Raw genomic sequence first — 144,179 nt, 5'->3', positions numbered from 1 at the left:
TGAGTTCTGATATGTCTACTAAACTATGTTTGTTTGGTGATACGGTCCACAATGAACAGCAAAATACAAACTGTACAGAGAGATGCCTCATCATGGGATGTGACATAAACACATTGTACTGTATTAGTCACTTTCCATAGCATAATTAAGAAATAGGTATTCTGTATAAACTGGGTAAGACTCTGTTAGACTGTGGGTGTTTTGTTTCTAGTATCTTCTTGAAATGATGATAACAGGCAACTTTATTTTCCTAAGGGATACTGGGTAACTATGGTAACTATGGAGTTACTGTGGTTATCTCATATTGTATGAAAGCTGACAAAAAGCATATGTTCCTCTGTAATTGGCTGTCAAATAAGTCCTTACATGTGAATATAGTTTCACTAAAACATAATTTGATATTTTGTAATTCTCCATCTTGGAAGCAAGGGGTACTGCCGAAGAGATATATTGTCTCTCTATATATATTTATAAAAAAGTTTTTCCTGACGCACGACAGAGTGACGTTGTCAGCCCACTTGAAAGTGGAGTCTCAGCATCTCACTTAACTTGTGCTTCAACCAGAACCAACTACAAAACTGAGATCTGTCTGAAGATCCTTCTATAACATGTAGTATGTGAGCAATAGACCAACTAACAGTGTTTTTCTATACAGCTTTGTTCACTTTTCTATAAAATAGGTGCAAGATTAACAGACTCCTGGCCGTGAAAGCAGCCAGGGTGGGGGTTGGCGAGCATAGCGAGCACAGGGTGCAGCCCCCTAGTATACGGTTTTTAAACCTTTCTGTTACCACAGATGTTCCTTTTTTTACCCTAGGCTCAGTGTCAATGACACAGGGCTCCTTACACATATAAGCATGTACATGCTGCTGTACAGTGTGACTGTGAAGTTGACTAAACCAATACAAGATCTAGTGAACCTTCTGGAACACTCTTAAACAGCTAGAGTGATGAATGTGGTTCAGTGTGACAAGTGCATGTTGAGTTTGTTTACCTTTGTAAACTTCTAATTTACAAAGGGTTTTTGGCAAGGTTTTTGGCAAGAAGCTTTTTGCAGACGAGATCTTCCACAAAAACAGCGTCCACACCTCAAAAGCGCATTGCAAAAGCGATGTACTTTTGTGCAAGAGAGCGTCTACACTGCATGGACGCTCTTGTGCAAGAAAGCTCTGAGGGCCATTCACAGAATGGCCATCAGAGTACCTGTGCTTTTTCTGATAGACTCTTTTTGCACAAGAAACCCCTGCAGAGCATCCACACATGCCTTTTTGCACAAGAGCTGTAGTGCAAAAAGGAGTTATTCCTCATGGGGAGAGGAATAACTCTACCGGCAAAAGCCCTCTGTCCTGTCGATTTACTGTAATTTTTTGTATGCGCTTGAGGCGTGCACTCTCTGCGGGTTTTTGCGCAAAAACCTTGTAGTGTAGACATAGCCATACAGTAGGAAGAAACACAAATTAAGCTACACAACTTCAACTACAGCAATTGTGTAGCTGAAGTCTAAATTGCTTAAATCGGCTTTTGGTGATATCCACGCAGCAGGAAGTTGAAGGAAGAACACTCTTCCTTTGACTTCCCTTATCCCTTATGAAATGAGGTTTACAAAAAAGTCAGAGTAAGAAGTCCTCCATCTCAACATTATTTTGAAATAATGGGTTGCTGTGTAGATGTGCTCTTTGTTACTTTGGAATTACATTAGTTATTCTGAAATAACACTGCTGTACGCTGCTATGCGCTAGCCTATGACACAAATACAGGGAAAAGTATGATGAATACAAGGGTACACACCAAACTGCAAAGATGCAATCTTTGAGAAAGTGGTTGGAAGTTTACAGCAAATGCTAAGAATACATCAAGAAGAAAATGCAGAATCAGTGAAGGTAAGCGACTGTGTTGTGTATGTAGTAAGGGTACTAAGTTCAAATCTTTTTCTGAAGGGGAGTTCATAAACAGTCAATGCATGTGGTTATGGAGGAAATGTGTCCTGACCAAAGGAATCTTACTGAAGCAGTAGGTCCATTTCATCAGACCTTACATGAAGAATCTTTTATATATTTTGAAGAGTTTGTGCAAAATAAAGCCATACTTCGGAATTACTTACAGATATCAAATTTTGCATAAACAATCCTGCCACTTAAATTAGCTGAATGCACTACTTTTTACACTGGAATATGCTCGGTGAAAGGTTTAAATAATTATTTTTGTTTTTCATCAAAAAAAAGTCATGACTGTTATGACTAGAGTTCATAAAAATATTCCGCTTTTCCGGAATAAGTGGCCCAGTGTAGACACAGCCAAAGTGTCTTGGGATTAGCTTGCCAGGGTGACAGTGGATAGTGCTAAGAACAGGGTAGGCCATGAGACTGGATTGATTGGACTGTTGTATAAGAGACTTTATGCATGTAATGCTGAAAAGCCAACAGCACTGCATCGTATTATTCACTAATATGCTCCCAATGGCAAAGTTCTAAACTTGGAAAATGTAATGAAAACCATGGTGGCCACCATAAACTCCATCAGGACAGATGGTCATTTTAAGCATTGATCATTTTAAGCATTCCTAGAGGAAACTGGTTCAATTTGAAGTTGCAAGGAAAAGGGAGGCTTGTTTCTCAGTTATACTCAGATGTAAAAGCTTTACAAGAAGAACTGAAACTCTCGCACCAATGCTCAAAGGGGAACACTATTTCACTTTCCGCCCCGTGAAAAACTCAGGGAGAAAGGGTCACTTCAGTGTTCCAGTCCTGCGTGCCTGAATGGGAAAATTACTGGACCTCTTGGATGAGAATTTTGAGGCCAGACTTTCTAACTTCAAGCCACAAGCAAGTGACATCTGTCTGCCTGAAAACCCTTTTGTTGATAACGTGGAAAATGTCTATGTGCCTCTGCAAATGGAACTGATTTAACTCATTTGTAATGCACATCTTTCATGAAAAGAAATTGGTGGAGTTTTACTCACTGCTGGTCAGTGATCAGTTTCAAAATCTGTATGGATTGGCTAGTCAAATGTGCCCAATTTTTGGCAGTGTATGCATCTGTGAACAGACTTTCTCCATTAGGAAGCTGAATAAGGCTCAGCTGTGGTACTGTCTAATAGACGACCACCTGCATGCTGTAGTTCATGTGACTGTCTCTCATTTTGAGCCAAATTTCAACAAACTGGTTGCTGAGAAACAGCCTCAAACTTCTCATTAACTTGGAAGGGGAACATTTTATGTGTGATTAGGGAGAAGGGTGTGCATTCTTTACTGGGGTTTTTCTCTGTTTTCTATAATTCTGATGCATGTTTTATGTGCTGATTTCTTTATTTGTTTTTAAACTGGCAATACTCTATCAAGAAACAACGATCAAAATACCTAGGAAACAAGCTGAATTTAAAATATAAATCAATACAGGTGACTTCAATTCTTATTAGAATGTGTAGAATCTGTTTGTCCAGTGCAAGGTTGTGCTTTAGTTTATGTAGCCCTTATGTGGGATAAGGTTGGACACTACTCATTTCACCTGCTGGAGCTGAAATACTCAAAAATAGTGACAGACTCCAAATTCTAAACATCACAAAGTACTCAACAAATTGCATCTCGGCCTTTCTTTAGTTGTTTTGTTTGATGCATTAAGTGCCCGACTACGATACATGCTGTGCTAAAATACTCTTGCAGATCTCTGGGAGATGAAAAAGCAATTCTTCCGCTGTTAGACTGAATTCTACTGGTCATATGTCAAAATTCTATTCGTAGACATGTACCTTCAAGTGCATATTTATGGGCTCAGTTGCCCAGTGAACATGGACATTTTTAGGAACCTGGAACTAATGTTTTAACTTTCTTATTGACATCACCAATTAAGAATAAATCTCTATCTTGAATGCTACTAGTGGATATCTCTAATTCTACACCATGAAAACTTTTGCTTCATATTGGAAAAATATGATGTGATAGAGTGCCAATAAATTAATATTTGCTAGAGTATTTTGATACCCAGGGCTGGCATGAGGCATATGCAGTCGGTTCCCTTGCACATGGCCCTATGCTTTACTATTGGCCATGCTCTAGGCTCCATTCTTAAATACTGGAGATTTAGACAATTTATTACATATTGAAACAATAATGGTTAAAAGTTCAATTATATTAAAAAGCCTATGAACATACATTTGTTTTATAGACGTTTTATTTATGACATATACAAATAAGGTCAAAATACGTATGTCCATCATACATGGTGGGTGAATGGCCATTTTGACAATTTTGAGTGTGTTAATGTTGTTTTACCATTGTTTTAAAAAATTATGCCACCTAGTATATGTGTGTGTGCATACACACACACTGGGTGGCACAACATCTATCTATCTATTTATCTAGGCCCTGCTCCTGCTCCATATATTTGAACTAGGCCCTGCAAATAATCACACCAGCCCTGTTGTTATGCCCCTGTCACAAATACCTGAATAGAGTGTCTGACCAGACTGACTATAGCAAACAGTTTTTCTGTTTAAACAGGTCACCTCTGTTTTTAATTGCTTGGCTGGAAAGCCAAGACTAATGCATCGTATGGCTCTGGGTTGTAAACACTCCCCTGTTTAGCCAGCTAATGAGGATGGGAGGAAAGAGATGCACCTTTACTGTAGTTGGTGTCATGAGGATATTTCATAAACACTTTAGCTGAGGCATAATTAAATTATAATGGGCCTTGGATCTGCAATTTTTTGAGCAATGTCGGAGAGGGTACATAGCTGCTGTAGGTCAGTGTACGTGTTTACTGAATCAGTATGTGGGTGTATAAACATTAGGCACTGTCCACCTCACTAAGAGTAAGTCTCCTGTCCATTTCTGTCTGCCCAGCAGCTACCCTAAGACAGTACTTAATTAATCAATTACATTTCCCCCTTTTTCAGCGAGAGACTACCACATGAATCTATGCAGCCAGGGACAAAGTGCGATTGAATGTGTGACATCTCAGTTGTAGACTCACAGACTTTACGGTCTGAAGGGCTCATCAAGATCACCTAACCTGACCTCCTACATATTACAGGCCACAGAACTTCACCCACCCTACTTGCTGGCTGAGCTACTGACATCTTTGAATCATGATTTACACAGATTTAAACTTGCCAGTGTCTTGTGCCCCATGCAGCAGAGAAAGGTAACGCCCCCATCCCCACCAGGGCCTCAACCTGACCCAAAGGAAAATTCCTTCCTGACTCCAAATATGATGATCCTGAGCATGTGAGCAATGTTCCCTCTAATCTTTTCCATCCACGTACAGAATAATTTTTATGTATACTGAAGCATATGCAAATGTGCACCACTAGTAGAAATAAAAAACCTAGCTGTGGACATGGCTAATCAGCTGGGAGGTACCTGAATCTCTCCTGAATGGCCACACAAGTGCATAGCTTACAGGGAATACTGCATGTGGGCAAGATCCATCAACCAGACATCTCAAGAAATAATTCTCTGTAGTAATTTGATGCCCTTTCCATCTAATGTCCTGTCACCAGCAATTAGAAGTATTTGCTGCTAACAGACATTGATGGACTACCTGCCATTGTAGGCAGCCTCACCATAGCATTCCCTCCATATATTTATCAAGCTCAGTCTTGAAGCCAGTTAGAGTTTTTTGGCTTTATAGTTCCTCTTGGCAGGATGTTCCAGAACTTCACTCCTCTGCTGGTTAGAAATCTTTGTCTAATTCAAGCCCAAACTTGTTGATGGCCAGTTTATAGCCATTTGTTCTTGTGCCCATGTTGGTACTTAACTTAAATAACTCCTCTCACTCCTGGTATTTATTCCTCTGATGTATTTATAGAGAGCAATCTTATCTTTCCTCAGCCTTCTCTTGGATAGGCAAAACAAGTCAAGCTTGGAGTCTCTTCTCAAAGGTAGGTTTTCCATACCTCAAATCATCTTGGTAGCCTTTCTCTGAACTTGCTCCACTTTGAATTTATCTTCTTAAACACAGGAGACCAGAACTGCATACAGCGTTCCATATGAGGTTCTCACCAGTGCCTTGTATAATTATACTAACACTTCCCTGTCTCTAATGGAAATATCTTGCCTGGTGCATCCTAGGACTGCACTTGCTTTTTTTCATGGCCACATCACATTGGCAGACCATAGCCATCCTGTGATCTTCCAAAACACCCAGGTTTTTTTCATCCTTTGTTACTTTCAACTGACAAATCCCCAGTTTCTAGCAAAAATTCTTGTTGCTAGTGCCTAGGCACATGAACTTTGTATTCTTAAATTTTTCTTTTACTGCAGCTTTCAAGGTCATCCAGATCTTGTATGGAATTCTGGTCCTCCTCCATATTAGCAATACTTCCCAACTTCATGTAATCTGTAAATTTTATTAGCACATTCCCATTTTCTGTACTAAGGCCATTAATAAAAATGTTAAATAAAATTGGTCCTAAGACTGATCCCTGAGGAACGTCACTAGAAATCACCCTCCAGCCTGATGGTCACCTTTCAGTATGACTAGTTGTAGTCTCCCCTTTAACCAATTCCTTACCCACCTTTCAATTCTCATATTAATCCCCGTCTTCTCCATAATAATATCCCACGTGGAACTGGATCAAATGCCTTCCTGAAACCCAAATAGATTAGATCTACTGCATTTTCTTTCCAACCTTGCCATATCATTCTTGCAATATATATCTTAAACCAAATTCTGCCCTCAGTATGCATGAATTGTTTTCATAGGGCCAAATTCTCTTTTTGGATCTCTGATCTCAACCACATTGAATGTTTGCTGTAGTGTAACAGAAAGAATACTTTGTCCTACTGACTTCAATGGAAACTGCCTGTGCATATCTAAAGGCAGAATTTGGGTCCCTGTAATTCCTACCTAACTACCAAGGTTTCCTCCTGTGCTCATGTCTGAGTTATTGTGCAAGAAAAGAATCTACTGATTCTATTAAGCCTTCACTGAGAAAATAGCTTTATTCCTGTGGTTGTTTCTATATACTGGTTTCCATTTTTCTCAGTAGGTTGACATTGACGTTTAGTATTGCATTATTTTATTTTGTGTGGAATATCCATTACAACAACACAAACATTTCAAGCTATGTGGTCTGTTGGGCTTAACAATTCTTCTGCTAGCAGCCTTGTCACTGATTCTAGGTCAGAGTCCCTGGCCCTGTTAAGACAACTTTGCATTACCCCATCTACATGTTTTGTTAGGGTATGTCTACACTACAGCACTAATTTGAACTAACTTAATTCGAATTAGTTAATTCGAACTAAGCTTATTAATACTGAGTCAGCTCTTTCTGAGAGAAACGGAAAACAAATTGCTTCATGTGTGAAAAACATTACTCACATGGAAAGGTTTGGATCAGAACAGTTGTGAGAGTTTCACAAACAAACTAAGCTAACATTTTCTTCTTTGGAACAATGTTCCTGGCCTTCCATTAAAACAAAGGGCCATCATTGTCTAATTATGAATAAATCTTAAACAACAAACTCTGAGTTTAAGTAATATGTATGTTTGCACAAAGAGAACAAACTACAATCAAAATTGTGAATTATACCTAAAATAATCTTGAAGATTAAAGATTAAGAATCTTCAGAGTCTTAGTATGAAGAGGCAGATCCTAATGAGCTGACTATGTGAAAACTAAGTTTTCTGGGGCAGGGACCTACTGCAGTAGTATCCTGGCCAATGACTTGGGTTTCTAACTACTTCCCGAGTGGAAAGCTATTTGCAGGCCCACCAACTGCCCCAGGGCTCGGCAATAAGGAGTCTTGGGACCTTTGAATCGCTGTAGGAGCACCATGCGGAGCATTCTGGGCAGCACTGAGAGCTGTCTGGTGGAGGCGTGGCCTTCCCCGAGCAGCACCAAGGGATGCCTAGTCTTGGCCCCACCCGAGGGGTAGATATAGGGCAGGGCGAGTGGGGCGGCTGCCCCAGGCCCCATGCTTCAAGAAGCCCCACGCATGCGCCGTGGTGACACCACGCATGCACCATGTAAAAGGGGGGGGCCCCATGAAATTGTGCTGCCCTGGGCCCCGCAAAATCCTCATCTGCCCCTACCCTACCCCTTCCAGGTGAGATCCCATCCCTTCTGAGGGCATAGATCAGGTCCTCCCCCCGCTATGGCCAGCGGCCTGGCAGGGCTGTTAGCCCTGCTGACTGTTTGTATTGTGTTCTACCCAAGTCTAAGAACTGCCAATTCCATGTTTAATGAGAGATAGTGGACACGTTAGAATATTACCAAAAGTTGCTTTTGATCTGCACAGTTATTGCAAATCAGGTTGGCGGATACCCTGACAGTATTTCTAGGCTATCTTCCATAATGGCATTATGGGATATGCACATGTTTAAGTCATTCTCAAGTGAAATTCCATCCTGGATATGGATGAACTGCACTGAATATTGGAGAGCAGGATTTGGCTCCTACCTGCAGAGGAAAACCCCTGCATCTTAACATCTAATTCCCAGTTAGAGTAGTCAGAAACAGTCTCTAACACACAGACGCTGACAGCTGATGAGCTATGCTCTGTAGCAGATGAGAACAAGCTACATATTGAAAGTTACAAAGCCTTCACAAAAAGGAGACAATAATATTAAGTCTGAGCAAATTGCTTATCTAAATCATGCATCCCAAATCCAACACTTGACTAATCTTGTCAAACACCTCGTGCCATAATGAGTGACACTAAAATTATTGTTCTGTCACTTACTGTCTGGTATGCTGGGCCAAAATAAGAAATTCATGAAGAAACTACAATAAGTTCACACCTTTATGGCCTCTCTCCTAAGCAGGTCAAGCAACTAAAGAAATCACATTTGTTCAGTAACCTCCACCAGATCTCCTTTTATTAGCTGAATGGCTTCAAGGTACTGGTTTATTGGGAACTTAATAGAACAGGATTCATAGAGTCTCAGAGATTGCCTCCGAGCCATCTCTTCTGGGACCCATCATAGGAGCTGTGAGTGTCTGGCATCAATTTAATAGGGCCCAGGTTTAAACTCAATTAAAGGAAGAACCTTTCAGTAGCAGACACAAGGTTCCATAATAACTCCCAAACGAGATCAAGAGTCACTGGTATAACTTTCAAAAACACCTATGTGACTTAGGAGACTAACTCCTATTAAGCTTCTACTTCACTGAGGCACTTTGAAAATGTCACTTACCATTTCACTCACCAGGTTGTACTGTAATTCATCTCTTCCCCATACTGTTTTTCATAGAACCAGGGCAGAGCCAGTAGTGTGCACACAGAAACTGGTTTAAATCAAGCAAAACAGGTTTAAAAGATGAATAGGCTAGAGATGGAACATCCATTCATGACAGTGCTCATTCAGTTCTATGATTCTTGTACAGTACGTATAAACCAAAGTGAGAAGTGCTTTAGAAATGTATGTAAAGAAGAACTTGTGAAGAGAAATGTGGGGTTTTTTTTTTACTAATACAGTGATTGAATTGACGAAAGTTCTTCTGTCTTTTCTTTTGTGCAGGAATGAACAGGGAGTTTCTACTCTGGAAGATATGCAGAGGTATTTAAAGCAGGTGGACCATGCTACTATCCAGCCTTACTAATAGCTTACACTGACCTTGCTCCCTCTTTGCACAGCGGTAAATAAAGATGCAAGATACAAAGCAATGAGAATGCATCCTAAAGACTCCAGAATGTATCTTTCTTATTGAGAGAGTCCAGGTTTCTAATGTCATTAAGGCAGACTTCTGATAAGTTTAGTTAATTTGTTAAACCAACCTGAATGTGAAGTATACCCTGTGCCACTACAGTACTTACTGTGCTGCAAGCTAAGGCATATCTTTTGGAGGGCAACATAAATGTGAAACAACTGTTGTAGCCAATTCTTTCATACTTAAGTTTTAAAAGCAGGGTTACTTCAAATTGAGGCTTACAGGTGAATGAAGCTATTAAATTTCAAACTTCTTACTCTTTCTTTCTAGTGTTTATATCCTGAGGTTGAGGGCATGATTTATAATACACTGAGTCAGACTGAGGGCTAATGAGGGTGAGTCTGCTTTGGACACCCACTTCTGTCAGTGACTGGGAAGTGGACAGGCCTAGTGGTTGGGGCAGAAGAGAGAGGCCAAGGTCAGAGCTGGAGGCCAGGAATGAAAGCCCAAAGTCAGATTTTTAGGAATGATGCAAGGCAGGAGCTTAGTGTCATCTGAAAACTTGCTGAGGATGCAATCTATCTCCTCATCCAGGTCATTAATAAAGATGTTGAACAAAACCAGCCCTAGAACCAATCCTTGGGGCACTCTACTTGAAACCAACTGCCAACCAGACATCAGGCCATTGATTACTACCTGTTGGGCCCAACAATCTAGCCAGATTTCTATCCACCTTATAATCCATTTATCCAATCCATACTTCCTTAATGTTCTTGCTGGCAAGAACATTGTGGGAGACCATACCAAAAGTTTTGCTAAAGTCAAGGTATATCACATCCACTGACTTCCCCATGTCCACAGAGCCAGTTACCTCATCATAGAAGCTAATCAGATTGGTCAGGCATGACTTACCTTTCGTGAATCCATGTTGACTATTCCTGATCACTTTCCCCTCTTCCAAGTTCTTCAAAATGGATTCCTTGGGGATCCCCTCCATGATTTTTCCGGGAAGCACTCAAGAAGTGGGTGCCCCCATTACATATCCCGAAAATGGTCTCTAATGAAAGATAATGAACTTAAAATGATGTTCAAAGAGCGCATAGTGGACTGGTTGGATGGCTTTGTATTCAAGCCGCATCCTCGTACCTAACCCTTTCATTTTGTATTTCACTTGGTGTCATTCCCATTTGTTTATTGATCATGACAGCCTTGGAGACTTTACTAGTACACTGCTGAGTAAAATCACATCAAACAAATTCAAAACCAGCATGGAACAGGCTTACTGTACCTGGACAAATACCAGAGTGTACATCTGTCTCATGGCGTTAAAATATAATTAAAACCAATTGTACTATCCTAGCTCTCTTCAGATGCACAGCTGAAAGCTACTCTGAAATGGAAGAGTGCGTATGGTGGCTTGGGGGGAGGGGGCGGTGGCTCAGGATCAGACTGTGTTCTAAGGATGAGACTACTTGATTTTTTCCTCAGATCTATTTTTGATACCAGAAGCAGATGGCTCAAAAAAAAAGTTGAGTACCTTTAACAATGTGCGCAGTAATGAGACTTTCAATGTCTGTATGCAGGTCACATAAATAGTTTCTACTGCCATTACGTTCAAATCAGTTCCCTGGTTGTAAGAGAAGCTGATGTGTGTTTTATAATGTATCCTACAGGTGTGGAGGGAACAAAAGACAATAGTCAGCCCCAGGTCATTCCTTTCAGAAGTCAGCTGGGGAAAGTCTCTCTTTCCTGTCACTTCTGTTCACTTTCTCCCTTTCAGCTGGTAAAATTGCAGTATCACTCTTTCCTAAGGCCTGTGAGCTGCTAAGAATGGCCAGGCCATCCCAGATATGGATCCATGTAACCTAGCAGGAGTTGTTCTATTACCCAGGAGAGCAATTTGCCCAAAAAGTTGTCAAGTGTGAGGCGAGAGGCTGTTTTCTAGAAGCCCACGCAGTGATGAAGCAGATATGGACAGACTTTGTTTCCATGGTAACACCTGCTGGTCCTCTGCTGTGCATGAAAAGTGATTTGGTTTTGTCTCTTTTTTAATCTTTATCACAGCGGTATTGTACCAGAATGAATAAGCTTTGGCTTTGTTTGGGGTTTTCAAACATCAGCTCAGTACAGCTGTTTAAGAAATGTAAAGAAAATGATACAGTATGTGGCCAAAGGAAGACTTGCCTCAGAGGTTCTAACTGACTTCTTATTTAATCAGGCCTAATTGCTATTATTACATATGGGTAAATATTAAGCTGAGTGCCCTGAATTGTTTTCAGAAGACTATAGTATATAATCACACACAAATTTATGCAGAATACAATCTTAACATCTCCAGTGAAACACCATTTTACAATACTGGATTCCATAAAGGAGGATATTCTTGTAAGGTGCAATATTTTGAGACCATTGCTTTTGGTTCTGCCATAAGGTCTAGGTCATAGGAATCTCAGGGGAATTAGAATTCTTGACTCTTCTCTGTACTTTTTTTAAAGTGGAAGTTGGAATTAGATTTTGCAAATTATATTATTTTAGTGCACATAGTCCTAAAAACCAACTGCTTACCAATAAAGGAATAATTGCTGCAATTTTGAACTGGTAGGGAAAATCTAAGTTTTTTCAGGCATTTTGCAGTTAAATATTCACTGGGTCCCCTGCACTTGTCGCCCTCCTTTCAATTTCCTTTATTTTTACATTTTTACACCCTTAGTTAAACAATCAACCCGGGGTGGGGATGTATGCTTGTTCTATACAAGCTGCTTTACAACAGCTCATGTTTAATTTTATTTTTCAGTTTTGGTCTTACAAAACTTACAACTCAAATCCAGGGTTGATTCAGTCATTCATCATTCCATGAAGATAAATGGGATTTCTGTGTTGTTTACTCAGTATGAAGAGGGTGAGAGATGGAGTTCTTTCCGATGAGACTCTAAAAACTGATGTTCTGTCCATTCTGTATTGACATTAAGGGTCTAATATTTTAAAGGTGTCTGCGTGCACAAATGCATAATTTGGGTGTATAATTGCAGGCACGTCACATGCAAATCATGTCATAATGTGGGAATAGCCAGTATTGTAGACAACATTTTGGTATGCTTTTATATGAAGTCATAGTAACTTCACACAGATGAGGTTGCAGTGCTGAAAATGAGTTTGCTTTTATTTTGTAAAATTCTCATTGAAATGACAAAAAACAAACATAGACTATAAGCTTTGAGTCTAATCTGATTTTTTTCCTGGAGGTTTAATTGTCACCCTCCTTGGCAACCTCCTCCCCATTGTCTCATTGTATTCCTTTTGCAAGAAATCTAAAACGTTTTGGAACCTGTCCTTTGGCCACACTGTTGCTTCTCATGTGCCACTTCCTAGAATACCAAATATACATTAGGAGAGTTTCCCAATAAAGCATTTTATAACTTCCTGCAACAAAAATGCCACGGCAAATCTTCCAAATTGTAATTTGACAATGAATTTGCTTTGGGACTAACATCCCCCATCATTTGCAGAAGAACATAAAAAATAAGAAGCTCTCACCAAATGCCCCTGGAGCCTAGAGTTAAGCATCTTTTAAAAGAGGAGTGACAAAGAGTTCAAAGTCAAATGCAAACTCCCCAATGATGGGCAATTATAAGGCAAAATAGTTTGCTAAATGATAAAAAAGAACATGTGTTGTACATAATCAGCCCTGGCTTAGTATAAGACCTTTCACAAGTTTGGAGTTGGGGTATTTATGGTTGTTGGAGATGGAAGTAAAAGGTAAATGGAGCAGTGTGTTTCTTGACAGTGCTGTTGGCAATATGAATCTAGGAAGAAACAAACAACACTCTTCCCTTAACATCTTATGTCTTTAAGGCTTTGGGTGGATAACACATGCCCTGCAGCCTTCATTGTCACTAATCATAGTCACTAATCATACTGATGTATAGAGTATGTAGCATGCCCAGAGATCTTCTAGGGTTAAAGGTGTTGTTTTGACATAACTGGATTTTGTGCTGTCACTTGTGAGAGAGACCGAACGCATGTTACATCACACCTGCTCTGCTTAGGTGTAATGACTATACAAGATGTGAAGCATATTTCATTACTGTATTGTAATCCGTGTTTGTAACTGAAGCAAGCCTCTTACAAATTATTTTATTTTTAGTTATACCTTTTTTTTACCTGTAGAAATGGAAGTAAGGTGGGAATGGAGAAGCAGGTAACAGAAACTGTGCTCGTTTTTTGCTAATGAAGACCTAACTGGAAGCAAGTTTCATTCCCCTCAAATATTCTGCTAATCCAGCAGCATTATGATGAATATTTGAGAAAACAAAGCCACCTCATTTAATAATGTGAGGATCAGCTATGTAATGTGCCACACTAAATCATAAGATTAACAGGATGGAAAATCACTTGCAGGGCTGCAGCCAACATAAACTCACTGTGGAAATCACTGGACTGTAACCATAAGGACTCATGAAAATTAGTTCTGTTCTTTTGCAACAATTCCTTAGCTGCATGTTATTGCCACAGTAAAAGTTAAAAATGCAGTACACAAATTTTTGATAGAGTAGTTCCTATTGTAGCTCCATTTAAGTACACCAGAAACATAAACACATTAAAATCAGGAAGTGCAGATAAAATAAACAGATGTAAGACAAACAGAAATGAAAAGGGGATGTACATACACTTTTTCACAACACTATTCACAACACTTTGGATTTTGATATATGAGGACAATTTAAACCAGCTGTTAAGCTACTGTAATTCATCTCCTGCTCCATCTGCCTGGAAAATACCTGATACTCATAGCAGTTTCTTCACTGTGTGGCAGTAATTATAATCTGCCACAAAGACCCACAGAGAGATACTCAGAGGTTTTGGAACACAATTACTTTCCTATATCATCACATATCTGTTATGGTGAATTCAGAAATGTTGTTGCTTCAAACAAAGGAGCTCTGTTCCTTGAAATATGTAGCCCCTTTGCCATAGTATCTTATTACCTCTAGGCTGTATCTAGACTGGCAAGTTTTTCCGCAAAATCATCTGCTTTTGCGGAAAAACTTGCCAGCTGTCTACACTGGCCGCTTGAATTTCCGCAAAAGCACTGACGATCTCATGTAAGATTGTCAGTGCTTTTGCGGAAATACTATGCTGCTCCCGTTCAGGCAAAAGTCTTTTTCCAAAAAACTTTTGCACAAAAGGGCCAGTGTAGACAGCAGAGATTTATTTTCCGCAAAAAAGCCCCGATTGCGAAAATGGCGATCAGGGCTTTTTTGTGGAAAAGCGCATCTAGATTGGCCACGGACGCTTTTCCGCAAAAAGTGCTTTTGCGGAAAAGCGTCCTGCCAATCTAGACGCGCTTTTCCGAAAATGCTTGTAACGGAAAACTTTTCAGTTAAAAGCATTTCCGGAAAATCATGCCAGTGTAGACGTAGCCCTAGTGTATTTCAAAATACAAATAACAATCTGACATTGGTGCCATATTCCTAGAAACAGATGGATTTTGTTCATTTTTATACCAGTTATAAGGGAAGTGTTAGGACCAGATTATCTCTGCTTATCTGAGGACTTGTCTATACTACACGGAAGATCGACACTGCCGCAGTCGATTTTCCAGGGATCTAATTAGCGGGTCTAGTGAAGACACACTAATTGAAACTGAGAAGGCACTCCCATCATCCCTGGTAGTCCCGCTTCTCAAGAGGAGTAAGGGAAGTGTGCTTCTGTTGACCTCCTGCTGTGCGGACAGCACGAAAACACAATTTAAGATAAGTTGACTCCAGTTACTTAATTAACATTGCTGGAGTTGCATATCTTAAGTTGGCTTTTCCCTGTGGTGTAGACCAGCCTACGGGTCTTGTACGTGTCTGAGACAAGCAGATAAAGTATTTCATTTTTTAGATTGTCAATATTGCCCCTACTTCTGACAGCCATGTCCTATTCTGATATTTGCATTTCCCCTGAGAATATATATAAGTAGTTGTTTGGGGCCTTTCAGGCCAGCTTTCCAATGGAAGAGAAAGCAATTATACTAATCTGGCTTTGTCATGGGCATGAACAAGGAGGAGGTAAGCAAGGGCAGGGGCCCTCACAATAATCGGTGGGGATGAACTCCCCTAGGGTGCAGCACGGGCCAGAGCTCCTTGTGCCACCAGGCCACAGCAGAACCATAGAACCTGCAGTCTGTTTTTGTCCCTGAACACACCCCTGAGTACATTCTAAGTGTAACTTGTTTTATTTATGCACACATCCCTACCCTCAGTCCTGAAACAGAGGTGGCCAAACTACATTTAGAGCAGTAGTGTCAGCTCAACCCTAATGTCTAGTAAGTTCCAAGCTAGCAGCTGTGACTCACTGATTGACTCCAATATGTGAGTCAGGCAGAGCTCAAATTGTCCTGCCCCCATGGGATCACCACCTCTTCACAGAACAGTACATAAACAAAGGGCATCACCACAGATGACATGCGGTAGCACTCTAGGAAGTGCATAGCCTTCCTGTGCCCCCTCCCTATCCTTCTGGGTGGCCTTCCCTACATCCATTCCCCTGCAGGCATTAGTCATCTATGAACCCCACACAACATGCCTTCCAAAAACTAGCACTTGAAAGGCTCTGAGTAATGGTGTTGCCAGGTGATACCTACCATATCTTAACAACATGTTCAATGCAGTGCTGGGTGTGGTTAAGGTTAGGATGTGGGTTAAGAATTATGCCTTTCCCAGCTGGAATGCAATGAGGCAGCAAAACTGTACAGCTGTCATACAGGCAGAGCAAGACTGCCTCCCTCCTTGGAGAGCTGGATCTGATCTAAGCTGACTTACTAATGAGGAGTTAGGCTCAATGAAGGCAAAGCGTCAGTGTTTTTGTTTTGTTTTTCTTTGAGTGGTTGTTTGAGTTTGGTCCTATTTGAGATGGTAGATGGAAAACTTCTAGAATAGATGTAGTAATAGTAGAGTGATTTCTTAGATCAATATAGATGCCCCTTAGTTAAAGAACTGTACGTTTGCTGTTGCCTCACTTCATGGAGTCCGAAAAAACAGGTGACATATAAACTGATTTAACAATTGGATAATGTGTTCTCTCAGATGCAGTGTAAAGGGAAGCCAAAGTTTCAGGCAAAGTCATGGGAGCCTATATAGAAGGAAAAAACAAATTTCCCCTTTTTGGCCCATTCTCTTCTATGGGTAGGGTGACTATATTTCCCTATACCCAATATGGGACACCAAGCGTGTGTGTGGGGGGAGGAGGGGGGTTCAACCGCACAGGAGTTGAACCGCAAACCCAGCCCTGCAGCAGGAGTCGGGGGGATGACGGAGGGAGAGCTGCCAGCAGTTGGGACTCCAGTCCCACAGTGGATGGGCAAGGAACCGCAGGTGCTTGAGTCTACAGGCCCAAACTGGAAGCGGGGAGGAAATGGGATGGGACAGGGAACAAGCACCATGGCAGGGGCCACCTGGGTATGGGGCTGAGCCCCACAGCAGAAGAAGAGCTTCAGCCCCATGTTGAAGGCTGCCTGGGAATGGGTTTGAGTCCTGCACCGAGAGTTGCGTGGGAACGAGGCTGCAGCCAGTCGTGGGGGTGAGAGAAAAGGGGTTTCAGCTTGGGGGAGGTGCCAGTGGTTGGGCTTCAGCCCAATGTTCTGGAAAGTCTGGCAGACTTGCCCCCTTCTTTAGGGTGCACAGGGAGGGAAAACACTCCTACCAGGTTTCTTTCTATGTTTTTCCCTCAGCTCCCTGCCTGATGCCAGACACCATGTGCTGGTGCCTGCTTTGCCGCCAGCCACAAATAAAGGCTGCTGTGGCTGCGCTGACTGGGCAACTCAAGAACCATCAGGGGTGTGTGCAAATACGGGACATTTTGTCCCTTTTTTCTAAAAAAAAGTCAGGACACCTGGAAGACAGCTTAAATATGGGGCAGTCCCGGTAAAAATGGGACAGATGGTCACTCTATATATGGGGCTGCTTCAAATCATCTCTACAAAATATCCCATGAGTTGGATGGGATAAAGATGTGGACTGAAGCGAGAGTCTCACTAAATTCCCTATATGCTGTGGTGTAAAGTCCACAGAGGAAAATGAAAGCCAGAATAGAGAATGCTTCAGCAGCACCAATTGGTCAATCTGATATGGTCTGTGATTCTTCTTAAGGTACAGCACTGAGAGTGACCCTATGTCCAATGGCGGCCCCTCAGAGTTGTTCTTTGGTGATTCCAAACTTGGGGTTTCTATAGATTCCTGTAGAATCCCTGTTTTACCTTTCGTAGCCCTCCCTCTCCTCCTCCCTCCCCCCCCAACCCCCGCCTGTCTCACTGGCCTAAAGAATTCAGGATGGAGGAGGAAATGCACTTTACAGTTAGCTGTATAAGAGTCTTTTGGCCTGACTGGCCATAACCTTGTGCCTTGTGCAGTCACTCACATTTCTGCCAGATTAAGTGGGTGTCAAATGTATTCAGATCAGCATAGCAGTATTTTACACCCATTTTGTTCAGGTGTTTATGACGACACAAGGGCAACTAATTGTTGAACCAGACCAATTGTTTTTGTATATCCTTTTCCTTCTGAGCATTCCTATTTAGTTTGCATTGAGAATGGCCTTAAGCATGAGTGAAAAAAGAGAATTGAAAGACCAAAGAACATGAGGGAAATAGAGTTACATTAGTAGGAAAGAGAGTAGGAAAGAGAGTCAAAAGAGTAGGGCACTAAAAATGATTTATTAAATAATATCTCTGAGACAGGGATGGGGAACCTTTTTGGGGTTAGAGGCCACTGACTCACAGAGGAATCACTTGAGGGCTGCACAAAAGTGAGAAGCAAAAAACAAAAAACTCAACAACCCTCACTGACATGGTTGCTGTCTGAGAAGGAGAAAGGCACTCCCCACATTCCTCTATGGGGACCCAGGCTAGTAGATTTTGTGAGATCCTGTTCTGCAGAGGGGCTGAAACACCAGCAAGGGCTCTCCAATGTTGAAGGGAAGCTCCAATCATTAGGGACGGGATCCAGGCAAGCCAGGGGCTGCATCCGGCCCCCGGGCCTTAGGTTCCCCACCCTTATCTGAGAGCAAGAAATCTTAAACACTCTGGCTCATGGCTGAGGGTATTCCTTCCCTACATCACAGATTGAATTAGCAGTAAAATAAAAAATGCCAGCAGCCTAAAGGTTAATTGCAGCATGATCCTTGATTTGCCAGTCTGTTTGTAATCAGAAGTCTTCCAGGCACACTAATCAATCAACAGTGTGCTTGCAACAGAAAGCTTTCACCGCAGATGAAAATCTGCGTCCATCACCACGTTTCTGCAGATTTAACAACCTGAAGTGAGAAAAGAAAGCTGCATCAAACAAACTGAAAAGTCCCTCCTAGCACAAGCAGAACAGAAGGGGCATTTATCACATCAGACATGGGCATCAAATGCATTTCTGTGTTCTCTCAAGCTATGTTGGTTAAAAGAAGTGTGTAGCACAATACAAAATTCTCACTCACTGCAATACAAAATTCTCACTCAGCAGTTTTTCCGAAAAAACTTCACTTAGGTCCACATTGCAATTGCGTTCTTTTGAAAAAAAAAAATCAAAAGAACAGAGGGGTTTTTACAACATTGGTAAATCTCTTTCTATGAGGAAGAAGCCTTTTTTCGAAAGAGATCTTTCAGAAAATGGTGTGTGTGGACGGGGAAGAGGGAGTTCTTTCGAAAGAAGAGGAAAGAGGAAAAAGCATAGGTGCCCTTGTGGCCACTCCATCCACAGCTTACATGCGAGATAGCGTCCATTCAGTCTGGACACTCTCTTTTGAAAAAGCAGATCACTTTTTCGATGTGCTTTAGCAGTGTAGATGCTCTCTTTTGGAAGAAGTTTTTTTGGAAGACCTCTTCTGGAAAAGCTTCTTCCAAAGGAAGCCTTCAGTCTAGATGTAGCCATAATGCCTACAGAGAGGAACTTTAATCACCACCAACACAAAAGAGTTCCAAGATACTTCCTTCTATGTGTATCTCAGCATGTTCAGAACCCAACATTTTTCATAGCAAATATAGAGGCCAGTGGTTCAACTAGTCCAGCATAGCAATTTGTCTATGCACCTAACAGCCACCAACCTGCTCCATTCACCCAGCTCTGCTTCTAGAACAAATTGAGCCAGGGCATGTCTACACTGAGGAGTTATTTCAAAATAACTCCCCTTATTTTGAAATAACAAGCAAAGCATCCATACTACCAAACCTGTTATTTTGAAATAAGGGGCTGGTTATTTTGGATTAATAACTCCTTTTTCCTTATTTCAAAACAGTTATTTTGGGAGTTATTATTTCGAAATAATGTATTTCGAAATAATCTCATGGTGTAGACATAGTAGCTTCCATGACTTACACATTCACCTTAGCAAAGTGTACTTTTCCTTCCGAGAGGAGGGGGAAATGCCAGAAAACAGTCACCACAGTTTCCACATATTGAAGGTGACAAATTTAAATTCCAAAGTTGATTCAATGTATAATATGTACAATTTTATATTTATATCTAAGAGGCTAAATGAACTGAAATGATAGTCAAAACAAACTGCTCTTACCTTATTGAAACAAAATGTTTTGACACTGTCAAAATGAAACAAGAAAGCAGGAACATTTTATGCTGACACTTTCTGATAAAAAATGTCATCGTAACTGACATTTCCTGAGAAATGTTTTGACTCTGATAAAACTGTGTTTTCTGGTGGAAAACTGTTCTCTTGAAAAAATTGTAATATAGGCTTCTATACCACTTAGATGTGTTTGAAATTTTCGCCCCAGCTGTTCTGTCGCAGCTTTCTTTTCTTAAGGAACTATAGAAATATGGAATCCCTCAGTATCTTTCCTAAAACAAAAGCTAGCAAATCTATAGAGGTTGAACCTCCAAAAATTGGGACTCCTTCACCTGGCAACATCCGTGGTCCAGTAGGACCACGGATGTTCCTGGATCGTGGAGTCCTGACTGGGAGCACCAGTGGCAAGCGGGCTGGTGGCTCGGAGACTCTGGGACTGGCACCGGGACCAGGACCAGAGCCCCAGTAGCACAGCTGGGGCTGCAGCAGCACCAGTAGCAGGTCTGGGGACACGCCAGATACGATAGCTGTAGTAGCTCCGATAGTGGGGCCAAAGCCAGGGACGCGGCTGTCTTGGTGACAGAGGCAGGGTGGGGATGCAGCAGATGTGGCAGCGCCAGTAGTAGGATCAGGGACGGGGCCGCAGCAGCCCTGGTAGCTGGGCCAGGGCCATAGCAGTCTGGGCTGTTGGGGCTGCAGCAACATGGCAGCTCAGCAGGGGGGCCAGCTAGGGCCAGCAGCAGGGAGAGGAGACAGGCTGTAAGTTCGGTAGCAGGGGACCACCCCACGTCCGGTAAATTCCCTCGTTCGGTACTGGTCAGGTCCCGAAGGTGCTGTACGAGAGAGGTCCAACCTGTAGTGGAAAATTATTTCAAGGCAGGAACAGTAATATAGCTCTATTATATGGCGCACATGCTATAACTATTATGCTAACACATAATTATTAAAGAAAAATACAAAATCAAATGGGGGTTTTCTGTTGGGTCTTTAATAGTGGTTGAGGTTACTTGTTCAGAAATCCATGTTTAATGCCCTTAAGCTATTTATCATTTGATTGTTGAGAATCTCACAACATGTATGTGACACAATGTCATCTGTTAGCATCAAACAGTCTCAGACTCATGAAACAAGAGCTCATTTATATTCATTATGAATCCTGAGGTGTTTAGTTTCAAAATAAACTAGAGGGATTCAGAAGCATTGTGTGATTAGTACAGTTAATTGCATTGTTTGACTGTTTGACTTAATTACATTTAAACATGAGATAAACATATTTAATAATAGCTGTGCTATTGAAAAAATATCTGCTCTATGTTCATATTGTAACCATCTGCTCTGACAGAAAAGATATATTTGGGAATGGGAACACAAAATCTCCACAATAGTCTACACATGACATATTCCTGGCACTGTTCTCCTGAATCCTTAGGAGTATGGAAGGTCATGCAATATAGGGGTCAAGCTTTTTCCCAAACTCATAGATTTCAAAATCTTCAGAGATATGGCAATAGTTTGCTTCCTGTACATTCAGCACAGAGATTGGGCATGTGCTTGAAAAATACCAGATGGATATTAGGGAAATCTGGGGTAGGGAGGTGAGCTATTCAGTCAAGTAACAAAACAAAATAAGAGCCATATCCTTAGCTGATGTAAATCAGCATAACTCCCTTGAAGCCAGTTGATGCCATTGAATTAATTACTTGCTATGTATGGTTTTTTTAAACATCTGCTGATTGTTGTTCAATGACTGGTTAAGAAAAATGAGTGACTTAGCAAAGGGAGAATAGTGAACAGGGGGCTGAGAAAGAGGGACCTAATTTAGCTTCAACAGCATGCCTAACTTCCATACAAATGGATTGTTTGTTCACATCCCTAGAGCCCTGTGCAGATATAAATTTTGTATCTGTATCCACATCTGTATCCGCAAAAGTGAGCCACGGGTATTCACACCTATGAAGTGGGTATCTGCAAATCTACAGGGTTGTAGATACAAAATTTCCATCTACATCCATATCTGCAAGAATGAGCTGTGAATATCTGCATCCACATCTGTGGATGTCGATACCCTGGCTACAAAGGAGATAACAGCAAATATGCATGGCTCTACACATGTCCAATTAGCTGTGCCATATGTGTACGTGTAAGATCCGCATGTGCAAACTCAGAATTTTGGTGTATGGAATTGTGTATGTTTAATAATAGTAAATGACCAAATTGTTTTTTTAAACCCGTGGTCCCCAAACGGTGCCTGCGGGCGCCATGGCGCCCGTGGGGGCATTTCCATTCACCTGCCAGGTGCTCGGGGCTGGCCTGGCACCGGGCGCATGGCAGGGGGAGCGCCGGCCCCGGGCGCGCGGCGCATGGCAGGGGGAGCGCCGGCCCCGGGCGTGCGGCGCTGGCAGGGGGAGCACCGGCCCCGGACGCGCGGCGCATGGTGGGGGGAGCGCCGGCCCCAGGCACGCAGCGCATGGCGGGGGGAGCGCCGGCCCCGGGCATGCAGCTATGGGGGGGGCCGCCCCCGGGCATGCGGCTATGGGGGGTCCGCCCCCCGGGCGCAAGTGTCCCCGCCCCCTGGCGCCCGGCGGGCGAACGGCCACGCCCCCTGGCGCCCGACAACCTTGAAAGGTTGGGGACCACTGTTTTAAACTAATGCAGTAAATTTTCAGAAAATATTATGGAAATCCTATAAATGCTGCATCATATATTAAAGGGACATTTTAAATAGAATGGAGCCCCAATATTGCTGCACTTTTACCTACTTCTATGGCAAAAGCCATTACATTTTTTGTATCTATTTCTTTTTATATTTTCTGCTCAAGAATAGTTTCAATTCTCCTGTTTCTTTAAGGAAACATCAATGCCAGCATCTCAGCACTCATGAGCAACCTCAGAATAACAAGCCAGTGTGTGCATGCAATTGAAATCAAAAAGGCAGTTCGGAAACAATTTTCATTTTTAAGCTTCTGAAGAGATCATTGAGGAGGAAAAAATTATTCCATATACTTCTCTGCCAGATTAGTTACCTGGAAGTCAAACAGTTCATAAGCTCTTAAGATTTTTTTCCTGCAATTTTTGTATTTGGTCACATTTCAATTACTCGCTTTAAAAATGTGCTTATTAACAAGATAGATAACCATATATAAATGGTACAGAACTTGTGAATTCAGAATCTTGCATTGTATACATGTAGCAGTGTGAGTAACTTGTTTGATTTTAAACCAGAATGGCACCTAGAGAAGGGACCTTACGAGCTTTTCATTCTTTAAACATCACCATACTAATTTGTGTTTAAATAATTGGACTTTTAATGCAACATGAGCTTGTTTTCACAGTAATATTGTGCATTACCATATTGTATAAGTTTTAGGGCAAATGCGACTTTCAGATTGGCATGCAAATGAAAATGAATTTAATACATCAGAGTTACATTCAGAATTTATTTTAAATTAAGAGGAAAATAAGAGACAATAGATACCATAAAAGTGTTAAGCCTGAGTTAAATAAAAAAAACCCAATGCTTCCAAAAAGTGTGCATCGTATTATTAATTTGTATTATTGTAATGCCTACCACTTTCATTGTCTCCCAAGATCCCATTTGTTAAGTGCTGTGCACATAGAGAACAAAATATAGCTCCAAAAATCATACATGCTAAGCATAAGACAAGGGATAGGTGGGTACAGCCAGAGTACAAAGGAACAATAAGACAACACTGCCAGTCTGCCACAAAGGCAGGCTGTGGTCTCAGCACACCTTCATGATTTAACATCACATTTATAGGAAGGTGCCTAGTTCTTCAGAGTTACAGGAGGACTGGGCCCATGTCACTACCCTTGTTTGAAAGTGAGGAGATTTCAGTGCTGGGTTATCATTCAGTTTTCAAATATGTCACCTAAATGTAAGGAATAAAATAGAACACCTTACCCACTTGTCTGAATCGGTCAGCGGTAGCTTGCATGACAGGCCACTTTCAGTGATGATGTAACTTTTGATTTAATTCTACATGTGGTCCATGTTAATGTTTTTATAGCTGATCTCAATCCGTGCCGAGAAAAAAAGGGAGGAGAGTGTATAAACAGCATCCTGCCATGCACCAGAAAAATATGATTTCCATTGGAAACAGCAGCAGTTTTGGTGTTGAGAGAAATTAGAGATGTGCTTGCTTTTTAAAGGGTTGTGTCAGATGTGTGCTGTCTCGGAAGAATAAGATTTAAAAATGGATTGAGAATCTGCAAGGGCTTAATGCCTCAGCTCTGGCCCTGTTTCCACTGCTGAACCCTCACTAAGCTGCTGTGCCTGGGTCCATATGCTTTTAGGCTCTCCAAGGATGGGGTATAGACTCCAGCCATTCTCTATGGCCTGGGCCTTGGGCATCTACTTTAGTGCCTTTTTCTTTCTCTTTCTCTTGCTATCAATGTAATGAAAGAACTTCTTATTCCCTTTCATGTCTCTTGCTAGGTGTCTCTATTTCATGTCTCTATTGCGCCTTAGCCTTTCTGATTCAGTCCCTATGGGTTTGTGCTATTCTTTTGTACTTCTCCTTAGCAATTTGTCCTTGTTTCCACTTTTTGTAGGATTCCTTTCTGAGGTCATTAAAAAACTCCACATGGAGTCATATTGACCTCTTACTCTTCTGCCTCTCTTTCTTTCACATCTGAATAGTTTGCAGTTGTCCCTTGCATTTTCTTTCCCTGGGACCTTACCTATTGGTTCTCAGAGTTTGTTAAAGTCTGCTTCATCAAGAGGCACCAGCCCCTTCTATAGGCAAAAGGCATATACTAGCTCTTAGAAGACAGAGAAAGAACATGGCCAAAAAGTCTCCATAAGTGAGGAGAGAACAAGGACAATCCCATAGAGTTTGGGCAGGTCTGTCAGTCTGCTGCTGCATGGTGAGTGGGAGGGCCCTCTAGTAGGTACTCGTATAAGCAGAGTGCTCCAGAAGTTTGTTGTCCCATTCCTGGCAGGGACAACTGCAGCTGGGACCCCCCTGACTTCTGAATCTGTCAGACCAGCATCAGGCAGCCCAAAGTTTGTGGAAAAGAGAGAGTTGTGCCTGTGGCAAGCTGCCCAAGCCAGCAGTAATTTGCAAACTAGCTAGTAGCATATTTTTATCTCATTTGAACTGGGAGGTTTGTCTGTTCTGATTGTCCACACCTCGGCCCAGTCATTTCCACTATAAAGCCCTGAATACCTTCTGAAAGGATTAAGGAAAGGCGGGTGACACTTAGCTCAACTCCGCCTAGGCATACCAGCCATGTTAGTCAGTATTTGGCCTCTTTTTATCCCCTCTGTCTCTGAAAGCAGAGCAGATTATCTGATTCTAACCTTCTATAGTGCTTTCCATTCAGTCATAAATGTTCACAATAATCCTGTGAAGATAGGAAGTTAGATTATCTACATCTTACAGTCAGGGAAATTCCAGTGCAATGGATGATAACAGAGCTGTCTATGGATGCTACAGTGCAATGCCCCTTCCCTAGTAAAGTACTGAGGAAAGTTTGTCTTTGGTTCCAAGATAAACATAGACCACTTTGGTTGGCTGGCATTTTGACTTTTATTTGAACAACCCTTTTCTGGGACTAAATCTGTCCTTCGTCAGCATTTGTCAATTCTCACTTCAGATTAAACACAACTCCTCTGAAAAGGAGCCCCCATATTGAGCCTCAGCAGGAATCTACTTTTCTAGGGTCAGATCCCATAAGTCATGTGCTCAGGGAAATTTACTTGTCAAAATTCCTTACCTGATGGAATCGTAAACAGCTTCCAATGTTCATCAAGGTGCATTTTTTGTCAGTGTGTATATTATTGAATATATTTAGTTATTAACCCGCAGTAGTTTTATTGATAAGTGGCCATTGCAGTACTGTGGGTTTGTCTTTGCAGAGTTAGAATACCATGAAGAGTCACGTTAACCAACATGTTGCTGAATAGGACTGTGGAAGCAGGACTAAGGGAGAGGGGATTTGGGTGGCCATTTCAGGGTTTGTCAGTAGCAGAGCAAGAGTCTGGTTCACTCTGACTCCTGCTAAGGCGAGAGCTAGAAGAGATGCTGCGTTCACCTCTCTGCTTCGCTCTCCAAAATAAGAATGGAATGCTGACCTCAGTGAGAACCTTGGAGATAAGACAGTGTCCGATGGGAACTGAGTGGGCAGGGAAGTAATTGTTTAATGTTATATGTAGCGGAAAGGTATATATATTGGTTTTCAATTATTTTGTATTTGAAGATCCACTTATGCTGTCTTCCCTTGCAATATTGCTCGAATAAACTGCCTCTGGCAACTTGTTGCTTAAACACAATGCAGAGTGAAGGCTCGTTATCTTCCACAGGACTCTGCAGTAAGTGCACACATGGACCAGTTGTGTTTACCTCCCTATTATCTGACCACCAGTTATCCTCAAGTCCTGTATGGCTTATTCATTACAAGCTAACAGGATGTTAAACAAGACATACTCCTGTCTATGTGGCCTATAAATTCATGTTGAACATTCTATTAACTAACACGGCATCTCTGAGGTCAGTTTTCAAGAGAAGACAAATACTTAGCTACTCAGTGAAGTCAAAAGAATCTCTAAGGACCAGCTTCTTTCCCCTGCTCCCAGTGAAATTACCAGGTATTACGGACAAAATTTTGAGCCTCAATGCGTTCCCATCCAAGGGAGTAAGTGGCTGTACACCATGTCCTTGCTCCCTTATCAACTGTAGTTATATGGGACAGATCAGCCTTCACATGACTGCTACACCTCCTCCTCCCCAGTGGGATGAGAAATGAGTGGGCAGAGGCAGGTGAAGCCTTGACTCTATCCCGCCCCTCAAGAGGCAATATTATTCTCAAAAAAAGACAGAGAAATAGCATTGATGGCAGTGCCAATGCTGCAGATTTACATTGGGGGTTTCAGAGCAGAATTGGGTCCGTCACTCCTAAGTGTCTGGTAGACAAACTGATAATATTTGCAACATACAGGATTTAATCTTGGAAATAAATGATTGTTGCTCTCTAGCTCAAGGGTAGCTGAGGCTATACTTAGGACACAAATAATCAATACAGTGGGGATTTTCAAAGCTGGACTGCAAACCCCTTAATTAAAATGATGGGCACCAAGGGCCTATATTCCTTAGGCAGCTTTGAAAATCACTGCCTCAGTTTAATTCTCTACACTAAGAAGTAGTGAGTCTTAAAGCCCTGGTTAAGAGGGAGGGGTCATATATGGCTTCAGACCCCATCTCCTCAGTCATACCACTGAAGCAGCTGGCTTCTCATTTTTCACTCTGTGCTTCTGCTTCTAGGCCAGGCACACAGTGGTACTCTTACCAATAGAAGATGGTGTTTCTCCTGCACTGCTTTTTACCTTGCACTTCTGTGGACACCACTTTATACCTGATCTATTCAGGATCACACCCCTCAGAGTAGCTGCATTAAGGATACTGTTGGGCCTTGTGTCAGATGACACCTGCTTTAGTAATGCTGAGGACTTGAATGGCATTATGAAACTCTTACTTAGCAAACTTAAAACACCAGGGATGTGTACTAGGAGCACTAAGAGAGAAGCAACTGAACTAGGAAATGTCAGTGAGAATGGGAGACTCAGTGATATCGTCCTTGTCCTGTGAATTAACCTTTCCCCACTCCACTTTGCCTCAGTCTGCAATTAGATTTAACAGTTTTAGGCATAGTTTCACTCGTGGACAGTTCCTGTCAAAATTCATCTGCATTCAGATTCAGCTCCAAATTAATATTTTATCAGAGGAAATTAGCAAAATGAAACTAAGCCTGGCTACTCACCGACGGTGAAATTTCTGTGACTCACATGATGGTTAGTCAATTTGCTTAGGATAGCGCACATAGTACCAGAAGTCCTAAAACCTGTTTTACCCAAGGATTATTAAGGCAGAATACACTCTTCACTTCACTCTACCATGGAAGCTCTGAGTAAGGAGTAGCATGTAATTGTAAGGGGTAGCCAGATAATGTCGCTGAGTCACTAATTAGTTCCTGATTTCTGCCTTTCTGTTGGGTGGAATGGTTCAGCACTAGCTCCACAGCTGGCTGGGATTGTTTCCACATCTGTGTTAGCTCAGATGTGCTAGACTTCCTTTTGGCAGGAAAGAGAGTGGTTTCAAAGCTGAGCCATTCCCTTCTCCTCTCACCCACAGGTGGAAAAATAGGAGTAGCAGGCATGTTCAGTTGTAGGGCCGTAATGATGATCAATCCCATGTTGCTACCAACAATAAGGGTCACAAAGAAGTATATTTCCCACATAGAGGGTGCCAGGGTCAAGATTTTCCTTATAGCTCCTTTTAATTCCGTTGCTAGACAGGGGAGCTGGAACAATTTGTAGAGTGGGGACATTGAGAGCCATTGAACCAAACTGTATATGATGGAAACCACTTTAAATCAGAGGGTGTACAGCACCCCTAACTCCAGCACCAATATTGCTAGATGGGGAAACCTGGCCCTTAGATTTTGATATTAGTGCAACAAATTACCATCATGGAACCTGTAGGCCTCCTGCAGCTTTAAGATATCCCCTTTGTATTTAATGTTTTCCCTTGAATCATTATTCCTCACATATAAATCTGCATCTTTTAAAGTGGATCTCATTTTGTTGTTTTCTGCCCATGTTTCTAATATCTCTAGTCTCCTTTTTATTATTTCTGTGCTGTGACTGGTGTTGCACCTTTCTCCCACTTGATCCTATCTGAGAATTTCATTAGTGCACTGTTTGCTCCGTTTTTAGATTAGAAGGAACAAAAATGGACCTTGCAGTTACCTACTAACCAGTTCCCTCCACCTGATACTTTGTCATTAATCATTATAAGGCTGAGCCAGTTTTTCATTCTCATGACAAGCCCATTCCAATGCAAGGTTTCATGTAAGATTTTGAGTGCTGCTATATCAGATTCTTCACTAATATCTAAATATATTCCGTTGACTCTGCTCACTTTATCCACTAATTCTCTAATTTCATTCACATTTAGCTTAATCCACTCTATATGGCTGGGCATGCAATAACAAGTGGCAATGTTACTTAGGTGTTCAAGAACTAACTAATTTCATTTATGTAGTCTGAAAAATCAAGTCTGTTCAGCAATCAATCTGATTACAAGGTTACAGTGACAACAGCTACACAGTTTGACAGTCACAGCAGTTCTGGACAAAGTCAGTGTGCCAGTCACGTGTGCCTAGAATGGCATGAAGGAGACAGAGCTACGTGCAGCTCTGATAAAATGACTTTTGAAACCAATGGGAAGTGACTGCACTAGATGTAAGTGTGACTTTCCATTTTAGGGACAGTTGAGACAGGTGTCCTGATATGTTGACTCCTTTATTTCTTTTAACATGAGTGTTGCTTATTTTCCATTGAGTTGTTAAAAATATCTTAAAACTGTGACAGAGACAGGATGCTAATCAGTCATTTCACACTCAGCAAGGGGGTAGATAAAACTCTCTTTCTACTGGATAGCAGGAGTCTGAAGTGAACCTCAGTGACTTCACAACAGGTATCAAAAAAGAAATAATGGTCAGTGAGGAAGAAAATGTAGAGATAGTGGATGACTCCTCCCCAACTCAAATAGCCAGCATATCCTAGGTTATTTATATGGTATATTTGCTATATTAAAACCTAAAAAAAGAGATTTTCCTTTCATTAGCTTTTGCTGATACACTGGCCAGAGGGCAAGAGGTGAGAAAACACAAGGTGACAAAGAACATTGTTCCTTTCTGACCTGTGAAGCAGGCACAGCTACTCAGCACTGTAAAACTAGTGAGCAGAGCTACTCTCCTTCTTCTTCTACCTTGAGCACCTGGAAGATGCACTGGTAACAACTCGTGACCACCACAGCAGAACTTTAATGCATGTGCTGAGGGACCACTTGTCAACCTTCCCCTTGTTGGGAAGGCTGTGAACATCCAAGTCCCACTACAGCAGTGTACATGCTGCTGGAAGAAGGGAGACAGCTCTTGAAAGGGTGGACTGCAGGGACAGTGGCTTCACCAGACATTGCTGCCACAGATCATATTGCTGCAACTATGTGAACAATAACTTTCACAGAATCCTAGGGCTGGAAGACACCTCAGGAGATCATCAAGTACAACCCCCAGCCCAAAGCAGGACCAACCCCAACTAAATCATCTCAGCCAGAGCTTTGTCAAGCCAAGACTTAAAAACCTCTAGGGATGGAGATTGCACCACTTCCCTAGGTAACCCATTCCAGGGCTTCACTACCCTCCTAGTGAAATAGTTTTTCCTAATAACCAACCTAGACATCTCCACTGTAACTTGAGACCATTACTCCTTGTTCTGCCATCTGTCACAACTGAGAACAGCCTCTCTCTATCCTCTTTGGAACCTCCCTTGAAGAAGGAATAACGGTAGTTCGAATTAGGAGCTTTAATTCGAACTACCTAGATCGTGCTGCATGTAGCCGCAGGCAGGTAGTTCGAACTACGGGGCATTTAAAAATGGCGGCGCCCAGGAACATGCAAATGAAGCCCAGGATATTTAAATCCCAGGCTTCATTTGAAAGTTCGAATGCCTACATTAACCACCCTAGTTTGAACATACCCTAATAGTGCTTGCTATAAGACTCTGCACTTGTCTGTAGAATCATAGGCTTGGAAAAGACCTCAGGAGGTCAAAGCAGGACCAACCCCAACTAAATCATCTCAGCCAGGGTTTTGTCAAGCCAGGACCTAAAAACCTCTAGGGATGGAGATTCCACCGCCTCCCTAGGTAACCCATTCCAGAGCTCCACCACCCTCCTCGTGAAATAGTTTTTCCTAATATCTAACCTAGATATTAGATGAGATCCTTGTTGAACCTCATCAGATTTCTTTTGGCCCAAACCTCCAGTTTGGCTAGGTCACTCTGGATCCGATCCCTAACCTCCAATTAATCTACCGCTCCCCCTATCTTAATGTCAACTGAAAGCTTGCTGAGGGTGCAATCTATCCCCTCATCCAGGTCATTATTAAAGATGTGGAACAAAACTGGACCCAGAACTCACCCTTGGAGCACTACACTTGAAACCAACCACCAACCAGACATCGAGTCATTGATCACTACCCATTGAGCCTGACAATCTAGCCAGTTTTCTATCCACCTTACAGTCTATTTAGCCAATCCATACTTCCTTAACTTTTTGGCAAGAATACCGTGGGAGACCACATCAAAAGCTTTGCTAAAGTCAAGGTATATCACATCAACCAACTTCCCCTTGTCACAGAAGGCAATCAGGTTGGTTGGGCATGACTTCCCCTTTGTGAATCCTTGTTGATAATTCCTGATCACTTTCCTGTCTTCCAGATGCTTCAAAATTGATTCCTTATGAATCCCCTCCATGATTTTTCCGGGGACTGAAGTGAGGCTGACCTGTCTATAGTTCCTTGGATCATTCTTCCCTTTTTTAAAGATAGGCACTACATTTTCCTTTTTTTCCAGTAGTCCAGGACTTTCCCCCGATTGCCACTAGTATTCAAAGATAATGGCCAATGGCTCTGCAATCACATCAGCCAACTTCCTTCGGCATCCCTGGCGCCATGGATTTGTGTATGTCCAACTTTTCTAAATAGTTCTTAACCTGTTCTTTCTCCACCGTGGGCTGCCCACCTCCTTCCCATACTGTGCTGCCTAGGGCAGCAGTCTGAGAGCTGATCTTGTCTTTGAAGTCAGAGGAAAACAAAGCATTGAGTACTTCAGCTTTTCCCACAGCATCTGTCATTAGGTTACCTCCCTCATCCAGTAAAGGCCCCACACTTCCCTGGCCACCCTCTTATTGCTAATGTGCTTGTAGAAATTTTGTTTTTGTTTTCCTTCACATCCCTTGGTAGTTGCAATTCCAGTTGCACTTTGGCCTTCCTGATTACACCCCTGCATGCTTGAGCAATATAATTATACTTTTCCCTAGTCATCTGTCCAAGCTTCCACTTCTTGTAAGCTTCCTTTTTGTGTGTAAGTTTATCAAGGATTTCACTGCTAAGCCAAGCTGATTGTCTATCACATTTGCTTTTCTTACTGCACATCAGGATGGTTTGTTCCTGTGCCTTCAATAAAACGTCTTTAACTCAGCTCTACTGGACTCCCAGGGGATCCTGCTCATCAATTCCCTACTGGAGTCAAAGTCTGCTTTTTTGAAGTCCAAGGTATGTATTTTGTTGCTCTCCTTTCTTCCTTTGGTCAGGATCCTGAAAGCTACCATCTCATGATCACTGCTTCCCAGGTTACTGCTCACATCTACTTCCCCTACTGATTCCTCCCTGTTTGTGAGCAGCAGGTCAAGCTGTGCATAGCCACTGGTTGGTTCCTTCAGCACTTGTACCAGGAAGTTATCCCCAACATTCTCAAAAAACTTCCTGGATTGTCTGTGTGCTGCTACATTGGTCTCCCAACAGATGCCAGGGTGATTAAAGTCCCCCATGAGAACCAGGGCCTGTGATCTGGACATTTCTGTTAGTTATCTGAAGAAAGCCTCATCTACCACATTCCCCTGATTCAGCAGTTTATAGCAGACACCAACCACAACATCCCACCTCTAAATTTAACCCAAAAACTCTCAACGGGCTTTTTTCCTGCTTTATACTGGAGCTCTGAGCAATCGTAGTGTTCTCTTACATACATTGTAACTCCTCCTCCTTTTCTCCCCCACCAGTCCTTCCTGAATAGTTTATACCCTTCCATGACAGTGCTCCAACCCTGTGAGTCATCTCACCAAGTCTCCATTATTTCAGTAAAATCACAGTTCTTTGACTATACCAGAACTGATTCAACCTGCTTGTTTCCCAGGCTTCTTGAGTTCATGTACATACATACAACTTTGATAATTGAAAATACACAATCAGCTTAAATGCTAGTAAAAATAAATGGCATGAGAGGCACAGCTAAATGAAGTCTATGTCTGCAGCCCTGGACATTCCATTTGTTAGGCTTATAAGCTCAGAAGAATGTAAGCTTTTTAAAGTCCTCGAGTGAAGCAATTTTTTTCCTTCATATGCTGCTAACGCCCCATTTATACTTAAAAGATTGAGGCTTATCATCAAACATTACATCAAAAATTATCTGAGCTATTTTTAACATAGCGACTGGTGTGAGTGGTAACTACCCATCATATGACAGAATCACTACATTTGTGTAATCCTGTTCCATATCTGGTGATGCGTAGCAGGAATCAGGATATCAAAGTACCAGGTAGTCCTGTGGCACTTTAGAGACTAACAAATTATATATATATATAATCATGAGCTTTCACAGGTAAAACCCACTTCATCAGATGAGATGGAGTCAAGATCAGTATCAGGATGAGTCCAGTTTCTTACAATTCGCCTGTGTGTGTCACACCATAGCTGAGATAATTACAAGAAAGGAAGATACTAGTTAGGGTGTTAGATGAAGTTACTGCCCATGAATAGCAATAGTTTGACCCACTGTTACATCTTTTCAAGAAAATAGAAGGACAAGACTCAAATAACTTTCTCCTAACTCCTGAAATTCATTCACCTATGGAGTAAGAAAAAAGAAGTATGGCTTCTGTTGTAGGAAATAAGCTAGGTAATGGGACACTTTCTTTGGTAATAACACATTGTGTCATTATACAGATTGCATTGATACTTTGCCCAGCAACAATAAAGGGAAATGTTTGTTTCAGCAGAACAATGTAAATGATGTTGGCTTGCACTTCTGCACAATAGCTGAGACTTACTTGAATTATTAATCCTTTTTCAAGTAAAGTAGCTACTTTTAATGAATTTCTTGGGTTTTTGTTGGTTTCTACAGCCAATCTGAAGGTATCGTCTATGAAGCAGATTTTCAGAATAATTCTGTGCTTACATTTACACGTCTGATGTGTGCAAATTCCCAATGTATTCATTCAAACCAAGTGTTGGTGTGCCTACATGGCCATACCTCCTGCTAAATAGTTGATTTATGTGTGAATATCCAACACTTCTACATATCACATTCTTGTAAACCTATTAAAATATACTGAGAACATTCAAATCAGCACGTGCACCTTGCTTGGAAAATGTGCCCTTTCATGGATATACTATTATCTATTTTTTGTTCAGCAATGTTCTTAGTGATGTATAAAACAAAGAAAAAAGGGAGAGTTCCTGCACTGAGGAATTCATAATATACAGATGTAGAAAACAACAACACCAATATGCTTTGGGGAAAATATAATTCTTCTTAGCAGTATGAATAAATCAATATTCCTTTGGTAAACAAATGCCTAGGATTAAATTGCTGGAGACATGTAGTTCTTTTCCCTAAAGACTTATTTTCTCACTGTACTGTGAACATCACTAAAAGCAGTATTTCTGATATCTTAAAAAAATGCACAGAAATTAACATTATGTAAGTCCAGCACAATGTATTTATGGCTTTAAAAGTGCCTAAGGGCCTACTGTGAATCTATAACTCCACATTTCCTTTCATAAAAGATAATTTCAGTGTTGGCAATTTTGTCTCCATAAAAATCAATTAGTAAGTTCAACGAGCCACTTTTCTCACAAGGTCATCAATGAATGCCAGAGTTTTATATAATACCGACTCTAAAGACCTGATATTCGTTTTCACTATGCCCCTTTTCCAGAAAGCTGAAAGTAGATGTAATTTAATTTGGAATAATATAAAAGAAGAATGGATGCTTGTTTGTTGGAGAATAATATGATGCTTTCATTATATGCTACATGTATACCCCTCTCCTTCCAAATTAAGGCCCAGATCAGGGGTTGGCAACCTTCAACACATGGTATTTGTCTGGTAGGCCATGAGACATTTTGTGTACATTGACTGTGTGCAGGTACAGCCCCCTGTGGCCCCCAATGGCTGAGGTTGCACTGTTCCCGGCCAATGGGAGCTGTGGGAGGTGATGTAGGATGCAGGGTCTTGTTGGCCGCTGCTTCCTGCAGCTCCCATTGGCAAGAAACAGTGAACTATGGCTATTGGGAACTGTTGGAGTAAGGGTGGAGGGGCATGATTGTGGCCAGTCAACATAAACAAAATGTCTCACTGCCTGCCAGTGGATTATGCTGATGGGCCACATGCCCAAAGTTGCCGACCCCTGGCCCAGATTAAGGAAAGAAGCCTTATTCAGGGCAAGTTTTTAAAAAGGCACCTTTATAAGTATATGGTTGAGCTCCGGTTAAGCATCTGCTTAAGTCCTTTCCTGAATTAGCATCTAACTGAGCAGTCTAGCAATAGTACCCAGGTAAGAGGTCAGGGTTCAGGATTTGGCTTAAGCCAAAGAGCTATAATGATTTGAAATTAAAAGCAGGTATGTGCCTTGGTCCAAAAAGCAGGGAGACTTTATTATACTTTAAAATAGCCCACAAAAGGGGTAAATGTTTTATGCATTGGGTACTAGTTTTCCAACCATGGAAAGCAAGAGGATGTTTGCAATTGACTTCAATGAGAATGAAAACAGGGCCTTTCTGAATAGCTTTTAATTGGGTTAGAAAGGCATATTTAGAGGTGCTTAGATTGACTTCTAGAGGGACTAGAAGTAAAAGCTCAAATAACAATTTTGTAACTGCTTTATCGTCTTATCTTTTATTGCCTTATCATTAATAAAGTACATAAGTGGGCTTTTCTGATGAATGATGTGCCCTAGTTTAACATAAGCAATACTGTGACTTTCATGTCTCTTTTGGGTGCCATTTTAAACCCACTCTGATTTGCTCTGTTGCAGATTGCAAAGCCCCATGGGCTCAGTGTCTGACACATAAACAACACATCTCTCATGCAGCCCACAGTTCTGCTCCTCTGGAGACTACTGGCTGGTGTACTTCACATTTCAGCTGCTCTGCTGCTCCTGTCTGAGATAACACGCACCAGTGAGCATCTGGTTTGGTGAAGAGCTCAAGCCAGGGACTCACTTGAGCTGTATCCCTGTTTTTAAATTGTATTACAGTTGGTAAATAAGTACCATTTGCTGACAAGAAAAAGTGTATTTCTGAACTACCCTCTGGCAGTCCTGTCCAAGGCACTGTGCAATATTAACACGAGAGGGTACCATGACGACAATCCACAGACACCGAATTTTGTTTGTGCCAGTGGGTGTCCTTGAAGAGGTGTGTGAGTTTCCTGGGGTGGCAGCGGTTTTCTTGAGGGGAGGCTATTTTCAACATATTTATATGTTTCCTTCATATTCTAGTTATTGAATCTGTGTCAGTTGTAATCTCAGTGGGGGAAGAGGACCTTAGAGCAGCAGGAAGAAAGAAATAGCAGGGGAGTGTATTGGGGGAGGAGATGGAGAGAAGCAAAGGGGCCTCAGGAGTCAGGGCATAGAGGAGCGGACGGGGAGCACCTTGAGGGAGGGGGCCTGAGGGGAAGAGGCAGAGCAGCTGTGGGAAGTGGCAGAGTGGGGATGAGGCCTTGGGGGGGGGGGAGTAGGAGTGGGGCCTTTTGGTGGAGTGAGGCCTTGCAGTGTTCCCTTTAATTTATGTCCACGTACAGAATGAATGTTGTTATGTGCACCAATGTGGAGGTGACATGTGATATACTGGGCCCAGGGGCACCGCTCCACGGATGCAGCAGGTCCAGGATGGGAGTGAGGGGTGCTTGTCCCCCAGCCACAGTAAATCTGGGCTGGGGCTGAGTTGGAGCTGAGGGAGAGGCACCTTGGCAAGTCAAAGGACAGGAGAGAAGCATTTCTCCCCACTGTGGCCCTGAGCACCTTCACAGCACTTAATAGGCAGCTGTGTAGCTGTGTAGCTTAGACAGAACTTAGGTCTCTTGTCTGGGTTCTGGTGCCTTCCCCCTAGTTCTAGGAAGTGGCCCCACCCAACCTCCCCAAGTGCAGGAGTCATGTGCTGCCCATGACTATGGCTTATGGGTGCTGAGCACCCCCTATTGTTTTCAGTGAGTGCTTGAGACCTGGAGCATCCACAGAGTTGGCACCTATGGGACAATCTAACAACCATCAAACCCTGAATCCAGAGTTAGTGTAGGGGATGTCCTGAAAACCAAAATATAAGGAGTCAGAGGAAAATGTAATAAATATGGTTCCAAAACCTGGTCCTAAAAGTCCTTTTCACACTCCAGCTATGTCTAGACTGTAGGCTTCTTTCAGAAGAAGCTTTTCTGGAAGAGATGTTCCAAAAAAAACTTCTTCCGAAAGAGAGCGTCCACACTGCCCAAGCGTATTGAAAAAGTGATCTGCTTTTTCAAAAGAGAGTGTCCACATTGATTGGAATGTAGCCGTGTTAGTCTGGGGTAGTTGAAGCAAAATGCAGGACAATGTAGCACTTTAAAGACTAACAAGATGGTTTATTAGATGATGAGCTTTCGTGGGCCAGACCCACTTCCTCAGATCAAATAGTGGAAGAAAGTAGTCACAACCATATATACCAAAGGATACAATTAAAAAAATGAACAAATGTGATTTGTCCTTTTCATATTTGTTAATTTTTTTAATTGTATCCTTTGGTATATATGGTTGTGACTACTTTCTTCCACTATTTGATCTGAGGAAGTGGGTCTGGCCCACGAAAGCTCATCATCTAATAAACCATCTTGTTAGTCTTTAAAGTGCTACATTGTCCTGCATTTTGCTTCCACATTGATTGGATGCTATCTCGCATGTAAGCTGTGATTACTCTGGGCAGAGTGGCCCCCAGGGCACCTGTGCTTTTTCCTCTTTCCTCTTCTTTCCAAAGAACTCCCTCTTCCCTGTCCACACAGGCCTTTTTCTGAAAGAGCTCATTCGCAAAAAGACTTCTTCCTCGTAAAAAGAGGTTTACCAATGTTGGAAAAAACCCTCTGTTCTTTCAATTTTTTTCCCCAAAAGACCGCGATTGCAGTGTGGATGCAAGTGAAGGGTTTTTTTTTTTTTTAAATGTCTGTTTCCTGAAAAAAAATTCTGCAGTGCAGACATACCCTCCGTTTGAGATGCACTAAAACTGATAGCACGGGAGTGGGTGGATGGCACGAGAATGAAACACAGTGGCTGAACAAAATAAGATTGATCCACTAATATGCCTTTCACTTCTCTAGTGAGCTTCATCCTCCAGAGTGGAAACTCTAGTTCCAGTATTCAGCTTGACCAAAAAGGTCACTGCATTTAAATCTAAGACACTCCTCTGTGATATTAAATCCATACAAGTTTCTCTTATGTAGTGAAGAAGTTGCCAGATATTGAGTTAGAGCAGAAAAACTCTCACTTCCTGAAGCCCATTAAGGATTGATGTGTTAGGCCTTTCATTGCCAGGAGAATTGAAGGAAATAATCATTAAACATGTAAATTCAATGCTCTTGAAAGATGACCTCTGACTTTTTATTATTATTATCCCACTGGAATGTGTACTTTGTCTTGAAACTTTAACAAAGCTTATCTGGCACAGTCAGGGTTCAGGCAGTAATGAGCTATGTTCTTGCTAAATCATTATCTCTCTCTCTCTCTCTCTTGCTATTCCCAGGGTAGATTTAGACAACCTTTGAGGGTCTCAAATCCCTTACACAGATCCAGCTGTACATTTTTTGCATCTGCTCCTCTGCTCCAGGTCAACTAGTTTTCCTTAAATTCCTCACCATTGTTGCTATGATCTAATTTTATATCTTGATTACTAAGTTACAGCCACTGATACCCTTCTTCAAGTTGAACTGAACTCTACAAATGTCCCATGAAATTCCATGCATCTCAGACTGAATAAGGGTGTCAAGACACTGCCTTAAATATTTAATAGGAATTGGTTCTTCCATTCTGCCCTCTCTTCGAATGATTAAACTCATGTCTTCCTTTTTAATGGAGGTCACTGTTTTCTCCATTTGAGCCTCATGCATCATTCAAACATTTTTTCTAAGAGCGTCCCATGTATCTACAACCATTAGAATAAAACCTTCCATTTATCCAATAGTGCCTGGGTTCATTCTCAGGCTGACAGACCATCAGTGGTATTGAATCCTAAATGCAACACAGTACAACTCCCCTGCAACAATAATTGAAGGAGGGAGGGAAGGTTTGCCCTTCCTTACCTACTTATTTTTTAAAAGTGAATTTATTATTGACCTACTTGAAGTTGCACAAGTTTTCCTTTTTATAGAAATAACAACGGTATTTCAGTAACAGTCTGCAGGCCAGAATGAATGTTGGTAGATGGACCTTTACTCAATACTGAGTCGGAGTCCATCTGAAATCAACGAGACTTCTTGAGAAGATGAGTACTTAAGTGTGAGTAAAGGTGGCAAAATCTGGCTATATATATAATACAGACACACACACAACAATATAACATGCTCCTTTAACACGACACTATAGAGATCTTGATAGAAATGTAGCCATGTTAGTCTGGTGTAGCTTTCAAATCAAATTTCAGAACAGAAGGGTGATGGGGGGGGGGGAGGTAAATGTCCGTGAGCTAATGATATTAGAGGTGATAATTGGGGAAGCTATCTTTGTAATGGGTAAGATAATTAATGTCTTTGTAATCAATGCCCACAAAACGGATCTCAGACAGGATCACAAAGAAAAAACAGTTTCTTGCCATTTCAACCAGAAAGGACATTGTCTCAACGACTTGTTTACCTGCATCCTGCTTCAAAGACCTTTTCAGACCACACTTGAAAGAGAATCCTCTGAACTGTCATTCATAATTAAATTCGACACTTTACGCCTACGTTTAAACAAAGACATTAATTATCTTACCCATTACAAAGATAGCTTTCCCATTATCACTTCTAATATCATTAGCTCACAGACATTTACCTTCCCCCCCACCATTCCCCTTCTGTTCTGAAATTTGATTTGTCCTTTTCATATGTGTTCATTTTTTTAAATTGTATCCTTTGGTATATATGGTTGTGACTATTTTCTTCCACTATTTGATCTGAGGAAGTGGATCTGGCCCATGAAAGCTCATCACCTAATAAACCATCTTGTTAGTCTTTAAAGTGCTACATAATCCTGTTTTTTGTTTCAACTAGAGATCTTGTTATGCTGAAAGGTGCCAATGGCTGCTGTCTTGTATCAGTTGACAATCACAGATGTCATTAAAGGCAATTGTTATTCTAGCCACCTTGACACTGAAATTAATGCCTTGCAAAGGACTGTTAGCAGCTCTCTCAAATCAATATCGATACCGTGGCTGCCAGTTTTAGTGGGCATTGCACTAGCCAGCAACAGCTGAGGTGCTTCTGTGGCTTGGGAGTACTTGCCCTGCACACCCTCAGTGGCAGAGTCAGGTTTTGCAACTTTGGGAGATGTGGGGGTGATGGCAGAAAGGTGGGGGGCAGGGGAGAAGGAAGCTGGAGGGATGGGCCATTGGAGTGGGATTAGAACATGGTGAATGGACAGGGGCTAGTGAAACAGGGCTCCTGTGTGGCAAGCCATTCCCTTGGGCTCTGACAGGAGAGGCCACCGGGGATCAGCCAGAGGTGTGGGCTGCTCCTGGGCTCCCTCTGCCAGGCTGGCTCCTCCAGCTGCATGGCCTGTGCCAAGAGCTGTGTGGATATATGAATGTGAGCAGGGTGCACGTTAAGTGCAGACTGATGATGCACATTCTTTCGCATTGCATTCACAACTAAATGTAAGTGCATTCAGGAACTGTTAATTAGCACCAGTGTGCGCCAGCCAGTCCATGCCATGACGGCCTAGTGTGGGATGAACTTCCCCCTCGAGCATGCTGAGATTCTGTTCCCATAGGCAGCTGCTTAGCTTGCCTGTCTTTAGAGGGGCCTCTGTGCACAATATTCTTGAAAAAGCACCACACATACACCTAGGATATGTCCACACAGCAAAGAAAAGTCCACGGCTGGCCTGTGCCAACCCACTTGGGTGCATAGGACTCAGGCTGCGGGGCTGTTTCGATGTCCAGGCTTGGGCTGGAGCTTGAGGTCTGGGACCTTTCCCCATCACATGATCCTAGAACCCAGACGCCAGACCAAGCCCAAATGTCTACACAGCAGTGAAACAGCCCCACAGCCTGAGTTCTACCAACTCAAGCTGCCTGGCACAGGCCAGCCTCAGGTGTCTAGCTGCTGTGCAGACATATCCCAGGAGGCCACTGCACTGTGCAAGCAGCTGTCACTGCCTTCCTTCCCCTCAGCTCCACCATTGGCTCCCTAGTCCTCTTTCTGCTCCATGCCAGCCCTTTAGCACCCAGCTGTCCCAAGTCTGGCCAGAAAGACAAAGAAAGCACCACCCCAGAGGGAGGTCCTGTGGTGCCCAGCTCTAGTAGCAGGCCCTCCATCTCCACTACTACCTGTCTTGGGTAACCACTTGCCCTTCTCAATATCAGCTAGTGGAGTCCAAGAAGGCTGTGCTAGCCCTACTCACCAAGCAGGAGCTTAGTGTGCAGGTATGGAGCCCATTGATAAGGAACCAAATCTTGACAAGGATGCACAGCAGAAGCAGGCTCTGTTTTTCCTTTTGGTTCCAAAGAGAAAGACAAGCCAGTTAATTTCTTCACTCTTTCTTCTGCCAGCAACAGACCCACCTGTCTCCCATCTCCTCCCTACTCCTTCATCCAGTGAAGGAGCCTTTTCCACTCTCTAGATACTATGTCTCCCTTGTCCTCACCTCCATGGCACCAAAAGAGCCCATGTCCTCACACAAGCAATCAGACCCTTGTGCCGTCTACTTGCTTCTGCACAGAGCCACTCTGGGCCACCTGCTGCTTCTACTTTGCACCAGGCTGCTGCTAGTGCATTGAGCCTGCTGCCCCTGAGGTTAGCTGGCCTGAGACAAGGAACAGGGTTTGGCCATGGCAAGAAGTAGTGTATATTCCCAGGCAGGGCCAGGGATGGAGCAGTGGTTCCCAAAGAGTGGGAGGTAAAGCTGATTTGGACTGAGTTGGTCCTGGGTAAAATCCTGACCCAACTGACCTCAATGGCAAAGATTCTACTGACTTCATTTGAACCAGGTTTTCATCCCAGGTGCCCTGATTCAGGTCTCTATGCCCCTGCCAAGTACAGACCTCCCCTCTAGAATCCACTCTCTGAACTTTTCTAGGTCCAGGAAACTAGGGGTACGTCTAGACTACATGGCTCTGTCGATGGAGCCATGTAAAATAATTTATTTGGCATAGTCAAAAAAGCGAGGATTTAAATAATCCCCACTTCATTAAAATAAACAGCACGGTTTATCGGCGCGGTTGACAAAGTCTTCCCTCAACGACCGCACCGCGTCTAGACTGCCACGCTGTGCTGGATCAGCTGATCGTCGGCACAGCACAGCGGCCATTTTTATTTTAATGAAGCGGGGATTATTTAAATCCCCACTTCTTTGACTATGCCGACTAGACTGTTTTACATGGCTCCATTGACGGAGCCATGTAGTTTAGACGTACCCTAGAAGTGGTGGTGCAAAAACCTGAAGATGACCGCATTCCCAATATTGAAAGCTTTGTTTTATATAGGCACCTATTACCCCCACGCTTCACCCCCTCTCTTGATCTTTCACGCTTGCCATCTGGTCATCCTAAGAGCAAACCTGACTCCTGTCTTAAGGCCTCAAATAAAGAGCAGACTGTTATTTTAAAGCAATCTTTTTCTGTAGTTACAAAAGAAAATTTGAGTGTCTTTTTCTGGGAAGGGTATATCTGGGAAACTAGAGTGATATTATTATGCATTAGCGCCTTAAAACAAATCCAAAATAAAACACCATTGCTACATGGTACTGATCACTGCCCTCAGTCTGTTCTGTGAACCTGGAATGGATCCATTCTTAATCATATCATATAGAAGGAGTGGAAAAGGGAAAAGTTGTCTTTCATTTTGATTAAAAGGGTCTGAGGTGCCAGGCTAACCCATGATCAGTGCTAATGCACTTATCAGAGAGACTGATCTGATTAAGCCTATAGCGGTCCATAAAAAGGCACGTGTATGACTGGAATTAAAACTGCTTCCTTTTTCAATATCTCAGAATGCTTCACCCACATTAACTGATACTTCAGTCTGGCAATAAAACCATTTCCTGGACTGAATAGCATGCTGCATAAAGGGCAGACACAGTATTCTTAAATGAAAAAAAAAAGTTTTGTCACTTTATGAATACTACTTAAGTCCATCTTTTTTCTGGTATTATTAGTCTAAATTACTTTGGGAAAAAACTTGCTAAAAATATCAGAAGCAGTTCCTCACACTCGGTTGTCTAGCATCTACTTTCACAATGGGCCCTGCCTCCTTTTGCCCTCTTGAGTTGTATGGATTTCATTTGGTATAAAAGTAATCAACGGGTAGAGTCAATGCTGTCAAGCATAAATAATATGCTTGATAGCAAAGCCTCTAATATTGAAGTCATAGGTGCAAAGAGGAATGTGTTGCCATGAAAACAAATACCAAACAAAGCTTTCCCCTGCCGTGCTTCACTGCTGTTATGAAACCTAATTGAAGAGAGCTAGAGGTTTTCCATTACTATTCTTTTCCTCACACCCGCTGCCTGTTGAAGTGACTGCTCCAGCATGTCTGCATTTCAATTAGAAATGGCCGTGTGTTACTACACATTCTGACTGCTTGCAAACCTGTTTGTGGTAGCATGCGTGTTGCAGCAGTATGCACATACATACTTATTAATCCGGCTGGATGCTTTTTGCTTACCACAGTAGGAGCCCTGGGAAGCCGTTGACTCACTTAGGCTGTGACAGCTCTAAATTCACCTCCCCTTCTCCAGTGCACTGAGGATGGCCAATGGCGGAGATAGTTCTAGGAAGGGACATAAGCAGCATAACACCTTCCACTATTAAAAGTGTTCCCGCACCACAGCTTCGAGGCAGAGATTGGTTTCTCTTCAGTGGGTAAGATTCCACAGCCCAAGTGAGGAGCTCCTGAGGCAGTCATATGTACGTAGACTTATGTCTACCTCTGCAGTGACTGTACCAGACAAATCCTTCCCTGGCTGCAGTTGCCCAATCCTCCTCTCTTATGTTACTCCGGCCTTTTACCTGGTGCAAAGGGATTGAAACAAGCCTGAGATCTTACCTCAGGCTTGTACAGTGGCCAGCAGAGTGGGAACTCAAACCTGGGTGAGGTCGGTAAATGTTACCTACAAACAAATCATATTACATCTCCAAAGTGACCAAAGGGGTCTAATGCAGCTGGCTCTTTCAGGGTGTGTTGTCATCATTAATTTCAAGCCGCTAATCTAAGTTTCACTGAAGTCCAAGCAGACTTTGGGCTTGATGTGGTTAGCATAAACAAAAAGTTTGAAAACACAGTAATTTACTTCCGTGTTGCTTTTTCTCCCCAGACAGTGCTGGTGCTGTTATTAAAAATTAACAAATATCATGCTGATCCTGTAATCATTCTGGCAAAGTGCAAGCCATTGGAATCCAAATGAAAAACTGGTCTGGGTATCATTAAGGTATAGATCTTACACAGCATTTGCAGCTGGTTTAATGAAATTGTTTCTTTAAATAACCATTAGAAAAAAATAAAAAAAGGTTGGATGCCATCATTTTATACAGTTTCTTCTCATGTGGGAATTGCTGCAATTAAAACAGACTTGTCAAAAAGTCTTTAATGGCCTTGACTTTTAACAGCGTTCTTGCCACTAAAGCAAGGAGGCAACAGCAGGCTTGTCATGAATCTTTAAGAGAATATATAATTAGATCTATTAAAATGTTCTGGTTCTAGGAAAGGCTGTCTCAGGTTCCCAAACATTAGGTACAATTAATCTTTGATTGCTTCTAATGTTTAATTTATTTCAAAGACAACAGGCCAAGCCAAAAGAGAGTCTAGCCTGGTGTGAGTTACACTTACTTCCAGACCCCTCAGCTTGTATGTTACACTGACATACTCCCAAAAGCACTTCCCAAAGAGTAACCCTTTATACATCACCTCTCAATTTGGAATATTACATTTAAAGGAGTCTAAATCTGCCCATCTTATCGTCTTTTCTCTGCAAAGTTACTCTCTTCCAGCCTGCTGGTGATTGAGTTTACATAATTTAGACTCCTTAGTTGTACTGGAGCAAATTCAGACGTGATGTACAGGAGTAATGGTGATGTAATTTATCTTTTCTGTACCAGAAAAGAAATGAGCCCAGAACGTGCACTCCTTTTATCTTTAGTTAGGATTTTTAGATATATGTTCAAGACCGATACAAGATGTCACCTTTAAAAACTTGCCGTAGTATAATAAATGATTCCTAGTAGATTGGGTTCATACCTGAATGGAGTGTACATTGTAATTAGAATAATAGAACCATAGGGTTAGAAGGAACCACCAGGGTCAGCTAATCTCATCCCATGACATGATGCAGGATTTAGGTGAATTACTGCAGTTTTCAATTAAATAAAAGTGAAGATAAAAATATCTTCCTACTACATGTAGTTCTGCACTGAAGTCACATGTAAAGTGTGCTAATGAAAGCATAAGCATTTCTGAATGAGGATTGTAGAACCAGACTTAAAGGGCCATTTGCTCAGCTGAGGTAAATGGGCGAGGTTCCAATGCCTGACAGCAGTGTTATGTGCACATGCTCATGGTGGCTCAGAGAAAACTAGCACAAGTTTAAATAGGAATGTAACCCTGGCAGCACAGGCAGAGAGGCAGCACGGTTTAGGTATGCCCACTGCTTTCAGCTGATGTTTTTTGGTGTGTTCAATACAAAATGTGTCAAAAGTACAATATGTACAAATCCCATCTCTTTTCAGTTAAATGTACAGTCAGATTTTTATAAATACTAGAGAAAAATAAATGTAGCAAAGGATTGTTTTCCCTACATTACAGTCTTTTTCTTCATTAGCCACTTTCAAAAAACATTTTCGGTGGAAGAACCACAGTTCTGGAATTCTACTCTTCTCACATTATGGTTAAGAATTATTTGATGTAATACAATGAGGTATATAAAAAGGCTTTGCCTTCACATTTTTGTGAGCATTTTTATAGAGTACTATCTTTTTAAAAGCTTATAAATAGAAATAGGACCCATATGGCTATATAATATCAATTCATACAAATATGGATAAGGCTTATTTCTTACTCATTTTAGGACTGAATTCATTCATTTGGAACCACAGTGCTACAGGAAACAAATGTCCTACTTTTCCATCCAATTTTGTGCAGCACATTGATCTATCTGACGGTTCAATTCAAGCAGCTTACTAACAGGTTTATTTTTCTCATTGCCCTGCATAATTGCATGGCTTTACTCTGGGTCTGTGTTTGGCATATTTCATTATTAATTTTAAAATGTATTTATAAGCAAAAAGATTTTATTGATGACACAGCATACCTCGTATGTAAATCTGCATATGTATTCTTTAGAAATGCTAGATTTTATAAGTGAGCTGACTTCATTAAAATGTAGCAGCTTTCCAAGAGTGACAGAGAAACTTGCTATGCAATAGCTATTACGTGGCCTATCGGAAATAAATTCTTGCTCTCCCAATCTATTTCCCAGTGGACACGTCCACCTGACCCAAAACACCACCATACTTGGCATTAATTGTCATCATTATTTAGAATTTCTGGGCAGATTTACTTTGGTACTCCATGTTGCTCAGGAATGTGAAATATTGTCATCACTCAGCAATGTACTTACACTGACCTAAGCCCTGGTGTAACCCACACTATATCAGAATGAGAACTTCCCCTTCTGACATTAGACAAAGAGAACTTCCCTTTGCAGAGGTGGATTAACTATAATGATGAGAGAGCTCTTGCCTGTTGGCATACAGCATCTTTATTAAAGCACTACAGTCTTGACTGAGCAGTGCGCTTAAACATACATTTAAAATTTTAAGTATGTGGTGTAAGTTCCATGGACTTCATTGTACAGCCTGACCTCTGGATCAAGAGCAGAGAGCCCAATAAAGGAGGAAGGTTTTCCTGGCAAGAGCTACAGCAGTAGTTAGATACAACCCTACAGGGCTGTGAAGTAGGGCTTGCAGCCTTCATACTACCACAGTGAAAGCAACATCTGGATGAAAGTTTGGAGAGGACCCCAATGAGCCAACAGACTGTGGAGATGAGCCCTGGACAGTAGGACCTTCTGGAGATATCCAGTTGTCCTTAAATAAAAGAATGGCACCACAAATACTAAACCTAAGGGCCTATACCATTCTATCATCTGCCCCCAACAGCCCAGATAGAAATTAGCTTTAGCTTCTGCTGTGACTAAGTTGTTGTTAATAGGCTATTTGCAATCTTCTTTTCCACAAGCCCTTCATGTAATGAACAATGTAGATTTTAGTACCAGTAAACAATCTACTTAAATATGAAAAGCATTGTTGCTGTAAAATCTTTTTCAATTTCACTCACATTCCAAAGTTACCAAGCCAAAGTTCAAATCCTGTACAGGTCATAGGATGCACTAAAGGTGACTTCCTAGGCTTTGTAAAAGCAGTAACATCTTCGGTATCTAAACCATTCACTGTCTGTTGCTTTATTAAAAACCTTATACTGTCTCTAGTATAGACCTACTTTGTTTTATTCCCCTCACTGCCACTGGGTAGACACAATACGTCAGGGATCAACACTGCAGCATTCGATTCATTGGCTGTCAAGTTATCGCGTCTGCTTAGACACGATAAATCGATCTCTGAGCACTTTCCCATCGATGCTGGCACTCCACCAGGATGAGAAGAGTAGCCAGTGTTGATGGGAGAGCAGCCCCCACTGACCTTACCTTGCACAAGGCACTGAGGTAAGTACGTCAACTTCAGCTACACTATTTGCATACCTGAAGTCACATAGATTAGATAGATGGTGGGCGTTAGTGTAGACAAGGCCTGGGAGAGGCAGAATCTTCAGCACATACCTTGTGCAGTGAGGTGGCAGTGCCTGGCAGAAGCGGGGCATGCAGTCACCACCACCATGGGACCCTACAGGCAGGAGGAGGAGACACTACCCAACCCATGTGAGAGTTTCCAGTTGTTTTCCTGCCTCACAATCTGGTCCTTACAGCTTAGGTGGCAGGTCTCTACATCTTAGTGCCTCAGTGCCTTTCATCCTCTTATTCTCTCTTCAAATACAAGGTGCAGCAGAAGCATGTACTCAATTTTAATCCAGATGTGAAAGATAAATAAGAAAAACCGATAGTCAGGGACCCCAGTTTTACCCATTCAAGTGCATATTTGACAGGATTTCTCTGCCTTTTCCTTACTGCCCATGTTTATACCCCCAGCCTTCTTGAATGTAGATGATTGCACCACGGATGTTCCTTCTTCATTTTGGGTCTCATCCAATACCCATTAAACAGAACAGAAAGACTACAACTGATTTCAGTGAATATTACCTTGGCCTGTAGTCTCTTTCTTTCCTGTTTCCTACACTGAGCAGTCAGGGTGAGTGCTTCCAATTACAGAGTGCTAGTTCAGCATGGAACAATACATTGCCACTAGAAAAATTTAATTCTGACATTCAATTCCTACCCCCTTTTCACTGGAAGTCAGCCATTTTGTTTTCACCGAACACCTGGAGAACTTGAGAGACGGGGTCATAAATCAAAATCTAATTAATTAATTCAATAGCATTTTTCTCTGGCCCAGTAGAAATTGTAATTAGCACATCTGATGAAAATTTATAAAACTGAATTTACCAAAGAAACGCAGGGCTGCAATCCTTTTTTCTGTTCATACAACAGCCAATTAAAACCAAATTCACCAGCTGTCTTGTTAACTCTGTTCAAATGGTTTAAATCTGCTTTCAATAAAGGTTTAAAATTATGAGACTTGTGTGATTCTATTTACTAAATAGAATCATAGAGATTAAAAAGGGCTTGTTAAGTGACCCACTCCATCTTCTGGAAGTTCTAGTGTTTTCCATTTCCCTATTTTCTAGTTCTTTTCCAAGTCTAATTTTGACACCTAGTTGAACCCTGACTATGTGATCAGATGCTTGCAAACCAACTCTTGTACCTATGCAGAGCCTCACTGAGGCCACTGGGGCATTATACAGGTACAGTGGTCCATTCACATGCATGCAATTGAAGGATCAAACTAGGATGCTTTAGCCCTCTGCAACAAGCAAATGTTTCCAAGAATAGCTGTTAATCTTCAATGTTCCTTTAAGATTCAACCACCATTGATTTATTCCACAATAGCTATCTAAATCTGAAACATGTGTTACCCAGGCTATTTATCACCTATTTATTGTATTTCACAAATTGTCAGCCATTAGCAGAGAAGATATAGTACAGTAAATCAGAACTGGGCTGTCAAGGAAGCACACAGATCATCAAGATGTTCCTGTGAGAAAGAGGACATTTATGACTTTTCTCAAGCATCAATAGAAATATTTTTAAAATCTCTTATATACTCTTAGGATTGCACATATAAACTGCACATATAGCAAGAGAAGGTTCCATGATGAGTCAAAGAGCAAAATGCAAGGGTAAAAGGAGTGGGCCACATCCTGAGTAGTGAAGTCAGCAGCACTGATTTACACTAGCAGAGGATATGGCCCCAGTATTTCAAAAAAAGTATGGCTGTGGCCGTATTTTCCTCCAAAATATTCTCATTGCTTCATTCAATAAGTCATTTACAATATGTAGGCCATTACACAGCTACAGAGGTCACGTTGTACGCAATGGAAGCAAATAGCAGTTATGTAGTCTCAGCATCTCACAGAATTATAGAAAAAATGCATGGTGAAAGAGAGCCTGCAATGAAGTGGAACTAAGTATTATCTGGTCATCCCTGACTGGTGTTTTTCAAACCTGTTATTAAAAACTTCCAGCGATGAAGATTCCACAACCTCCATAGGTCATTTTTTCCAGTGCTTATAGTTAGGAAGATTTCCCTAATATAATAACCTAAATCTCCCTTGGTGCAATTTATACCCCTTGCTTCTTCTCCTGTCCTCAGTGGATCAGGAGAACAATATATGACCCTCCTCTTTATAACAATCTCTTACCTATTTGAACACTGTTATGTCTGCTTTCAGACTCCTTTTCGCCACACTAAGCAAACCTAGTTTTCTCAATCTTTCCTCATAGGTCATGTTTTCTAGACTGGTATTCTGCAAGAAATTACAAATCATGAACTCAACAGAGACATTGGTTTTATGGATCATTACAACACTTTGTAACCTACTAACCCTCCTTTGTCCTATGACCATGGAAGTACTGATTTCCCAGCAGAAGTTGATTTAATAAAAGGCATTATCCCACTCACTTTGTCTCTCATATACAGGTAAAAATTATATGAATTATACCCATGCCTTGTGAATGAACATAGGAGTTGAACCTCTCTAGTCCGGCACTCCCTGGTCCGGCAATATCTGTGGTCTGGCATGATTTTAGTTAGCCGGATATCCACCTATAATTAGTGTGGCCAAGTTTCCCACAGTACCATAAAATGTGTTTACAGCCACCAGTTCTGGCTCTCAGGGCATTTCTACACTAGGAAATTATCCCAAAATAACTATTTTGAAATAGTGTGTCCACATTACAGGGAAGCCTTTAAGTTAGTCTGAGGCAGGTTCCCTTAATATGGATGTGCTGCCTCTACTTAGAGCCCCAGGAAGCCCTGGGGAGTAATTACTTTGAATGATTCTGAGGACTAGTTATTTTGAAATAGAAGCAGTGGAGCATCCAAACTACCCCTATTTTGAAATAACTATTTCTAAATAAGCATTATTCCTTGTGAAAAGCAGGAGTTGTTATTTTGAAATAAAGGGCAATATGAACGGGGAGGGATAGTTCAGTAGTTTGAGCATTGGCCTGCTAAATCCAGGGTTGTGAGCTCAATCTGTGAGGGGGGCCATTTAAGGATCTAGGACGGATGGTACTTGGTCCTGCTGTGAGGGCAGGGGACTGGATTCAGTGACCTCTTAAGGTCCCTTCCAGTTCTATAGGATAGATAGATCTTTATTTTTATAAAATAACTCCCTAGTATAAATTCTGTTCTGTGCTATTATTTAGCTCTAATTTATCTTCTAAATGTCTTCTAAGTGGCCTTTAAGCACCAGAAGAGTTGGTGATGCTGCTAGACAATATTCACCTCCTGTGGTTCAGCAAATTCTTTGGTTCGGCACTAATCAGGTCCCGAGGGTGCCGGACTAGAGAGGTTCAACCTGTACTAGCTTTGATAAGATTATGTGACCTGACTATGAATGTATAAATTTACCAGAGTGCACTTATAGTAATATGAAAAGTAATTAAGAGCTGAAAAGCTGACCTTTCTTCCTGAGCTTCCTAGCTCAAGGGCTTAGAAACAGATATATCCCATCAATGTGAAAAAAAGCTGTCTTTTTACTTTTTATATTTCCCAAAACTCATTATTTTGTCTCCCAAACAGAAGATGAACACTGTTCACTTGGGAGGCCTTGGTTCAACTTCTGACCTAACTGCAAACTTCCTGTTTGACCCTGGGCAAATCATTAAATGTACCTTGTGTCTCAGTTCCCCCCTGAAAAATGGTGATGATTATACTTCCCTGCTGCTTCACAGGAGCATTGTTAGGATAAAATTCCATTGAAAACTGTGAGGTGCTCAGATACTTTAGTGAGCAGGGCTATGAACTTACGACTATAGTCTTTACTCTAGCAGCATTGGCAACAATTAACTTCCTGACACCCTACGAAAAGAACTATACATGTGCTTTGTGGGCTGAGGAGGATTTAAAAGTTAAGGAATTTCACTTTGCTAAAAAAAAAAAAAAAAGAACAGTGACCAGAATGGCTCCCTTTCTCCCCTTCCCATCCCCCCAGCTTGGTAGAGAGCTAGCCCCTTTGCTATTGATGTTTTTGTCGCTACTTTCCTCTCCAAAGTGTTCCTGTTTTACCATGCAGTGTGATTTGTTTTAAAAGGTTACTTCAAAAAAAAAGTGTGGGGGTCGGTGTGTAAATGAAAAGCATTAATTCTGTGGTGCCACTTAGATGTCAACAGGCACTTTCTGCAGCACCAAAAATGGTGGTTTCACAAAGGTTCAAATAAAAATAACTTGGGTGGAGTGTATTTTTTGGATGGATTATGGTTTCACTAGTTTATTAAATTTTCAGTGGGGATGCATGAAAAATGGTGAATCATTTCCCGTACAAAGAATGATTATTAGATTGATTCTGTGCCACTAAAATGTAAAGAATCATTTATTACAACTTGCTCCAATCAGTTGTTTGCTCCCAAGCAGTACACATCTGGGAGGAAAGCAGAAGGACATTTGAGAGAGTTTGTGTGTCTGTCTCTCTGTCCATTTGCTTGTCTTGTCTAGAACGCCTCCTAACTGGTAAGAGCTAAGATCACCAGATTTGGTGTGCAACTTCCTCTTATCATAACTTAAACCAAGGTAAGTGATACCAGGACTATGGAATGTGCCAGGACAATGGGATGTTCCCAGAATGTGATTGTTTCTCATAAAATGGAAAGGGAGGTGTTTGCTAGCAGAGATGGTTATACTGTATAGTGACCACAGGGAGGCAGTAAGGGGCCAGAGATGGGGACCAGGATCTAGAACTCCATTGGAGCACCAAGGGGCAGGGGTGGAGAAAGAGACCTGGCCCCAAACTGCTGCAGTGAGAGAGGGGTGGGGTTGTCCTCTCTCCCTGGGGTAGCCTGCATACTGAACCCTTCATCCGCAGCCCCACCCAGAGCAACAATTTAAGTGAAAAATAATGACAATTATTTCAGTTAAGGACCCAAGCAACGCTGGATAAATCCTCTAGTGGCAAAGAAATAGAATGGCGATCATTGTCCCTTTTTCAATAAAGAGACAATCATACTTGTTTACTGGCTATTTCTTTGATAACTGAAAAATGGGAGGCTTGTGATTTAATATTTGCCGTGGGAGTATGGATTGCAGATACACAAAATAAAATCTTTTATCCAAAAGGAATGTCAATGACTTGAGTCAAACAGAAGCCTTCATTTGACTTTTCCATTATGTGAGGGAAAATGTTTATAAGCTAAGCAATTAGGTGAAAATTTGAAAGCCTTGGAATGCATTAAGAAAGTGATCTCAGAGGTCAATAGACAGAATCTTTTCCTGGTATATAAATATCTTCATTGTTACAGTAAGCATGGGCAATAGCAGATAGAAGACCGTTTTAAAAAGCTTCATTGCTAGCAGGGGTGCTGGAACAATGTTTATAGTGGTAGGCTGATGGTGGAAACCATGTATTTGGTAACAGGGAAATAGCCAAGCTAGTCTGATCTTGGTAAAACAAACAAAAGCAAAAATAGCAATCATGTAGCACTTTAAAGACTAACAAGATAGTTTATTAGGTGATGAGCTTTCGTGGGGCAGACCCACTTCTTCACTTCTTTGGTGTTTGTTATTGAAACTGCAGTAGCACCCCCAGCACCCATACAACTGGCACCACTGATTGCTAGTGGGATGCAATATCCTGTCATATTACCTTTGTATTTGGAACTGGTGCTACTGCTGCTGGAATACTGTGCCCTGTTCTCATGCCCACACTTCAAACTCCAGAGAATTCAGAGAAAAGACACATCAATGATTAGAGGATTAGAAAACATGCCCCCCTGGAGCTCAATCTACATAGCTTAACAAAGAGAAGGTTAAGAGGTTATTTGTTAGTCTATAATTAACTACATGGGGAACAAATAGTAATGGGCTCTTCTGTCTACCAGAGAAAGGTACAACATGATCCAATGACTAGAAATTTGAAACTAAACAAATTGAGACTGGAAATAGTGCATAACTTGTTAAGTGAGTGTAATTAAGCATTGAAACAACTTTACCAAGGTGATGGCAGACTCTCCATCAATGACAAATTTTAAATTAAGATTAGATTCCTTTTCTAAAAGCTATATTCTAGGAAGTACTTTGGGGAAAGTTCTATAGCTAATGTTATTCAGGAGATAAGACTAGATGATCAAAATGGTTCAGTCTGGCATTGGAATATATGATAACTGTATGTATATTTCCCTGTTTCAAAACAGTGACAAATCCTCAATTCTGGTGTTAATGGCGGGAAATGAGGTTGAAAAAATGCAAAGTTAAATCCCTAGGAATGAGATTTGTTTTCTAACAAGATGTCTCGCTTCTCATAATCTACATTTGTCCTTTCAGTTGTGTCAGATAAAATGCCATGCCTGTATTGTTGTGGTTGATTTCATTTACCTGCCTGGGGGTAGACTAGAATAGAGAGGGACAACAGGACTTGGAGTTGCAAACTCACTTTATTATGTATAAAATATTGGCATGTGCCGTAATATATGGTGTAGGATACAACAACTTTAGCACTTCAGAGGTCATCATTTTCTTTAACAAGTTAACTATTTCAAAAAACCATACATTTGCATGGGTGGGGGGACTTTTGCAGGACCCCAGGAGAATTGGCTCTATGTCTGCTGGGGAGGGCCTTCTATGTTGGGAATATTCCTGACAGGGAGGGCATAGGGCTGCTTTGTATCTACTTTTCACTAGTAAAGCCAATATAAATGGGCCCCTGGCATCAATGAGTCAAGCACAGAGAATCTACCTGTTACAGCACCTCAGAATTTGGTGCAAAATCTGAACACTAGTCCCATACAGACATGCACATACAGACCTGAGTGTAGTTTTTAAATACTATAAGATGTTATATAAGATAAAATATGACAAACCTAGAAAGTACTCACTGTTGACACACAGAAGCCAGGGGCAATTTGGCTGAGCCAATGGCCTTGATGCTCCTGTTGTTGCTTTATTTGAAGGTGACAGGACCCAGGTGATGTAGTGTGTCCCACAGAGGATCTCCATGGCCAAGTGAAGAAGAGTAAGTCATAGGGCAAGTCTACACTAAGACATATCTTGGCATAACTATGTTGCTCAGGTGGTGTGAATTTTCCTGAACAACATTGTTCTAACGACCTAATGCAGTTAGGACACTACAATCTAACTCCCATAGTTAGAACATAATTAATTCATCTCTCATCAACATAGCCACAGCTTCTCTGGAAGGCAGATTAACTACACCCACAGGAGAAGCTCAGTGTAGGAGCATCTTCACTTAAGTGCAACAGCAGCACCACTGCACCAGTGCAACATCTTAAGTAGAGCTCTGCCTTCAGTCCCCAGATACGAACAACACAGATGCAGAAAATTACTTACCAGTATCAGTTGTTCTCTTGCACAGGAGACGTGATGGGAGAGAAAAGGTGAAGAAGCAGTAAGTAGCACACGGTAGTGGTGGTTGAGAAGGAAGCTTAACACATCTGAAAGATAGCTATGGTTTAAGAAAAAATCCTTAGAACTAGCTGGACATTCATCTTAATAAAACTGCTTAAAATAATGTAATAGATTTCCCCACATTTTCTAGCCATTTCTAATTATCATCTGCAAAATACATTTTATAATTCTAGGAGAAATTCAGACAATACCAGGTTAAGCTTTTCATACTGAAGCTTGCTTTAGGACATGCATCATGGCTATGCATGGAGAAACTTGTCTTAGTGGGTTGAGAATTATCTAAAGGACACAGGGAAGAAAAAGTCAATAGAACTTTTGAAAGTGGAAAGTGATGAGGTGAGCAACATGGGAATTAGACCTGATCACACTATTTTCATTTAGTAATGGCCAGAGCATTATCCACTATCAGTACAGAAGCATAAGAAACTCTGCCTTATTATACTATTCAGTGGCTCAATAATAATGGAAATTCTACCGAAAGATAACAAATCAAAAAGTAAATCAGCCATTTCTCAGATTAACTTATGTCCTCTGATCACAAGCACCAGATATCAAGGATAGAAGCTGAGAGTATTTGACAGCAAGAACCCTTTAAAGCCATCTAAATAGCACAATTTATCAGTCACTTTTGTCACGGTTGGGATCCAAGTACAGTTCATTGGCTTCATAAGATGTTTGACTATAAAATCTATTGCCTGCCTTCCAATTATCCTTCATTAGCCAAACTATTTGCCAATCTGCCCTTTCTGTACTGCCGTGAATCCAGTTAACGCCAGTGATGAATTTATTCTCACAATAACAGTGAAACGACATTCTTTTCAGAGACACTCGCCACAGTTGCACTGAAGGGGAAAAAAATTCTTTGATCCCAGAGACATGTTGTCATACTGAGGATGGGAACAAATGTAGCATAAAAGTCAACTGCAGTACTTCTACCACAAATGGAGTCTCCTTTTAGAGACATCAGTCAATCGAATTGACATTTGCACTTAACACTGTAAAATCCCAGAGGTGTTTTCCCCCACTGTAATCTGAGCAGGGTCATGAGATGCATGTTCTTTTGTAGATGTGGCAGAACAGAATTCCTGCCCAGCCTAAACCACTGTAATATTTAAATCCTGGAAGGTGTCAAGAGTGCTATCTACTTTTTAAACACTGATTCCTGTTACACAGAGCAAATACTAGGTGGCTTTATGGTCTTATAATGGGGTTTGCCAGACCCATATTGAGCACAGAGGGGGGAGGGAGGAGAGTCTCTCCTATTTATAAGCAAGCAGCCTGATCACATCCCCTCACAGTTGCCAGAATTGCCAATCATGTAGGCACAGATAGCCAAGGCTGCATCTAATACAGAAAACTAGGCCTCTCGAAAGGGGAGAGCACAGAGGAGAAAAAGGAGGCAAGAAGGCCTGCGATAACAATGAGGTAACCACCCTGTACCTGGCTGCCTCCAGGAAAACAGCCAGGAGACACCCACAGTGAAGGGCTGACAGATTTAATTGGAAGTGAGGGTCTAAGAACTGACTTGGCTGAGGGCAAACTAAGGAGGGTCAATCAGGAAAAGTTGAGACCCCCTGAAGGACCATTCTAAGAGATGAAGACAGGTCCCTACAGAATGGCACAAACAGATTGTTTCACAGGCTAGCATCTGGCCTACTGATGAGCTCTGAATTACTTGTAAACTCTGACCAAAAATATCTAGGAATCAATGTAGGCAGTTACCTGATGGTGTCTTAATGGGCAACAGTGACAATTAAAGTGTGTAAGGTATTTTGGACTGTATTAAGAAAGGGAAAGAGAATAACATGGAAAATCAAGTTTCAGAGGGGTAGCCGTGTTAGTCTGTTTCAGCAAAAACAACAAGGAATCCGGTAGCACTGTAAAGACTAACAAATTTATTAGGATATTATAGAATAAGTTTTGTTGAGTTACAGCTCACTTCCTCAGATGTTGAAGAAAGAAAGAAAGAAAGAAAGAAAGAAAGAAAGAAAGAAAGAAAGAAAGAAAGAAAGAAAGAAAGAAAGAAAGAAAAGATGTGGTGACAGGATCTAACCACATCAGCTACATACCACCAAAGGCTCATTCATGTGCACATCTACTAATGTGATATATGCCATCATGTGCCAACAATGCCCCTCTGCCATGTATATCAGACAAACAGGAATGTCTTTAAGTAAAAGAATAAATAGACACAAATCAGACATTACATGCAAATAGACACAAATCAGACATCCCCCCCATGCAAACAGTTTCAGACTTACAAGTTGCTATTCCCAGACGGAAAATCTTCAAACAAAGACTGCAGAGAGAAACTGCTGAGCTGAAATTCATATGTGAAATAGACATCCTGGGCCAGGTCTAAAAAAACACATTGAATGGTTCTCACATTACAATAGGTAATTTCCCATTCAGGTACTCTGGCCTTATTACTGTTGGAGATTAGCCACATCCATTCTGATTTAATTAGTACTGCCCTCACACTTCCATCTCTGTATCCCCCCCCCCCTTCTCTCTTTCTTTTTTTTTCTCTTCAGCATCTGCGGAAGTGAGTTGTATCTCATGAAAGTTCATGCTCTAATCTATCTATCTATCTATCTTAGGGTATGTCTACACTAGCCTCCTAGTTCGAACTAGGGAGGCTAATGTAAGCATTTGAAATTGCAAATGAAGCCCGGGATTGCAAATGAAGCCTCATTCCAGGAGGAGTAACAGCCATGTGTAGCTGTGGGCAGTTAGTCCGGACTAGTGACATTTAAAAATGGCGGCCAAATGGGAACATGCAAATAAAGCCTGGGATATTTAAATCCCGGGCTTCATTTGCAAGTTCGAATGCCTACATTAGCCACCCTAGTTCAAACTAGGGGGCTAGTGTAGACATACCCTTAGAGTGCTTCTGTCTTTGCAGCTGTTTGTTCAAGAACTCCTCCTAAATCATAAGAGCTAGGACCACCAAATTTGGTATGCAGCTTGTTCTTACCCCAACGTAAACAAAGGTCATGGTTTAGTTGTGCCAGGAAAACAGGAAGTGCTAGGAATGGGACTATTTCCATCCCCCTAAAATAACCTTCTGACACCCTCCTTCCACATCTCTCTGCTGGGTCAGCACCCCCAATTTGACAAATGCTGCTCTTCCTCATGAAATCTGTAGAGTACAGGGTAAAAGCCCATAAAAGATCAAATTTCACAGGGGAGACCAGATTTCACTGTCTGTGATGCATTTTTCATGGCAATGAATCTTGTAAGACTCTGCTCATTATTTTAGGAGCTGAATTTTTGAATGTTTGAGATTGAAAGTATGGCATGACTGAAATAAAAGTACAGTAATTCCTCATTTAACACTATAGATGCATTTTTGAAAATATTCGTGCTAAGTGAAAACATGCTATGCAGGGTCAATTTTCCCATTAAAAATAATGGAAAAGGTGGGGGTTGCATTTCAGGTGGTGGTGGCAAAGTCAATTTATTGTTGGTGCTGGGTCATCAACAACAACATTAGATATCTAGCAACACAAGAAAACTAGCAACACAAGTCACCGCGGTTTGTTAAAACACAAAGATAAACACATGAGTGAACAGAGGAGTGCTGTGACACGTGTATTTATCTGCTCATGCATATTACCACTGTTTTCACCAACTTATACCACCGTGCAAAGTAGTCCGCCACTTTATTATTTTGGTGTTATTTCAGGGACAGTCGTGTTATTTGAAAAACGATCCCTAAAAAAATTCGCGCTATTGTGAAAACGTGCTAACTGGTCTTGTGTTAAATGAGTAATTACTATGCAACAAGGCAGAGTGCACTTCCTCAAAGTTCAACATTTCCTCTAAAGCAAACTCTTGTTCTAACCAATGGACACTCTTTTTTTTTCCCGTTTATGATACAATACTTTGCCTCATTCTTTCCTTACTGGTTACACCCAGTTTCCTCATGCTTCTTGTCTCTCAGCCCAGGATAAGGCTCATTGTCTATTCACAGACATTAGACAAACAGTTCATAGGTAGCATAGCACTGAGCATAATTGATGTAGCAACTTTCAAACACTGCAGGTGAGGTAAAGGTGGGTTTACCCCAAATGGAAGAGAAGTATGTGACAGCATCATGCTAAAATTCGACACTTTACGTGGGGGTCTCAACAAACACTCTAGTTATCTTACCCATTTCAAAGATAGCTTCCCCAATTATCACCTCTAATATCTTTAGCTCACAGACATTTACCTCCCCCCCCTCCCCGCATCCTCCTTCTGTTCTGAAATTTGATTTGTCCTTTTCATATGTGTTCCTTTCTTTTAATTGCATCCTTTGGTATATATGGTTGTGACACTTTGTGACGGTGCGTTGGGGTCCCCCGTCTCCTGCACCCCGAAATGGCACAAACAGACTGCACCAGCCGGTGGACTAGAGGAAGTTTATTGCCTCTCCAGGATACAGCACAGCACAGATGTAGTCTGGTCACAGAGCTGGGCTAGGATGCCTCAGGCCCCCTTGAGATGGGGGAGACTGGGCCCCTAAACTCCAGCCTCTTTCCCTAGGCTCTCCTCCATGCTCCCAGACAGTAACTAACTAAATTCCCTTCCAGCCCTGCCCCCCAGTCAGGGCAGCATTCCACCTTCCTTTGTTCCTCTCCATGGGGGGTGTCTGGCCACTGGTTCAACAAGTTTGGCATTACCTTGGCCTAGTGAGGTTTTCCCTGCTGGGTCTTGCTCCAGACAGCAGGGGTCACCACAGCCCAGCAAGTACCCCCACTACGTCACACACTTTTCTTCCAGTATTTGATCTGAGGAAGTGGGTCTGGCCCACAAAAGCTCATCATCTAATAAACCATCTTGTTAGTCTTTAAAGTGCTACATTGTCCTGCATTTTGCTTCAGCTACACCAGACTAACACGGCTACATTTCTATCACTATATTACCTCCATGGCACTAATGCAGCGCCATTATAAACACTATATCCCTACCTGAGGCACTACCTCTTTCCATTTCTAGCTCCCTTTAAAATTCCAGCTGGTTTCTTGCTGGAGAACAAACTTTCTGACAAATGAACAGAATCAAAATAAACAGGAATGTTCTTGGTCTTGAGTCCTGAGTCTGCTGAGTCACTGGTAATAAATCTAATGGCATCTATTTGGGAATGAAAAGCAAAGCAGGGTCAGCACATCACTGCCGCTATTCCCTCTGTACACCAAGCACGCGGGGATTTTCCACTCTGAAAAAAAGTCTCGCCTCCTTGATAACAGTGGAAAGTCATCTGCAAGAGGGCTTGTATTTTTAAATGATTGGCATGGATTTAATTTCACAGTATCAAAAGCTGCACAAACAGCAAATATTTTGTCTTGCTAATTGCAAGCAGTGGTCTGCCTGAGTTCTCCCCTGTCATCTGTTGATGAACTGGGGGAAAATACTTCCAGTGGAACTGATAGTATTTGCACGGACACACCTACTTTGCCTTGTGATCAGTTATTCAGTGTGGTTTGACACAGTGATCAATTTCAGCTGTTCTGAGTTAAGATTCACTTTCATCAGCAGACCAACCAGCTCTCCAGCTCTGAATTTTGCTTTAGCAAAATTGGGATTCTTAAATAGCTGTGCTTCTTAATCATCTTCATTTGACATGAAGGCTATGTTCTTTTCCTTTGAATGCAAGGCTCACCATGCTTATCCACATCTTTGCCACCATAATTACATTTTTGCAATGCCTTTTGCAAAAGTCTAAATTATTGTGATGTTTCTAGCAGATTGTCCTGGCCTGCTTATTACATAGGATTTTAGAGAAAGAATATAGCATGAGCAGTACTGACTTCCAACTTATTTCTGAATGATGTTTAAGGTTGTGATGGTTTGGGTCACAGAGATCCCATTGAGACTGTCACCTGATGAATTTATCATGCCACTGAGCCCATCTGTCTGCCTTCTGGCATGCCCCACCACCTGTCCTGCTGAGCCAGAAGCTCTGATCTCCCCAAGCAAAGGCACAGAGTTGGGGTAACAGTCCCCAAGTGGAATAACACAGACACTGAGAACAATTCAGCTCTGGGAGGACTCCGTTATGGAGACTTGAGAGCATCCAAGTGTACAACCCCTATGGAACCAAACTCCCAAATAAATCCATCTTACTTTGTATAAAAGTTTTACACAGAAAAAACTCATAACGTTTGCCCCCTTTATCAATGAAAGAGAGATATGCACTGCTGTTGTCCCCTCCCTTCCAGGTAGCACTGTGTTTGATAATAGACAAAATATTATTTAATTAAGTATAAAAAGTGGGATTTAAGTGGTTGCAAGTGATGACAGATCAAAATAAGCTGCTAATCTAAAATAAAATAAAATAGGCCAGCTAAGCCTAATACACTAAGAGAAATCATAATATCTAATCCTAATTTTTTTCAGGACAGAGCTGATCTTTTCCCTGACTTGGATCTAGCAGCTTCTCCCCTTGTTAGAGTTCTTTTATTTCTGGGTGCTTTCACATGTCCTTTTCTGGTGAGGAGCAGTCTGTGAAGCCAGCACAAAATGATCATTGTTAATGTCCCATTCCCTAAATAGAATGCTAGATTTCATTGTTCCATTCCCCCGACCTCTGTGGAAAAATACAAAATTCAAGATGGATTCCAACATCAGGTGGCATGGGCACGTTATAGAACCTACTATAATTCAGGTTTACAGGAATAACAAAACTATTTACAGATCATTGTCTTGAGCACCAGGCCATTAAGGCCCTGAAGTACCACTAATGGTTTTCACTACAAGACCTAGATTAATAAACATGTTTACAGTTCATATTTCTAACTTCACGTACAAAGATACATGCACACAAATAGAGTACAGGCAGTCCCCGGGTTACGTACAAGATAGGGACTGTAGGTTTGTTCTTAAGTTGAATCTGTATGTAAGTCGGAACTGGCGTCCAGATTCAGACACTGCTGAAACTGACCGCCAGTTCTGACTTACATACAGAATCAACTAAGAACCCCAGGCGTCCCCAAGTCAGCTGCTGCTGAAACTGATCAGCAGCTGATTCCAGGAAGCCCGGGGCAGAGCAACTCTGCCTGGGGTTTCCTGTAGTCAGCGCTGGTCAGTTTCAGCAGAAGCTGACTTGGGGACGCCTGGGGCAGAGCAGCTGGGGTGCTGCTGGGTTGCTCCAGTAGCGCCGCTCCTCGGTGCTACTGGACCAACCCAGCAGCACCCCATCTGCTCTGCCCCAGGCGTCCTGATTCAGCTGCTGCTGAAACTGACCAGCAGCGGCTGAATCAGGACCTGGGGCAGAGCAGCTGGGGTGCTGCCAGGTTGGTCCAGTAGTGCCCAGAGCGGGCGCTGCAGGACCAATCGGCAGCGCCCCAGCTGCTCTGCCCCAGAGTCCAAAACAAAAGCCTAGTCTGCTGGGGGGGGGGGGAGCACACTAGCTGCGCCCCCCCCCCAGCAGACCAGGGACACGGGGAGCAGAGCCGCAGCGGCAGCGGCAGCGGCAGCGGGGTGCCGCGCCTCTGAGGCTTTGCTCTGGCAAAGCCTCAGAGGCGAGGGACCCCGCCGCGGCTGCGGCTTCAGTCCCGGTGCCTGTGGTCTGCTGGGGACGGTCCCCAGCAGACCACAGGCACCCAGACTGAAGCGGCAGCAGCGGCGGTTCCCCGTGCCTCTGAGGCTTTGCTCTGGCAAAGCCTCAGAAGCGCGGGAACCTGCCCGGTGCCCCTGGTCTGCTGAAGACGGTCTCCAGCCGACCAGGGGCACTGGAACAGCTTACGAACGGGTCTTTCTCGCCCCGACCTCCGGGGCGAGAAAGCCCCGTTCGTAAGTGCGGATCCGACATAAGTCGGATCCGCGTAAGTCGGGGACTGCCTGTATACACATTCAGGAGACTACAAGCTCTTCAATGATAGGTCACATGCTCTTATTTGCATAAAGCATATTTGATGTTATGCATATTCGTATTAAAACACATTTCCATAAAAATATGAGGTCCAGCATCACAAAGGTATTGGACCTTTAAAGCACTAAATGGTTGGGGTCTAGATGTCTGTCTGCGTGCAGTATTGCAGTAGATAAATTATCTGATAAACTAGTAGAAATGGGAAGAACTTTATCAAAGCCTGACTTCATTGAATTTCAGGACATTCTACTTGCTTGCTTGCGTTCCCATACTTTTTTGCAGTGGTGGAGGGGGTTTTGTAGAAGGACGAGGATGGCTGAGACAGAGGAATTAGTGGAGGGAGTTTGGAGTTCAGAGTATTTGAACAGGGAAGAAATCAGTGCAGGTCTTTCTTTTTTGGAATAACATGTGCTGTTGGTAACAATGGCTATCTGGCTTAAGTGCCCTGTTCAGGACTTTTTTGTATTGTTGTTTTCTGGTACAACTGGTACAGAATTCTAATGAATTTGTTTACAAGTGGATTTTAAATGTAGGAAAAGTGTGTAATATGCCAATTCATATTATTGTGGTGTATATCAAACAACTCATACTTGAATCAAAGTGCTTTTGAAATCTTTACATGTATCTTAAAGGGGACTTTCAAGTAAGGGACCAAGTCATATACATTTAACTTCAGTAAAATTCCAAGTGATGTCAAGAGATAGCAGAACCAGGAAGTTCTTTTTGAATGTGGCCTTCAAAGGCATTTGTATAGTGGATGAACAGTTGTATAAAGTTATTTTTGAATTACAAAAGAACTTGTCACAGTAATTTTAAAATGGAGCTTGAAAAAGACTAGATGATTGCATGGAAATATGCTTAATCTTACTCAAATACATGCAATATTCAAGAGGCACAGATACGAATTTTGATTAGATTTTAATCTTAAATTCATGAGGATTGTTGCTATCAAGATTGCTAGTTGCTCTAGTCTGAATGCGAGTGAAGTTCAGGTAGGCCTGTTTCTGCAACATTTATAATAACCTGTTTTATGGTTGTAAATTATTAGATAAATATTGTTTGCAAAAAATCAGACATCATAGGAATTACCTGTCTTTCCAGGTAACTATTAAATTAGACTAAGAGTTAAAGTGCCAAATTGACATTGGTAATGTCCTTCCAGGCTGAAGAGAGTATTAAGGCATTGTAGACTCATGCACATCAAGCTCTGACCATGCAAATGAATTAACAGAGGAAAATCTGCTCTTTATACCAGTTTGTTTTCCTATTGCAATGCACACATCTTCAAATATTGGGTGAGTGTCCAATCCTTAGGGGCACATATTCTATGCTTTGGTCCTGATTTAGAAGAGAAAATGAGCACATGTATAATATAATCTTAAGCCCCCTAATTTTCAATTGGATTTAGGCATGGGTTTATGTACTTTTTGAATTGGGCCCTTAATTTGCAAGTGTAAGCAAATGAGCTCTCCCCTGATATATAGTGATGAACTAGTGGGGGGAAGTCTTTAGGACCAGACTGTATTTACAAGAACACATTTACTCTGCCTCCACTGACTAACCTAGGTTGCCAAAGTAATCAATTTTGGCTGGTGTTGGGTTACAAATCTCTTTAGTGCTGAATGCAGGGATAGTGAAATATTGTTATTTCTATTGTATAAGTAAAAGGCATCAGAACAATAGTTACTCATGCCCTGATTGAGAGGATCACCCTTAACTGAACTGCTCTTGCTAAGCAGGGGGTGGGATGCCAAATCCTAGTAAAAGGAAATAGGGGATGGGGACAGGTGTTCCTGCCTGATGGTGTGAGCTCTGCCTCAGAATCTTAGAATCTCCCCCTCTCTATTGTTTAAAGACAAAGCTGAATACTCTCAACCCAGAGCCCTTTGATTTATTGTGATGGCTAGAGCTGACACCACTGATAACCAGGTTGAAGTGCTCAGTCTCACACCTGCTGTGGCACAGTGTTTCAGGGAAAGAGATTCCACAGCCTGCACTAGCAGTGAAGTTCCTCCACTCGCTGCTGAAATCACTGAGAGCTGAGTGGAACCTCCAGATGTGGCATTATGAAGGTGGCAATAGAGATGTAAGTGACAGCAGAGAACGTGACAATGCAGATGCCTATGACCTTCATAGTGAATGATGGTGCAGAGGTAGGCGGCAGCAACACGGAGGGAATGGCAGTGACTGTGAACCAGTTGTAGTGCAGTGATGGCAGCAACAGTTGAGATGGGTGATAAATTTACGTGCACACATCTCTGATCTTTTGGCCTTTGCTGGCCTAGGACAGCATCTGTGAGTTGGGTGCAATAGAGGGAGAAGGGAGTGGGGTGGGGTGTAAAAGATATGTTTGCTTGTTGGCCTTTCTCACAGCAAGGTGAGAAACTGAGGCAACGATACCACCCAACGCACTCTAGGGCTGTGTCTACACTGGCATGAATTTCCGGAACTGCTTAAAATGGAATACTATTCCGTTTTCAGTTTTTCCGGAAAAGGAGCGTCTACATTGGCAGGCTGCTTTTCCGGAAAAGCCCTTTTTCTGGAAAAGCGTCTGTGGCCAATGTAGACGCGCTTTTCCGGAAAGGAGCCCTGATCACCATTTTCGCGATTGGCGCTTTTTTCCAGAAAAGACTACTGGGCTATCTACACTGGCCCTTTTCCAGAACAGTGTTCCGGAATAAGGACTTATGCCCGAGCGGGAGCAGAATAGTTTTTCCGGAATAGCGGCTGATTTTGTACAGTAGAGCATCGTTGCTTTTCCGGAAATTCAAGGGCCAGTGTAGACAGCTCGCAGCTTATTCCGGAAAAGCGGCTGATTTTCCGGAATAAGTGGCCCAGTGTAGACACAGCCTTCGTGTTTTGCTTATGATCACATGTCTTTTGACCATAGTTGTGGTGTTTTCCCAAACTATTGTTTGGTTCCCTTGAAATAAAAGTTCTCATTTGTTATATGCAGACTCCAGGCTTGCAAGAGGGTACAACTACCTCTTAGTGGTACCCAGGGATTCTGTTACATTTTCAGATTAATGGCTGGGAGCTAGAGCCAGTTCTGTTTTGCAGTGCCAAGAGGACTCCCCGCCCCCCCAGTAGTGAACCTGGCCCTTGTTGCTACTGACTTCAGCTGGCAGAAATGTTTTGCAAGCAACTCTCCAATGTCTGTGGGAGAGCTGTGCAAGGATAAATTCTGATTCCACTGACAACAGCTTTACACCGATTTAACTCCTCTGAGCACTTGAGAATCTCTCCCACCTTTGCTGTTGCCTGAATGCACTGAGGTATGTAATTGAGGTATAGATTAAAAATTCTGTTTTTAAAACACTTCATTTTTGTTTCCAGCTCACCTTCCTCCTAAAGCATGGGTAAGCTTTGAGAATCAATAGTTCAATGTGTGCAGCGTTAATATGATTTTTCTATTAATCTGTGACAAGCCTTGAAATATAATTTTCAGGCATGACCACCCTATGATGTCTGCCAGCATTGAGCATAACTGACATGGGGCCAGAGCACGCAATTCCAAAAATTACCTCGATGTCTTAAAGTTATCTTACTCATTTGTGCAATCCTCTTGTTAGAGATGTTTCATTAAAGTGTCCTTTACACATGTTTGAAATGTTAATTTTAACAGAAAGGAATCTAATGGATTTATCCCATTAACTTACACACTTTTAATACGTTATTAATTAGATACTACCATTAGCAGGCCGGTTACAGAAATTACAGTATGTTCTATTAAAAATTCAAGAACTTGAACGTTATGGGTCACATCCTCTACTACACTCATTTGTGCTGATCATAGGGAAGGCAGTAGTGAGCTGTTTTTGACTTCCTCTTTCTCTCGCCCAGCCCTGACTCTAATACAAGCTAGAGCAATTTGAAGGCTTCTTTAATTAACATCAGAACTGTTCACCCATCCTCATGAATCCCATGTGCTTTTCAGCCCTTCTTGGAAATGTTTATTGCAAAAGGTACTAAAGAATTGATTGCTGAGGGCCACGCTGATTGCTCAGGGCTACACTGGTTCTTGAGCAGGAATTAGGGTTATGATACATCCCCTTATTGTCACAACCAGGTTTCCCATATCATACATCACAGTATGGGGGACAGAAGGCTCTGCACAAGACTGATGAATGGGTGCCCATTTATAGGCTGTGGGGAAAGATTGGGAGGCCAGAGACCAAAGTACTGACACAGTTATTTTTGATGGGATTCACAGTGGAATGTAGGAAACTGACCTACATGAAGGAACCATAAATCTTGGTTGTGTTTTTTCCCCTCTTTGACAAATTGTACTCTAATTAAACACGACGATGCAGATGGTTTCATTTGGAAAATGCGGTGTATTTACAATTAAATGAGAAATTATGTTTGTTTCTAATTTGGCAGAAATGTTTTCTCTGCAATGCGGTTCATTTTCTAGATTGTAACTCTTGATTATTTGATGTGAAAAGTCTCTTAAATATGCTGAATGGGCTGCTGTGCAAGCGGAGGGAACAGAAGTAGCTGGTGGATTTTGGAAGTTTAAGTATAACTAGGTCTCCTTTGGTCATTCTGAATGTCACTACACTACAGTATGTCATGATGTATAGTTAACAAGTCTGTATCATTGAGCTTGTCATGCTCTCTAGAGACACTTATGACACGAGTGCCTACCTCAGGGCAAACTATCAAAAATTGGACAGACACCCCAAGCTGATGGGATGTTCTATAATTAGATTTCACCGACTCAGTAACAAATGTAAACGCATGGATCGCTCCAACTGTCTTACCATGGACTCACTGTCAGTTCCTTGAGGCTCTCCAGTCTAACTTGCATTCACACAAGCTGAGCTTAGTGATAGTCACTAAACCCATAAAATATTCAGGTTGCTCCCAGCCCCAAGAGACAAGCCATTTACCCCAGAACAATTGGTTCCCTAGATCTTACACCAAGGACAATGTCTGTAGCCAATCCTGTAATAAATTATTGTGACAGACCCAGACCAGCTGTCTGCCATACATTAATAGAGGGAAGACATGCTGGAGCTTGGGGTCACCATCTTTCTCTTCCCTGGGTAACAAAAAGACAAGTCTAAGTGCAGCATAATAAGGCAGGCACCTGGGGTCAATTAGACACCTGCAGCCAACTAAGGCATGTGGTGCTGCTTTAAAAGGGCTTCCACCGGGCAAAAGACAGGAAGTGCTGTGTGGGTGTGAGCTGAGGACTGATGAGCAGGTATCAAAGGAAAGGTGTTGGGAGGGATTATTTGGTGAAGTGGTCCAGGGAAAAGTTGCTAGATTGAGTGGCAGTACCCCTGCCTGTGGCTGCTGCTTTAGGGTCCCTGGGCTGGAACACTGAGTAATAGGCAGGCCTGGGTTCCCCCAACCTTGCCAGGACATCACAAGAACCTGCCCCCAAGAAGGGAGATCAGGACTCCAGATTTTATCCCAATTTATGAACTAGCCTGTGATGAGTGTGGCTTGTTAAGCTGTGGCTCCTGCCTCTAGTAGAGAGAAAGAGGCCATGTGGAGGGCCACAGTGAGCCTCTGAGGCTAACACAATCCACCAATAGTGCGAGATCCACTGGGAACAGCTGGAGCTTTGCCACACTATATAAAGGTTTACTAAGTAGGAAAGAGACGTGAGAGTTGTTTACAGATTAAAGCAAGCATATACACACACATGAGTTACTAGCTAAATCCTAAGTGACAGAATTGTGTGATGTCTCAAATTAAGATGTATTTCAGGGCAAAATGTGGGGGATCTCTCTTTTCAGTTTACAGTCTGTAGGCCCTTTGAAAGTTCAACAGCAAAGATGACAAATTTTCTTGTGTCCTATTTCATTATTTACAGTGGCTTTCCAGTTCATGAGGTGAGCTCCCTTGCACATAACATTTTCAAGGTGAGATAGGACCATACACTGATCTTTTGTATTGTTCCTTAATGTGGGGAGAAGGGAGCTGGGTGGAGAGGGGTGGACAATTCTCATGTCTGGGTTCATATATTTGGTGGAAACACTTCTACATTTTATGATGGGGCAGCTGCCCTGTCACTTGCCCTACCAAGGGTTAAATGCAGCACTGGGAGAGGTATGGGGCTGTGAAGCCAGCAGCGCTGCAGATAGCAGCCAATTAGAGCTCAGCTGGAGATGTATAATTAGGGGCTACTGGAGAGGAGGGAAACAGACATTCTTGCTCTAGCTGTGGGAAGCTACTGGGGAGCTCTGGCCTGACTCCACTCCCAGGCTGCAGGACCTGAGGCAAGGCCTAAGGGTCCAATGGCTGTGGGGAAGCAGCCATGGCAGGAGAAGGCAGCAGGTCCACCCCCTTGCCAATGATGAGAGGCCATTTCAGACTGCAGTTTGTCCTGAGTCAGGGGCTAGATGACTGGCAATGGGACATTGAGGCAAGGTGGCTATAGGGGGCTGGGGTTCCCTGGGAGGGGAGGACTACAGGGTGCAGAGGCATTGCAGTAGGGTAACACTGTGAGGAAAGGGCACTGAGAGCCAGTACAAGCAACAGATAACTGAAGGTGAGACTTTGGCCAGCAGAAGATACTCCAAAGCTGGAGCGCTGATTCCCTGAGTGAGCAGGAGGTGCCGTGGCGGTGAGTTATGACCCATTACAAAGTTATAAAATAAAACCTATGTATTCCTTACAGTGTGGAATATAAATGTTACAAGTGAAATTAACAGACTCAGCAACTGATGAGCATTTCACAAAGCGTAAGCATTAAATACCTTCTTATAAGACCAATGCCTATTTTGAACAAAACTAGCCTACAGGTGAGCTGGTTTGTTTTCCAGCTATGAGTCTGTTCTTAGCTAACACCCAGGGCCTGGGCCAGAGCAGGCACTTGGCTTACCAGCATCCCATAGGTGTATTAGGAATGCCTGAAGGAGGATGCTTGGTTTGTAAGCATGTATGTAAAACTGGTAAATCCTTTGTGTCATAAATTGTGCTTAAGAACATAAGAACAGCCATACTGGGTCAGACTAACAGTCTATCCAGCCCAGTATTCTGTCTGCCAAGAGTGGCCAACACCAGATGCCCCAGAGGGAGGGAACACAACAGGTAATCCTCATGTAATCCCTCCCCTGTAACCCACCTCCAGAGAAACAGAGGCTAGGGACACCATTCCTACCCATTCTGGCTAATAGTCATTGATGGACCTAACCTCCATGAATCTATCTAGTTCTTTTTGAACCCTGATAAAGTCCTAGCTTTCACCAAATCCTCTAGCAAGGAGTTCCAGAGGTTGACTGTGTGCTGAGTGAGGAAAAACTTCCTTTTGCTTGTTTTTAACCTTCTGCCTATTAATTTCATTTAGTGACGCTTAGTTCTTATATTTGGGAGTAAGTAAATACATTTTTCTTACTCATGTTTTCCACACGAGTCATGATTTGATAGACTTCTATCATATCCCCCCTTACTTTCATTGCATGAGAGTAAAGTGCATAGTACAGCCAACTTAGGAGAACTTAGGAAGTTTAATTCCCCAAGATGTATAGTACTATACTTATGCATTATGGGGGATTAATTCCATGAGTGGGTTTTAGTGACACACAAATGGAGCCTCTTTCTCATATCATTCAGATTTAGAACTCTCCTTTTTACCTACTGTTGCTTTCAGCACCTAATTGACCTTCCATTGATCTTCTCTTCATTTTGTTACAATCTCTTTTCACTCCTCTTTGTTGGTAGAGATACCCAGCACTGGTTAAAGATCTCCAATTTACTTTTTGAGGAGCAACAGCCATCTGTTTCAGTGGAAGCATCTGATCTTCTGCTCTCAGAGCAGATGGTCTTCTCTTATAATGGCCGCCTCCTACTGCTCCAGTTTCTCTTCATTTGTTGTCGCTGTAACACAACAAATGCTTGTGTTGGCTGGTTAAGTCTCCTTGTACATACCATAACACTGCATCTGTGAATTAAACATAGCTGTATACGGCAGTCTAAAATATTATATTCTGCTTACACTTGCCAGAATACTACAGTAATGTAGCACCTTAAACTTCTGAGTGAAGCTAGCAATTGAAGATATTCTTTGCCAATAAAGAGAAATGCTATTTCTGCTCCACTAGTTAACCCAAGAAGTGAGTCAGTCGCTCTCGGAAGAATTTTTTCCTATTTTGGCGTTGGAAGATAAGGCTTCAGACTCCTCTGGTATTTTTCCACTAAGACTTCTGGAACTCTGAGACATCCATTTGCGGATCATTTTACCAGAAAAGCTAACGTTATCATTTTTGAAGAGAAGTTATTTACTTTGACTACTGTATTAGCAGCAGCAGGGAACACGTTTCTGTGATAAGTTCTGTGGAAGAGTGCCATCTTCTGGTTTGTTCATTTTTGGGGAAATCTTACTTCTCTTGTATGACGAGGGAACCTTGACAGCAAATTTGCATAAGCCATCACATGAATTGCTGAGGAATTAATTTAAAAATATCCAGACTCTCCCCAAGGGCACGCAGTGCTTTGAGACTCCTTACCACCATATGCCCTGAAAGTGAAGTAGCCTTTTCTGTGCCTGCTGTAACTAAGCTCCCTGAAACCACCAGCACAAACGCTACCTTCCAGGACTTGCTCTCACTGTACAGATAAGGATAGGCCCACCACTTCAATCTCTCAGAAGTTCCACTAGTCAAATGTCAGTGCCCCTGTCTTTCAGTGGAGCTGAAGCCAGCTTTGATGGCCACTATTACCCTACTTGTGGAAATGAAGATGTGCCTGGTACGATGGCCACCAATTCCCAATGTTGTGAATAAGCTTGAAGTCAGGCTGTCCTCAGGAAGATGGCAGCCATTCTTGGTGAAGAAACTAGATTAGATGCCATAAGGAGCAGGATTGTGAGGGACAAAAGCCAGACAGAGGGGTACTTTGAGATTTGGTGTTGACAAGAGAGACTGAAATGTGTGGATGACTGAGGGAAGCAGAAACACTGCAGCAGGTGCATAGTAATGTGGGAAGTAGGGAGGAGACTGAGGAAGGAATGCAGGGGAGTGTGGAGAATAGTGTGTATATGTGTGTGGGGAGGAGGACGACTGAAGTGGCAAGGGAAAAAGCCTTAGCAGAGAGGAGGAACTTAATGAGTAGAAGGTAGAGTTACCAATTTTGGTTGGATATATTCCTAGAGGTTTCTTCAGTTGACAATCTTTAATTAAAGATTAAATTGTAATTGCTGAGACTCCAAGCCAGTCCTGGTGGGTTGACAACCCTAAGGCTGTCAGAGGAAAGGGAAAGAAATAATGTAGTCTATTGTGGGGCGGCAGGGGACAGGTGGAAGTTGGGCAACATGGAGGGAGATGAAAAGCTACTTATCCTTTCTCTTTAGGGGGAATGGCCATTCCCTACAACTCATGGGATAAGAGTGGTTAAGCAGAGTACTCTCCAAGCAGTAAGGGTGGGTTGGCTTGCAGTTTTCAGAATGTGTCTGAAGCTGAATTTTGAATCTGAGATGATCACAGAAATTGAGGGTGGGCATCTTCTCCCTAAAGGGGAAAACATAAAAGCTGGCGGAAAGCATGGGTGGTTCCAAGGGATGAGAGCCTGACTGAATGCTAGTGTCAGGAGCTCGCACCCTTCGCACTCACCCATGAACACAGGCCTGCTTCTATGGTGAGACAGCAGGGTCCATCCACATTCCCTCCCAGCACTGATTCTTTAAACTCTAGGCTGCAGCTGGAGAAGAAGGCACTAATAGTGTGAGAGGAGCTGCAAGAGTCCCAAGCTATATAGCTGCAGCTAGGCACCTCCTCTTCTGTCCCCCCCCCCCCTCCTCCTTCTCCTTAGGCACTGCTGGGGCAGTTGGCAGAGGGGGACAGTGCAGGGACTATGTGGTGCCTCTTGCATGTGGTCCTCATGATACTGCTAGAAGACACAAGGGGCTTCCCATGGCACATGACATCAGCTCAGTCCCATCCTCAAAGTGGGTTAAGGATGTTAATAAGCAGATTGGCCAGACCTGTGAATTTTTTGCTGTTGTTCCCTTCTTCTATCGCACACAATTGATTCCTGTGCAGCACTGTGTGCATGGCCAGCTTGTAGTATGGTGACTGGAAATGGGAAAGGCGGTTGAGATTTCAGGAAGGACATATATTAATGGGACACTGGAATGTGTTAAATGCAAGAGCTGCTACTTGTTCTGGTACCAAGGTTACCAGGAGAGCTGAAGGGTACAATCCTGGCCTCCCTGTGTGTATAATCAAGTGCAATCTCTTCGAACACAGCATGCTTGCTGCATCTCTAGCTACTGAACTAACACAGCCTGGGGACATTGAGGATGATGAGTGAGTTTACTCTTTGGGATACACCCCAAAACTTGCCATTTTTCATTCTACATTGAATGTGTGTGGTATAGGGGTAGCCCTCCCCTTTCTGTAGATGCAATAGAGCCCCGTAACTTGTTTCCAAGCAGCTGGTTCATATTTCCAGGACTGTCTGTGCAACTAGCCCCATGCTCTTTTTTTTTTTTTTTTTTTTTTTGTCTTGTCATTGAGAACTATGATTCTCCGACCTGTATCCCAGAGGGGATGGGAGGGTCATGGGAGCACCTGAGCTCTTCAAGGAGATAGAGGGGACTTTCAAATCCAAACTTATACAGCCCCTGGCCTTTTCTCTTTACTGCCAAGCTACTGGCTACACAGGAGCTAGTGAAGCCAGAGGGAGTGTTGCAGAGAGAGTGGCATCTGTAAGTCTGCTCCAAGTGTCCAGTGTGGTATTTGTGTCTCAAGAGGTGCAGCATTAGGAACAGCACTCATTAGACTCAGTTTTTGAGAACAGATTGATTGGTCAGGGGATGTGGAGTTTTAGTCCCGTTCCTGGTAACATCATTAACTCCTCCTGCAACTTGTCAAATAACAATACACTGGAGTCCCTGGCTGGAAAGCCCAGCAGCCAGACTTGAGACTAATAGTCTGACATCATTTGTCAGGATAAATTTGCAGTGAAAAATATTCTTACTGTATATCAACTCCGAGAGACCATCTGTGAATTATGCCAGCATAAATTAAAATAATAAGCAATTGGGCATAGCCTCGTGTGAATTGATAGTGTTTTTTCTGCAATGGGAGGATGCTCAGCTATTTTTCAGTGATAAAAATAAATTGCTGAAGTTTTATGCATCTTTTAGTACCAGTTGCCTCGTAAGCTCTGGTGGAAGTGGATTAATTCCCACAGACTTCAGTGGGAATTTTATCTATGGGCATCGGGTCTGAATTTAGTCCTATGTTATCAGTTTATTGACCAGTTCAGTGTCCTCTTCTAAAGGGAAGACTTCTGTTTTGACACAGATCTAAGCTCTGGATGTATGTCAGCTGGCATTGCACTCCAGCTACATTAACTGCAGCTCACCATCACACTGCAGGGACACTTGAATGTGCTCAGAGTGTCAGTGCTCATAGATGACAATAGTGCTTAAGAAGGAGGAAATAGGACCAATTTTTTGTTTCCTTGAGTCACAGCAGCTCATGATGATGTGGGGAGTCCTCAAACCCTGCCATGAAAGAGAAACGTAACCATTCCCATTAACAAGCCATCCCCATTATGAAAAAAGACTCATATGGCAGAGAAACTGGTTGTTTCCGCCCTTCACCAACATTCAAAGGCAGACTCTCCTATACACATCTGCATTTGGTTTAGGGAACAATGCGGCTTGCCTTTCCCGCATGTTAACAACCAGAGAGAGAGAGAGTTGAGCACTAGTGTACACTCTTGACCATAATAAATGTAATGGCCGGCCCCAATAAAGCCAGGAAAAAAAACCCAGTGCTTTACAGGATTAAAAACAAGCAGAGGTGGGTGGGGGGAGAAAGATTGAGCCTTTCCACTCCCTTTGTCTACAGGGATGCACGTATGTTTTGACTGGAGATGTGTGCGCTTATAATCACTGGTGATTGCTGTAGCAACAGATGGGTGGTATGGATCCATCTATATACATGTGAACCATGGCTGAAACTCAAGGTATACAGGCCAAATCAGACCTGAGCAGAGAGCTAAAAATCAAACCCAGTGATGATACATGTTGGACCTGACTGGTCCCAGAGGAGGGTTTTTTTCCAGACCAAGGGAAGTCAGTGTTCCCCTGCTGACTGCCCCGCTCCTGGGCTACTCTCCCTAGGGCTCTCTTGCTGCCCACCCCATTAAAGCTGGACTGCCATGGCTCCCCACCTTGCTGCCCACCCACTACCTCAGTCACCCAGATTGAGGCCGTCCTGCTGCAGCGAGGCCTCCTGCCTCCGCCAGCCCCACTTCAGCAGGGGGAGCCCCAGCAGAGGATGCCCGATCACCCCACTGTCACCAGGGGTTTGCAGCTTTGCTGCAGCTGGGGGTTCCCCAGGTCGGGGGGAGCTCCCCGGCCACTGCCTGGCTCATTGATCCTGGGGGTTCCCACCAGGCCTGGGGATCCCCAGATGCTGCGTGGCCCAGCCAGAGCTCACCAGCCCCTGCATTGCTCCAGGGATCTTTGATCCAGCAACATCTGTGGCCCTGCCAGGCCATGAATGTTGCTGGACAAGTGAGTCCCAGATTTGGGAGGTTCAACCTGTAGTTGTTTTATGGCTGTTTGATGTATAATGAGTGAATGAGGAAAAGGAATCAGTCTACCTAACTGGTGTAGACACTGAATAAAAGGAAAAGTTTAAAAGACCTAATTCACTGAGCGATGAATCTAGGAGACAGAAATATACATGATTAATCTGATGCTATAAAGTTGCTTAATGAAAATCCTTTCACATGTAATGGACATGAAAATCAGTGATGCAAAGTTAAACTGCATTTTTAATAGTGTAGCTTATACCTCTAAACAGGTTAGCCAACAGTAAGCTGTTTAAAATGAATACAGTTTACCGTGATTAATGCCTCTCAGTCTCACTTTTTGCACATGCAATGATGTATTTTTGGTTTTTATAATATCTACAAAATTGGAAAAATATAATTAATTTGTAAAATTCATCTGTGCACAATTAATGATCTGGATACTTATTTCATGTACCAGATGTGGTTTCTTCTAACTGGCTCCTGAAAGACCTCATTAGGGTAGATCTCTTTAGAAACATACATATTCTAATTTTTGTTAATTAGATCTTCCACCTAATTAGTTTGTACATTTAGGATGTTTCAATTTGCATCTGAGCTGAGATTATAGTCTGATAAAGAAGCAAACTTCCTTTTATTGAAGGCAAAACATCTTACTTTAGTACCAAAACCCGGGATTGCTTACAATTTAATAAAGCATATACAAAAATTAAAATGAGGGCAGCAAGTCATAAACTGCATGTCATCTGATGAAGTGGCCTATGAAAGCTTATGTTCCAATAAATCTGTAAGTCTATAAGTGCCACAGGACTCCTCGTCACTTCTGCAGATTCAGACTAACACAGCTACCCCTCTGAAACTAACAACAATTCACCATCATGAGACCTGTCCAAGAAAAGCCATAGGATGTAATGCTAGTCGACAGTCATAAGAGGAATGGGTTATGTCAAGAATAGGGCAGGGTTTGTGGGCAAATGCAACAAGATAGCCTGAGAGGTAAGGTAACTCATGCACTCTCCAGCAACAGAGCACAATAATTACAGACTTAAGATTGTGCTTCCACTGAATTGTGTTAGCAGTATCACACTTCAGGTGCTGCAAAATACTATATCATGAAAATATCCCACCCCATCAAAGGATACAACAGCCCAGATCACTTCCTAATAACCCTTAGTTCTGTCATAATAGTTGGCATTCATGAATGCCACCAAATAAGTTTGACCTGAGGTAAAAAGACATCATAGCACACACACATCACTTTCATAAGTTAATAGCAGACCCATCTTTTAATCACTCTCCTGTTAAGGAATGTCAGAGTGAAATTTTTGGCCCAAACCTCTGGCATCACAGGCAATCCTGTTGACTTCAGTGTGGTTCTGCAGATATCCGTTAAACCAGAATTTGGTCCTTAAGTTCTGTGTTGCATTCCCTGTGCAGGTAGTTCTCTGACATGCATCACAAACAGTAAATGATCTGGATTATTTTTGCTACCTTGTAGCCTCCCAGTAGGAATTCATTCATACAAATTCAGCAATCACTAGGAACTGGGGGGTAAAATGAATTGTGGTGGCTTCTGTGGTGTTCTGCTGGTGGCCTGAGTTCCCTTTGGGTCAGATGGATGTCGGGGCCCAGCCCCTCAATGTCCTAAGAGCAAAAGCAAAGTTCACATACTGTTGGGTGCTTCCCAGTATCCTCAGAGGTCTGTCTCAGTCAGGTACACATAGTGCTGCTGTCTGCTTTGTAGCAAACCTCCCCTCACAGAGAGAGAGAGAGAAAGTGCGAAACTTGAATTAAGCCAGGTTCTCTTCTTTTCTTCCCCCTCCATGTCTGGCATTGGTTGCATATATAGCAGGCTAACTGGGTTCACAGGCTCTCTTCAGCTGCCCCTCCCTTTTTTGTTTTCTTTTTGCTGGTAGGGAGTTTCTCTGTGCTCTCACATGCTCCTTTGAGTCCAGAGTGCAGATATTCTTCTAGTATTACAAGCAGAGCTGAGTGAAATTTGTCAGATAAAGCATTGATACTAAAAAAAAAAAAAAAGTTGTGTTGAACTGTTCACAGATTTGGATAGAATTTAATCATTCATTTTGCCTCTCCAAAAATGTTTGTTCATAAAGTATTTAACTTTTCACTTTGAAATTTAGCTAGACTTTTTTTTTTTTTAAATTGGGTATAAAACACTCAGAAATGCAATGGGAAAAAAAAGATGTCAGACCCAAGCTAGTTTTTTGGGAGTCTGTCACTGAGCCAAAAAAAAATTCACTCTGTCCTAATCACAGAGGTTGAGAGGAAGAAGATCATCCCCTTGTGTTTCACTCCCCTCCATTATGATGTTCAGCTATTACAGCACTAGAAATAGTCACACTGGCTGAAAATATTTACTGAGTAACTTTCCATTATATCTCAGTCTTCTCTCTTTCCATCCTATTGGCAACCTCTCTAACACAATGTGTAATGACTCTATCATTCAGGAAACTGGATGCAAAATCTGTTACTCTTAGGACTTGTCTACACTACAGAGATGATTGAAGCCACCACAGTCAATCTTCAGGGGTTTGAATTAGTGGGTCTAGTGAAGACACACTAATTCAAATTGAGAGGGCACTCCCCTCGGCATCAGTAGTCCTGCTTCTATGAGGAGTAAAGGAAGTTGAAGGGAGAATGTGCTCCCATTGATCTCACACTGTGTGCATGCCAAAATGTAATTTAAGATACCTTAATTACGTAGCTGGAGTTGCAGTATCTGGAATTGTGAATCTTAACTCAAACTTATCCCCTAGTGTAGACCTAGCCTTATATAGTATATAAGCCATACATAGTCTTCTCTCACTTCTTGAAAGAGGATTTCCAAAAGAGAAAAAGGGACTTGGGAAAAAAGGCTTTCAGCTGACACTTCTGAAGAGGAAGTTTTGCAGAGTAGGCGAAAACAAGTCTATGATAAATGGGATTAATGACTTCGTATGTCCCTTCTCTCCTGTTACGCATAGCAACTGTTTTTACAGACAGCAGATATCAAAAGTAGTTTGATTCTAGATAAGTATTAAGTCAATTGGTTTTTCAAGCTCCAATAAGATAAACTTGTCTGTGACCAAAGACAGCACCAGTTGATAGCAACAGAGACAAATGTAGCCATATGATCAGTTGGCATCCTTGAATATTGTAATGGCAGATCATAGCTCAGCAAGCCCAAGATACTCCTGTCCTTTGAAGAGGCATGGCTTTTAACATGATGAGGACACTTCATAGCATAATCCTAAAAGAAGAGGGGGAAAGGGACTTTCACTTAATAGATAATTGTAATTTGAATGGTGGCCTGGACTTTAGAAAAGATTTCAAATTGAATAACCGTTTTCAATTTCCTGAAACATTCAATACAAATGCCAGGAAAAGTGATACTTGAACGTGGAGACCATTTGTGATGTCAATGTTATGACTTCCATGGCTGTAGGCCAAAGCAGGCTAAGTCCCTTTCAGTAATGTGATTTGTCATAAGTGCTCAAGACAGCAAGTTCAATTGCTAATCGTTATTGAATTCCACCTGTGAATTCATTTTTCTTCAGCTATTTTAGCATATGTATAAATATTCTCTTTTTGTCAAACATAGCATAAAGCTGTAAGCAGTATGAATTTAGTGCAGCTGGTTTGAAAGTGATATTAAAAAGGCAGTCAATTATCACAGTTGAAAGACTCACTCTGCGAACTGGAATAAGATTTATAGTGGAACAATTTAAAGAATAGATGAAATGATAGGTGCTTGCCCTTTCTTTTTTTTTTTTTGTTTTTTTTTTTTTCAAAATGCAATTTTGTGTGTGGCCTTTGGTTATGCAGACTCCTTATTGCATCGGTGTCACCAAAATGTGTTTTCATCAGTTGGGAATTACATGATCTACATAAGATACATCACTTACCAGTTTAGAAAACAAGTGATCCTGTAGCACTGTGGGATATGTCTACACTACAGTGTTATTTCGAAATATCTTATTTTGAAATAGTTAATACGAAATAAGTTTTTTTGAAATAATGCATCTACACACAAAATGCATTCTGAAATAGCATTTTGCTATTTCGAAATACTGTGTCCACACTGAGAGGACACTGATTTGGAGTTAAGGCAGGCCGGAACCAGGTTAGGGTTAGGGCATCAGATAAGGAGTGTCTTTGTGTGGCTGTTTTGAGGCCTGTGCTTAAAGGGAAACCCCTGCTCCCTGGGCAGCTGGTTCTCAGGTGTCCCTCTTTGCTTGCCTGCCTTCCACTTACCCGTCCCTAGCCCCCCTTCCTGCTGTCAAAGCAAATACACATTTTCAAATATATAAACTCTCTTTAACAAAACTGGGGGGAGGGGAGATGAAACTCTGGGAAAAGGAGGCGAGAGAGGGTGGGAGAAAGGAGGGGGAAAACTGGGAGGAGGGAGCTGGAAGGGGGAAGCAAAGGGAACAAGGGGGAGGGGAAGCTCAGAGGTGGGGGTCTCGCTGGGCCAACTGTCTCCTGGCATGGCGGGTGCAGGGGCCTTGGTATCCCCAGGGGGATGGGGAGGAGGGTGTGGAGGTTGAGGTGGGGGGTGTGGAGACTGAGGGGGGGAGAGGGAGAAGGAGAAGGAGTAGGAGTGGGAGCTGCTGAGGCAGCAGGTGCTGGAACGGCACTAGGCAGCACGCTCTGCACCAGGGTCTGCAGATGGGCACAGATAGTCTGACCCTGGGCAAGCAGCTCCCTCTGGAACTCCCATTTGTCCTGCACTCATGGCTCAATGGTGTGGTGCAGGGCTCACAGGGCCCCCCAGCTGCTGGTCTTATACCCATGCAGTGTTGCGGTGAACCTGCTGAGTCCTTGGGTGCGGGAGCATGTTCCGGGCGGGGTGGTGCGCCCTGCACATGCAGCTGGTGCGGCTGTGGAGAAAAGTGGTCAGTTCTCTGTGGGGACACAGTGGATAAAGCCCAGCCCCTCTCTGTGAGGTGAGGATGACAATGCCCTGCACCATCAGAGCCACTGAGCTTGCACAGAGGCCATGGTCAGAATGTCCAGCTATCCCCGGGAGTGGGAGCTGCCCTGAGACCGCACCCATGCCCCTGTGCTATGTATAGTGTGGGTGGGGTGGAGATGTCCCCTGCCTCTGTGTAGAGGGGCTTGTGAAGGGAGGGCGTCCTGCTGTGTCCTGCCCTGGGGTCAGGAGCATGTCAGGTCTCTTCACACACGCGTGTGGCTATCAGGCCACGGCCCCTGTGTGGCATGCAGCTGGAGCCACCTGCTCGGGGTGGCATGGCATGTGCTCACATATGCACAGGTTGCTGCGTGATCCATGGTAAGCAAGGCCCATGCGCGTGGTCTCTGGTCTCCCTTTCCCCTCCCCTGGGAAGGGGACAGTGATGACATCCACCTGGTGTGGCCTCCCTAGATGACCCTGGTGATTTTGCTGCTGGGACAACTCGGGAGTCCTGTTGGTGTGCCACCCTCTCTGGTGGCTCCTGTGGCTCCTCCGCTGCACCTGGTCAGGGCCCTCCACTCCCGGATCGCTGCCCCCAGGGGTGGAACAGACTGTCCTGCCCCCCATGATGCAGTCCAGGGTGTCAAAATAGGGGCAGGTGTCTTCCCCTTTTGAGGAGCTGCCCTGAGTTGCCCTGGAGTACACCTGCCACAGCTCTTTAATTTTCATGTGAACCTTCTCTTGGGTGCTCATGTGGCCTTTCGTGGTCATGGTGGCAGCTATGCGGCCATACACGGTGGCGTTCCTCTCCAGTGCAGAGATCATGGACATTGGAGGCCTCCCCCCAAACCTCAATGAGGTCAATGATCTCCGCACTAGTCCAGGAGGGTGCCTGCCATTTCTGGCCCCTGGCTGACTCCTGGGAGCTGGGGGACTGGGCGGGGGACGGCTGGCTGGCTCTGGCTGCCCAGCTTATCCTGGGGCCACTGGGTTAGGGACAGCAACTGCTGGCAGGCCTGGATCTGGCACATGCAGTGTGGCCAGAGTCTACCCCTGTAAGGGCTCCGGGGCTGGAGGAAAGGAGAGGAATTTTCCTGGTTTGGCCTGCAGTGGCCACCAGGGAAAACTGGGATGGGCTGGAGGCCCCCTATTTTGAAATAAGCGTCTACACAGCACTTATTTCAAATTAGCTATTTCACATTTGGCATTATTCCTCATAGAATGAGGTTTAACTAATTCGAATTAAGCGCCCCACTATTTTGATTTTATTTTGAAATAGCGATTTGCCTGTAAAGACGCTATTAAAGTTAATTTGAAATAACGGCTGTTATTTCAAATTAGCTTTGATGTGTAGACATACGCTTAGAGATTAACAAAAACAATATATAGTATCACGAGCTTTCATGGGCACAACCTATACTCATCTGAAGAAGTGAGGTGTGCCCCCGAAAGCTCATGATATTATATCTAAATTTTTGTTAGCTTTCAAGGTGCTAGAAGACCACTCATTTTTCAAGTATTTTTAAGTTACAGACTAACACACCAACCCCTCTGAGACTTACCAGTTTAGGTTAGTATACAGCACACATCCCTTAATAGATAAGCTGATTATGCCAAATGTCTGTGTAGTTCAGGAAACATCCATGTCATGGTAGAGGTATTCATCTTGCCTCCCCCCCCACTCTCTTTTGATAAAATCTACTTAGCTAGGACACCATGGTGGATGGCCTTTTATGAGAGTTAAGTAGGAATTTAATATAACACAAGCAACAGAGACAGGTGAGTGTTTTGCTGCTGACTTCTATGAAACCAGGAATTACGTACTGTGATTGAAAAATAGTGTATTTTCTCTGGTCAGGAGTGCTAAGTCAGCATGTCAGAAGAAGTCATTGGCGCCAGGTACAAAGGCTGATGTAGATTACTTCCACTTAAAGTAAAGACATTGGACCATAAGCCAATTGACTCACAATCGGTTCCAAAGCTGCTCCGGGGACAGAGAACCAATGTGTTCTACTGTTTCCTGTTATTTCCCACCAATTGTTTCCTGTCTAATTCTTATATTGTAAACTCTTTTAGGCAGGGACTATTTGTTTTGTGTTCGTAAAGTACACAGCAGAATGAGGTACTTCCTCATTACCAGCACCTATAAGCAATAAACAAAAGGGCCTTCTTGTAACCATGATGGAGGTGGGAGGCAAACAACACACAACAAAATATTTGTTTACATGAACATTGATAGAAATGTGGCTGTTTTGTTTCCTGTAATGTGATTTCTATGTTTGGCCTGTACATAATTCTGCTTGCATATTTGCTGTGGGGCAGGGAGTGAGTGAGAGAGACTGAGTGTTTGCTCACCAAGAAAGTCAGGTGGATTTTGTGAGCAAACACTCAGTCTCTCTCACTCACTCCCTGCCCCACAGCAAATATGCAAGCAGAATTATGTACAGGCCAAACATAGAAATCACATTACAGGAAACAAAACAGCAACATTTCTATCAATGTTCATGTAAACAAATATTTTCTTGTGTGTTGTTTGCCTCCCACCTCCATCATGGTTACAAGAAGGCCCTTTTGTTTATTGCTTATAGGTGCTGGTAATGAGGAAGTACCTCATTCTGCTGTGTACTTTACAAACACAAAACAAATAGTCCCTGCCTAAAAGAGTTTACAATATAAGAATTAGACAGGAAACAATTGGTGGGAAATAACAGGAAACAGTAGAACACATTGGTTCTCTGTCCCAGGAGCAGCTTTGGAACCGATTGTGAGTCAATTGTAGCCGCGCTACACGGGGTTCGAACCAGCAGGGATTTAAAAATGGGGGCTCCCCGCTTATGCAAATAAAGCCCGGGAAATTCAAATCCCGGGCTTCATTTGCACGTTCGGTATGCATACATTACCCCGCTAGTTCGAACTAGTGGGGTAGTGTAGACATACCCTTTGTGGATCCTGCACAGAGAGACCAGCTGATTTGCCCAAGATCACACAGGAAGTCTGAGGTAGAGCAGAGACATGGACTCGGTCTTCTGTTTCCCAGGCTACCATTAGACAATCCTTCCTTAACACCACTGTTCAGTGGGAGGAATTATTTAGCAGAATCTGGAGCAGAATTACCTATACACAAAACAGAAAACACCAAGTTTTCTCCAATTGTGTGATTGAATGTCAACAAAGGATTCCCATGAAACCACAAAACTCCTATTCTCCCACCTTGGTCATCATAACTAATATTGGCCCATGAGTATGGAAATGCCTTATCAGTAATTCTCAACTATGCAAGTGTAAGTGCTTGTCTTATGCACATGGTCCTCAAAATACTCTTGGCAAAGCATTCCTAAGGTAATAGGGCACTTTTCAAGCTGATAAAGTCTCTTTTCTGTCATCCTTATAAGACCAACTGAAGCGCATCAACATCAACAAGGACATGCTGTGTAAGTATAGCTTAAAGAATAAAGCATTTCATCTGTTTCTTAGGTGCTGATTGCTTTGTGACACATCATACCACTCTCAGCAACACAAGTCTCATACTTTCACCTCATCTGACACACACCCCTGTCAGGGACATCCATAAAATCTCATTTTACAGATGAAGTATGCTACCCTGGAAACATGAGGGGGGAGGAGGGGGGAATGACACTATTCCTGAAATGTCAAGCAGAGAAATTATCTCTAACAGATATAGGTTAAGCCTTCAGTGTCAAGATCTTCAAAGGCTTGATAATCAAGCATGCCATTTGTTCAGATTTTAGTTTTTTGGGGGATTTGTGTTTGGAGGATCTGCTCATTTTTTCAATTTTAAAGAGAGGGATTGCCTTTCCTGAGCTTCCTGTTCTTTAAGGGTCTGTACCATGATTTATTGACAGGTTACTATTGACCAGTGAACTTTGGATAAAGCCCAAAGAGAGGGGATGTATTCCCATAGCTATAAGGTTTGCTTACTGATAATTGTTTCCCTCTTAAGATAGCATATCCATCAGAAGGCATGTCTACAATTACACCTCTCCAGAGCAATGAGGATTCTGTAATCTTTTATTTATTTTAATTGGTTTGTATTGAGTTTCTTATACCAAAGGGAAGTTGACCACAGGGATGTTCTGTGAGGACATGTAGGAACATTTTATGAGTCTGAAACCAGAAAGGAAATTCTGAACTATTATTTCACCAGCAAGCATTGCATGGCTTTCTTGCAAGTTACCAACAGCACTCACTAGTATCAATCAGGTCCAAGGGTAATGGTAAAGCACAGATATATCTATAACAAAATAAAAGATTAGAAAACCTTCAGTGTGCACTGGTTGAGTATCTGTTCTGATAGGCAGCTGCTTTTGCGGAAAAACTTGCCAGCTGTCAACACTGGCCGCTTGAATTTCCGCAAGAACACTGACTTGCTACTGTCTGAAATCCGTGCTTCTTGCGGAAATACTATGCTGCTCCCGTTCGGGCAAAAGTCCTTTTGCGCAAAGCTTTTGCGCAAAAGGGCCAGGGTAGACAGCTCCGACTTGTTTTGTGCAAAAAAGCCCCGATTGCGAAAATGGTGCAAAATTGTTGCGCAAAAGCGCATCTAGATTGGCACAGACGCTTTTCTGCAAAAAGGGTTTTTGCGGAAAAGCGTCTGTGACAATCTAGATGCTCTTTTCCACAAATGCTTTTAACGGAAAACTTTTCTGTTAAAAGCATTTGTGGAAAATCATGCCAGTCTAGACATAGCCATATAGCATAGAATACAAAACTTATGGGTAACTATTATTTATCAGGGAAAATATTTTTTCTGGATAATCAGTGCAATACTTTTCACTGAAGTTTTATATAATTCCAAAATCCCAACCTTTTCTTTTCCTGAAATTTCAGGAGACTAAACATCTTTATCCCTGGATACTGAATGAAGTCTGGTTTTGAGTTGTAACCCTTTTGCACTGAGACATCAATTTGTGTAAATATTTAACACTCTGCATTTGCTCTCACAAAGGCTATGTCTACGCAGCATAACTGACATTATTCCGAAATACTATAGTGCGCCTCTACACAGCAAGCAGTTGTTTTGACATAATGTCAAGCTAGAAGACTTCTTACGCTGACTCCTGTAACTCTCATTTTATGAAGAGTAAGGGAAGTCAGAGGAAGAGTGCTCTAACTCGGACTTCCTGCTGTGTAGACAGCCCCAAAAGCTGAAATAGCTATTTCTACTTGATCTGTGTCAATTATGTAGCTTAAGTTGTGTAGCTTATTTTGGCTTTAGCCCTGCAACGTAGATGTGTCCAAATTGGGCAATAAGTTGTTTGGGACAAAGTTTTGAAGCTGTTTCATATTCTATCAAGATGGTGGCCCATCCAACAAAACTCTTTCAGTATGGAAGAACAAAGATTCTTTATCAGTTTTAACTTTTAAATGCTACACTCCACACTAGTAACAAACTGGAAGAGTCAAGAGATCAAGGACACTGAAGTAGAATACTATTTATGTTAAATTAAAAGATAAATTAATCAAAATTATGAAACTGTAATGCTATGGGACAATAGAGCATGTAGCTGTCTATTGAAACGTTTTCTAATGAGTTACTACACATGTGATGACATCATAGTAACATAAATCTGGTACACTTTAAACTTATTTCATCATTACAATGTTCATTTAAAGGCTTTACTCTGTATCCGTAATAGTCTACAATAAATACACAACCTTAATCCTACATATACTTGTGAATCTCCTTTTACAGTCTTGTTAAAACTTCTTACCAAATTTTTCAAGTCCAACGTCATACACATTCTTTGTAGGCACAGCATCCTCAGGCTCACAGTTCACAACATGTCAGAACATATGTTGGCGGTTGCTGACCGGCCTTCAGTAAGTGGCAAGCAACACTGACTCAGCTGCATGACTGGGCTACTGAGAATGACCTAACTGCCAGACCTTGCTCTCAGGCAACAAACCCAGGACCTGCTTTTTTGAAGAGCTGCCATGACACATTTTACCTGAATTTACACACACAGCCATGCTCCACAATGGGAAATAAACAATATAACTCAGCTTCTGACTTGGCAATGTTGCACTCCTTTACAAGTACGATATTTGATACTTTCATTTATAAGATATAACGTATCTCTTCCATCTACTTCACTCCCATCTAATTTGGCACCTCTTAAAGACTGACACCCTAGGTGACTACCTAGCTTACCTTGTCGGGCTGAATCTGCCTATGAGTGAATTAATGACTCTGTATTATAACCAGCCAGCTCTGCCAGTGCCTCCCTCTGCTGACCTTCTACACACAGGCTAGTCCACTCCTCACTCTCTGTAGAGCAGAGACAGCTAATTATGCTAAATTGTTTGCTAGTTTCATGAGAAGAATCAGGAACACAATTAGCAGGAATACAACAGTCATATTTATTGGAGACCTTGGCATAATTTGAACGACAGTTATCCAGTAGAATACATTACCTGACAAGCAAAGTTTTACAAAGTTCAGGCTCAGTGTCAGCATCTATGAAGACCAGAAAAAGATAAAAAAGAAGGAATCTGAGGTAAGTATAAAATGAAATCAAATAGGCTACATCTAGAAAGCGGAGCTATTTCGAGATACTGGCCGTATCCCGAAATAGCAGTTCTGTGTCTTTAAACGTGCCCATTATTTCAAAATATATTCTGAAATAATGGGTGTGTAGTTCTGGCATCCCTATAACCCTCGGTTAAGGGATTTGTCAAAATAGCACTTTATTTTGAAATTTGGCGCTGTCTAGACAGCGTCAAATTACGAAATAAGTTATTTCAAGGGAAGGGTGCTGTGTAGACGCACCCTTAGAGTACTTTAGTCCCACTTCATGCATTTTTCTTGTGAGTCACTGCAAAATAATGTTTTGTATCCTGAAATTGCAGCAAGGTATTGCAAAAAGTTGCTTGGAGATATGCAATTTGTTCTCAGGTGGACCTATAGTACCCCCCTGCTCTGCAAGTATCCATTTAGCAAAAGGCAAACTCTGTACTAGCCTGGAGTTGGGGAGGAAACAGTTTGTTGTGATGTTTATTTTATTTTCTGAAGGAAAAGTTACTAGGATAATAATATGTATCATAATCCTTGGAATATATAACTTCTCAAAAAATAGAAAGCTGGGCATGTCCCTCTCTTTTACTGAAAATACAGTAAGACCTTCCAAACATGAATTCTCAGTAAAAAAAATTAAAAGCCAAAGAAGTGGTCATAGCTTGTTTTCATGCGGGCAAAGATTGAGATACTGAGGGCTTCTCTGTTCTGGTAATTTCTCTGCTTGAAATGTCAGGAAAACAGTGCTTGTTCCATGTTTCCAAGGTAGCGCAAATGGTAAAATCAGCTTTGATGCATTTCCCTGGTGGGATGATATGTCAGATGTGGTGGAGGGATGTGATTGATGTTGGCTAGACTGGTACAGTGTGTCACAAAGCAATCAGCACTTAGGGAACTGATAAAATATATTGTGTTGTTTAAGAAAGAGTAATAAAACATGTACCTGCTTGATGCTAGCACACTTCAGGATATTGTCACAAGGCTGACAGAGAAGAGGCTATCAACTTTACAAGTGCCATGTTACCTTAGAAATGTTTTGCCAAGAGTGTCTAAACAACATGAGGATGAATTCAAACACACAATAAGGCAAACACTTAAACTTGCTTATTGGTTGACATTTATTGGGAAGGGCACACCATCACAAACAATGGAAATAATGATGATCTAACAATGTGAATTAAAATTAAAAGGTACAGTGCCAAAAGTAAAATTCCTGCAAGCTGCATGAAAACTTTTCAAAGACACCATAATAGAGGCCCAACTTAAATGTATATCCCAAATTTAAAAACACAGCAAGAAAAAAAGTTCCACTGTGGCTTGGCTTAACCAAGTAAAAGAAGCAGTGATGAAAAGGCATCATTTAAAATGTGGAAGTTAAATTCAAGTGAGGAAAATAGAAAGGAGCATAAATTCTGTCAAGTTAAGGTTTAAACATATAATAAGAAAAGCCCAAAAAGGAGTCTGAAGAACAGCTAGCCAAGAACTCAAAAGTATTAGAAAAAGGTTTAAGTACTTCAGAAGCAGGAAGCCAGCTAAACAACCAGTGGGGCCACTGTACGATTGAGATGCTAAAGGAGCACTCAAAAACGATAAGGTCATTGCGGAGAAACTAAGTGAATTCTTTGCTTCTGTCTTCATGGCTGAAGATGTTGGGGAGATTCCAAACCTGAGTCATTTTTTTTAGGTGACAACCATGTGAGCAATTGTACCAGACTGAGGTGTCATTAGAGGAGGTTTTGGAACAAGTTGATAAACTTAACAACAAGCCACAGGGACCAGATAGAATTTACCCAAGAGTTTTGAAAGAGCTCAAATGTGAAATTGTGGAACTATTAACCGTGGTTTGTAATCTATCCTTTAAACCAGCTTCTGTGTCTAATGACTGGAAGATAGCTAACATGACGCCAATATTTAAAAAGGGTTCTAGAGGTGATCCTGACAAATTACAGACCTATAAGTCTGTCAGTATTGGGCAAGTTAGTTGAAACTATAGTAAAGAATAAAACTGTCAGACACATTGATTAACATAATTTGTTGGGGAAAAGTCAACATGGTTTCTGTAAAGGGAAATCATGCCTTACCAACCTACTAGAGTTCTTTGTGGGGGGTCAACAAGCATGTGGACAAGGGGGATCTAATGGATATAGTGTACTTAGATTTCCAGAAAAGACTTTGACAAGGTCCCTCTAAAGTAATTTGTCATGGGATAAGAGGGACGGTCCACTCAAGGATTGATAACTGGTTAAAATACAGGAAACAAAGGGTAAGAATAAATGGTAAGTTTTCAGAATGGAGAGAGGTAACTAGTGGTGTTCCCCCACCAAGGGTCCATACTGGGAAAAATCCTATTCAACCTATTTATAAATGATCTGGAGAAAGGGGTAAAAAGTGAGGTGACAATTTGCAGATGATACTGAACTGCTCAAGATAGCTTAAGATCAAAGCAGACTGTGAAGAGCTTAAGAAAGATCTCCCAAAACTAAGTGCTTGGGCAACAAAATGGCAAATGAAACTAAACGCTGATAAATATAAAGTAATACACATTGGAAAAAATAATCCCAACTATACATACAATATGATGGGGACTAATTTAGCTACAACTACTCGAGAGAGCTCTTGGAGTCATTGTGGATAGTTCTCTGAAAACATCCACTCAATATGCAGCAGCAGTCAAAAAAGCAAATAGAATATTAGGAATCATTTTAAAAAGGACAGAGAATATCTTATTGTCTCTATATAAATCCATGGTATACCATATCTTGAATACTACATACAGTATTTAGACAGTGCCAAATGACAAAATAAGCAATTTTGAAATAGCATCAAAATAAGATACACAATTTGAGCTACACGCATTGTTTCTTATTTCAAGTAACAGTGCAGTGTAGACGCACCCCAAGACAACTGAAAACACCAAATTAAGCTTGTGAGTGTGAATTTTCATATGTGCATTATGATAGAGACTTAATTAGGATACTCTTTTTTTTTTCTACAGGACTCCTACCTGTTTGCTCAGGTTAGTAAATGAGTTGGGAGTTTGAAAGGACGCCTGCCTCATTCTCATTGATCGCATGCCGCAACCTTGGGAATAAAAATCTATTGAAATTGAATAGCTTCCTTCTCTGTTTAATCTGTACATTGTGGGAGGCAGTGGTCCTAAATTTAAAACAGTATGATTAGGTAGTTGAAAAGGGTGCGCATTTGACTTTTGATTGCTTCCCTTTCCATCTTTAACATTCTTTGAACAGATTTCCTTTTGGAAGACAATTATCCACAGCCTATTAAATTATATTTGTATTCATTTCCTTTTATTGTTATCTGAAGAGTTCATAGCTCAAACACTCATTTCATGTGGATTATTAAATTAATTCTTTGCATTGGTCTTCACGGCTAATGATGTGAGGGAAATTACCAAACCTAAGCCATTCTTTTTAGGTGACAAATATGAGGAACTGTCCCAGATTGAGGTGTCTTCAGAGTAAATTTTGGAATAAATTGATAAATTTAACAAGGCACAGGGACCAGATGGTATTCACCCAAGAGTTTTGAAGGAACCTAATTGTAAAATTGTAAAACTAATAACTGTGGTTTGTAACTTGTCATTTAAATCAGCTTCTGGAGGATAGTTAATGTGACCATAACTTTTAAAAAAGGTTCAAGAGGTAATTCTGGCAATTACAGGCTGGTAAGCCTAACTTCAGAGACAGGTTTGAAACTATAGTAAAGAACAAAATTTTCAGACACATAGTTGAACACAACTCGCTGGGAAAAGTCAACATGGCTCTTGTAAACAAATCATGCCTCACCAATCTACTAGATAGTTCTCTGAGAATCTGAGAGCACCACTCTGTGTGCAGCAGCAGTCTGTTAAAAAGGTTAACAGGATATTGGGAATTATTAGAAAAAGAACGGGTAATAAAACAGGAAATATCATATTGCCTCTATATAAGTCAGTGGGGTACTCCCACAGCTTGAATACTGCCTGCAGATCTGGTTGCCCCATCTCAAAAAAGATATATTGGAAAAGGTACAGAGAAGGACATCAGAAATGATAATGCCAAAAAGCAAGTGAAGACAAAGGCACACATGACCTGGAAGTTAAGAGGATGGTGGGAGGAGAGCTCATTTTTTGATGAGCACTTCTGGAAGATGACACTAGACAATTTCAGGCTGGAAATAAGATACGCATATTTAATAGTGAAAGGGTATGTCTACACTACCCCGTTAGTTCGAACTAGCGGGGTAATGTAGGCATACGGCACTTGCAAATGAAGCCCGGGATTTGAATTTCCCGGGCTTCATTTGCATAAGCCGGCCGGCGCCATTTTTAAATGCCGGCTTGTTCGAACCCCGTGCCGCGCGGCTACACGTGGCATGGGCTAGATAGTTCGGAATAGCAAGCTAGTTCGAACTATCTAGCCCGTGCTGCGTGTAGCCGCGCGGCACGGGGTTCGAACAAGCCGGCATTTAAAAATGGCGCCGGCCGGCTTATGCAAATGAAGCCCGGGAAATTCAAATCCCGGGCTTCGTTTGCAAGTGCGGTATGCCTACATTACCACCCTAGTTCGAACTAGGGTGGTAGTGTAGACATACCCAAGGAAATTAACCAGAGGAACAACTTTCCTAGAGTCATGATAGATTCTCCATCACACTGAAGTCTTGTCTTTCTAAAATATATGCTCTATTTCAGGGGTGGGCAATAAGCTGGATGCACCGGCACTTTATTTACCTATGCTTCCACCATTATGGATACTTGAAGCTTCCATTGGCTTCCGATTGCTGTTCCCAGCCAAAAAGGAGCTTTGGGAAACAGTGTCCCTGTTTGTGCCTCTTCCCACAGTGCCCATTGACCAGAAGCGGCAATCTGTGGAGAATGGGAACTTCAAGCAGCTGTACCTGAAGAGGTGCAGGTAAATAATGTGCCGGCAGCAACTGCATCCAGTCCATAGTCTAGTTATCACCCACTGCTGTTCTAACTCAACCAGAAAAGTGCTTGATGCAGGAATTATTGTATGAATGCTAGGAGCTATGTTATGCAGGAGATCAGATTAAAAGAGCACAGTGGTCCCTTTCTGAATTTAAATCTAACACCACGAATAAGCTTACTAAGCATCCACAAAGCTCAGGTTGCAAACTACAAAAGTATTACCTACAGCATGGTAGAAAAGGTTCATTTCCTTCTCTCAGCTGTGAGAGAAGGCTGTGTCTGGCACATCTGTCAGCTCAGTCCATTGGGTATATGAAGTACCAGCCATTTGATTTTTAAAAACATACCATTGCTTGCCTTCTCAGTTTGTTAAACTATTTCTTCCATTCCCCATGAGTATTTAAAATTTCCTTTGTCAACCACTCCTCTCAAGTTTTAACTCACATCCCCCTTTGGCCAAGTGCTAGTGATCTCAGTCTAGGTGCAAACTCAGCAGAATCGCAAGAACTCTTTTTGTTCTGTCAGAGAAGTGTTCTCAGAACTTGTCCCAAGATAATAGTAAATAGTTTCAAATGCTTTTCAGTATAACAGGACCGATTTTATTCAAGTTAGGAAACATAGATAATTAAATGTAACCAGAGTTAAGCAAAATATATCCTACGTATTCTAGAACTCTAACAAACTTTGCTTGATTAGATACTTCCATTTGCATTGTCTGATATAAAGAAAAAAATGCACTCAGTGTATCTTCCAGTTTACAGTAATACCTTGTGTAAGTAAAGCCCTTTTGATATTTAGGGAAGCCAAGGCCCATTTATCATTTAGACATGATCAATTATATTTATTTTTATTATAATATATTAGAATACACCTATGCTGTGTTTTCTTCCATACAGTTTGCCATTGTATCTGTATTTACTGAGGTTCACATTACTGGACAGGTTTTCAACTTCCCTCCAGCTAACTTGCAGTAGTTCAAAAAACCAAAAACAAAAGAACCTTTTTGAACATGCATGGCAGTTTGGTAGATATACTGTTTGCATACCACTTTAGGTAACAGCCAACAAAATCATCCACATGACTAGGCCATTGTGGTCATCTTTCCGTCAATTGCTCTTTCCCTCGGGAAATGCATTGGTTCCTTTTCCCAAAAGACAACTTACCATATTTCGTCTAAATACAGATTTAGCAACACATTTCATATGCTCTAAAACAGGCTACTCAACACGCGGGTCCCGTGTGGCCCACGGCCTATTTGTTTGTGGCCCGCAGTGCGGTTTGGGTTTACGCGGGGCTCAACACATGGCCTCCACAGGGAACACGCTCCACAACAGTGAGGCATCTCCCAGCAAGGGTGAGCACTGAAAGACGCAAGCGGACAGGCTGTCTGGAACAGATGGGTACAGGGTGTCAGCATTTCTACCCTGAGGGAGGAGGTCCTGGGAGTGCCAGGGCATTGTGGGAAGTGCTGGCTGCTTAGCCTTGTGGGCAGAGTCTGAGAGCTGCTGACTGGCTTACACTGGCTATATTTGGGTCTGCCACTGCAGCTTAATCTTTGTATTCAGGCCAGTCGGTGTGAAAAATGCTATTTGCATATATATATTTGCATGTATATGCAACCACACTTAAGTTGCAGCTCTCGGCATGTGCTGTGAGTATCATTGTAGCTCCTGGGGCTTCCAAAGTTGAGTAGTCCTGCTCTGGAATTAAGAGTACTAATATATATATATATATAGCAAAAACCATGGTAATACTGAGTTATGGTTGCTTAATGGTATGGCATACCCTTGCAGAATTCTGAGTTGAGCAAAACTCAATGCTCTGAAAACTAGGAAATTCATAGTTGAGGGTGCCCACACAAACTTAACTCTGGCCTCTTTCAGCAGTACTTCAACATGTCCCGTTGACACACATCTATCCTGCCAACCTCACAGTTCATTAAATGTATAAGGTCTTTGCCTCCTTTTAGAATCCATTCATACTCATAGAATCATAGAATACTACAACTGGAAGGGACCTCCAGAGATCATCAAGTCCAGATCCCTGCCCTCATGAAAGGACCAACTGCCATATAGATCATCCCTGCTAGATGTTTATCTAATCTGCTTGTAAATATCTCCTGTGATGAAGATTCTACAACCTTCCTAGGCAATTTATTCTGGTATTTCACCACCCTGACAGATAGAAAATGTTTCCTAATGTCCAACTGAAACCTCCCTTGCTACAGTTTAAGCCCATTGCTTCTTGTCCTATCCTTAGAGGCCAAGGAGAACAATTTCCCTCCTCCCTGTGATCCCCTTTTAGATACTCACCTACAGGATTTCCTCTAAATCTACTAAAGAACAAAAATAGAAAGAAGAGTTGTCCCCTTCACTTTCCCTTTGCTAAATTAATTGGAGTGAGCTTACAGAGTCTACAACTACAAGGTACAGTTTCTAACCTTTAACCATTCTCATGGCTCTTCTCTGAACCCTCTCCATCCAGTTTATCAACATTCTTCTTGAATTATGGACACCAGAACTACCCACAGTATTCCAGCAGTCATCACACCCACATGAAATTCCTTGGTGTATTTATCCAAAGATTGTACTAGCCACTTTGGACACAGCTTTGGACTTGCAACTTATGTTCAGCTGATTATCTGCCATGAATAAACAACTTTTTTTCCCAGTTACTGCTTATTGGACTGAATCTCCCATACTGCAAATATGGCCTATATCTTTGTTCTTAGATGTTCCTAGATTTACATTTAACCATATTAAAATGCATATTGTTTGCTTGTCTCTAACTTACCAAATGATTTATATTGCTCTTTATCAGTAACCTGTCATCTTTGTTATTTACAGATTGATAGACATTGATGTGTGTCTAGACTACAGGTTTTTTTTTTTTTTTAAGTGGCCTTTTTTTTGAAAAAACTTCCTGAGTCTAGACTGCTGCCACTTTCTTTTGAAAGTAAATGGAGAGAATGCGGCAGTTTTTCGACCGCAGAAAACCTCATTTTACGAGGAATAACACCTTTTTTTGAAAGTGCCCTTTCAAAAAAAAAAGGCGCTATTCCGAAAGAGCATCCAGATTTCCTGGGTGCTCTTTTGAAAAAGCGTCTTGCTTTTTCGAAAGTACCGGTTATAGTCTAGACACTGTTTTTCAAAAGAGGCTTTTTCGAAAGTATCTTTTGAAAAAGCCTCTTTCGAAAGAGGCTTGCAGTCTAGATGTAGCCTCAGAGGTGTAGTTTAAAATTATCCTAAATAGGTAGCACATGAAAATATATACAGGCAGTCCCCGGGTTACGTACAAGATAGGGACTGTAGGTTTGTTCTTAAGTTGAATTTGTATGTAAGTCGGAACTGGTACATATTGTAGGGGAAACTCTAGCCAAACATTTCTCCAGAGCTCAGTTTTATTCTCCCACACCTCACTTCCCTCAGTCCTTTATTCTCAAGCTGAGGTGTCTGCTGAGAAAAGCTGCTCTGCGTCTTCCTGGTCTGTTGGGGGGGGGGGGGGGGAACACTAGCTTCGCGTCTCCCTGGTCGTCTGGGGGGAAGCAGCTAGTGCGGGGTTGCCTCACCCCGTTTGTAAGTAGGGATCCGATGTAAGTCGGATCCATGTAACCCGGGGACTGCCTGTAATTAGACTGGTTCTGCTAAAACATAGGCAGTGTCAAGGTAAGTAGCTGCAACAAAGAGCAACATGGACATAGCCTATATTATCCCCCAATGATATTCATAACTAAATATAATATAAATAAAGAGTGAGGCTGAAGCATCTGTTCCCATGGCCTCCGAATGGTGATGTGCTCTCTATGGCAGTCTTCTAATGAGATTAATTTAGGCTGCTTTGTTTACATCAGGGGCCAAGACAGTCCCGGGTTTGGGAAGGCAGAAAAGTGGATTCCCTACTGCAACCTTTAGCTTAGCTGCAGTTGGGGATCTAGCTCCAAGCAAGAAAGATGTTCGTTTTAATACATCATTCAGTCTTAACTTAAATTTGAAGCCTGATATGCTTGGCAATCATATAATTTATAGGAGAGGTGTTAATTCTTTAGTCTTTGACCAAATGAGTCCTACAGAGCTGAAGTGTTGCATCTTGCGGGTTTGGAGATTTTATTAATAAAAATGTCTCTTGATAAATGTTTAATCTTACTCTTACTACCAATAGCAAGGTGAAAACTTATGCACTTGCAGCAGTGCTGATAATGTGCCTGGTATGCTTTTTACTGTATATTCTCTTCACTAAGTTTCATATCATCAGATAATGTTAATTGGTTTCTGCCAGCTGAAGAGAGAGGCCATTAGGTGTGTGTATGGAGAAACAGAGAGAGAGAGAGACCACAGAAGATTTATGTATCGGGAAGGAGTTAAATGGCCCAGGGAGATGTGCATTCCCCTTGCATGTGAGTGACTGCTGCCAAATAAACCAGTCAGTAGCCCCATAGATAAGCCCAATAGTAAATGCTTAATTATTGTTTTGGAATGTTAAATGATTACCTGGCATGAGACTCGCATGAACAGATTTTTAAAAAAATGCTCAAATGTAATTGTAGCTGAGTATGAGAGCGATACGAAAAGATGTCTGAATAGTTCATTTATAGCTCCATTAAAGCATGTGTGCTATTACATTTCTCATATCACCCACAGCAACAACAGATTAGTGTTGGTCAATTTATGACCTTGTAATATAACCTGTGAAGCCTCTTTGGAAACACTTGAGGATTTTCTTCAACTTGTTTTCATCTCCTAACAAGGACATTAGTTATTAATCCAAACTTGTACAACCATTGCATAACATTCCATGCAACTGAACTTGCCTCTTCAACCTTTGCTGTCTCCGGAACTTCGAGTTTCTTAGAATACCAGATGTTGAATACCAGTTTAAACCTTCCATAAATTTCTAAAGCAATAATATGAAGTATTGCATTTCCACGCCACTTCTGGCTGTTCCATGCATGCCCTCCAGGGTAGCACACTATCATTGTCATTCAATAGTTTGAATTATTATTCTGTATTGTTAATGTTCTCATTTAACATGTGGATTGTGACAAGCCTGTCATTTTCCAATAACGTAGTACTGTCACACAACAAGGTGATTTTTCTTGAGAGTGCATTGTTTTCACAGCTTCCGAGGAGTCCTCTTTCACATGCTCTGACTTCCCTTTTTGAAGAAATCCATCTGCAGTGACCTTGCAGACGTAACTTTTACATTCAACTTGAAAGGGCTTAAACCTGGGGAGGAAGTGTAACTAGGAGTAATGGGAAGTGATTAAGAAAAGAGAAACAGGTTGAATATTAGGTTATGTCTCCGTTGGGTAGTTTGGTGACAAAAGTGCTGTTCACATGCAAAAGTCACCAACAACCAGTTTTTCTGCCTCCTATTGTTGACATTTCATGGCCACATGGCTACTTCCCTGTTGACATAGCAAAGCAATGTGGGTAGGCATCTCACAGTGCAGTGTTGTGGGAAGGCAGAACTGATGTGTCTGCTTCTTGGGATTGTGAACTCTCTCTCCCTGCTAAGGAACGTCAAAGCAGCACAGCAGTCTCTTCAGCCCTCCCCCTGCAGAAACAGAACAGAATCACTCCAATTCTTTGTTCTTTGTTTGTTCTCCAAATGGAGCAGCTTGCTCAGCTGTCAGATCATTCCCAGAGCTTTGAAAGAGCAGAGGGTGCATGCCTTCAGAGCAACAGAGATCACAAAACACTTAGCAGAGCCATCAGGAAAGGCATTATGGGATACTGGCGAACGCCAGTTCTCTAGATAAAACAAACAGCAGAGTCTACATTGACTCCTTGTTGACAAGAAAGGGAAGAAAAAAGACACAAGTCTCTCATAGGAGTGGAATTTTGGGGGTGTTTTTACCAACAAAAGAAACATTGCAGTGTACACGTTCTCACTATTTTGCTACCAAAAGAGAGTTTGGGGTGATGAAATGTACCAGTGCAGACAAGCCCCAGCAGAACACTTCCCAGTACACATTTCAACTGACAGGAGGTGGAGAAAATTGTCTAATAGATCTTTTCCACCTTGAAATATCGGAATGTCACCTTACAATTGCTTTTCTAAAGTTCTGGCAGAAACCTTTCTTGCTGTGCACAGAGCAAATGCTGAGCTTTCATCCCACCCACCCTCTATTTTTTTTAGAAAAGTATTTGGAAATGGTGTTGACTCCAAGCATCTATGGAGTTTGCGCTCTTCTGCCTGGTCTCCTAGAAGACCTTTTAAAATATCTGTTCAGGGAGGCATGTGGGAAACTGCCTAAACAAAAGGATTTTATAAAACTGTCTACTTCTAGAATGGACACAATCTTGAAGGTTCTTAGCATACCAAATCCCAGTGAGATTGGCATTTACATTTAAAAAACAGTGGAATGTTTTTTTCTGAGTCAAAGACTGTTTCAAACTCTGAATATACCTACTAGGTATGATCTGGGCTGGTCCCATGAGTGCTCATTCCATCCACCACTCAGACCCCAAGGCCAGGCAGGAAACATTCTAGCCTTGTTTCATTCTTACCTGCCTTTCTGAAGTCATGTGCACAACTGCCCCTAACCCCAATCAATGGAGTACCACTACTGCCACCAAGGACATCACCATGAAGGTGGATTGGGTGCAGTGAGAGATCAGGCTGATCAGATGGACCAAGTAATGTTGGGATGAGTAGCCCCGAAATATGTCCCAAGGGAGTTCAAGTCCTTCCTACATCAGTGCTTGACTTCAGCCATCTTTATCTGGATCTAGCATAGTAAATATAGAAGTGAAGCTGCAGCAGCATGAGTGGCTGGTGGGGCTAGTCACCCCAAGTACTAGCCTAACAGCTCAGATGATATGCACTTGGAGCAGCTACCTTCTCCCATGGCTCCTGTCACTGAAATTGCATGTTTTTCACGTGCTAGCTTGAGCACAGCTAAGACAGATATGTCCCCTCCAGCTGAGAGTCATACCCCCATCTCTAAGTGTGAGCTGACCCTGAGGGCTTGAGCAGTGGCTGTTATCCTAATTTTTACATGCAGGGAAATTGAGGGGTAGAAATTCAGAATTAAGCCAAAGTGACTTGTCCAGACTCACATAATCAAATGGACTGTTTCTCGAGTTAGATGCTATTCACTGTCATTAAGAGTAATAGGCCCACAGTGTGACCCAGTGGTGCACCCAGATCTGACTCTAAAGCTGCAACTACTAGACAACTCTGTCACCCCATATTCATGGGTAGAAATGAAAGCTGAAGGATAAAAACATAGAATTACTGAGACAATAAAAGCACATTTTATCAAGCTACAGTAATTGGGGAATATAAAATTACTCTCTAAGAATATGTGAAATGCTATCAGGAGTAAAACATTTACTGTAGAACTCTGAGGGAAACAAGTTTACTTTAATAAATGGTGGAAAATGTCATGTAGTGGTATAGCGTAGGTCTTAATAGGAAACAACCTTATCATAAAGTGGGTGTTGGAGTATGAGATGGCCCACGCCCTTCCTGACAACTCAAAAAGCAGGCTAAATGGTACAGAGAGTGCTAAAAGGCCTTTACGGGTTTAGAAAATGAATTAACAGATTTTTAGATGATCAGTAGTAAGGTTATCATAAATGACCTAAATGTTAACTGCTAGTCAGCTGAAATAACATCTGAGACCTAAACTGGACTGACCTTAAACCAGAAAGTCTGAATCAGAGATACTAATTATAAATGATTTCTTAACAGATTTAATCCAACTATAGAAGCAGCACTGTGGCTCTATTGTCAGAGCATTTATATAATCACTGGAGCATGGTGCCAATTCATTTTCAATTTGGGAAGCTTTCTGGAGCCTAGCTAACAGCTATCAAAAGACATGCTGCATTTTTCTTAAGGTTGAAAAGGCAAAAATCCTTGCGAATAGGAAATTATGAGTAAGTTCTTAGAACTAAGAGTCCAGTGATGAAGAACTTATCTTTGCTACTGATCTTGGGTTTTGCTTACCTCTGGAAATCTTACCTAGGGTTCTGGAAGTTACTTTAAAGTGTTTCGCCATTTTCATTGCCAGTTGTTGTGTTATTACTTTCCGAAGTTGAAATGATTAATGCAGTAAATGTGTTTGTAAAAGTTAAGAGCTAAACTCTCTTGCTCAGATCTGCGGAAAATAGTCAATGAAATTCTTGAGGAAACCAGAACTCTGGCAGAGCAATAAAGAAGGTAAAACAATGACTCTCAAACAGTGATTCTCAAACTAGGGAGGTGCATCCCTGGACTTGGAATTTACATTTGTGAACCATCCCTTAATTTTGTTCCTCTGATGGTGCTTAAATTTGCTACTTAAATGACTAGAAAATGCTGCAAATAGTGAAATACCTGATGTTCCCTATGAATCTCTTTGGCAGTACAATATCTGGTGTTTTATTAAGCCTGTTCTCCCTGCAGACAGATCTAATTGCTTTAAAAATGAGTAAGCACTGAAGATTCAAGTTGAAAAATCAACTGGAGGAAATTAGGCTTACAGTGTTATTAATGGAAAACAGGGAAAATCCTGCAGTGACTTAAATTGCTTATTTTTAAATGATTGAAAGAGATTAATAAAACCTAAGAAGAAGAATGATCCTCCAGTTGTTACAAACTTAAGTCCATTGTAAACCAAAATTTGGATTCTAGGATCATTGTAAAGAAGATTATTTTTAATGATATCAGTGCAGACAAGTACAGTACCACACACATGAAATGAACCATCTCGAGATAGGGATGCAAATGTAGTGTACCAAAATTGCTAATGAAGGGCGGGATTTAAATATCCCGTGCTTACTTAGCATAATCTCGTCTGGCTGCCATTTTGAAATCGCATTATTGCGAAATAAAACAACCTGTGTAGCAGCATTATTTCAAGAGAAAACCCTTCTCTTGAAATAACTGTTACTCCTCATCCAATGAGGTTTAACTGTTCCTTTCTAAAAAGGCCAGTTAAAATACACACACCCCAGCTATCCATTCACCACCTCACACAGAGAACTAGGCAGTAGCTAGATGTCCATTATCCCCCCTGAATGTGGAACACTCACTTGTCAGGGAGGCCTGACTGATACAGACCTATTTAGTCCTCCAATCCTGCTTCCCTGTGGCCTCCCAAAGTGAGATCTCAAATATTCATCAGTCATCATCACAATAAAAAATACCAGAGGAAGAAATAATCCCAGCAGGAACAATTATTTCATTACAATGGTGAAAGTTTCTGGAGAATATTAGCTTTAGGCTGTATTTGTGCTGAACACTCTGGCAGGCTTGAGTCTCTCAGGGTACGTCTACACAGCAGGGCTAAAGTCAAATTAATTATGCAGCTTCAGCTACATCAATTGTGCAGCTTAAGTCAAAATAGCTTAATTTGTCTTTTGGCCCTGTCTACACCAGGAAGTTGAAGGGAGAACACACTTCCCTCGATTTCCCTTACTCCTTGTGAAATGAGGGCTATAGAAGTCGGAGGAAGAAGTCTTCCAGCTCCACATTATTTTGGAATAAAGGCTTATAGTGTAGACGCACATTTTGTTATTTCAGGATTAATGTCAGTTATTCCAAAATAACACTGCATTGTAGACATACCATCATTGGTTAATTATCTATAATTTTGGTAAGAATGGGTGCTGCTACTAATGGCTCTAATCTGCTCTGGCTCCTATAGTTCATTGTAAATGGCTCATGACTACTGGAAATACAAGCTCCCTTAAGCAAAATGGTTGGAGTAATTCAATTTAATGAGAGAAACTGCATAACATGAATACACAGTTCCAAACTCCAGAGTATTGTGGAATATCTGTAATTACTGGGTCCTTGGCAGCTGATGACCAAGTGACAGTGTTTGTGTTCATTAGCTTCAGAGCTCCCTGCTGCTTTCTTCACACCAGCTGTGAATGAAAAACACATTAGCCTCCACCCTGGAAAAAAAAAGTTAAAACCCAGTAAACAAGTCAGTCAAGATAAATAAATGCTAATGGCTACATTGACCCTGGTTAATTCCATACTGGACAAATAGATACAAAAAAAGAGGCCAACAGCAGGACACTGAAATAAGATAAAATAAGTGACAAAGTTTTCAGTCAGGAATGGAAATTTCTGGAGGCTGTCTGTTTTATTCTTGGCAGAGTTTATATTGTCTGCTTTTGCCTTACTATTTTCGTTTCTATTTTCCTTTGTTATTGCTGAAAAAAAATCTTGAACAGAAGACGTATGCAGTAGCACCATCTACTGGTCAAATCTAGTACTGTGTCAACAGAGGAAAATTCAAGTTGTTCTTTAAACTTGTATAACCATCTAGACAATTTCATGCAGTAAAGTCGTTGAGCCTGATTCTTGAATCCACTTATGGCCCTGTTACAGGGTGTGGCTCCTCTCCTGCCAAAACTGCATAGACTTTCACAGTGGTGCTTTCACCATGTCCTTGCAATCCCTTGTTCAGGAGCCTATTTACAATGGCAGCTAAACATTTGGCCCTTGCACCTGGCATGAGGGGAACAGTGGCCCCCCTATTCTGTGCCTCTGTGTACCAGACTCAGCTAGCCCTGCCCATACCCTTCTGCCCCCCTCACTTTCATCCTGTCTCTTTATAAGAGAGAGAGCCTGCTGGCTAGCCTGCTTGAGTAATTGACCCTGTCAGCTTTCTCAAGGAGCTACAGCTAAGTAATCAGCATGCAGGCTATCCTGTTGCACCATGCACTCTGTCACAGGCACCTTGGTATATGTCTGGTGCTGCAGAGGGGCCCATACTAGCTATCTAAGCTGACAGCTGAGGAGCCTCATGTGTGTACAGCCATTTGCTTCCTCAGCATCACTTCCACAGTGCTGTCTGCTGGGAGTGCATAGCTATCCCTCCTTGCTGGAATGGCTTCTTAGAGCCATTGGTATGTGGATTCACCAGGATCCAGGCTCACCTACCTGGCTGTGCTCCCTCATGGACATGGGGACTTGCCCTACTCTGCCCAGTGCTCCAGTCAGGCCTTGGGAGTGGAGTCGCGGGCTAGGCCTGCTCTGCTTGCCCAGCATTTGTGCCAGGGAGCAGAGTTGGGGGCTTGTTAGCCCCTGAGCCCGCTTCCCAGCAGGAGCACAAGGTGGGCAGGGTCAGCAGGGTCAACTCCTGATCCTGCTTTGCAGCAGGAGCACCGTGGCAGACGGGCAGAGCACGGCAAGTCCTACCCAGCCTCACTCTGGTAGCACCAGGCCAGGCGAAACAGGGCAAGTCCTGGCACCCCAACCTTGCACCCCACTTGGAGTAGCGGGCTAAGTGATCAGAGCCTTAATAAAAAGTATGTTTGGGGTTTTTTTAAAGGGGAGAGGGGTTTCATGGACAGCACATTGTCTATTTGTTTCCACCAAGAACTGTTTAATAAAGAAAAATTTATCTATTTTAAAAGAATGAGACAATAATTTGTATATTTATTTAATTAATATAAATGTTCTACGAAAAACTGAAATCTTCAAGAGAGATCCAGCTCCCACACAGCTTCAGGGGACAAAACAGCTGCTTCAGCTCTTATCACAGCATTCTTCAGAAATTTTAAAGGAAAAGTACTGTGGTTATAAAAGTCCCAGGATTCAGACAGGATTCCAGATTATGATGAGAGTCTGTCTACTATTAATAAAGTTGTTAGATCCCTGTTACAAGCCAGAGTAACAGATCTCAACCTAGAACTCCAGAATATTAATCATAATACAGAATAGGTGCTCTAAATAAAAATGAAAAACAGAATATAAACATTGATTAAGCATCATAAACAATAGTGGGTTGAATATTCATGTTAAAAACTGCTGAAGTAGAATCCTTTAACAAAATAGCAGCCTAGAATCTACAAAAAATATATTCATAACAGACTTTCAAACACTAAGTGGCATTGGCATGATTTCAAGTTTGTAAATAGCTCCACATTTCATTACGTTTACATTATAACTTCAAAGACATCTATGCATAAAGCTGTAATCCATCAGTTTCAATCATGAATGGTTTAAAAATAAATACATAAATATACTGAGATGATTCAAAATGAGCACAGGGAATTCATCCTAATCATACTAGATAAAAAGAATCAGGTAAACAGAACCAAGCTATTAAATTGTCAAAAGATAAACAGACCTAAAAAAACCCACTCATCACCTGATATGACTGAACATCTCAGAATATTAGCTTAGTCCTATAAACACACTGAGGTCACAAAATCAGAAGCTTAAAAGAAAGTGGCAAAACTGTTGAAAAAAATTAACTACCACTTCTGATTCTAAAATTTGGAGAGCTGAATTTTCAATTTTAAAATGTGGGTATTTTAGAATGTGATCCAACTCTCATTAAAATAAATGGAAGTACTTTTGACTTAATGTGATCAAGTCCTTAAGTAGGGTATCTATATCCTGCAGCTGTATGCCTAGCCCAGGTAGGGATGTATTGCTTGTTTGATATACCAAAGACCAAATAAGAGCATACAGTTGTGGAATTCGGACATCCTATTAAAGTTCCCATGTTTGTCAACTACGTAACCATAGAGGTGTATTGGAAACATTTTAAACAAGAAGCTCTATTTTGAAAATTGTGTGCCCTTCATTTCTATACTAAGGACTCTGTATTTCCTCCTGCAGAAGTTGCTGACATCACCAGCACTGAATACAAAGCATGTTCCTTCATTCCGCATATTAGAAATGCAGTCAGCTTTTATTTGTGAAACACAACCATAGTGAGGTCCTAGCAATTGCAAAAAGAAGAGGATAGTTCAATGGTTTGAGAACTGGCCTACTAAGCCCAGAGTTAACAAAAAATGTAGATGGTATCATGAGCTTTCATGGGCACAGTCCACTGGGCTGTGACCACAAAAGCTCATAATACCATCTACCTGTTTTGTTAGTCTATGAAGTGCTACCAGACCATTTGTTGTGTTTTTTTTTTTTTTTTTTTTTTTTTGTAACAGACTAACTCAGCTACCCCCTGAAGCTTCTAAACCCAGGGTTGTGAGTTCAATCCTTGAGCGGGCCATTTAGGGATCTGGGGCAAATCTGTTAGGGATGGTATTGGTCCAGCCGTGACGGCAGAGGACTGGACTCAATGACCTCTCAAGGTCCCTTCCAGTTCTATGAGATAGGTATATCTCCATATATAAGAAACATTTTGAAAATGTTATTTAATGAATTATAGCATTTGAGTCTACATGTGTATTTTTTTAAGAACACCCAAATGGTATGGAGCTACCCAGAAGAATATGCATCTGAATTATTAATGCTTTTAGTAAGTACTGTATAGTAGGAACATGATTCAGAAGTAGAGATGAGAATGAGCTAGAAAGTTTGCCCTCAGATCCTGATCTAGACTTCCCCAAACACAGGGTATGCAGTTCTGGGGTTTTGCTTCAAATCCATCTCTATTCAGACTCAAACATTCTATGAACAGAGTCAATGCAGAGAGCTGCATGAAGAGAGGGAGGGTAATTAAAATAACTTTTTCCACTCAGAAGAGCACACTCGCAACTCAAAGAGCTTGTAGGACAGTTATGAATAAATCTAAAATTGGTTATTGATGGATGAAATCCTGGCACCACCAATGTCAATAGGAGTTTTGCAATTGACTTCAGTGGAGTCAGAATTTATACCTTTGTGTTTGGTTAACCAACATCCAAATTAATGTAGAAAGAGAAAAGGGGGGAGGGCACTTTATCATTATCCTAATTTTATTGTTTAGTTAGCCTGAAAAAGAACCAGTGTTTTCAAAATATTTGTTTTCATTATTTAGTATTCTGCACCAAAGATAATTGTTTCTTTCTTTCTCAAGTAGGAAATGTTAAGAAAGAGGTAGAATGTTTTCCAAGAATGATTTTTTTAATTTCACCCTTCACGTGAACTCTTTGGTAACCTTTTTGTATAAGAAAAAAACAAAGCTATCCTTTCTGATGACCTGCTGAAAAATCCTTAGGAATTTTCTCTTTGCAAAAAGCAGAAGAACATTCATTACCTGACAACAAGTGGTAACCTGTATTCTTGAAAAATTTATCCTTAAGGGAGAAATTATACTGAAATAGGAGATTATTAAGTCTCAAAATACATCAATGGATAAGTGTGTTTAATGGCTGATCAAAAATAATTTTCCTACTGTTTTCCCGCTGCAGGAAGATACTCTCAACAATGACCTATCTGCTAATAACAACAATGTAAACTCCTAAAAGATTCAGATGCAGGTCAAAATAAATTGTTACTGGCTGGGACTCATCTATAGCACTGTTGGGTATTCTGAAAACACAGAATATTCTTTAAGAACTGGCTAATATGTTCGTGTTTAAAACATTAAAGGCAGAAGTAACCTAACTCTAAAATAATTGACATTCACTGTCTTTCCTATACTTTTCATTCTAAGGAAGAAATTGTCAGCAAATTCTTTGATCATTTTTAAAAGAGTGGAATTACTACTGCAAAAGATTAACTAATTTTTCCCATGCCAAATCCCCCCACTTGCTTTTCAGGGTTAAAATAGGCTCCATATCCTTATACCGATACGTAAGGGCCAAAAAGTGCAGAACATTTTCCATAGCCTGCATGGGCCTCTTAGGTTATTGCTGGTTAAAGCAAGACTTCAGACATCCTCCTTAGTTAGTAAATCTGAGATATTGTTTATACTGCACTATGACCAACTCCAAGCCTTCAAAAATCAAGCCTCAAAGAATCATAAGATTAGCTAAAAATAATTTTCTTTAAAAAATGATAAATTTGGTCCTCATGTTACTTGCTTTCTGAGTTGTCACATTATCAAGCTTTTCTCCAGAACTAACAGAGCTAAAATTTCACTTTTTTTTAAGAAAACTGAGAGTCTCATCTAAACACATGACTCAAGCAACTGGGGCTCTTGGAGAAACATCAAATGCCACAAAACACACAATAAAATTGCAAGAATAGTCTGTTTCCATTACAAATCTCACCTTATTTTTATTGGTCTGGTTTTCAACAAAACATGTTTAAATGTGGAGGAGAAAATGTTTCAGCTCATCCGGAAGCAGAAGTCCAGTTATTTTGTCACGTTGTTTGTGTCCGAAGCACTTCCTAATGTATAGGCGGCACAGTTGCATCAAGGACAGGGGCCCTGGAGAAAGACACCACAAGACAAGTTTATAAAATATGATTTTATTGACCCAAGATCAGCTGGCACAGAACTTAAACTGTAACTATGGAACAAGGCCAACTTTTGTGTAGTTCAGTCTACACCAGCTTTACTTAAGGGCATCATTCCCAAGTTCTCAGCTCCTGCTGGCTCCTAAAAGCTCAACACACTGGAAATTCTTTACTGAATCATTTTAGTTATAAGGTGTTTGGAGTAGTTAGCTCTTTAAGGTAGATCAGAAGTGGAGCTAGCCCTATGGGTGCCCTAAGCAAGAATAATATGTGGGGTCCCCATAGCACATACTCTGTGTTTTAAACACTGACAAATGAGAAAGTGCCTCTCACTTACCCCGGTAGAAGCAATATACCCCCATGTTGCACAGGTGTAAATGACCATATAAGATGCAAGCCCACAAGGTAAATGTACTGTCTTGGAACCACAGTCATTCTTAATCCTTTTACAGGTATGATTAATAGCTGTATTATTTTCCTACAAGTTATAAGATAAATGTTAAATACTTTATGTTGCTTGAAAATATGAGATGATTAATGTTTCCTTCAAAATCCTTTCCCTTGAGTGAGATTCAGGTTTGCAGCCCACTGATTTTTGCACACGTATTCCTAACAGTATAACAGTGATAAACACATAGCAAGAGATGCAATATATAATCCCTTGTTTAAAGCTTCAAGATTATTTAGTCTCATGCTGATAATGCAAGCCCTAGTGAAAGAATCCATGTCTTTTATTTAAATGTAATAACACAACATGCTGAATGGAGGATGTATCCTTCTTGTTAAGCGGTAGTTACTATCATGTATTTAGAAACAAAACAGTGGGGTCATATAACCTGTCATTTATATGGCTATTGCACCATACACAGCAGTTATAACAACAGAACAGTTATTGACAGAGTAGATAAGGAGCACAAACAAATGGGAGGCACTATTGGGGGGTGGGAGGCAGGATTGGGTTGGGTTGAAGCAGTGTAAGAGGAGATGAGCTTTATGAGACAGTTAAGAAAGTAAGAGGGAATCAGAGAGGCAGAGACAATGATATTAGGTAAAAGCAAGTCCTGGGTCAGATTTTCTAAAAAGGCAGTTGTGGTCACTAGAGAAGCTGAGCTGGTAGTCGCTATGGGTAAGAGAGTGGAAGCAACTGATGGAAGCAGCTGGTATTGCTTTTGGCTAACAGCTTTGAAAAGCAGCTGTTTACAGTGTCTCTCTACAGTCCAACTACCACTTTTTCAGCCGCTCTTCACAGCTGGCTGGGTTCCCTTAAAGACTGCTTTGCTGTTCAAGTGGCTGTATCAAGAGCACTGTCAACCCACAGCACTAATGAGACATGAACGTGGTAAATACACCAGCCTTAATTCTCCACTGCTTTGCATCTTATCCCATTTATACCTGCCAAACTGTTCCAAGTCAGCACACTAGTATATTACACCCATATTACACAAGTTTAGAAGACTGTATAGTGCAAGGAAGTGATGAATCTAGACCAGAATAATTTCATGCTTCAAGGTCTGCTCCTGCTGAAACTGGCAGAATTGCAATTAAACAGAGAAGGTGGATGAGGTATCATCTTTTATTGGACCAGCTCCTGTTGGTGAGAGAGCACAGAGCTCTTCTTCATGTCTGGGAAAGGTATTCCAAGCATTGCAGCTAAATGTAAAGAGGAACAGATTGTGTAGCATAAATAGCACATATTCTAAGATCCCATTTAAGTCAGAGTGGCCCATTAACATATCATCAGTCGTGGAACAAAAAAGAGGGGGTTATAGTGAGTTACAGCTTGTTGTAATAAGCCATAAATCCAGTGTCACACTGTCCAGTCAGTGATTTTTCATGTTAGCAAAGTTATGAATTTAAGCTCCCAGCTCAGCTTTTGAAACTGCAGTTGATAGCAATGGGAACAGGAGGGACAACTGCAGTATTACAGTGTTCCATTTTGTCCATTTTATTTTACTCCACCAAAAATAGACGACACTTTGGGTGCTTCATAAAAGTTTTAAAACAGCCCATAAAAGCAGAAAATGTTTCACTGAAAAAGAGAACAGTTTTAAAAAATATTTAAAACATTAATTTCACTTTTCCTGAAAAATAACCAAAACATGCAAAGTAATTCTTTCAGGAATGTAATGCTGATTTGTTTACTAGAAAATGTACCCACCAGTGTTGCTCGGGTCCTCAACTCAATTAACTTTTGGTTTTTGGAAAATAAAACGAAAATGTTCATGCTTCATTGGAAGCATTGCTCAGGGTAGGGCTAGGGATGAGGGTTCAGTGTGCAGGCTGCCCCGGGAAGAGAGGACTACCCCAGCCCTCTGTCACAGCAGCAGCTTGGGGCCAGGTAAAAAGTACCTCTCCATGGCTACTGCAGCTGGGGAAGGGGTGCATGTCTGCTCCTCAGCCAGAGTGAGGAATGCAGCAAACTGTGCACTTTGCACTCACTCCCTGATGAAGGAGAACAGCCAGCAGTGTCCTTGTATGAATTGAGGGTGTGAGAGGAGCTTCAGACCCCCCTCTGAAGGGTGGGGGGGGGGGGGCAGAGACTCAGGGTTGGGGTAGTCCTGGATTGGGAAGCCCCTTTCACCTGCCTGCAGATTCTCTTTTCTATATGGTTTTATGGGAAGCAATCCCATTTCAGGCACATCCAACATCCTGACCTTGCTTTAAATTAGGATAAGAGGAAACTGCATATCAAATGCAGTGGTCCTAGCTCTTACTGTTTAAGAGGAGTTCTTGGACAAACAGACGGGTGGACAGGCAGACAGACTGGCAGGTGGACAGACAAATTCTCAGATATATAGTAGATTGAGTTAGGTTACCGGAACAGGCACAACTGTCTCTTTCATGCAGGCAGAAAATGTATGCAATGAAACATTTCAGTAACTGATGATATGGGCTGGTAAATTGGTCAATAGTCTACTGAAACAAACCTCCAGAGATGCTGTCATTTCCTGCACATTTATAGGAAGAGCCTTCCAAGCATTTATCAAATGGAGGAAAAGAAAAGAAAATGGAAAACAATTCTGATTAGCAGTTGAATCTACTGGAATAATGGAGACTGCACAAGATTGTGGGAATTATTATAGCTGCTGCCTGTGTCAAAAATCATAGTGCTCACAGAATGAATCTGAATGAAAACAAAGAGAAGTAACACTACAGACAGGGAACTTGAATGTTAAAGAAGAGGGTGTACAGGGCTGGCCTTACCATGAGGCAAACTGATGTGGCCGCCTTAGGTGCCAGACAGTGGGGGAGGGGAAGAGGGGTGCCACTAGGACCCAGAGTGTAGAAAGTTATGTCTGCTGCTGGTGCATATGTATTTTCTCTGCACCACAGAGATGGTGGAGTGCTGTGCTGGAGGAAGGAGGGTACAAGAGACAGAACAGCCAGGCAGGAGAAAAGGGGGCATGGGGGCATCATTTGAGCTCCTCGCCTCAGGTGCCAAAATGTCGTGGGCTGGCCCTGAGGGTGTATGTTTTTACAAGTGTGTTTTCAATTGCTTCAGTCCTACAGACCAGACAATTTAGAAACCAGCTGCTAGCAAACCTGGAACTTAGTCCCCTAAAAGGACTTTTGAAGAACTTTTGGGAAACACTACTCAATAGCAAAATGGTCTCCTGGATTTTATAAGTACCTACTTCAATTATTGCATTTCTTTAGAAATATTAATTATTGTCCAGCCTTCTCAGCTCAGTCCTTCCAATGTTACATGTAGATCTGTGGCTGTTCTCTAGGGATGTACAACATATTCCTTTATCTCAGATAAACACATGTAATGCAAGTCAGAATTCTATCAGAAAGAGGTTTTGAGAGCTGTAACATTACACCTGTGTGTAGGGCAGAATGTATTGAAAGGACAAATATCTGTGCCATGCAGCATCAGGTGATTGTTTTCATAATATTATCAACTTCACACACAGGCCCTCATTTATCACTGTATTATTCCAGTTTTACACTGGTGTAACTCCACCGATCTCAACAGAGTCACATTTGCATAAAACTGGAGTAATATAATGATGGATCATATCAGCAGTACCTTGTTTTAACATAATGGAAGTCCAGATTATCAACAACTGTGATACTGTTTATTGTCTGCATAGGAAGTTCTAAATGGATGCATTATAAGAATATAACTCTGTTGACCAAAAGCTTGGTTCACATTTCCCTGGTTTCCCCCCAGAATTCATGAATGTAATATAGCCAGTTAAAACAAAGTGGACTTGAAACCATTTTGATTTGCAGTTAAATAATATCAAACCTAACGATTGGAAAAAGGGCTGGATTCTGTAGGACATAACATAGGAGCTTAATAAACACATATCATATATACTTATGTATTGGGATGTGTTTTACAACCTTTTTCAAAAATGCATAACAGAGAAATTAATTTTCAGAGAGACGTGTTGCTACTTTTTAAGATTTGATCATCCCCTCCAAAAAAAAAAAAAAAAAAAAAAAAAAGCAAAAGGCAAGGAAATAGATCAGAGTTACAGTCCATTTGCCATTTTATACAATATGAATTAAAAGCTACCCAGCAGAACTTTAACACAGATTTTCCTGGCATTTGCTGGATTTATACCACAAAAATTACATGATTAAAACTCAGTGGGTAAATTTTGCCCTCTGGTAACTGGTCTCATCTCTTACTGGATGATTTGAGGTTACTTTTTATTCCTTTCAAATTTGTTAACATGCTCCAAGGAGCACCACTGGCTCTAACAGAACTCAGGCTGTGTCAAGACTGCATCCCTCTGTCGACAGAAGGATGCAAATCAAGCATGTTGGAATTGCTAATGAAGCAGGGATTTAAATATCCCATGCTTCATTAGCATAAACATGGCCACCACTTTCTTCCAAAATGGAACTTTAAAAAAAAAAAAACAGAAGTCTAGACGCAGATCTGTCGAAAATAAACCCTTTTTTCCTGTAAACCTCATTTTTTGAGGAATACAGGATCTGTCGAAAAAGGGTTTCTTTTCGACAGAACCGCATCTAGACTGCCGTTTTTTTTTAAACTGTTTCTAAAAAAAGTGGTAGCCATGTTTATGCTAATGAAGCATAGGATATTTAAATCCCTGCTTCATTAGCAATTTCGACATGCCTAATCTACATCTATCGACAAAAAGGTGTAGTCTAGACCCAGCCTCAGGAATTATCCAGAACCCACTGATGTCAATGACAATTTTCCAATTGACTATTGTGGATTTAGAATCAGTCCCAAGAACGCAGTTTGTCAGAGAGAGGAAATTTCCCAGTTGATTTGTAAGTGTTGTTCTTCATCTCCTAAGCTAATTTCTGTGCTACATTACAAGCTCCCAATCTGTTTATGGATGACTTTCAGGACAAATATGAGGGGTTACAGATGCTTAGGATCTAAATAATATTCTATCATATTTGTGATGACTGGAAATTCCTTTTTACTGAGGCTGGAATCTCCTTAAAGTTTAATAAATAATAATAATAATTAATAATAACTCTGATGCTGATAGACATTGTTTAAATATCTGAGGGCAGAACTGAGCCCAGCTACTTTCAGTTTTGTTCCATGATACATGGCCATTTGCAAAGTTAATAACATGAAATGCAGCACAGTCAATAATATGCCCTTTTGTCAATCACTTACACAAGCCTCCTTATGAATTATGAGTGTGAATAAAGCAAATATTAAAGGACACCTTCTTTCTGCACAAATATTTGTGTTAAAGTGCTGCTTGGTGGAGCCAGCTCCACTGGCCTTTTGCCTTCTGCATTCTTAGCTCGCACATCTGCTCCAAAGTCAATCAGCAAGTGCACCAGGTCAGCGTTGGAATTCCTGGCTGCTACGTGGAGAGGAGAGTCCAGACCTTTGCCACCATTTGCACTTGCCCCTGAAAATAAGGTGGGACCAAAAATATGTTCACAGTTACCAAAAAATCATTGCTGGGCCATCCCATTTCCTTGGCCACCTCCTAGGCTTCTGACCAATCTGCACCAATAGAGGTTCCCTTTACCCTCCTGGAATCCTGGGCTACGTCTAGACTGCAAGGCTCTTTTGAAAGAGGCTTTTTTGAAAGATACTTTTGAAACAGAGCATCTAGACTACAACCAGTACTTTCGAAAAAGCAAGCTGCTTTTTTGGAAAGAGAGTACCCAGGCAATCTGGATGCTCTCTTTCAAAAAAGCACAGTTTGCATTACATGGCGCCTTTTTTCGAACGAGCACTTTCGAAAAAAGGCATTATTCCTCGTGAAACAAAGTTTTCCGCAGTTGAAAAAACTGCCACGTTCTTTCGATTTACTTTCAAAAGAACGCAGCAGCAGTCTAGACGCAGGGGAAGTCTTTTTGAAAAAAGGCCAGTTTTTTCGAAAAAACCCTGTAGTCTAGACACACCCCTGGAGATGAAAGTTAAAAGAGGCTAGATTATGGTTTTAAACCACACCTGTTGTGGGATGAGGAGGACCTGGGAATCACTGAAATCTCCCTGAGACATTCTGCCTAAGGCTGTGCCTCTGCTGTGGGGGACCACACACAGCAGAGTTACCTGCTGTACTCTCTTACAAGCCACAGACTAGTTTGCTGGATGTTGCAGAGCAGGGGAGAGAGACAGCTTCATTTTCAGCCCCCACATCACCTTTCCTAGTGCCTATGGAGTTGCTAGCACTACATGCAGTGCTTCGGTATCCCAGTGTTTGCACAATGCGATTGCATATGCCCAGATCCCAGTTCAGTAGAGTACTGAGGCACATGCCTAACTTTACACTTATGAAGAGTCCCATTGACCTGAGCAGGACTACTTATGCTGCAAGTGAGGCACATACATAAGCATCTTGCTGAATTAGTGAGCACATTTGTGTCTGGCCCTTGCTTAGGTGTACAAAGGATCCATGAATGCAGGGCGAAGTGCACATGTAGTGCTTGAGCTGGACACAACCTAGTTCCTAGGTGGGAATTAAATCTTTAGCCTCATTGACTCACCTGCTCTCCTGGCAACCTCACTTTTCCTTACTAAGACTGTTTTCCAGGTATGGATTCAGGTCTCAGATCCTGGACCAGGCCCAATGCCCCTGGACCATAACAAGGGCGAGTCGAGTGAGGCATTTGCCTCAGGCGCACAGCTGAAGGAGCGCAGAAAAGACAGCTAATACGCTCTCTTCACTAATGCCTCAAGCTACATCACCATCACCACCCCCACCCGTGCCAAGGATGGTCTTGCCTCAGGAGCCAAATTAGCTAGTTAATACAATGAACTACGCTATGAGAGACTTGTGATTAGTGCCCAGTTGCAGTCAGGAGCTGTCAGGGTGGGGAAGATAGCATGTCAGCCTCTGGAATAGATGGGTCCTGTATTGCTCATCAGTTATAGCTCTGGCTAGCTGAGAAGAGGCAGCCTTTCCATGGGTGGAAGTATAGCTCCTGCAGCACACAATCTCCAAGGTAGGAAGTGTAAAGCAGGAAATTATCAAGGCTGCAATAGGGATATGGAGATACCTCTCCTCCCCTCCCCGCGCACATACACCCTCACTCCAGCTCCACCACCAGTAAAAATGTCAAGAAGAACAGAGAGGAAGTTCAAGTGCTAATTCTGTCTCACTGATTTTCCTTGAACTTGAAAATTCCACATGAATCTTTTGTTCATCTCTCTGCCTTCCCAGCACCAGTGTTACAAAATATGTATGCCATGTTTCTGCCTTGTAAACCCTGAAGATTTAAATCAGATAGAATTTCAAAATTTCTTCCAAATTACCCAACTAATTCCAGCCAACCATTTTGTCCTTTTGGGCAGATAACATTAAGGTTGGAGAAGTTCTACAGGATCCTCTGCAGAAGAAAAGGGGAATCTTCTAGACCACAAGAGGTGGCCAGAATCAACCAGACAAATGAGCCTTAAGCCTCAATACTATTTTGTCGGACACAAAAAATGTCTCTAGTGCTGCAGGACCATGAGGGTTTTTAAAAAAAAAAAAATTCTAGTATAATGTTACTCTAATTTTATTCTGTATTGCAGCTGGTTGAAATTGTGATGCATTGTGTATAAAAATGGCTTCTCTTAGACCGAAAGGCTACCTTCGGGTAAAGTGTGAGAAAAGCAGAGTTCTGCTTTTGTTTCCTCCTGCTCTCCTCAAATGACTTAGACAAAATATTGTGATAAGTTTTGTAAATGTCACATTGTAACTGATAGTGCTTGGGCTGAGACCCACTGGTAAAATGCAGTACTGATTCATTGTACTAGACTAAATGGGAGGTGTGTGTCTAAATTCCTTCTAGTCAATTTAAAATTCCATCATGATATACAAAGCCACTTATATAATTCAAGTGTTCCAGAACTCCCATGTGTAAACATCCCTAAAATATGGATGCGGTCAGAGTATAAAGAGATCTTACACAAAATAAAATAACAATTTTATTTTATTTTTTACCTGATTCAAGTAACTTCTTGGCACAGTATACCTGCTCATTCTCACAAGCCACATAAAGCGGAGTACCTAGATGTTTGATGTTGTGGTCTATATTTACTCCATTGGATGTGAGGAATTCAACACATTCAGTATGTCCTTAGAAAGGATAAAGGAAGGCCAAATAATAAAAATAAAAGCGGCTCAGATACACCTCCCTCCTCCCAAGTGTAGATCAGCATTGCTCCATTGATTTGACAAGCGATTTTAGATTTTCTTTTTGATCCTCTCACTGGACCCCAGTATTTGGATATACTCAACATGCCTTTGTCTACCTATCCTGTAATGAATCATTTGGATGAGATGGAGGTGAGAACCAGCAAGTGACTCAGCTCATGGACAACAATAGTCTCAAAGATGCTCATCCAAATAGTCATCTCTGCCATTTTTTATTTCCTGTCCATAATGTAATGTAATGTTATCGTGTAATGGAGTAGAGTTTACATTACAGATGTGACCAAATTATGCCAGGACATCTTCAAAGGAATGCATTTTACTTGTTGGATAGAGTCTACACTGAAAAACAGGAACAGCCAAGCCAAATAAGGGAAGGTTTGTGCAAGAAAGCCCACTTGCTTCCTAGGTTCTTCTCTTTCATTTATTAGCTGAAATATTTTGCTCTCAATGGGGATCTCATTTTAGTATTCCTTTTGCTAGCTAATATGAGATCATTATCCATTCTTAATGGAAAATAGTAGCTGGCCTTTGTTCACCATGAAAGCATTAAAGCAGTCTTTTTTGTCTATAAGACTAAAACAGTAGTAGAAACAGGACTCCTTGCTTCATGAAGTTCTTACAAGGGAATGGAAGTGTCTGTGGAAATTGGTTTTGATTTCCAGCGCTTTCAGAAAATTCTCAGTAATTCTCTCTTCACTGAATTCGCTACGTTTGACAAGCATGTTAATTTAGGAGATGAGAAGTTCAAGTTCAGCTTCCACCAGTGGTAAAACTTGTTACATTGTTTGGTAGAAGGCATGGCAGTAATGTCAGGGCTATGGTAGGTAGAGGCCAGAGCTGTGCTGTTGGTGGGACATTTTCCTCTTTGATGAACACCGCCATTTTGGGGATCAAAGTACCAGATAAAGAAATACCTGCACCCTTCCCTCCACACCAAATGAGAACAGTTATGCTGTGGGAAGACAACCCTCTCCTCCCACAGCAGTACTGGTTGGTGTGATGGCTTGGGAGCTAGATTGTATGGTGGAGGAAGTTAAGAGAGATCACAGCACACATATCCAGGACCACAGGAGCTTATTAGGAACTCCCGGGGAGAGTGTCACCAATGAAGACAGGATATCAGGAACTGAGATACCAGTACTGAGAACAAATATTATGGTTTTGTCAATGATATATTTTACATGGATTCAGTATACATGGATGTATTTTACATGAATTCGGTATACTGACTGATCTTTCTTATATCTAGCTAGCTTCAGCTGAAAGCTTTTGGTAACAGGAAAAGGAATTCTAATTCTTGACTGAATCACCTACCTCGTTTAGCAGCTTCATGGATAGGAGAAGCCAAGTCAGATGCTGCATGTGGACTGGCTCCATGCTGCAATAATAGATTCAAACAGCCCACGTTGCCACTGACACAGGCATTGAACAAAGGAGTGTGCCAATCAATAGTAACTCCATTTACCTGAAGGGAAAACAACAAGCAAGTTGTTTCTTTAAAAACAGTAGAGGTCTGGGAATATTTTGACAAGGGCTGGTTGAATATTTTCATCAAAACTGTTTTTCTTCTATGAAAAATTAAGTATTCAATTAAAATATTTTGTTAAGTGGTTACCTTTTGTTAAAAATATCAACTTTTCATTGGAAAAAACCTACCCTGTCAAAACTGAAAAACTATTTGAGTCTGAAATACCACTATGCTGCTCAAAGGAGCTGTCTTTGATTATCATGCCTGTATGGGCCAGATTCTCCAACTGGACCACATCTCCCATAATGTACCATGGCTCAGGGCTTCCAGAATATAGCATGGTTGCTTAACAACAGGGGTTATCATAGTGCATTATGGGAGATGTAGTCCAAACAGAGAGCACAGCCGATTGAGGAAAATGTTAGCAGGAAGCACTTAACTTAGAACTCCCAGGATGCAATATTGAGGTGACGTGTGAATTAACATTTTTTGGTTTTCTATCCAAAATATTCAGTTTTCAATTTGTCACTGAAATGTCAATACTTCCTGCTGGGAAAATAATTTAAAAAAATATTTTATATTAGCTCAGATTTTACCATTTGCTTGACTACCAGAAATTACATGAGATTTGCACTCATCACCATTCTGGGCACTTATACATTGTCTCTATTCCTCTCCATTTTATGTGCTTCTTGCGGGGGATTTTTAGGTGCTTCTCCTGCATACTTACACCCATACTGCATTTTTGCATGTGATTTATCCCACTCACATCAGCAGAACTAATTACATTTCTAAAGTTAAGCATGCACATATGTTTTTGCAGGATTATAAACTCTTTGGGAGAGGGACAATGTCTTCTTATTTGTTTGCTAAGTGCCTAAAACATGCTGAATGTTACAACCAAGATTGGACTAAAGGAGCTCAATACAGTAAACTTCCGATAATCCGGCACCTTTGGGACCCAGGGGGTGCCGGATTATCAGATATGCCGGACTATCGGAAGGGGGGGGCTATGAGGGGTCTGGGGTGGGGGGGTGCCACCCCAGACCCCTCATAGCCCCCCCTTCCGATAGTCCGGCTCTCCCCAGGCATCCCTGATTCAGCCACTGCTGAAACTGACCAGCAGCGGCTGAATCGGAGACACCTCGGGCAGAGCAGCTGGAGTGCTGTCGGGTTGGTCAGGGTAACGCCGACCCTTGGTGCGGTGAGACCAACCAGGAAGCACCCCAGCTGCTCTTGGGGATGCCTGGGGCAGAGCAGCTGGGGTGCTGCTGGGTTGGTCCCACAGCGCCGCTCCTTGGCGCTACTGGATCAACCCAGCAGCACCCCAGCTGCTCTGCCTCAGGCGTCCCCAAGTCAGACGTTGCTGATACTGATCAGCAGCTGACTCCAGGAAGCCCGAAGCAGAGCTGCTCTGCCCCGGGCTTCCTGGAGTCAGCTCTTGGTCAATTTCAGCAGCGGCTGACTTGGGGACGCCTGGGGCAGAGCAGCTGGGGTGCTGCTGGGTTGGTCCCGCACCGCCGCTCCTCGGCACTACTGGATCAACCCGGCAGCACCCTAGCTGCTCTGCCCCAGGCGTCCCCAAGTCAGCCGCTGCTGAAATTGACCAAGAGCTGACTCCAGGAAGCCTGAGGCAGAGCAGCTCTGCCTCGGGCTTCCTAGAATTAGCCGCTGGTCAATTTCAGCAGTGGCTGAATCAGGACGCCTGGGGTGCTGCCGGGTTGGTCCCGCAGGCCCCAGGGGCAGCGCTAGGGGACCTACCCGGCAGCGCCCCAGCTGCTCTGCCTCCGGCTTCTCCGATTCAGCCGCTGGTCAGTTTTAGCAGCGGCTGAATAGGGGAAGCTGGGGGCAGAGCAGCTCCAATGGTCTGGCTGCAGAGCACTTCCGGGTTCCTGATGGTGCCAGACCATCAGGAGTGCCGGACCGTCAGATGCCGGACCAATGGAGTTTTACTGTATATAGGCTATGGGGTAATACTATCACTATGCATAAGTGCCTGCATGAGGAACAAATATTTGATAATGGGCTTGTCAGCCTACCAGGGAAGGGTATAACATGATCCAATGCCTGGAAGTTGAAGCTAGACAAATCCAGTCTGGAAATAAGGTGTAAAGTTTTAAAAGTCAGGGTAATTTTCCATTGGGGAAATTTATCCAGGATTACGGTGGATTCTCCACCAGTGGCAGTTTTTGAAGCAATATTGGATATTTTTTTCTAGAAGATGTGCTCTAGGAATTTGTTCAGGGATATTCTATGACGTGTTACACAGATTAGATGATCAGAGTAGTCCCTTCTGGCCTTAAAATACATGAAACTATGCCACCAAAATATAAATAATAATAATAAAAATGGCAGGGGCTGCCTATGTTTGTAACATTTTTGTTATTTTATTAAAAAATATTTTGTGTAAAAATGTGGCAATGTGCTTAGAGTAAAATTAGACACAGTGTGCAAGTACAATGTGGAATTTTATATTTAATTTATAATACAAGTAGACATGATAAAATGTAAAATCTCACTGTGCTTTTTTAAATGGTTACCCATTATTTTGGTCCAGTCAAAATAATTAAATGAAAGACCCTAAAAGATCCAGAGTCTTACTTATATTCCTGCAAAGATGTAAAGGGGCCTTATTTAAACCCACAAAAATCTCCTTTACACCACCAGAATAGTGTAAGTAGGCTTTCATTTATATTAGAATTTGTTTCAGAAAAGATTAGCAGGGTTTATTCTTTTCACACAACTTACAATGTCAGGAACTTGAAATAGGCTTTTAAAAAAATACAACTGGTCTTTTTATTGTTCAACTCATTGTGATACATTTCTTCAGATCACACATTCCTTCTACATAACACACTGTAGACATCTCAACATGCAATCCTGTGGTTTTCTTCTCATCGTTCATTAAACTAGTTATTATCCTAAAGGGAAAACTGAGTTTCATAGATAGGCTCCCAAATATCTGTGTTCTACTTACTTGAGCCCCGTGTTTTAATAGGACACTGGCACATGCAGAATGGCCCCCTAAGCAGGCTTCATGGAGAGGAGACACATGATCTGCTGTAATAAGGTTAACACTGCTTCCCTTGTGAAATAACAGAAATTATTATTGAATGCAAAAACAGTAATTCTTACCACTTATATAGTGCTCTACATATTTTACATGTCTTAGAATGATCTTGGCTCCCAGTCATTTACATCACCTAGGTCTACACTATAGCCTTTCTTCGGAAAAAGCAATGAAAATTGCTCTCTGCAATTTGCGTAGCTTTTTCTGATTGCTTTTCCGGAAGAGGCTTTTCCACCATTTGGCCCATTCTAGACAGGGCCAAATGGTGGAAAAGTCTCCTCTTTCAGAGGAGCTCTTATTCCTCGTAGAATGAGATATACAGGGCTCCCCGAAAGAGCATGTTTGCTCTTCCGCAAAAAAAAAAAAGCAGAAGAGCAAACGTGTTTCCTGGATGTGGTGGAATTTTTCCGGGTTACCTCCAGTATCCTGGGAAAATCCCACAGTCTAGACATACTTCCCACTATGCCATATGACCTTTTTCCTTCAGGATTTAGAATTGTGACTTTTCAAAATAAGTGACCTTTTGACTTTTGCAAATATTATATATGCAATATTATCAAGACATTCTGGAATCTTATCAAGTTGTTTTCCAGACAACTCCATGATTTCAGGACCAAGTTTTGATGGAAAAGCAAGCCTTGCATTAGAAATGTTTTATTTAGCTCTACTGCAAATCTTTCAGTTATGAAATTCTCATGAGATTTGCAAGGTCAAACACAGGGCATTTCCAGCCAAAGTCTTGACAGGAGATAAGGATACAGCTCATGTAGACCCTACTCTTGCAAACACTAACACATATGCTTAACTTGAAGTATATAAGTAATCCCATGGACTTCAGTGAGGCTACTTGTGCAAGAATTGATCATATACATAATTTCTTGAAGAGTCCAGACTTTCATTTATATGGCTTTGCATAGATAATAAGTTGGCTATAATAAAACCATCTATCATAAGTGGAGTTCACTGTACTAACCTCAGATCTCTTACAAAATAAAATACACCCTCTATTCAACAACAGGATCAATGAGCATTCATATCCCCCAATAAAATGATACCTGATTAATGAGTTTCTTCAGAGCAAGAAGATGCCCATGGATAGAGGCATCATTTAAGGGAGACCAATCTGAAACAAAATCTGCAAATAGAGACAGACAAGAGAAGAGTCAAGAATTTCAAGAACTATATCATTGACTTACTTTATCTAAACTTCTGCTTCCTTCACATGAGGTTCTTAAGTATTCTCCAGTTTCTACTCATTTAAACATTGCATGGGCAAGCAGAAGCTGAAGGAATGCTTCCATTACAAGTAGCTGGAATGGGAGAGAAACCCTTTGTGTATCTATGTAAATACAGGGAAAAAATTAATATAACAAATAGTCTAGTAGCACTTGAAAGACTAACAAAGCATGTAGATGGCATCATGAGCTTTCATGGGCGCAGCCCACTTCTTCAGATGACCGGAGTGTTGGAAGTCCAAGACTAAATAGGGAAGGAGGGAGGGGGGAGAAGGAAAAAAATTGAAGGGGAGGAAGAAAAAAAGACAGTGAGTAGATAAGCTTCAGAGGGATAGTTGAGTGAGTCTGTAATAGGAACAACTTAAAAAACAATTAGTCTAGTAGCATCTCAAAGAGTCTTGATGCTCACTTACTTTTTTAATCTTTCCTCTTCTTTCAAAAGGATTCCCTCTTCCCTGTCCACAAACACCTTTTTGCAAAAGAGCTCTTTTGAAAAAAGCCTTCTTCCTCATAGAAAGAGGATTACCAATGCTGGAAAAACCACTCCGTTCTTTTGATTTTCTTACAGACGAATATGATTGCAGTGTGGACATAAGTGAAGTTTTCCCTACAAAACTCTGTAGTGTAGACATACCCTCAGAGGTGCCCAGGGGTGATGTGTGAATTTCCCAGGTTACTGGGTGGGGACTCAAACAGTTCTGTGTTGGATGGATGGAGAGAAACCCCTAAATATTGAACCTGGCGCTGGCTACTGGTGGCTCCACCTGGCAGAAGATTTACATTTGTGCTGCTGCTGCATTTAGTTCTGGTTAGGATGTTTTATTACCTGAACTACCAGCCTTAACTCATTTGGAGGGAGTAAGAAAACAAGATACATTTTATGAGGAATTAAATTGTGTTTTAAACAAATACCAGTAAACTAATTCCCCAATGAAGGACACAAGAATAATTTATACAGCACAGCCTTGTTCTTACTTAGCCTGCCACTTGCTCTGATTTTTTTGTAATGCCTTTGGGGTTTTTTTAAGCTCAGCATGCTTTGCCAATTATTATAAATGAAGCTATTTTGAAAAAATTGCAGCTGCTAAATTATTTACTAATAGCCAGAAATGGGTTAGAATTAACAACAATCAATTGTGGTTGGTGCCAAAATATCCAGGAGTAATTGTGTTACCCACTGATGTTGTACCTCAAGTTTTGGTGGTCAGAATTCTTGTAATGACAGTAGGAATTAAATATCCACTGTGTGCTCTGTACCATTAAAACCACAAAATTAGATACAAAATGTACAGGGAAGACCTGGAGGAAGACACTTTTCTAGCATGTTGTTTGCTTATTTGTACCATTTAATGAACAGATCAAAGGGCTTTGGATTAGTCTTGATGAAATTCCTGAGGAAAGTAAGTTTTAATTTCAAGAAGGTTGGCTCTCCCAAAAAGCCAAAGCTATGTGATTTCTTACTGCTTTACTCCCTTGAAACAACATTAAACCACCATAACATTGGCCCATTGAATTTTATCCTGTCTCAGCCACTTTAAAAACAAACAAAGACCATAGCCTCAGTCTTTCAAAGGGCTCTGCCAATGCTGACTAAAATGCCTTGGTTGGGAGTTCGTTTGTGTTTTCTACTCCCCCTGGATTCCTTTGCATGATTTCAGACCTAAAGCAAAACACTGTAATGCAAACAACTTTTAGCAACAATCCTGGGAACCAGCTTACTGCAGTTGTTGGTGTCAGGAGTGAAATTTCATCCAAGGGCATAAGGAGATATCCCTACTACTGTAAGAACTACTCTGAGGTCACTCATGTCCACATGCAGGAAACAGATCTTTGGCTTTAAAATCTTGTCTAAAAAAGTCTGCATACAGTTAAACAGATGGAAATCAATTTATCTACCTTTGAAAGTTGAAGTCCTAAGTCAAGCTAAGATTTGAACTACCAGTTCCAGAAAATCTAGGCATTTAAAAATTGATATGCCTCACAGCATTTCCAAAGTAGTACATGGTCTGTAAAAACACTGACATTGGAAGGTTTTAATGGAAAACTGTTACCCAGAAATTTGTCAGCATGGATGGCCGTGATAGGATCTGAAAGAGTCTTTTATATTGGGGAAATTGTTATGGTTAAAATATGATAAAAAAAAAACTTGCCAGTTATTGTAAGAGAAAGAAAGAAATTGATTTGGTATTTGTCAGGCAAAAGGACAATTCGATACATTTCATAAGGCTTTCCAGTCAATTCTGGAGTTGGTAGATTTACACAAATATGTAGGCACTTGTACAAATACTGAAATATCGGCAAAAGGATCAATATCCTTAACACAAAAGGCTTTGTGGCATGAGCCATCTGACAGTACTATTCAGTCAATACCACAAAAAGAACATTTAACCATGAACAGTCTCTAATGAGGAATCTAATGCCCACTCTATGCACGACGACATGCATTCCATCACCAAGGTGAGGGATGAACACATGCCACAGTACTGGCTCTCTAGCTGGTGCCAGGCCACCTTCCTTTGTTCCCAGTGAGCCCAGTGCTCTTCCCGGTCAGCCCAATGCTCCTCCCGGTTAGCCTGGTGCTTCTCTGGTTAAGCAGCCCACTCTTAGTGCTTTTCCTTGAGTTCCCAGATGAGAGATTGCAGGCAGGCCATCTGCTTCCTTAGGAAGTCCTCATGAGTGTGTTTCCTCCTGCAAATCCCACAGAGTTAGGTAGATGACTTGGAAGGTAGGGGGTGCACCGAGCCAGCAGCTGGCCCAGCTGTGAAGAAAAATGACAAGGGCAGTCATCCCAGTAGACACTGTGTATGAACTCTAGCCCTAATCTCTGAGCTGACACTGAAGGTCTCAGTTCAGACAATGGTGATGAGCTTCGAGCAAGGCCATATGTTGCCTAGACAGCAGGCACTTTTCGAAAGGAGCATAAACATCCCAGGGGAGCATTGCTACACCCACAGCCAGGGGACAAGCAAGCATGGAAAGGTGACAGCCAGGCCAGGAGCCTACAGGCAGGAGAGGGAGATGGGACAACTCAGCTTACTACTGAGTCCGACACACACCAGGTCCAGCACTGGTGACTTCTCACAGAGAGAGAACATCTATCCCTGCCCGCTGGAGGGGGGAGTGCGGAGGAAGGTGTGTGTCAGTGACAGACACCACTTGCTAGACAGAGTGCTGATGGGGTCCCCTCCTCTTCCTCCCCCTAGCAGGTTCCCATGCATGAGATTGGTCTCCTCCACATCATTGTGTTTGATTGGGAGCAGATGCTGCCTGAGTGTGGGCATGACTTTGTGATATGTGCAGCGCTGCTGTGTCTTTGACCTCACACTCCTTAGTGGTGGCTTGTTGTGGGAAGGTGTCCCACCACGGAGGCCGGAGTAAGACAGGCCTCTCCAGGAACTTTGTGTGAAGGAGCGAGGGGTTCCTGTGTGAAAATGTCATGGAGCTAAAGGCTCTGGACTAGTGATCCAATTGCACTCAAGTGCACAGGCGGTCGTGTGACCCCCTCCCCCCAGGCTGAGTAGGCCAAGAGAGGAGCACACAGCCCCCCACAGTCTGCTGCCTGCCCCTTTGTGTAGCTATGGAAAGTTATAGAATTCACCTGCAGTGCCTTCCCTGGGATCATCCAAAATGTGGGAGACATCCTGGGAATTGAGTACTGGCTCTAGAGTAAGGAGCAGGTCCTGGCTGGTGGGCATGGCTGCCTGGCTGGCCTCCTCCTCCACCTTGGCATCATCGCCTGCCACTCTAACCTCCTAGAAGCTGACACCGGGCATGTCCTGGCCAGACTCCACAACAACGATGGGGGAGGTGACCGACTCCTCCCTCCCAGGATGGCATCCAGCTGGTCGTACTAGCAGCAGCTGTATGGTGCTTTCCTGGAGCATCCGTTCTGCTTCCTGGCCTTGCAGTAGGCCTGCTGGAGCTCTTTGATTTTCATCCAGCACTGGTTCTGTGTCCAGATGTGCCCTTTCTTGGCCAGGCTGGTGGCAATCTGGCCATAGATGTCAGCATTCCACTTTGTGGTGCGATAATTCTGAAGGTTGGTCTCTTCCCCTCAGAATGAGGTCCAGGATCTCCGCACCAGTCCAGGCCTGAGCTCTCCTGTGTCCCTGGCCAGTGGCAGCTGAGGGAGCAGCAGGAGTGCTGGCAGCCATGGGAGGGTCTGCTGGGGCATTAAAAGTCACTCATGGCTGCCTTGCTGGCTGCTGTCTCAAATGGGGATTCCCAAGCTGGCCTTGTGCAAGAAGCCCTTCTCCTGCTGCCAGGAGTTTTATGCTCTGCAGGAGGAGGGGAGCAGTGGATATGCCTGGTGATCAGAAGTGTACCTGTGAGAGGCCTCTGGAGGCCAATTATTTTGAATTAGCAGCACCAGACCAGCCACACTAACGCTATTTTGAAATAACAATTTCAAAATTAGCGTTATTCCCTGAGGAAATCAGGAGTACAGATTTCGAAATAACTAGCCCATTATTATTTTGAAATCATGGTCTTGGTAGTGTGGATGCTCTGCTTATAAATTTGACCTAAGGAGGGATTATTTCAAAATAACTCCCTGATGTAGACCAGGGCTTCGCTCTAATGGACCAAGAGAGGAAACAAATATGTTTGAGAGTTATGGATCTAACACGTAAAATACTATGCTAGTAGTCACTACCTTTAAGCCAGTTAGCTATCTCCACTGATTTAGGTAGCTGGGAACCCCTTCCTCCCCCCCCCCCCCCCCCCCCGATTACTCCTCTTTTCTTTCCAATTATAACTACTGAAAGATATTTCATAGACACAAGACATAGACAAGAGATTGAAAGAAGTTTGGACATGAAGGCTATGTCTAGACTACAAGCCTCCTTCAAAAGAGGCTTTTTTGAAAGTATCCTTCAAAAAAGCCTCCTTCGAAAAAGAGTATCTAGACAACTAGATTTTTTGAAAAAGTGGCTGGCTTTTTCGAAAGAGAGTCTAGACACTCTCTCTCTCTCAAAAAAAGCCCTGTTTTCATGCAATAGCAGCTTTTTTTGAAAGATGACTTTTGAAAAAAGGCGTCACTCCTTGTAGAATGAGGTTTACTGCCGTCAACAAAACCGCCGCGTTCTTTCGATTTACTGTCGACAGAATATGGCGGTAGTTTAGATGCAGGTACAGTTTTTTTCGAAAAAGGCCACTTTTTTCGAAAAAACCTTGTAGTCTAGACACACCCATACTAGTGTAATGTTTGTGATGTAGAAAGTTCTATGGAAGGTAAATCATGCAGAGTAATCTTTTAGGGATGGTGCTACTGGCATTGGTTAATTTTGCTTTTGTTCTGTCTAAAATAATAAGTTTTTTAAAGGTACAAAAATTAGGCAAATTTTAATGCATTTCACACTTTCCCACACTGAAAGCCTCTGGAAAGTTTATCAACTGACAACAGTAGCACACATCTGACAACAGTATTCCAATCTGCAAGGCTTATTATATTATTCAAATAAAGTAAATTGAAAGGAATTTGGTGTGTGTAGTCAAGCCTCTGTAACTTCGGTGGGATAAGAATTCAACAGTATTTGTTCTAAAGGAATTGTCATCCTGGGGCTAAGAAAGATGGAGCAATTCTAATGGCACCTTGATTGTTATCCCAAGTGAAGAGTTCAGAGCAGGTTTAGGCCAGAATGAAATACCTTTACTGGTACCTGCTACAGCATGTTGAAAGACAGGTCTGGACTAACTTCTGAAGGTGGAATGAAGCCTTTATAAGAAGGGTTATCATCACAGATGGACAAACTAGTAGGCCAGTGATTTCATAGAGCCCAACATTTCTTTTATCTCCTATGGTGTCTCAGAAGAAGGCACAATGAAACCAGCACTGTAGAGGAAAGAAAGACTGGGAAGCAGACAATGATCACTAATTCAAAGGGGCAGAAAAACTCACCCCTCTCTTTGAAAAATAAAATAAAATTTCAAAAAAGATTACTCAGATCTGTAAAATGTAGAGGAGTCAAAGGGCCAAGTGGGAGGCATGGCCTGCCTTAAATGCATCCTTACTGGTAGTAGTCAGTGCATGGAGTACAGACCTTCATGAAGTAAGTCTTTTTGTGTAACCTATTTTGTGGTATTTCTTTAGAAAATTAGATTTAAAAAAAATGTTAGTTTTGTAGCATTTCACTTCTTTTCGCAAGCAAGGTGGCAAAGTTCCATCGGCTGCACTGAAACTACAGCAACATACTGTGTCCCTAAAGATCTATCCCCAGAGGGATAGAGCAACAGTGAGCCCACGCCATATTATATTGTTTGGTGAAGGCTATTGTGCTATTCATAACTACCAGTATATGGATTTTGCTTTAAAAGCAATTTGAGTAGAATATTGTTTATTAAATCACATTCATCCATGAACAATGTGGGGTAGTTTTACAGACTGAAAAATGGGATCATCTAAAGAAATAAGTTGTTACAGTAATGTGGATAGCTGCCTCTGCTTCTTTGCGGTACATGTTCAGGTGTACTGATAGGGAAAATGTAGGACTAGGTTATGTTCTACTTGCCCTGTTTTCTACTCAGTACTGTAGATGTAGTAGCAGCTGTGCAGTAAATTATTAATATTTTGTGGATTTGCAACATAGACCCTAATTATTGAGTAAAACACAGCCGATAGCCAATGCTAACCAACCACTGAGTTTTTTTAATTCCAGATGTTGGCTTCAATCAATATTTAAACTCCATTCTGCACATGAATAGTAATTGCAAGGGAGGTGAGCCTGCTTACGCCAGTGGCGAATTCGGAGAAGCAAACATATTTTTAAAAATTCCCTCACCAGAACTGCCTAGTGTGCTTGTAACATTTTGAAATCTACCCAAGAACTTTAACCATAGGCACTGACCAAAATAAAATAGTAGGTGCTTAGCACTTACTGACTACTGGCCCCACCCCCAGCCCCTGCTCCTGCCCTGGCCCCCCAGCACCTCCTATCCACGGTGTGCCCTGCTGGTCAGCAGGAGGCAGGTCTGGGGCTTGAACACTCTCAGGCAAATCAGAAAGTTGGTGCCTCTGCCTTTAGTCCATAGATATTATAAATAGGAACTGAAATCTTCTGTAGTAGTCTAAAGCTGAGATATTCAAAGGGACCTAAAAGTTAGGAGTCAAACTCCCACTGACTTTCAGTGTGAGTTGGGTGTCTAATTTCTTAAGTTCATTGAAAAAAATCCTGTCCACATACTATTTTGAATCCTTAAATTAGTGGCACCAATCTTTGCCTCACTATAGGCTTTTTTATGTTACCATAGTGCCTGTGAGCCTAGTCATGTACCTGGTTCTCATTGTGCAAGCTCTGTACAAACACAGCCTTTCCTCCTTCCTTCCAAATGCTGGAAACCTGTCGGCCATTTAGTAAGAATCCACTTCAAATCCAGACTCATTCTGGATAGTTATCACTGTTCTGCCCTCCTCCCTCACAAAAAAAAAACCCCAAAACCCAAATCAACCTAGAGAGCAAGACACCAAGGTCACTTCTGCGCTGCAGCTGGCCTTGTAGTTCTCATATCCTAACTGCACCAGTCTTTTTTCTTTATGTAACAAAGGAAAAATCTCCAGAGTTCTCATGAAGAAAAGAAGAATATTGCAATGTTACAGCATGTTATCTTCATTTTTCCTCCCCCAGCACACTGGCCATAAACTGAAAGCTTAGACTCCCCAAGGACATGGACTGAAGTGAAACACCACTAACCAAGCTGTATGTGAAAAGAGATTGTCTTGTGACACTGCATCAGATTGTTCACATGCTTGGGAGCAAACTGAGCTTCTTACTCAAAGGGGTGAGCAAAAAGGGGGCAAATTGGATGCAGAACTGCTCCTCGGTGACAGAAAGGGGTTCGCACCCTGGCCTGCTGGGACTAAGCCACAAATGTGGCAATGTCACCAGCAAAGATTTTTGTAGCGTATCTTTCGAAACAAAAGAGGAACTTGTTCCGCTGAGCAAGCAGTGAGCATTCAGCTGGCAATAATGCAAACCAAACATGCCCACAGTGCAATTTCTTTTGCAGTTATGTCCAGGTCAGATTGTAATGCTTATTTTTCTTTACACAGATTCCTAATATCTGTGAAGTGTTTAAAAATAAATTTTGGTTTTACTGCCATGTACCCCGATGTCTACCTAAGAACTGCATGTAAACAAGCCTTCAGGGAGAATATGCCTCCAGAGCTCTGAATAGATATCATCCATAGCCCTTCCATGACCACCAGAAGGCTCTCGGGAAGACCATTTGGATAGATACAGTTGTATTACTTACCGCTCATCAGTGCATTTGACTGAGAAGTTGCAAGTGACTGTCCTTCCACTCCCTGGGATATACTGGCATTTTCCTTTGCTCCAGCACCATCCATTGCACACTGGGCAGTCAAATTTCTGTTATTTCACTTCACAGTTGCTCCTGAGAGTTCAAATTCCATCCTCCCTGATGAAAATCTTAGTTATGCAAGTAATCTATTAAGCAAACACCGTGTGTGTGAGACAAGCCGACTTCTCAGCAGACTGGAACTTGGTGCCGGCAGCAGTTTCAAATAACTTGAGTACCTGTGTACACTGCCGATTTAATGAAACGCCTCCTCATTCACTTGGTGTACAGAGATCAGACAGGCTACACTGTACAAAGTGAGGGATGTGGCTGATGTCATATCCTTTCAAAAGCCACGTCCAATCAGCAAGTCTGCCTTCTGTTTTTATCAGGAAGGAACTTCTCAGTTTTTGCCAACAAACCAAGAGAGAGCCAGCTCAACTAGTTGAGCAAATTCTGCTTTTAGGGATTTGTAAAAGTATCTCAGGAAGATAACTGTGCTCAATGCTTTGCTTTCAAGAGAAGGATCAAATTAGGTTGTTTTGAGACAACACCTTTTTCCTGTATCTAGTGTGCCTCCAGTTTTCAAACACTGACATTATCTGAAAAGCTCATGACTGCATGCAAAGAATGGAATACTGAATTCCTTTTACACAGCAGCAGTCACTACATGCCATGATAATATTGAAACCACATGTTCCCAAAGCTGTGCTTTCCCATGGAAGTGCTTCATTGTCTCTAAGGCATGAAAAGCATAGTATTATGTGGCCTTATTTCCCTACATCCATTTCAATCAACTTCACTGAGTCATCATAGTTGCACCACCTCTATATATCAGAGGTGGGGAACCTTTTTGGGGGGGGTCGGGGGCTGCTGAACCACAGAAATATCAGTCCGGGGCCACACGCAAGTGAGAGGCAAAGTGAGAAGCCCCTGACTGAGAAGGAAAAAGACACTCCTCACATCCCTCTCACACACCAGAGCCAAAAGGGGACCAGGCTAGTAGATTTTGTGTGCTCCAGCCCTGTGGGTGGGTGGCAGAGGGCTGGATCTGCTTTTTCACTAGAAACAAAAATAATTAACCTACAGACAAGTAAACAGGGTGAGATTTTCCAAAAGGCTTCCAGCCTAGGATTCTGTGTAGCATGGCAGTGAAGACAAGCCCTATCATCCACCTGGCACCTGCTCTTCACCACCAAATCAGAATATAAACAAAGATGAATTCCCACAAACACAAGCCTTTATCATCTCCTTCCATCCCCCAAAACCTGAGTAAAGAATTTGCTCTTACAACATGCCCTAAGGTCAGGGCTATTTTGGACTGTAGGTGAGGGGTTAAGAAGCAAGACGGTTCCAAAGCTGAGGAAGGTGGTGTAACATGGCCACTACTCTAGCCCATGCACTGGAAAAACAACTTCCCCTGCATGAAGTACTAATCACTAGCCCCAGCTTTCCCCTGGCTGTCCACAGCATGGGGGAGGGAGGCTAGGGCAGCGCACTGCTCCTGCATTCTGCTGTCCAGCTGGAGCACACTTACTTGGGGGACCATGGGGGAGTGCTTTCGCACCATTCGCACCTCCCCCCCTCCCGCATATGGGCCTGACTAGAATCACACAGCTGCCTTTCCCATGAAGCCTGCTTCTCTCCCTCGTTCTGGTGCCTCATACATAGGGCAGCACTGATATCTCTGCAGTGCACAGGGAGTGATGCTATTTCCCAGCACAACCATTCTGTCAGGCAGCGCTTTGGGGGAACCGAAGACCTTTGGCTCAAGCCATTGGTTAATTTTGAATAATCTGTGGCATCATTCTACCAAAGACAGACGATGCCATTTTCAAACAAGCAAAGAATCCTCACTCCTCCACGTTGCTAAAGGGCAATGTCTAACAATTAACTAATTATTAATCATATTTGTTGCTAGTACACAAATGTACACTGACCATTTGTCCCAAATTTTCCGGGATAGTCCCGAATTGAAATATTCTGTCTCGGTACCCCATCAAGTAGTGAAATGTCCCGGAAATCTCTGCCGGATATTTCATTATTTGATGGGGACACCAGCTTGCAGGGAAGAAACAACTGAGAAATGGCTCTGTGCACTGCCATTGCTCCTTGCATGGCACGGCACAGCACAACAGCAGCCTCCTCCCCACCAGCAGAGCACATAGGTGGCTCCATTGGAGCTTTGCCGGTGGGTATAATTATGTAAATAACGGTAAGTTTCCATTAGCAACCGACGATCCACGGAAAGGTTTACATTAAGCTAGGTGGTTCATGGGCCAAAAAGTTTGAGAACCCCTGAAATAGAGGCATCCCCAGCCTCTTCCACTGAGTTAATGCAATGCAAGTTGGGTTAATGCAATTGCAGCATAGTTGCATGGAAGGGGTCCTATGAGGTCCAAACCCATTCCTATTGGTAGAGGATGGTGGGTGGAGTTCTTAGAGGGGTCACACAACACCCTTTACTGCAGGTCATGTGTCCATCTTGACCCAGGAGTACTACCTCCAGGTGTGGGACTTATGGCAGGCAGGCGTGGCTAATGGAGAATAGGGGGCATTGCTATTGGGAGTCGAGGCATGGCTAATAGGGATCAGAGGGCATTGCTAATGTGAGTCAGGGGGCACAGCTAATGTGTCCTTAATTTTGATTGAGAAAATATGGTCACCATTCCTTAATGCCATCAAAGGATGGGACTCCATATTGCTAGACACTGTACAAACACAGATACAAGCACAAATTATGTTCTTTTTATGTGGTTTGTACTGAATATCTTAACATATACCAAGAAGCAGGAATGCAGTTTTGCAGCCCTTACTCACTTCAGTAGTTCAAAAATATCACAGAGCCCTAAAAGTTTTCTTGTTTCTTGCTGCTGCTGGGTCCCTGGATCCCCTAACACAGATTCTAATCATATCCTGTGAGTGTTTTCTATCCCACATCCTCAGCCTGCATGGTGTCTCAGCATTATCTCTTTTCAGTACCCGATGTTTGCAAACTGCAAGCATTCCCCTCTAAAAGATGGCTTTGTTTGCATAAGTCTCACTTCACAGCAATTTTCTCTATCAAGTACATTAGCAAAGCTGATACAGAAAATTATGTACAAACATAAGAGGTTTAGTTTTACAGCATTAAATACTGTAGCCTGAGTTTGGAAGTTGAGGGACCGTGGATAGAAAAATTAAACAAACAATTTAGATTAATTAAGATTATACAACTAAAGGCAAACAAAAACGTTTCTTTGCTGGTACACTGCCTGTTTCCTTTTTCTTCACTCTTGACATCCTCTCACTCCAACAGCTATGAGTGAGCAGCAAATTGGAGAGTAGATTACCAAAGGTCACCACAGTAAAGTGTGTGCCTATCATCTGGGCAGTATTAAAGCAGTATTGGGGACTAGGGGCAATCCGTGGTGGTTATATTTGATGAATAATACAGAGCTGAGACCAGCTGAAGGAAAAGAAACCACAACTGCAGAACTAACTGGGTTTTTTTTTCCCCTCCAAGAGGTAACATAAGACTAATATAAATCAAGGGTTAGGCAATACAGTAGCATTCACACAAAGGATATATCTATAATGTAACTGGGTAGACATACCCACACTGTCTCTATCTGCCATGTGACACTCTACCCCCATATTTTTAAGGAAATATGGTTTTGAATATGAATATAAACATGAACATAACTATGAATATACATATGAGAATATTCAAGTAATCCCCTGAATGTGTATATTTTATTTGTGTGCCTGTATCTTTCTCGATTATGAAGTTAGAAAAATGGACTGTACATTTGTTTATTAAACGAGGTCTTCTAGGCTGTGGCTACACTGAACCCCTCTGTTGGCAGAGGGATGCAAATAAAACACTTTGAAAGTGCAAATTAAGTGGGGATTTAAATATCCCATGCTTCGTTTGCATAATTCTGTCTTGGCGCTGTTTCAATCAAGCACCATTTCAAAACTGAAACCATGGTTTAACCACAGTTCTGCCAACAGCGGGGTGATTTTTCGACAGATCCTGTACTCCTAGCTTTTTGGTGCTTAAGGAACTTAATGGCCTTGTGCTCAAGGCAATGAATAGTTTTGTTTTTCCTAGAAGCCTGGATTGTGGTTGGTCCTACAAAGACATCTGACCATGTCACCTAGTGCTGGAATCCATCTTCAATTTTGTACTTTCCCAGTCAGGGGAGACATGAATAAAGAGTTCCTGCCCTGGGACAATTCTATTTGAGGGATGGGAAGCAAAGTATGATTGTCTTCAGCTGCCTTCACAGGCTGCTCCCCATCACAAGAAGAGACCTGAATGAGAATGGGAGGAGAAAGAAGCAGCTGGGTTTAGGTGAGAAAAAAGATCAGCTCTGACCTGAAACATTTTACATGAAATAAGGACTGGGGTGAGAAATTATGATTTGTAACAATTTCTCTTAGTATAGTAGATTTAACTGGCATGTTTTGTTGATTTTAGGTTAGCATGGGCGCATAGCATCATAGGTGATCAATCAGCCCTGCCCAGTCAGTCAATCAGCAGGTGTGATTAATCACTTGTGAAGTTGTGCTGCCCTGCAGCTTAGAGGAAACACTGGTTTGGGTCCTATTTGATGCTGTGCTCCTGGATGCTGTCAAATCCCTGTAACTGAGCCCTCTTCAGAGCTGAGCTGCTCTCAGTGTCTGTGTCACTCTGTTGGGGGAGGGCTGTTGCCCCATGTGACAGGGCGCTTGCCCTGCACTGGCCCTTTAAGGTCAAACCCCAGCCCGGAGCAAGGGTTGAGAGTAAGGCCCCAGCTGAGGCAGGCCTCATTAATTAGGGCCCAGCTGGGGCCTATAAAAGGAAGGATGCCTGGAGGGAGAAGGAAGTCAAACTGCTGCTCTGGGAGGAGAGCAGGGAGGGCCTAGTTGCTAGAGGAGCAGGAGGATCCCCGGAGTGAAAGCAGCGCTGGGGAAGCAAGGCAGGGCAAGGAGAGTTCGGGTCCAGTACGCTCCACGGCTGCCAGGCCTGAAACACGGCCTGTGGAGTAACAACTTCTCACAGAAGGGGGCCCAGAGACTGGTGTGGGCGCTGCCAGAGGGCAGTGTCCTGAAAAGGATGCCGTGACCAGGAGAAAGAGGGGAGACACCACCTGGAGGAAGGCACCCAGCAAAGGCGTGAAAGAGCTAATTCCCAGGACAGCTGGCTGGTGATGCTGCGGTGCTGAGTCGCCCCCCTCACACTCCAACTCTGCCTTTGCTGGCAAAACCAGAGCAGAACAGGGTGGTGGGACACCCCGAGAGCATGTAGGTGGGCTGAGTGATATGGTCAGCCCATCAAACGACAGGCTCAAGGGGATCTCTTAGCCTATACTGACATGGCTGAAAATGGTAATGTAACTCTCTCAGCCTGGATTTCAGCTGTGTGAGTAGGTACCAGTAGGTACTTGTGATGACATCCCCACCATCACTTCCAAATTACTATTTTTGGCTGTACTAAACAGGAGTGTTTCCCTGAGTGGTAGTCACACCTTGGACTGAAGTGTAGACATACTCAGGGTCTCTTGTCAGATGCAGAGTATAGGAGGAAAACTCCTGCTAGTTTAATGTACTTGTTGCAGTGTCTTTTTAATGGAAAAATTTCAAATGCTACCACCTGGGCAACATGCATAAATATAAACCCAGAAGTCAGGTCAAACTCTTCACAACTTTATAGCCAACCTAGAAAAAGAGCGAATACACATGCAAACCAGAGTTTTTAATAATTGCAGTGCTATTTTTCATTTATATAGCACCCTTTATCCTGCAGGGTCCTAAAGTTTTATAGCAGCTTGGCTATCTACAGAAATCACCTTCGCCACCTCCCAAAAAGAACGATCCGTATATCAACACGACAGCTGTTCAAAAGAGCAGAGCAAAGTTGAAGCAAGTAGGTAGTGAATAATAATTCATTCAATGATTTTTCGCTCTTTTCTGTTCACAGATTGCCTGCAAGCTAATCCCAATGATTTTCTTCAAATGTATTAATTATTCCAAACTAATCAATGATTTTTTTCACTGATTATTTACTCTCTTTTTTGCTATTCAATAAGTGAAATCTGAGCTCTGGCTGCTAGTTGGTCTTGGTCATAGAAGACACCCAGAACCTCAGTTATGAACACCTTGGCAAGAGAAGCTGTTCAGCACTCCAAAACGTTCATAACTCTGAACAAAATGTTTTGGCTGTTCTTGCAAAAGTTTACAACTGAGGAGTCACTTAATACAGCTTTGAAACTTTACTATGCAGAATTAAAATGCTGCTTTTCCTTTGTTTTGTTTTACATTTAACACACTGCTCTTTTGGGGGAGATTATGGGGGTGGTTGTCTCTCCTGCCACCTGATTGTGGACTTCCAGTTCCAACTGAGGCATGTGGCAGTCTGGATAGTTTGTAACAATGGTGTTCATAACTTTAAAGGGGGTGGGAGAGAGGGCAAAGAGGGCAACTGCCCCAGGGCTCAGTAATACAAAACATGCTGGTGCTCCCAACTGCTGCTACTGCAGTAGTGGCAGTGGCTGGAGCCCTGGGCCTTTTAAATCATGCAACATGCTCCAAGAAGCACTGAGGGCTTCCTGGGGAAGACACAGTGCTCTCCGAGTAGCGCTGAGGTCTGCATAGCCCCAGCCTTGCCCCTTCCGTCTGAGGTCCTGCCCCTTCCAGGGGCATGGAGCAGGCTACCTCTGCCTTGCCCAGGGGCCTAGTGAGGCTATTGGGCCCACTGTCGGAGGTTCTCTATAGTTGTATTTCTGTTTCCTGGTTGGATGTGCATAACACTAATTATCAGGTTTCAGGTGCAAATGTTTGCAGCAAGAGAATTAAAAAATCACATTTGATTAATATTTCAAGCATGAAAGACAAATATGACTAGCACAGGTGTATATATATGGTCACAAGGAGTGGTGCAAACATGGCTGAAATTCATAGTTCAGGCTGAATGAATATTCATCTCAATAGATTTGTATCATTCACCCATTCTAATGCCCAGCAACACTCTGAAAGTCTCCAAATGGTAGGGAGGAAGAACTTCAAATGAAGGGAAAATTTAAACAAGCAGAATGCTGTTGCCCAACTTAGAATTTGGCCAGAACACAAGGACCATCGCTCCTGTACAAACTATGTCATGGAATCTTTAATAACTACATGCACTCAGTATGATGGTTTTGAACCAGTCCTTCCAATTGCTAGGATACTGCTCCAACACTGACACAGAAGCAAAAACTGTCATATACAGAAATCACCAATGCCACCTTCCTTCAGAGCGTGCATTTTTCTCCAATGGGTCTCATCAAAACTCGGAACACTCAGCCCCTTCTTAAGATGTTTGGAATCTTGTCAGATCTCATGGGGAAAAAAGCTTTGTGCTCTAGTAGTCCTTAGCCACCAAAAAAATTTCTTTTCCAGAGCTGGTGGTGGTGGTTTTATAAAAAAAGACCACCCTATGCTGGCTGTTCTTCTGAAGCAACAGCAACACCTCCTCCCTCCCCCCGTCCCTCTCCTCCACTCTCACAGAACTTCCCTCTGTAAACATCCTCTCTTCCTATGAGAAATTAGCCTTTCTGTGCTCTAACTGGAGGTGTGAACAAAAGTCTGTTTCCGGTTACTGTTTGCCTTACAAAGGCTTGTTGCATTCAAGGAAGGAGAGTCTCACAATTTATACCAACAAACAGAGCTAATGTCATTTAGTTAGAACCAAATCAAATCCCTACTGTAGTAAAGTCACTAGGAAGCACCCTTTGAGTTCAAAGGACCTAGATCTATGCCTTAAAGCGTGTTGCTGTTTTGCCAGTCAGCAAGATGCGGGTAGCATCAGCATGAGATCTTCACACAGGATTGCACACTAAATGTTGCAGCAATTTTTCATGGCAATTGTGCAATTGCTGTGCATCCCCTCTATATAAGTAGGTTGTAAAACTTTGCATTGGTGCCAAATCATTCTCAATTTATTAAAATGGCTGGCCTCACTGGAGTCCTTAGTTTTCAGTCTACACAGGGTCCTCATGACTAAGATGCAGGAAAAAATTGCCTCTCGGGATTGGAAAGACATCCAGTTTTTTAAAACTAAACAAAACAAAGAAACTGTTACACTAAAGACGCTCACAGCAAGAAGTTCTGTAATTATTTTGATTAGTGTCTGCTACAGAGAATAATCCCATGTCACAGCCTCTCCTGAAACACAGTCAGATGTGATCATCTGTATTCATGAGCTGATAAACACCACTACAATAAAATAAACTTTTTGTTTGATATGAAGAATGTTTGTAATTTGCTGAATTTTAGGTTTTGAAGCTTCTTCAGGTTCATCCACCAACCTGACAGTTTCCGTCTCTACCTCAAACTCCACTTCTTTTGTCCTATGAACTCACCTGACTGTTAGAATAGGTCGACACTGCGATGGACATCCTGATTGAGTGGAACTTGAAGCAGCAGACCCTCATTTTGTTATGGCTTGAGTACCTAACCTCATTTGTAACCTAGGTTAGGAATTGCTGAATTGTCTGTGCCAATCCTGAGGGAATGAGAGACATTTCCTGAAGAGTATACTAAGGAGTATACAGGCATTTAATGAGAGGGACACTCTTGGGCAAGTAGCACCTAAACCCACGTTTGCCTATAAGAAACCTGTCTGTCAAAGCAGGAAAATGATGGGATTGAGGGGAAGGAAAGTGTTTGTGGGAAATTGACATAAGGTGATGCAAGACTGCCTGTTCTACTGATTTACAGCTGAAGGTCCAAGGCCAAGAGCAGAGTCAGCTGAAGCAAAGACAATTCTGTTTCTTGGGCACTCTCTTATTGATACCCAGGAGAGCAGGGCAGAATGGGAACAGTAGTCTACTCTGACACATAACTGTAGTCCTAGCTTCTGGCAAGGCATGATGGGAAATAGGGCATATATTACTTACACATGCTTTACCAAAAAGGTAGGAAAGACCTAGCAGAAGCTGTAGTGTATTGTGATACTCTCTCTTTAAAGTTGCTCAAGTGCAATAACCGGAGCCCTACCATTGTGTCTCTGACACATGAGATAGACTGTAAAAGGTGCGCCACCATACACAGTGCTGCCAACTGATTGACAGATCGCATGCCCATCTGAATTCAGTCCTGCCCTGCAGCATCCCAACCCCAGGGGCTTCCAGTCCTTCACTCCTGCACAAGGGTAGCGAGGACTGTAACTTCATTTGTATGAAGCAAGAAAGAGATTCTGCATCAATATCAGAGTGGAATTGCCTGCCTTGTCTAAATGTACTCCAGTTATTCACCTGCTAGGTGTAATTCCTTTGGGACCAAACTGATATATTACTTGCTGGGATTTTTTATAGAAAACTTTCCTGTGAATGACTTGCCATACTCTTGACACAAATTATGATTGACAAATGTCAGACTTTGGCAGGGTACAGTTGTCTGAGACCTCATAAGTGTATTGTCAGCTCTGAATCTACAGTAATGTTACGAATGGCAATAACTAATCAAAATGATCTTCTTCCTAATGAGGAGCCGGTCTGGGTATTGGGGGTTGATTATTCTGTGACAGGTATTCACTGATGAAAGGCACAAAGCTTTGGAGACAAACTTAAAACAATGTGTCTTTATATACATCTCAGGCTGCAGAGAGCAGGAAACTGTTAGAAACTGTTAAAAGCAGGTATCACACTGCAGGATGAGGAGATACAAATAGAAAGCAAAGAAATATGCCTGCTGGGCCAGTGGCTTGAAAATATTCCATCTTGCACGGAGTAAGACTGAGAGATTGTGAAAATGTACAGTAGCTCCTCTGATTTTTATAGTGTTTTAGGGTGATCTTTACTCAGAAGCAACTGATTCATGAAGATCAGTCTGAATAGTAGGTACATTGTATTACAATTAAATTGGAATGTCCCAAACATAGCAACTGATTATTCCATTTTCATTAAAGTATTGGATGTTTTCATCACCACATCTTCTCTGTCTGTTCTAAAAGTCCTGAGCTCAACCAATATTCCAGTATTCACAATCTGCTGGAAGCAGTTCCCATCCCATCCCGTCCCGGCCCTTCCCTCATGCACAATACCAAAAGGCTCCTGCTTGCCTCATTCTTGCATGAATCCTGACAGATATGTGGAGGGGGCTGGTTGCAGCACCAGGTACCAGGAGAAGCGGATCTATCCCAGGGGCCTTGCACCAGGCATGGAGAGGGAAGAGCACTGAGCCGAGGTTGGGTCAGGCTGGTCAGTCACCCCCATCCGGGTGTGAGAAAGGAGTATGGCAACATGTGTGTGTGTCACCACTCAATGTGCAAAGCTTAAAAATAAGAAGGTAATTAAAAAGACTCCAGCTACATAATATTTCTTTTACCAGGGGCTCGGTCAACTTGATGCTAATTTGAAAGTTTGTACTGCATAGTTCTGATTGATTGTCATTCAACTCTCTTGAACATAAGTAATTTTACCAGTTGTCCAATACTCAGTATAGGAAAATATGTTCATCCTAAATATGATTTCTTTCCCTTCCACCACCAAGTTTGTTTTAGGAGTTTCTACAATTGTCAAGAAGCTTAAGGATAAAGGTATTTTTCCAGAAATAAAAATAAAGCCAGACAAACAGTTCTTTGTGAAATATACTCTATTAGCTATTACATATCTACTGAAGATCATTTTAAAAAATTCACAATGAAGAGTAACTGTTTTGTGCAAAGAAAAAAAACTATTTTCTAAACAAAATACACAAAGACATCATAAACTGTTAGCCGGATAGAAAGAACCATGTAATAATGAACAGTTGAATAATAAATTAATTTTACTTGAACAGGAAGACTAATTAGCCCAAGAAGGGCATACTGATCATTGTGTATGAAGCCAACATGCAGTGTATATTGCTATATATACACAAATGGAATTTCTACCCTGGAAATATCTTACAGCCTGTTAATTATACAGAGTTCAGCAGTATACCACTTTTTCCCTTTTAAACAAAAATGTATACAAGGAGTTTTACTTATTGATCCAGGAAAAGGCCATGTTCACTACTGACAAGCCATTCAGAAAGCAGGAATTTGTATCTGTGATTTGAGGAGCTTGGAGGTATGCAAGTTTTTCCTCGAGTATTCACTTATAGCCCACTAGGGTACACTTATTTTTGTTCATCTTGCAGAAAAACAAACAGTAGAAATTGGCTGATTTACCACATAACTACTTTTCATAGGCGGGGACAAGGTGGGCGAGGTATTATCTTTTATTTGGACCAATTTCAGCTGAAGATAAGCTCTGTATATAAGCACAACAGCTTGTCTCTCCCACCAACAGAAGTTAGTCTAATAAAAGATATGGTGTTTGTTCCCTACCAAAAAATTATCATATCATTATATGGATAATGAAGAACTTCCACGATTCCACCTCATGCTTTAAAGCATAAGGCAAATACAAACTGCCTGTGATTACAAAAGAAACTAGCCCTAGGGGCATGAAATTACATAATTACCCACTAATTTGTTGCACTTTTCCCTGAACCACCTGATGTTTGCTGCTGTTGGAAAAAAAGAATATCAGACTAGATGGACCACTAGATATTCCAGCACAGCAATTCCTTTGTCCTCATGAAAGATGATTCACCCAAACAGCAGATTTGGGTAGATGATGTAAGGGATATAGTGGGGGGAGGGAGGGAGGAATTAAAAGACCACATACTGCAATGTCCTAAGCCAGAGGTGGGGAATAATTTTTGATGGGGGGTGTGACGGGGCAAACGGCCCCACACTGAAGGGCTGGGAGCAGCCCAGGCCCAGCTGACGGAAAGAGCCCCGCCCCTCCAGCCCTGCTCGGCATGCTCCCAGCAGAGCCAGCATATAAAGGCAGGAGAGGAGGCAGCTGGAGAGTAGAAGGGCCCAGGCCACAACCCCAGTGTTCCAGCAGCAGCTGAGGCCAGAGCGAGGGCCCGCATCAGCCTCCGAGAGTGCAGCCAGCAGCCAACCTCACCTGAGGGACCAGACCACCTACACTGCCAGCCCTGGCCCCGGTAAGGACAGACGCCGAGGCGGACAGACTATGGGGGTGCCAGGGTGTAGGAAGCAGCCCAGAGCAAGGGGTTGCTATCACAGCTCGGCCGGATGCCCCACTGAGCAGGCAGGAGCAAGAGTCCCTGCCTACAGGGCCCTGGGCTGGGACCCGGTGGAGAGAGAGGGCCCGGGTCCCCCCAGTACTCCTTTCCGCACCTGGGCAATCACCCCCAGCCAGGAGAGGCCTTTCCCGGAGGTAGGCCGCAAATACTGTATATGCCCTGATAGAGGGCCTGGACTTTTATGTGGGGACTGCTGGGGTTGTAGTCACTCTGATAGAGCAGGCGACGGGACCGTAAGGGGGGGTGCACCCCATGCTAGGGGTATACCATGTGACGGGGGGCCACTCCAAGAATTTGGTAAGATCAAGAGCTGCACTCTTCCATGTTATTAATGGAGAAGGTACATGGTCTGGGATGGAGGTTGGGTGTAGAAGGGTTAAGGAATTAGGGTGCAGAAGGGGGTGTCAGATCTGGGAGGGAGTTTGGGTAAAGGAGGGGGTTGTGACCTGCAGCAGGAGACTGGGGTGAAGTAGGGAATGCAGGATTCGGAAAGGAGTATGGGTGCAGGAGAGCATTATGACCTGGATGAAGGGTGTAAGAGCGGGTGCAGGGTCTGGAAAGGGTTGTGACTTGGAAGAGGAGAGTAGGAGGGGCCAGCAGCCATGCCCAGCAGGTTCCTCACTAAGGTGAGGGCCACGTGTGCTGCTCTGAATGCTACGAGCCTATGGAGATGGGGGAGGAGCATATTGCACACTTCCTGTCCTGAAAATAGGCAGCGCCCATTGGCCAGAAACTGGTCATTGGGAGCTGCATGGTTGTGCTGGGGGTAGTGTGCAAAAGCCTCTTTCCCCTTTCCCCAGGTTTGCAAAGCTCAGAAAGCTGCTCTGAGCAGGATGCAGGGCAGGTAGGGAGCTGGGCTGAGGCTCTCGCAGGCTGGATCCTGCAGCGTGGGTGGGGGTGGGATCTGGCCCACGGGCCATATTTTGCCCACCACTGTCCAGAGCAATAGTTCTGTAAATTGTCACAAAACAAAATACAGTCAACAAAATTACAAAGTTTTTTAGACCAGGCAATCATTAGATTAGAGAAAAAAAGTTTGGACACCATATCAAGCGAACTTCTAATTTCATTTCAAGACATCCTAACTGTAAATTTTGTTTTCTGATTTTTTTTTAACCAAACTTCTCAAAAACCTGTTTTTGGAACTAAGATATGGCAGGTGAAATTTCAGGAAGAACAGCATTTGGGGGAAAGATGAGGTGTGGGGTTAAAATCTGATTTTATGACAGGAAGATAGTTTTAACTATAATTAGCGAGTAGCAACTGATACTACAGAATGCATACCTTCCAGAGTTACTGCTTAGGATTTGCATTCCTACAAGGAATATATATTCTTTTAAATTAAAGTCCGTGTAAATTACATATTGTATTAATTGCTGCACATGTAAGAAAAACAAGTGTTTATTATACACTCTGAAGCAGATCCTAGCTCAGCTAAATTGTTGTAGCTCACCTAATTTCAATGGAACTATGACAGTTGATATCAGCTAGGTGTCTGGCTCTCCATTTAGATACCAGATGTCACATAGATGTTCTGATGCTCTAAAATAGGGCAGGTTAGATAAAGATAAGGAGAGTGACATTGACAGAAAAAGAACAGTCTTTTCAGGTTTTGAGAGGTCCTGAAAGTTTGCACCAAATGCTAATTCAACTCACAGAATGCCCTGACGTATGCCCTGTGTCATATGAGGAAATACTTACATTCAGTGAAAACTTTGTTGACCCTTTAAAATCACTCTTGCTATTAATGGCAATGGGGAAAAAATCCAAACTGTGCAGACAGACTATTTTTACAGGCAGGAAAATGCACTTAACTTCAGTTATAACATCCCAGGTCTGTTTTGCTTGATCTGAGGGAAAAAATGATGTCTAGCACTTTTCATCTTCTGTGCGCTGAAATGTCATATTATTCCCATTTTACAGATAGCAAACTGCAGCTATGGTTATATCTACACTGCTAGGTGATTGTTTTTTGGGGGGGGGAAGGTACACAGAGTGCACTCTGCAATTTGAGTACCTTTTTCTGATTCTTTTTTGGAAGAGGCTTTTCCGACATTTGGCCCATCTACACTGGGCCAAATATCGGAAAAACCTCCTCTTTTGCAAGAGCCCTTATTCCTCATAAAATGAGGAATACAGTGATTCTGAAAGAGCGTGTCTGATCTTCTGAAAAAAACTTCAGAAGAGCAGACATGTTCCCTGGATGCAGTGGAGTTTTTCCGGGATACCTCCAGTATCCAAGAAAAACTCCGTAGTGTAAACATAGCCTTAAGAGGTTAAGTGACAAGTCCAAAGTCAAAGATATTGCTTCTGTCAGAGCAATGGTTAAGGCTCAGGAGTTCCTTGCTTCCAGTCCTGCATTCACACTAGTTTTCACAAACAGAAGTACTTAGGGGTACACAGGACAAGTCAGACTCCTGAAAGGTGTTCAGTAGTCTGGAA

General features: G+C 42.2%; 1 protein-coding gene across 5 annotated transcripts; it reads right to left on the bottom strand.

Moving 5' to 3' along the window:
- Positions 1–91,557: 91,557 nt before the first annotated feature.
- On the bottom strand, positions 91,558–130,000 carry ASB9 (ankyrin repeat and SOCS box containing 9). 5 transcript variants are annotated; one of them, XM_025184497.3, is made up of 8 exons: positions 129,603–130,000; positions 121,173–121,252; positions 120,025–120,132; positions 116,894–117,044; positions 115,367–115,501; positions 112,646–112,837; positions 106,784–106,944; positions 91,558–97,442 (listed from the first exon to the last, which is right to left on the bottom strand). In XM_025184497.3, exons 1-7 carry the CDS (start codon positions 129,694–129,696, stop codon positions 106,820–106,822), a joined length of 885 nt encoding a protein of 294 aa, XP_025040282.3. In that variant the 5' UTR covers positions 129,697–130,000; the 3' UTR covers positions 91,558–97,442; positions 106,784–106,819. The 5 variants fall into 5 exon arrangements, with proteins under 5 accessions (XP_025040282.3, XP_006122880.3, XP_006122879.3 ...); XM_006122818.5 differs by lacking the exon at positions 91,558–97,442 and adding an exon at positions 97,457–101,779; XM_006122817.5 differs by lacking the exon at positions 91,558–97,442 and adding an exon at positions 97,458–101,749 and having other exon boundaries at positions 129,603–129,997.
- Between the last annotated feature and the right edge of the window lie 14,179 nt (positions 130,001–144,179).

The sequence above is a fragment of the Pelodiscus sinensis genome, chromosome 1, assembly GCF_052426305.1.
Source record: "Pelodiscus sinensis isolate ZL-2025 chromosome 1, ASM5242630v1, whole genome shotgun sequence".
NCBI classification, from domain to species: Eukaryota; Metazoa; Chordata; order Testudines; family Trionychidae; genus Pelodiscus; species Pelodiscus sinensis.
The sequence above is the reverse complement of the archived record's forward strand: the minus strand, read 5'-3'. Positions and strand labels throughout refer to the sequence as shown.

What these genes read in the sequence shown, in the direction of transcription:
- ASB9 (XM_025184497.3), bottom strand. Translation starts at nt 129,696, where the DNA reads ATGGATGGTGCTGGAGCAAAGGAAAATGCCAGTATATCCCAGGGAGTG. An exon ending in TATTAAAACACGGGGCTCAA is followed by an intron (nt 117,045 to 120,024) that starts GTAAGTAGAACA and finishes TTTTCCCTTCAG; the next exon opens with GTAAATGGAGTTACTATTGA. An exon ending in CCATGAAGCTGCTAAACGAG is followed by an intron (nt 115,502 to 116,893) that starts GTAGGTGATTCA and finishes ATCCTTTCTAAG; the next exon opens with GACATACTGAATGTGTTGAA.